Consider the following 124,136-nt stretch of genomic DNA (forward strand, 5'->3'; position numbering starts at 1 on the left):
GGAGCCGCGACCTTCGGGCTTGTAGCCTCAAGCAACTACGCTACCGCGTGCCCCATTCAGTTCCTCAGGATTATAATACAGAACAAATGTCGCCTTCTGAGATGTAACGCTGTGTAATTCGGAGACACCAAAATGTTCGGATGAACATATCACTTCCATTTCCCGGGTAGAAGAGCACGCCAAACAAGACACAAACAGGTGTAAGATAGCCGGTGCCTCAGCCGAGATTCGAACCGAATACCGCTCGACTACTGTATTCGGTGAGATGATAATGAGCAGGGAGCTATGAGGCGCTGTCGTGGTCTATTTTGAAGGCATTGTTCCGCCTTTTCACCTCGAGAGGCTAGAGACCAGCACACAAAGGCTCAGTGCACTGCGGACCTGGTTGGCACCAATAAGCACGCCGAACACAGGCGAAGAGGCTTACAGCAAACAACGTGCCCCACGATATTCCTTCGGGACTCCTTCGTCCAGAAATCTGGAGTATTCAGTAGGAATCCCGTATGACGTGAGAGCTGAGATGCTCACAGCAGAGACTGACGGGTGCAGTCTTCTGAGATAAACTAAATAACTGTTGAGTAGGAGGATGGGAGAGGAGGAGAAAGCGCAAAGGGCTAGTGCACGCCGGGCCTTACAGCCCGGTTCGAGAGCCTCAACAAGGGGAACCGCAAGGTCTTCATTATAATCGTCGTTCTTTGGGCACGCTGATGCCACAGCTGGGGTAAATGTGGCCGCAGCGGCTCGCCGTGAGGAGTTAAGGTGGACGCAGCTGCTCGCTGTGTCGCCTTGTAGCGACTCCGGAGGATCAGGAGACGACGTAACATCAGCGTTCGTTGTTTAACGACTCAGATATTCTGTAGTATGGTGTCTTGGGCGCCACCCAATCGGGAACATGAGACTTTCACAGGGTCGTTAACTGGGCCTTGGTTTCAACAAAGCAGTCAACAAAACCCACAACAAACTTACAAACACTCGCACTTTTATATATATTTACATGATTAGTAAGGGTGATGACAAACGGAGCGGCTTTTGCCGACTCGGAGCGTAATTCTATTGCATCAGATGGGATAAAAAAGACACAGCAGGGCTCGCCGACAGGCGGCAGATACGCCGTCTCGTCCTGTCGCCTGCAGGCGGTGCAGCGAGCGGTTTGAAGACTTCGTGCACGCTGTTGCTCCATAGATTGAGCACATTCTCAGCAGTTTCTGACGCGGCGAGTCAATCAATGGTAAGTATTCCTGTATTAGATCTCATATAATGAAGTTTACCTTGTTTACATTCAATACGAAAAGCATACAAATATTTACTATTTTCTATTTTATTCCACTTTTTCTTGACAGAATGATGGAGAATAGGATTGACAACGTATGTCGCACTCGGCGGTCGAATCGACGTACAGCATCGTGTTTTGTCACAAGGCTGCGGAAACACCCGGTACACTTAGGTACGACTGGTGTAGCCCTCTGTTCCTCTATTGAGCAGGGACACTTAACACGCGTCTTGAGAAGTTGAGAGTTAGACGTCTGTCTTGAAAAAAAGAACTGAGTGCAGCACGCCACTAGCTGCTTAGCATGATATCATACAGTAACTGGCGTTTCTGATTGGCTCTACCCCGGGAAGTACCGGACTATTTTTTTTTATTGCTAGTAGGGTGGGACCCAGGTAGTGATCAAAATCCGGCAGAACTTATTCAAGCAGGAGGCGATATATTACGTTCCACAATCTAATTACTTCTATTTGGCGTAAGGAAAAATGGCCTGATCATGGAAGGAGTCTATTATTGTATCAGTTCACAAGAAGGGTGATAAAACTGATTGTAGTAATTATCGGGTGATATCACTGCTATCAACTTCATATAAAATTTTGTCCAATATTCTTCTTTCAGGGTTAAGTCCATATATAGATGAAATTATTGGGGATCATCAGTGTGGGTTTCGACGTAACAGATCAACTACAGATCAGATCTTCTGCATTCGTCAGATATGGGAGGAAAAATGGGAGTACGATGAGACAGTACATCAGCTATTCATAGACTTCAAGAAAGCTTATGATTCAGTTAGGAGGGAAGTATTGTACAATATTCTCATAGAGTTTGGGATACCCATGAAACTAGATAGGCTGATTAAAATGTGTTTAAACGAAACGTATAGTAAAGTCCNTAAGAAAATATTGCTGCCTCGTCATCAAAATGCAGGGCAAAATCATGATATAAAGATAGGAAACAGATATTTTGAAAATGTGGCACAATTCAGATATTTGGGAGCAACGATAACAGATCGAAACCTGATTCAGGAGGAAATTAAGAGGAGAATGAACTCGGGTAATGCTTGCTACCATTCAGTCCAGAACCTTTTGTCTTCTCGTCTGCTGTTTAAAAACATAAAAATTGAAATAAAAAAAAAAAACTATAATTTTGCCTGTGGTTCTGTATGGGTATGAATCTTGGTCTCTGACATTAAGGGAGGAACATAAACTGAGGATGTTTGAGAACAGGGTGTTGAGAATATTTGGACCGAAGAGAGATGAAGTGACAGGAGGTTGGAGAAAACTGCAAAATGAGGAGCTTCATAACTTGTACTCTTCTCCAAGTATAATTAGAATGATCAAGTCAAGGTGGGCAGGTCATGTAGCATGAATGGGGTAGACGAGGAATGTGTATAGGACATTGCTGGGAAAGCCAGAAGGAAAGAGACCACAGGGAAGACCAAGGCGTAGGTGGGTGGACAACATTAGAATGGATCTTAGAGAGATAGGATGGGATGTTATGGATTGGATAGATCTGGCTCAGGATAGGGACCAGCGGAGGGCTCTTGTGAACACGGTAATGAACCTTCGGGTTTCATAAAATGCTGGGAAATTCTTGAGTAGCTGCTGAATTTGCGGCTCCTCCAGAAGAGCTCAGCTCCATGAGTAAGTAAGTAAGTAAGTAAGTAAGTAAGTAAGGAGCGGGATTAGTCAGAAGTGACGTAGGACCCACAAGTTGTTTATGGTAATCAATCTTCGAAACAGGCTATGCTCACTTATTTCCTACGCTGTGCCGATCACAGTGGCCGTATGAACTGTTTCGCTCGATCGAAAGCTTTCGAATCCCTCGCAAGGCATGGATGTCTGCATTATGTGTGTTTATTCTGTATTTGTATTGCCCTGTGTGTAGATAGAAGCCTTGCGACGGGCTGATCACGCATCCAAGGATTCCAAGCGATTGTGTATAGGATCAAGTAACTGAAAAAAGCGGCCAAGGCTAAAGATATGGCTGTAGAGCCATAACAACAACAACAACAATAATAATAAGAACAACATCAACAGTTTCCTACGCTATAAAACGGGGTTACGCGGTAGCGTAATTGGTTGAGGCACCATGCTAGAAGCCGGAAGGTCGCGGGATCGAATCCCGATGAGGTGGATTTTTTAATTTACCTAATCCTTCCAGCCGCACTATGGCCATGGGGTCGACTCAGCCTCTAACAGAAATGTGTACCAGGAATATTCTTGGAATGTTCTTGGGGGTAAAGGTCGGCCGGCGCGTAAGGCTGACAACCTCACCGCCACCCGTGAGCTGATTGTCTATAAAATGTGGGAGCCTCAACGTCTCACACTCCTACTGGCCTCCACTGCCTCTTACAGGGACACCTGTACATTTGTATGCTACAAAACGACGTATTTTTGTTACCTTTGAAATTGGTTTACCAATCTTTGCGAACTGTTCTTATTAGAACAAGAGACTGACAGCCTGCATGTCACAAACATTCAGTCACGGTGCATATATTTTCAGTAATGCTACCGGAGTGACGCCTGTTTTTGTTCGGTCTATTGCGTGCTCCTGTTGCCCAACTTGCATGACGCAATGCAGGCCACGCCGTACTGGACTCTAGCACTGAAACGTAATATTAGCGATGGTGACACTAATTGGAATAAGTACTAATGAAGTGACAGTAGTAAACACGTAGAGTGGTAATTTGGAGCATGATTTGTTGCATGATGCTCTTAACAGGAGCGGATATACGCTCGTGTGACTGGAGGTTATCACAGTGGTGATTATGAAGATTGCTGTATTCCGGGAAGTGACATCACATGATCTGATGGATACTTACTAATGTTTCGTGGGAACGTTTTGCCTCCTCTACTCTGAAGGTGGAGATAGCAGGTTCTTCCGAAACACCGGTAAATGTCTATAAAATTACACGGCGTCACATCCCGGAACACAATACTCTTCATGCACACACGCCCGTTCTCTGAAAGAAATTTCAAGATTTTAAATCCAGTGCCAAAATACTTTACCAAATATAGACATCAGCCATTTTATTTGTATCGAACGTATTTAGTTTCCTAAGCAGGTTACTGAACGAGTCTAACAGCATCGTAACCCCGGCTCGTTATGATGGTATGCTACTTTACAGGATTTGAGCCGCGAATTATGGAGCTACTTAGGAAATTCTCAGCATTTTATGGAACCCAAAGGTTCACTATATATATATATATNAGGCTTAATATTACCGACTACGACTGACAAATGACAGACCCGACCTCTCGTCAGAGAGGGCGCCCACATGGACAGGACAGTAACTTTCGTATAAAAAGAAACATTTATCAACACAGCTGGCAGCTGCAAGAAATCCCGGAGGCTAGGGACAAGTGAAAGTCAAACTGCGTGACCAAATTTTCCGAGATGTGATCAATTTTGTAGACTTCTCTTCGAGTTTCAATGGAAGAACTGTATTATACAACTATTTTCTTTTCACGTGGTCTCATTACACTTCGCTCTTCTTGAGGCGCCAGGACATCATGTCTGCCTTTACTGTCTAGGCTGATGGTGGTCATGGAGCCAATAACAAGTTGCACTGTTAGGGACAGCTACTAACTGAAGGGCAAGACTCAGCCCCTATCAGAAATGAGTACCAGGAATGTTCCTGAGGTGTAAAGGGCGGCCGGACGGCGCGTTAGGCTGACAACCTCTTCGCCATCTGTGAGCCGATTGTCTAGAAAATGTGGGAGCCTCGACGTCTCACAACCACATGGGGCTCCACAGCCTGTTACAGGGATAACCCTGAACTGCATTTCTGACAACACGCTTGTCGAAGTGATCCACAAACGCGACGTTGCGGGAACGTCTTCGTTACCTTCTGCTTCCCCCTGATGCTTGATACAGACAGCCGATATTTCCCGACGGACGTTGCGGCTCTCCGTTGCCTCACTGATCAGCGAAAACCATGTTTTGTTTGATTCCTCATCACGTTTCTTCATTACATTTGCTCTCGTCTGCTGTCTAAAAGCGTAGAAATCAGAATATACAGATCTTACGCGCCTTACGCGCCTTACGCACCGGCCGAGCTTTACTCCCCAGGAAAATTACTTTATTTATTTCGTGGTACTTATTTCTGTTAGAGGCTGAGTCGACCCCAGGGCCATAGTGCGGCTTGAAGGATTAGGTCAATTGAAAAACATCCAATGACCTCATCGGGACTTGAACCCGCGATAAATTAATAATATAATAACTTTTGACAAGAACTGTACAAGTGGAGTATTGTAACTCGGACTTTCACCAATGTTATTTGTTGAAGATACCAAATTATCTTGTTTTGATGTTAGAAAACAAGGGAAACTATTGACATTCTCGCTTTCAAACTTTCCATACTCGACCTTGAAAATACATCGGCAAAGGTCTGAGATGGCCGGTCACGGTAGCCGAGCGGTCTAAGGTCTGTACTATCTTCGCTCGCTTGGAAACCGGGTTCGTGGGTTCGAATCACACTCAGGGCATGGATGTTTAGTTTGTGTGTGTGCGTTTTTCTGTGTTTGTGTACAGGTAGAGGCCTTGCGACGAGCTGATCATCCGCCCAAGGAGTCCTACCGAATGTGTAAGATTTAGAAAAACCGAAGAGAACTGAGAAGTTCATGGAGGTAGGCCTAGACCCACTGGGGCTGTAGTGCCAAGGAAAAAAAAAGGCCTGAGACGAGAGGATAATACCAAAATAGATAAAGTGTCCAAAGAGCGGAAGGTCCTGTTCGCTCCTTATATGGAGACAATACTAAAACTGATGCGAGCTTCCGCAGAATAACGCCCCAAGTAATCAGTATAAATACTGTGTTTGTACAAGTTTCCAATCACTCTCTGATCTGACACAAAGTTTAGTCCTGGTGGACGGCACTCTGTGCAACCGGAAGTCGGCCATGGCGAAGGGCCTTACGCCTCAACCTGTTGTCAAATTATTACATTTCTTGTGTCATAAACGCCTTGTTTTAAGCTACATCTTCCAGCAGTTCTCATCTATCACCGGTCACGGCTCAACCCATCCTCCGCTCGACCAATCCGTCATACCTGAACCACGGGTATACAACATGAACTTCTGGCTAAGGAACAAGTTGCTGCCCTGATATACATATATACCTATATTATTACATTTTCCATTTATTTGTTTTTAACATATTTAGTCTTTTAGGGCTATCTTTTGCTTCGTTAATCCGGATTACCTTCCTAACCCCCCCCCCCAAATTAATCCGGATTAGCGAGGGTTTACTCTACTTGCCTTCAATTCGTTTCAGCACTACAAAGATACGATACAATAGTGGCTAGTATGGTCAGAGCTGATGCTATGCATACTGAACAGTCTACTTCCATCCCTCCTCTAATCCTCTTCTTCAGCCAGTCAAGTCGAAAGTTTACAGTTCCGTACTGCATCTCAACAGCTCTGTTGCTGCGCCATGTTGGGAGCTGCTGTCCGTGACTGGAGGACGCGTCTGTCACTTCTTAATGCAATGGCCGAAGGCGTTTTAGGGCTCAGAATGCTTCGACCTTGTTCGCCTTAATACCAGCCACACTTTAAACAGGTAAGGTTACAACAGTCAACTTTCACAGAGGATGGTGTACAATAATTACGTAATTAGTTATGATTACCAGAAAATATACCTCGAGGTCGCCATATTGATATTTTATTAGCTTACTTTCCTTCTTTTAAAAAATGAAAGTGATCTCAATCCAAGATACTCCGTCAAATTGTTAATGCTCCCTGATACGTAACAAATCATACACTACATACAGATCTACAGGTACCAACCGTGCAGGAAGCAATACGCAAGAAAGCCACCACACATCATAACTCCATAGAAACCGCCCCAATCAGCTCATGGAACAACTCCTGGAACCAGTAAGCAACAAAAGACTAAAAAACTGTGGCCAAGTGAACGACTCTTAAGTTAATGTATAGATACTAATTATAGATTATACAGGTGATTTCGCTGGATGTCAACCTGCTCATGCCACTAGTCATTAGTATATCTAATGAGTAATCAGCACTTTAGCTTATAGAATTATGTAATATTCTGATTGCTAAAATTTAAATAAATAAAAAAAAATGAAAGTAGGCTTATGCGATCACCATGCTGTCTGTGTCCCCACCTATCAACATCTGACTAGCTGAACCAACCTTTATGGAACCCGGTATGTATATTGTGGCATATTTGATCAAAGCAACAACTGTGGAGTCTAAGAAACAACTGTTACTAGTGAACGGCTCTGAAACAACATTCGTTTCTAGGCAACGATTTAGTAAACACGTTCCAGCCTCAACGGATACGGGTACTGTTTGAAACTGTGTTTTCTTCTCGGTCCGTGTAAAGAGGTTATCAAGAAGGCAACTGGGGAAATCGGGTCAACTCTGTAAGGAAGTCTGTGAAGAAAAGAGTTCAGTTTAAAGGGAGAGGATATAGGAGCGGGTATCCGAAGAATCTCCACTTTTAAAGCCGTTGTCAGTGAACGGCTCGTGAAGAGACAGCAGGCTGGAAAAGCTTAGCGGGTGCTGTAGTAATTTGTAAAGTGTGGAGATTAGCGATTGCACTGAATTGCTTGTAGTTCCGAGTCGTTTGTTTAAGTGCTCAATAAATATCCGAAAAAAACTCCGTGGCTTTCAGTCCGCAAGCGAACTATACCGACCGAGCGACCGCCGCTTGTCGGCGAAGTTAGTGCCAACTTTTGCTGATAGAGAGTGTCATGTTGTCAGCGCAACTGATTCCCGCAGCCGCTATTATCCAATTATCCAAAACACCGTCTATAGTGACAATATTATGGCACCTGAGCGCATCCCAACAGCCTACTTCATAAATCTATCTGTCTTTATGTGTATCCCCGATACTGTTGCTACGCAACGGCACGGTAGAGACGATACAGCAGCAACAAATACACACGCAACAAGAAAAGAATTGTTGAACGTGTCGTTTTCTGTACGGCCCCTTTCGTATCAAAGTAACGTCGGCGACTAGCTCTTGCCAGAACTTATTGTTTGTGTCAACATCCTTTATCTATATCTCCTTCACGTTCCCTCAGTCCACGTCGGACTCGGGGATTTCACGGAGGTGACTATGAAGAGGATTCCATTCTGGGTTGAAACACCATGTCGTTCGGAGAGAGTCCGACGTTTCGAAGGAGTCTTCCGAGTCGAAGAGTAGGCCAAGCAAGCAACCAGAAGAAGGAAGCATGAATTTCCACGCCTGTTTCGCTACGTATCGTACGGTTACCGCCTGCTACTGCTCCCTCTATGTTCCAGCGAACTCAGCCCACTTCACACACTGGTACCGTGCCAGGATAGCAAGGGAACGCAAGCAGTGTTACTCACGCGCGAGGGCCATGTTGTTATTGCACTAGCAGGAGGTGCATCCTATGATGCAGAGCTACGTACTGTCCAGCTGGCGTCCCGCGCTGTCCTACACTTCCGCCGAGCAACTTGGAATTCAGGTCGTGACGATCTGATTATTCTGCTCATCACAGTGGCCGCGCGGTCTAGGGCATGAGCGATCTTCGCCCGCTCGAGCACNTATCGTACGGTTACCGCCTGCTACTGCTCACTCTATGTTCCAGCGAACTCAGCCCACTTCACACACTGGTACCGTGCCAGGATAGCAAGGGAACGCAAGCAGTGTTACTCACGCGCGAGGGCCATGTTGTTATTGCACTAGCAGGAGGTGCATCCTATGATGCAGAGCCTGACGCACTGTCCAGCTGGCGTCCCGCGCTGTCCTACACTTCCGCTGAGCAACTTGGAATTCAGGTCGTGACGATCTGATTATTCTGCTCATCACAGTGGCCGCGCGGTCTAGGGCATGAGCGATCTTCGCCCGCTCGAGCACTGGAGTCGTGAGTTCGAATCCAACTCGAGGCCTGGATGTCTGTCTGCGTTTATTCTATGTAGGTATCGACCTTGCGACGGCCCGATCCCCCGTCCAGGGAGTCATATCGACTGTGTATAGGATTACAGAAGTGAAAAATAGCGGCTAGGGTCCAACAAAAGGAGCTGTAGAGCCATTGATGAATGAATCATCTAATTATTTTATTTATTTAAACTGATGCTTGATGGCGTGTCGCGTGGACAAGGGATCCCACCCAGTTTACGCATATTCCATGAATTCCTTCCCCACCGACCTCTACTTCCCTCCCGTCTTATCTTCATCATCATCATCATCATCATCATCATCATCATCATCAAGCGAACGGCCTAAGGCGGTGGTTCTCAAACTTTGTGAGACCGCGGCCCCGTATAGTTGATGTCAGGGCACAGTACCGGGCCGCGGCCCCCCTCCCTCTTATTTCTATGTACTTAGGTGCAGGCTTCGGTAGATCACTTGACTCCTATCAGGATCGTGTTACGCCAATAACTGAGGCAACCGGAAACTGCACACTTGAAGCTAGTCCACTGCTCGAAATCAGCAACACAGCTTCCACTGTCCACACTCTGTTTATTTCAGAAGCGAAATATTGTTAACTTCATTTCTAAGCACGGAGTAATATGGCCTAGCCTCCGATCAATTCGAAACGCCAAGTTTTTGAAGACTGCTTTCCTGTGGGAGCATCGCTTCCTCCCCCAAGAAGGATTTGAACCGACAGCCTCTCTCCCAGACGAGAATTCATTTCCTATTGGCTGATTTTAACTAGCCAAATTCATCATGCGCCGGTCACGGTAGCCGAGCGGTCTAAGGCATGCACTGTCTTCACTCGCTCGGAAGCCGGGATCGTGGATTCGAATCCCACTCAGGGCATGGATGTTTGTGTGCGTTTTTCTGTGTTTGTGTACAGGTAGAGGCCTTGCGACGAGCTGATCACTCGCCCAAGGAGTCCTACCGTATGTGTAAGATCTAGAAAAACCGAAGTGATCGGAGTTCATGGAGGTAGACCTAGGCCCACTGGGGCTGTAGTGCCAAGGGGGAAAAAAATTCATAATGCAATCAGCACAAGCCAATCACATAACGAACTTTGAGAATAAACAGTTCCCAAGATACAGAACTCGGAACCCCACACGTGAGAGCGGTTATTTTCTTTAGCTTAGGGTCCAGCCACACCCTTCCGAAGACACTTTATGACAGCTACACCTGTCAACAAAACAAATTTACATCTTCGGAAAACTACAGACTTGCCCCCCGTGGTGACCTTGTCCCCTTCCGGTCATCCAAACTGCATGTAAACAAAAACAAGGCAGTTGTTTGCTGCTCAGATGCGAAAAACAAGTCATAACATGCTAATAAATCGGTCTCACCAATAATTCATTCACCCTTCCGAAACAGTTCATGGACTGTCACACTCCCTAGGAAGATTCTTGGTACTTAGAGGTTGAGTCGACCCGAGGGCCATAGTGTGACTGGAAGCTTAGGTCGAGAGAAAAATCCAGTGATCTTATTGGGAACCGGCAACCTCCCAGCTCGTAGCATAGAGCTTTAACGAACTACTCTACCGCGTGCTCCATACTTAATTTCGTACTAATTTTCTGGTGTCAGCACCCAAAGGTTCAGTACAGATAACACAAAATCTACCAACCCTCAAGATTTCCGTTCGGTTCAAGGAACGATAAACTTCACATAAATACTGTTACGGTCATTCTGTGCAAGTAAGATGAGTCACGTGCGAGGATCAGGGAACCCGGCAGTAGCTGCTACTTGCTGCAAATCCTAGGCGTGCTCATTTCGTTCCTCTATTTATTGTTCATTTAATGACGCTGACAGTAGCACCAAATGAGAGGGTGAGTAGTAAATAATGAATTCAACACGATGAGCAAGGAGGCTACCGCTGTTAGTCTGGAGGAACCTAGGACAACTACAACGAACCAGAGGATTGTCGATGTCCCAGCCCAGATTTCACCCAGGCATCTCCCGAATGCAGTGAGAAGCATCACCGTTTCAGCCCGTATGCTTGGTATAAAAACGCACACCGGAAGATAATATTAAAGCGAATCTTGGGCAAAACTGATGTGAAGGTGTATACTGAGTTACACAGGAGAAGGCTTCTGTGAGTGTCGAACCAAACAATTGATTATTAACTGTAGAAGGGAGATCGCGTATCACGAAGTCAGACTCTGTGTTACCGAACACACGTATTTACAAAATGGCGTTCATGTCCAACGGTGTCATGGCAGGAGAATGCTGTGTTAGCGAGAGACGCGCAGGTGAAGGAAGAGGCAGGTGGCTGTGAAAGGGAGAACGACATGCCACAATCACGAGGGAGCAGCGTGAAGACGAAGCCGTGGGGCACGCAGATCACGTGATATGCACAATTAAACTTTTCCTTGAATCTCTGTTTTCAACACAGATTAATATTTAAGAAGCGTAGGACACTGTAACATGTGACGTGTTCGCGCGATTACGCTCTTACCAGTTACGTAAGGTTCAACATGTTAACGAAACGACTAACTAACTAACTAACTAACTAACTAACTACATGAAGCTGAGTCCTTTTTGAGAAGCAGCCTAATTGTGCAGCTACTCAAGAATTTCCCAACATTTTATGTAACCCGAAGATCCATTACCACGTTCTCGAGAGCCTTCCACTGGTCCCTATCCTGAGCCAGATCAATCCAGTCCATACCATCTCATCCAATTTCTCTAAGATCCGTTCAATTATTATCCACCCACCTACGTCTTGGTCTTCATAGTGATGTCTTTCTTTCTGGTTTTCCCACTAAAATCCTATATTCATTCCTCTTCTCTCCCATTCGTGCTACATGACCTGTGCATCTCATCCTCCTTGACTTGGTCATTCTAAGTACATCTGGTGAAGAGTACAAGTTATGAAGCTCCTCATTAGGCAGCCATTATGATAAGAATAAATTAAGAAGGAAAGGACGTCCTGTTATCATCCCCTGTACGCGAGAGGTTCTGGGATCGACTCAGCGTCTAACAGTAATGAGCACCAGGAATCTCCCTGGAGGGTAAATGGTGGCCGGTGCGTAAGGCTGACAACATTACCGCCATCTGTGAGCCGATTGTCCAGATAGTGTGGGATCCTCGACGTCTCACAATTCTATGGGCTTCAACGGCCTGTTACAGGGATAGCTTTAGGGGGAACTGGAATAGCGGAGTCGGTATAGAGAATGGATACGTGCTAGACGACCGAAGGGACGGAGTTCGCGTCCCGATAGGGTCAAGAATTTTCTCTTCTATAAGTCGTCCAGACAGTCCCTGGAACCCACCCAGCCTCCTATCCAATGGATACCGGGGGCTCTTTCCCCGGGGGCAAAGAAGCCCCGGCATCAAGCTGACCACTCACGCCCAACTAGTGCCGAGGTCAAGAAAATGTGGAGCTATATTTTCATTCCCCCATACGCCTTCAAGGCGCAGTGCTTAATTAGTTAAGCACAAGGCCAAATTTACTTATACTTTACATAATTTATAATCATTAATTCTGACCTTCCTGAGAGTGAATAGCCCTTTATGTCAATTGGCGACAGGTGCAGACGGGTCCTGATCACGAGCCCCTCTCGTGAAGGAGCTCAGCAGCACCAAGACTAAGCACAAGGGGCAGTGATCGAGTCGCTGTGAATATCTGTAGGAGTGATACAGATAGTATCTATATTCTACCAATGCATCGCGTCATGAAATATGCATCTCAGGGAAATCATACAGTTTTAAAGAAGGGCTCTGTTAGTCCAACCCAGGATTTTGTATAAATACGATTTTTTTTTAGCTAAGAGTAATACATTTAACTCTCTCAAGAATGAAGTTCATCTGAAAATTTTCTAAAAATTCAGTTCGTAACAGCGTCTCCCTTACAAAGCCCAATCGCATATTACTGTCATATGTTTAGGGGCGCGACTATTGAATGGCGAATAGATTTATTGAACACTTATACACACCACTCGGAACTGGAAGTAATTACAGCGCTATAGCTAATCTCCACACTTTATAAGTCACAGCGGCACTCGCTAAGCCTTTTCCAACATGCTGTCTTCACCAGCCGTTCCCTAGCAACGGCTTCTAACAATGAAGATTCTTCAGCTTCCCGCGCTCAGGTCCTCGTTATTACAGCCGCCCGTGCAGAACTCTTTGTCGACTGTGAATTCAACTATAACACCATCTCTTATCAGCATCCCTTGCAGAGATCGACTTAACTGACATCTCTCAACTGAACTCGATTGCCCAAATTGTCTTCTTTATAACTCCTCGTCGCGGACCACATCGAAAACATCATTATTCTATCGTTGCGTGTGTGTTCGTTTCCGCGGGAACGTGTTTACTGAGCCTTTGCTCATAAATGGCAGTTTGTTTTTTCGCTTATTGCTTAGCAACAACTGTACTCGTTTGTTTCGAGGTGTTTACCTAGCACAGTACTGTATAAAGAAATTATCGGTGTTTTCTACGAGAAACTTACAAAAACCGTCGGGGGATAGCAACTAGTTCTATCGATTTGGCCCAACTAAGTAGCCCTATCTCTGGAGATAGGGACTAGTACTATAAATTAGGCCCAACTGAGTAGGATTTTACCTGAGGACGGAGTCAGTGTCAAGTCTTTGGAGATAGTGACTACCTCTATCGATTTGGCCCAACTGAGTAGGATTTATCTGAGGACAGAGACAGAATCCAGTTTTTGAAACATCGTATTTGAATAAAAAACAGGACGGCAGATACTGTTCAAAAAGTAAAACATTGTGCTAATATAGTACAGTCACAAATTCTTATATCTTGTTTACATTACAAGTAGCTTTGCGCCTTACGTTGTCACAATATACCGATTGCTTACAATATAATTTCATGTCACATTTAATAAACACTGCTTTATATAACAGTTGCTTGTTACCTGCTTCTTTCTGGATATTTTATTGGCTTATATTTGACCCTGAATATATAGGTGACATGTTACCTCGAAACGTTGGTTGACCCTCAGAGGATTACACGGCATTATATCGCGGAAGACGGAACTCTTCCGTGATCGTCTGTGTTATCCCCACTGCATTCCTGATTGTAGAATTGCAATGTTTCTAGGATCCCTAGGAAGCTTCGCTTTACATCCCGTTGTTTTTACTTCGTGTAATTGTCCACTGTTTTTAAAGAGACGAAAAAACATTTACAGCAAAATTCTACCTACCAGATCTGTTTTCAGTCTAACAATTAGGGCTGTGTCCATGCGCGGATGAATACATGTGTATACAGACTTTAACCTTGTTCAGTTGCGGATTCATCTCTTTCAGTTTACACAAGGGCATACAGCTTTCGAAAATGACACACCTCTGAGTGCAAACACACAGACTTCGAGCGAGACCTGTGCTTGGGAGGTGGCCGATTCTAACCTGAGCCGAGAAACAGACTACCCTGACGGAAATTTATCTCTGTTTTCCACAGTCCCTCCAAGCGAATGCCGGGATAGTGCGTTAAAGTAGGCCACAACCGCTTCATTTCACATCCTTTGCAATTCTTTGTCATGCACCTATTCATCGCTCTATGCATCAACTTAAGTGACAGCGCCGTGACAAGAACTGCGCGACAGTCTTCAGTTCATCCGAGATTTAAAATTCCTCGGCATTGGACGGGGGGCACGCGGTAGCGTAGTTGGTTGAGGCACTATGCTACAAGCCGGAAGGTTGTCCGTTCGATTCCCGGTGAGGCCACTCGAGTTTACAACTGACCTAATCCTTCCAGCCGCACTATGGCCCTGGGGTTGACTCAGCCCCTAACAGAAATGAGTACCAGGAATTTTTCTGGGGGTAAAGGGCGGCCGGCCGACGAGTAAGGCAGACAACCTCACCACCATCTGTGAGCCGATTGTCTAGAAAATGTGGGAGCCTCGACGTCTCACAACCGTAGGGACCTCCACGGCCTGTTACATGGATAGCTTTGTCTAAATTCACAAGGTCCTTTGTTATGATCAACCAATAATTAAGAAATTATTATGAATATTTTCAAATTCTCAGACACCCACAAACCCTTTCGGGAACAAAAAATAAACCGAAATAGAGTTTCCGAACCTTTTTGCAGTTCGCTCATTCTGGGCTCAACTGTGCTACCTGCGCCTGCTCGTTCCTTCTGGCACGGGTGGGGGATGGCAGTGATGCAAGTGGCTCTGTCCATGTCCTCGTGCAATTAAGGACGGCCTTCATGTCTGCACGTTTGTAAGGAGCGTCCAGACAAGAGCAAACATTGTCAGTGGGACGCTTCTTCTACAGGCAAGAGGAGGGAAACAAACGCCTTGCGCACTGCGTCGCGTGCAACTAGTGACACTTACACCTGTTAATGCTTAGCCTACTTTCCTTTTAGCGACTTTCCTTTCGTGTTGTTTAACAACCTTCAGGTAGCGGCTACCTCGGCTGGCAGAGGCGAGTTATTAAGTGGTACATAGGCTTAATTGTATACACGCACAGTTTCGGAAAGTCAGCAAGATTTAGTATACGGGCAGGTGCTTTCGGTAGCGTACTTGGTTGAGGCACTATGCTATAAGCAGCAAGGTCGCCGGTTACATTCCCGATGAGGTCATTGGATTTGTCAATTGACCTAATCCTTCCAGCCGCATTATGGCCCTGGGGTCAACTCACCCTCTAACAGAAATGTGTACCAGGAATCTTCCTGGGGCGTAAGGGACGGCTGACCGGAGCGTAAGGCTGAGAACCTCACCGCCATCCGTGAGCCGATTGTCTAGAAAATGTGGGAACCTCGACGTCTCGCAACCTTATGGGCCTCCGCGGCCTGTTACATGGATAGCTTTACTTAACCTCCCCGCCATCTGTGAGCCGATTGTGTAGAAAATGTGGGAGCCTCGACGTCTCACAACCCTATGAGCCTCCGCGGCCTGTTACATGGATAGCTTTACTTAACCTCACCGCCATCTTCTACACTGCGTCTGCTCTCCCTCTTCCTTTCTTCTGTGTCCTGGCCTGCACAATTATGTGAAACGTACGTATTTCTCCCATAGCGCATGCGTGTTCACTCCCCTCAACTCATCTGCCTTCATATCCTGGCCAATATGCGTAAATAACGAATCGAAGTACGTCAGTGACGCTGAGGCCTTCACGAGGAGTTGAAAGTTGACCAGTTACAATATTTTATGGCACCCAAAGTTTTGTACCGTACTCAATGGTCACAATCCTAGTCCACACCCTTACATCCGAATTATTTGGGATTCATTTTAATATTACACTGTCAAGTGCATCTAGCTCTTCCTAGGGGTGTCCTACCTTCAGGTTTTCCGACCGAAATTCAGTATGTACGCCTCTCCCATTCGTGCTACATGCTCTGCCTATTTCATCCACCTTCAATAGCAAAATAACGCCGAATACTTCGGAAACCTAAACTACGAAATCCACGTGTTACATATTTGACAAGATGTAAGTCGCCTGTAAGAAGTAAAAGTAAAAACGGTAAAGTTTTTCACTGTGCTGGACTAGTTAAGCACTACGCCATGAAGGTGTATGGAGGAGATGATGTATAGATCCACGTTTTCTTGACCTCGGCATTAGTTGGAGGTGAGTGGTCAGCTTCATGCCTCGGCAACTTTACCCCCGGGGAAAGAGCCTCAGGCACATACTGGGTGGGTCCCAAAGCCGGTCTGAACGACGTGGGGAAGAGAAAGTTCTTGGCCCTGTCGGGACTCGAACCCCGATTCCTAAACCGTCCAGCCTGTAGGCAGTCTATATACCGACTGCGCCATCCCGGCCCTCGCCTGCAAGAGGTACGAAAACAAAGTTACTGTTGGCAATCCTGGACGAGCTCTGATGGTAGCACTGGGATCGCGGCAAGGCCAACTTGTGGCTAGAAAGGAGTTACGTTGACGATATGTTGGCAGGAAGCAGTTGACGGGAGAAGTGCGAAGCGTTTGGTGTGGAGTGCAGGCGAGGTTGTCAGAATGGATCAGCACGCAAGCGTCGATACGTTGCTCTCCAGGGCGGAGGTCCCCATCATTGACCTTTCACACATGGGTGAGTGCCTCACATTTCAGTTGCCACGTGTTCTCCACAAGAAACCTCACTTCAAGCACGAATCTGATTGCGTATGCTTCTCCTTTGGGACCCCGATGCTGACCGTAATCACATCCAAACACACACGGTCAGGAATCTCTCGTTATTATCAATGTTTCACGCCAGAGGTTAAGAGTGCATAGGTTTTCAGTCAGCAGTATCGTGGTTAAGATAAAGTCCTGCGCCAGGAAGACGGGGGGNGAGGGAGGGGGGGGGGGGGGTGAAGGCGGAGGAATACGCATCCTTAACCTCGGCACTGGATGTTGGTTAGTGGTCAGCAGGGGTGGTGCGTCATTAGGGGACAAGCCGCACCTGATTTTGTTGTAGTATTGAATTTTCATATTCATTCATATTTTATTCTGTTTATAGAGATCAAATTTGTATCAAAATATTAATATTTCTCGTTATCATGATGTAATTAAGGAGGCCGGAAATGCAATAGTGATGTCTTGGCCATATCACAGCTTATTTGTACGGTTACAATAGCGCAGGGGCTAGTTGGTCTCTTGCCCTTACTGTGTGTACCGTTATCAGCCTTAAATTCGGTGAACGTTTCAGGGACTCTTGAGTATCGCATGCGTCTTGAAGTGTCACGCTTGGGGCTAGTTTTGACAAGCCCGCAATAGAAAAGAACACTATACACAAGGCTGAAAGCGACGGGCGGAGTGTGGATGTTATTGTGAACTTACCTCTATTCTTCCAGCCTTAAGTAATACGTTCTTTGTAAGAACAGAGAGGGTAAGTTTTCAGCCACCATTCGGATTCCATCTTTCAGTTGTGTTTTGGGCAGTGGAGAAGATACAAGTTCAGGAATAAAGTAATTTTAGCGTGGGCCTAAATTAAAGTTGTTTTTCAAGTGTAATTTCCAAATTAGGTTTTAGGTTAATATTGTATTCGTATTAGAATTAGTGATTAATATGAATAGGGTGGACGCCCTTCTGAAATCACCGTTCTCAACTTTGAGTTTAGAAGAGAAATTACAAGTAAATCTCTTGGGGCGCATCAACCAACAGATTTCAAACTTGATCAGAACTGCAAGACTCAGAAAAGAACGTTTTCGTTATCTTGGTTTCACAAGAAGAAATGGCTGACTATAAGTGAAGAAAAGAAATCAATTTTTTTGTTTTGTGTTTATTGTTTGGTGGGGAAACGAGTTCAACTCTGACAGGTATAACTGACCTTAAACATTTGTCAGAAAGAGTTAGAAAACACGAAGCGTCGCAAAGGCATATTGAAAATGATGTAAAAGTTAATCTCTTTGGTTCTGTCAATATTTTCACCCAGTTAAATGATAGCTATAGGGTTTCTATTCAGCGTCACAATGAACTTGTGGATAAAAACAGACACATATTAAATAGGGTAATTAATTGTATAAAGTTTTGTGGAACGCATGAACGTCCTCTTCGGAGACATGAAGAGCGCCAGAGTTCTTACAATTGCGGGATATTTTTGGTTCTCATGTCGGAACTAGCGGCTTTAGATAGTATTCTAAATGAAAACTTAAATAGTGAAACTATGTCAGAAAACACGTCGGAAACAATTCAAAACGAATTACTGGGCTGTATATATGCGGTATACAAGGAAACGGTCAAACAAGAAATTCAAAATTCAAAATATGTAGCTGTCCAGGCAGATGAAACCTCTAACGTGTCATGCATGTCCCAATTAGTTATTCTGCTACGGTATGTCAATAGCAGTGGTCCTGTTGAGAGATTCATTTCCTTTGGTCACATTCTGGATCGAACTTCGAAAGGTTTAGCATCAGCACTTAAACAAGAATTAGAACCATACAACCTTGAACAAAAACTAATTGCCCAATCCTATGATGGCGATCCCGCGATTTGTGGCGGGAACAGCGGAGTCCAGGTAAAGATAAGAGATACATTTCATCCACTTTGGACATTAATAAGAGAACAATCGGGAAGCCGCTCTGTCAGAAATACGCAAACTGACAGATATTGTACTTACAACTCCAATATCAACCGCCGAATCCGAGCGTTTCAGCGCTCTAAAAAGAGTTAAGACATATCTAAGGAACTCAATGGGTCAAGAACTTCTGAAGGCACTGGCCGTACTTAGCATTCATAAGGACATAATTACAGAGATCCCGGCATTCAACCAAAAAGTGATTCATTTGTTTGCTTCCCAGAAGAATAGACGAGCGCAGTTCCTCTATAAATGAGGTAACTTTTAAAGCATTATTTTAATTAATGGCATGAATTGCAATGGAGTATGCTTACATTTTCTAATACTGTTAAGTGCAAAATGTTTTCACATGTTTTAAAGTAGGAGTTTGTACTACAACTCGCACCACTACTACCTACGACTTATTATTATTATTATTATTATTATTATTATTATTATTATTGTAATAAGACAACGTAAGAATGTATCACTGTCTCATATTAGCCCCACCATACATTTGAGCCACGAGTCGCCACTGGAAAACGAAGGCGAACAGTTGTCATAACCGTGGCAGTCCTTTGTTAAGGCACTGGCGTATGTTTTAGGAGATACGTGGTTCGAATACATGGCTATTTTTTTTTAGAAAAAAATTTAAGAAATTTGTGCGTGTAGGAAGCAAGTCGTACTATATGAGGAAGGTGAAGGTAACAAATTTGTATAGATCTGGTGGTACTTGGCTAAGACATTGGCATAGTATTGGAAAGGTACCGGGTTCGAGACCACGGTGTCTTTTGTCAAGTGAAATTGAAAAGTGAATAAATAAATACGAAAAAAACATGTCGCCTCCATCTTCAGGGTCAAAGAATAAGCAAGCAAGAAACAGGCGGGAAGCAGATGACAAACTTATTCTCGCTGGTTTCCCGCTTGGTGCGGGATAACAGTTTAGAGTGGGAACTGAAGGCTGCAACCACATAAACGGAGCAAGCCAAGAACAAAATGGAAGGAGAAAACGCACCACCGCATTCACAAAGTCAGACATTGATGGACCAGTTAAGTCCACACCTTCAAGTCATTTTCCTATTGTTTTAATATTGTCACGTGTATGAGTGACTCTCGACGGGGTTTTGGATTGGATTTTGGATTTATTGACCACTTTAACACACAGCTCGTAGATACATTTAATTATAGCGCCATCGTTAATTTCCACACACTTAACAAATCGCTAGAGCACACGCTAAGTCTTTTTCAGTTTGCACTGTCTTCACTAGTAGTTGCCTGGTAAAGGTTTTAACAGTGGCTGCTTCCGGGCTCAGGACCTCTCTGAACAAGATTTATAGGTGCCTGTCCATAAAATGCATATATGACGCCACCGCGCCTCCGTAAGCCCGTCGAACTTTCCCCTACAAACTCAGCTTAGCACAGGATAACCTGTGCAGCGTGACAAATGGAAGGCCGTGTACTATACACAGTTTCGTATTTCGGCCTGGACGTCTGCTGTCCTGTCTGGGTTTTCTGTCTATGGAGGCCCCCTCATATTAGGCCACACACACTTCCTTCCAAATCCTTTCCAGTTCATGATTCCTTAATCATCCGATCATTCGACGCTATATGGAGTGCCCGCAGGAGGAAAGGTCAGTATTCTTGGAGGTCACAGTATCAGTCATTCTAAGCAAAAAAAGTGAGTATGTACATGTGTCCTCTTCCGAACGGTTTCCGAGATACAGCTGTTTCTTACCAAGTACCCACATACGTATGAACCCCGAGGGGACGTATATGTCATGGCGTGACTTCATTACGTGTTGCACGATATCTGAATAAAATTTACTGATTTCGACAGAATCACTAGGTTTAACTGCACTTACTTAATGCGCAGTCAAGAGCAGTGTCCAGTTTCCTGCTATGTCTGCTCGATTAAGGTGTATTTCATGCATATAGATGTTTCAGTGACACCATTAGCAAACAAGGCGTTTTCGTCACGCCCGTGTGCCAATGTGTCAGTTCTTGATTACGTAACCAAAAGCGACATGTTAAGTAACACAGCTTAACTGGATTTCAGATCCCATGTGTATTGGTAATGGTGCGTCATAGTCAGTGACGTACATGCTTACGTCGTCAATGCCATGGGAACGAAAATCGCCATACCGGAAATGTCGCTCAACACACAGGAGTTCTCTTTCGTAAAATTATAACCGAAGGTTTTTTGTATTGCTAGTGGGGTGGGACTGAGTCCCTTGTACTGCGGCAACTTCTGGCCTATTGTACCAGCCCCGGATGATAGGTGAGGCCGTCTGTTATTAAGAATCTTATGCCTAGCAACGGACGTCGTTCCGCTGTCTGTTGCGCGGACGTTGACTAGAAATGGATATTGTTTTAGAGCCGTTCGTTAACAACGGTTGTTTCTCTGGCGTCGCAGTTCTTGCTTTGAGCAAATACGCCACATTACTGAAGATTATGATCTAGAATTTAGGCAGAGCGACACCAGGGCGTCTCTGTCTTCGACGAGTAGATATTACAGAGATATTTTAGCCGGAATCTCCTAAAAGAAGCGTCCCCATTCATTTATAAATTTATAATTTATGAATTTCTGTGGAGCAGACTGTGATGTTACTAAAATCTGCATTCTCCAGTTAGGAGACGAATGAAGCGCTTATGGTCCTAGGGGGAGCTCAACCACGTGCTACCCTTGGGGCAATTAAATGTATGAATAGTGTGAGGAAGAAAAAGAAAAAAAAAATACGCCCCGATAAAAATCACGACTTCTGCTGAAGTCAAAATTTAGAATTTCTAAAGAGATTTCACCGCGTCCCCTGCTCTCCTCCTCCTCCTGCTAACTTGTGTTGGCTTTGTCTCGCAACTGAAACCAAGACTTGCCATTAGCCGCTTTCATATACCAAGAATGGGACTAACTCACAAATTAGGCCGCGCCATAGCTCAAGCGGTTAGTCGCTGGCTTCCCACCGCGGCGGCCCGAGTTCGATCCCGGGTCTTGTCAAGTGGGATTTGGGGTGGACAAATTGGCGCTGGGGCAGGTTTTCTCCGAGTACTTCGGTTTCCCCTGCCAATCTTCATTCCACCAATTGCTCCACAATCACCCTCACCTATCATTTGGGGCTGGTACAATAGGCCAGAAGTGGCCGCAGTACAAGGGACTTAGTCCCACCCCACTAGCAATAAAAACAACTCACAAATTAAGTAATTGTAGATAAGAGGTAAAGCAGTCCCTATAACAGACCGTGGAGGTCCATGGGTTTGTGAGACGTCGAGGCTCCCACATTTTCTAGACATTCGGCTGACAGATGGCGGTGAGATTGTCAGCCTTATGCGCCGGCCGCCCTTTACTCCCCAGGAAGAATCCTGGCACTCATTTCTGTTAGAGGCTGAGTCGACCCCAGGGTCATAGTGCGGCTGGAAGGATTAGTTCAATTGAAAAATCCACCTCATCGGGACTCGAACCTGCGACCTTCTGGCTTGTAGCAGAGCGTTTCAACCAACTCCGCTGTCACGTGCAATTAATTGTAGGCAGAATGTAATTTGAAATGGCCTAACTGGATCACATCAGTTAAAAAGACCATCTAATTTGGACTACTACCACTACTGGGACCCACCTAGTCTCATATTCAAAGGGTACTAGAAGCTTTTTCCCCGGGAGCAAAGCGACAGGGGCGTGAAGCTGACCACTCATCTCCATCTTTTGCAGAGGTCAAGATTGGTCGAAATATAGCTCCACTCCCCCATATGTCTTCATGACACAGTGTTTCAATAATTAAGCACAGGGACAACTTTATACTTTTTAGAAAGTTGCCTGCTCAAGGTGTGAAGTACATACTCTGAAAGCCCTTTCAGGCAGTGTGTAACGCTGCTCGGTTTTCCGCATTCTGGAATTCGGTCTGATTACAGAGGGTACGTATCTTGCAGTGCACAGTGTAACTGATAACCCCACTCCCAGTAGAAATGTGAGGACCCAAGTGTGATGTCCGAGGTTTGGAGGCCGTGGATTCGAATTACCGCATGTCGGTAGCCAAGGTGGACCTCACAAACTGGAGCGAGGAGCTCCACATTCTGTAGTCCTTGAGCTCTGTTTGCTACCGTACCATTGAAATGTAACGACATAAAGCAAATGCAGTAACAATTTTGGGAGAATGTGCTCTAGGACAATAGCAAAGGCAATGCTTGCGAGTATGTCCTCATTTAAATTGCACGCAGAAGCAGTCTTCCTAATCCGCCGAGGAAATGTGTAACAAACGGAAACTATCCGTTGTGATAGAACAGTGTCAGTGTTACGGTGCTGCCAACTGTACAACATGTGACAACAGTGTCAGCGTTACGGTGCTGCCAACTGTGCAATATGTGACAGAATAGTGTCAGTGTTACGGTGCTGCCAACTGTACAACATGTGACAACAGTGTCAGTGTTACGGTGCTGCCAACTGTGCAATATGTGACAGAATAGTGTCAGTGTTAGGGTGCTGCCAACTGTGCAATATGTGACAGAATAGTGTCAGTGTTAGGGTGCTGCCAACTGTACAATATGTGACAGAATAGTGTCAGTGTTAGGGTGCTGCCAACTGTACAGTATGTGACAGAATAGTGTCAGTGTTACGGTCCTGCCAACTGTACAACATGTGACAACAGTGTGAGTGTTGCGGTGCTGCCAACTGTGCAATACGAGACCATCGCTTTAAAATGTAAAACGCATAAGGTTAAAGTAAGTTAAAGCTATCCCTGTAACAGGCCGTGGAGGCCCATAGAGTTGTGAGACGAGAGTCCCACGTTTTCTAGACCAGTGTTCCACTACTGGTGTGCCGTCACAATGTGAAAGGTGTGACGCGAACTTTTACCTATTGTAAGAAATTAATTGTTGAATTTTATTCGTTTTATTTTATACCAGTTACCGTGTTTCATATGCTTGTATTTTATTCTCAGCCACTGTACTGATTAACTAAGATGATGCTGGTCTATTCTTTAGTACATGCCGTGATTTTTTATGTACAGTAACGTTGTATTCTAAGAAATTAAACGTAATCTACTCACAGTTGTTGTTATATCGTAGTTTTCATTATTGATTTATTTTTATTTTTCTCGCATCTACGCGGCTTCTTTGATATACTTGCCGCATGTTCTGTGTACGTGCTTTTCCCTAAAACTGCAGGGTTTAGCAAGGGTTTCCCTGTATTTTATTGGCATGTCCAGTGACATTGAAGCCATTATGAAGGAGAAAATCAACAGCAGTCAGAAGTTCTCGCTTCACATCGACGAGTCCACCGATATTAGCGGTCACGCACAACTTCTTGCTTACATTCGATACATCGATGGAGATGTAATTGCAACAAATTTCTTTTTTTTGCAAAGAACTTCCCGAGCGAGCCACCGGTGAAGAAGTATTTCGTGTCACTAATGAATATGTGTTACATAATGAATTAAAATGGAAGGATTGCGTTAGTGTTTGTACAGACGGAGCCGGGTGTAGAGTCACCCACTGCTCTCTAGGCAGTGAACAAACAGTGCAATCACTTGAACGTTTAGCTACATGTGAAAATGGCTCCGTTAAAGTTGCGTAGGCATTTGGTACTTCTAGAAAATTAATCGCAAAGTTAGGTCAAATTTAATGTATTGTGTTATCATCCAACATCTTGGACTCACGATTGTAATGAGAATTGAACACTTGTTGAGAATTCTGTAATCTACAATGGGTTATACAATTACATAAGAAGGAGGCAAAGCTATCCCTGTAACAAGCCGTGAAAGGCCATAGCATTGTGAGACGTCGAGGCTCCCACATTTTCTAGACACACCTCACAGATGGCGGTGAGGTTGTCAACCTTACGCGCCGGCCGCCCTTTACGCCCGGGAAGATTCCTGGTACTCATTTCTGTTAGAGGTTGAGTCGACCCCAGGGCCATAGTTCGGCTGGAAGTATTAGTCAATTGAAAAATGAAATGACCTCATGGGGAAACGAGCCCACGACCTTCCGGCTTATATAGCACAGTGCCTCGACCAACTGCGCTACCGCGTGTCCTCTCAGTGTCTTTTTCACGTAATCAAAGCTCACACACTTGCAAGACTCCAGGCAGAAATGTGAGTTTTGTATATTTTGAACTTCACGTTTTCAGAGAGCAAACGGAAACTGAGGCAGCAACAATTCTTGGGGTTTAATCTGCTCTTAATTTCTTCATGAGTGTAGTTTATTTCGGTACTGTGGTCCCAGAATATCAGAACCTTTCCACATTATCGGAGTGTTCATTAGCAGCCTTTGTTGGTTCTGCCATACATCCTGGTAGTGAGACAACATAACGCTCGTTTAGAAGTTTCTTGAAGACAAGATGCTGATGGGGGAACCTGTGAAGCAACAGTGACACAAGTCTACAGAGCCCCCCCCCCCCTTCCACTGTCAAGCATCGCATCAGCTGACACAACTCGTCCACGTCACAGCCATTACACCTTGTACTCGAGGTGAACATGGCGATGTTGAGCTTCCGGGCTGCGACACTGTGGGGCACCAATATTTCGAAGGAATATACTATCTCTATCATCACGGCTGAAGTGTGGAGAGTGAGAAATCGTTTAGGATATATGCACGTTGTAGCCGGTCACGGTAGCCGAGCGGTCTAAGGCATGTACTGTCTTCGCTCGCTTGGAAACCGGGATCGTGGGTTCGAATCCCACTCAGGGCATGGATGTTTAGTTTATGTGTGTGCGTTTTTCTGTGTTTGTGTACTGGTAAAGGTCTTGCGACGAGCTGATCACCCGCCCAAGGGGTCCTACCGAATGTGTAAGATCTAGAAAAACCGAAGTGAAGGGAGAAGTTCATGGAGGTAGGCCTAGGCCCACTGGGGCTGTAGTGCCAAGGGAAAAAAAATATGCACGTTGTACACGGTTTTGGCAAAAAAAAAAAAAAGAAGAAGAAGAGACAGACTTAGATGGGACGATAATATTAAAACGGATCTTAGAGACAGACTTAGATGGGAGGTCGGTAGATTGTATTCTTCTTTCTTACTGGCGGAATCTTGTGAACACGGCAATGAAGCAGTGGATTCAAAAAAAATCTGGGAATTTCCTGAGTGCCTGAGCAACTGGCGGCTTCCCAGTCACTCAGCTCCAGGGAATTAGTTACATGCAGATTGCAGTGACTGCAATCCATTCCTCTCCTCACACATTTGGAGCCTGAAGGTGGAGGCCACATTTCACACACATGGCATGTTACTGAAAATTCTTCCTTTTGCACTATATACAGGCCTGTATCAGTACAGGCTTTACAGAGCAGATCATGCCTATCTTACGTATCTTATGCTACAACGGCAGTTTAGTCACGCGAAAGGTCATAAGCGGACAACCCATGTCTGAGGCTTATGTCACGACCGACGGTCAGTCGGCCAGTCTGTCTTTGAATAAAGCACCCATCTGGGAGTTGCGACCTGATTCTTATTACTGTCAGACAGTTGCGCGTTTGTTGATGTGGGGCGCCCTCTCTGACTAGAGGACGGGTCTGTCGTTTACAAGTCCTGCTGGTCCTCGCCAGCGCAGTCATTCACGGGTCTGAGTCCCGTGGGACTCGCGGCCATATTTTACTGTCTCAAATTCGAGACTTCCTTTTCGTCGCCGCCTACGACTCCCAGGGCTACGTTGGAAGTATTCGAGCCCGCCTCCATACGGAATGTCAGAGTCATTCAGAGTCAGTCTTACTTTACGACTGGCGGTTTGCCGCCAATCGTTTCTTCTTGGAGACATGTCCCTTGAGACTCACGACCAGTAATTTTATTTTCCAACTGAACCTTTGAGTTTATAGTCCTTACGTAATATCTTCTCTGACTAGAGGATGGGTTTGTCCTTTAAAATTGCTGCTGGTTTGGCCAGCGCAGTCATTCTCAGGTCCGAGTCCTGCTGGACTCATGACCATATTTTACTGCCTCAGATTCGAGACTCCCGCAACCTGGAGGGTCAGGTCGCCGTATTTATATGGCCCACGAACAGGGTGGTCCGATTATACCCTCCGGCAAAGGGTTCTCTTTTCGTCGCCTCTTACGACTCGCAGGGCTACGGTGGAGGTAGTCAACCCCGCATCCGCACGGGAGCACAGGGGATCGAGTCAGAGTCAAAGTTACGTTACGACCGACAGTCAGTCGGCCAGTCTGTCTTGGAATAAAGCACCTATCTTTGGCTTAAGACCAGTTCTTTATTGCTGTCAGACAGTTGCAGGCTTGTTGATGTGGGGCGCTCTCTCTGATAAGAGGACGGACCTGTCGTTTGCCAGACTCAGCCAGCAGTAATAAGTCTGTTTTCAGTAGGTACAATTTATATTTTACTAAATATATGTATGTACATGTACAAGGCTTCTATCAGTCCAGGCTCAGTATAACTACATCTGTATAAACAGCTGAGACCTTTTTTTGTTAATGTGAGATAATAGGAAAATATGAAAAAACGCAATATAAATTGTGATAAGACATGAACACACCTGAAACTTAAATAGAATAGGAGATGGAGAATAGATGTATCAATCAAAACCAACAACCAAATCCAGGAACACCAATGTAGAGGACAAATTGAAGATTTTCATGTTTTACAGCACCCATCTATAACTAACGCCATCTGTGGAACAATTGAACCCCGGAAATAAAAATCATATAGATACCTATGAAGGGTATTCCAGACCATACCGACCTTCCCTGTAAGTGGCTAACCTCACTGCTGATAAAGGAAATCCGTATGGAAGGACTTTCCGGACTGGGTTGGCAGAACGGAGTTGTTAAACACGCCATATGGACCGATGTACAGTCGACCTTGCTTCGTGCTTGGTTGTGCTTACAAGAATCTGCACATTATCAGCACAAACCGCTGATTTTTACAAACAAGGGTCAGCCGTTTGTGTAAATGAAAACAGGCTGGAAACATGTCCATGCCGACAGCTGCTGTTTCCAAGGTAACCAACCTGCATACAATGAAGGCGTGCAGCAGGGTACCGTTGGGGGTCACTGCCGTCACTTCGCGAAGCCCAGTGACGTGTCTGGCCCATGTCCAGCGTCCTGAACAAGTGCATGCGGTTTCGTTCTTGCCTTAAATGAAGGGCGTAATGTGATGTCCTGTCTGTCTGTCCGTTATACTACTGAACCGTTTTGCAATGATCTGTATTCTGGGTGCTGTATCGTCGTGTAGTTCGGAGGGCAGCTCGACTTTCCGTCAGCTTCTGCTGGCTTCTTGTCTGGCTGCAAGATGGAAGCTATATGTTCCTCTGGAACATCAGGCTGTCTCCGAAGAACACCGCATCACATCCCTGAACTCCTCGTAATCACGTGCTATGAGGATCTCAGATCCAACATTATGCAGCTCACCATCTTTATGACAACATTGCATTTGAATATAATACTCGTAATACACACGAAGGCCAACGAGGTAGCAAAATCCCGAGTGGCGATTTCCGGGCAGACGTCGTAACATAACTTCTACTTCTCCAGATCTTGTGTTCTTAACCTTTTAAAGCCCAGTGGTCACTATATGTGACCTGCGTTAACATTAAGGAAACTCTGCATTCTGCCCACAGAGTGTATTAGTGTGTTCCATATGGTTCTCACAATAAACAGCGACTGTTCCCCTGAACAGCATTGACCGGTTGGGCTTCGTAACGGAGACGTATTGTGTTTCCTGTGAGGTACAAACTGAATTCTTATATATTATTTAGAAAAAATAGTTGGAATTACAGGGCCAGCAGCAGTTGTAAACGATAGACCCGTCGTCTCGTCAGAGGGGGTGTCCCACATCAACAAATCCTCAACTACCTGACATAAAAATCTTGTCTTGGATCCTAGATGGGGGCTTGACACCAAGGACTGCCAGAAGGACCGTCAGTCGTAACATAACTTTGACTTTGCATTACAACATCGTCGGTCGATAGTACAGTGTCCACCTTTGCCGGAAAAGGGTACCTGTAGTCTATTACTGTTATGCTTAATCTAGCGAGCTGTCTTTTCAGAAACTCTCAAATTCATAACATACGTTTTGGTCATTTCGTGATTTCGATGTATACCTCAAAGACTACAACAGGTTAAGAGTGATTCAGTTGAATGGTTATCCCCAGAAACTGTAAATGAGTGGTTTCCAAACTTTATATAATGGTGCCCCCTAAGTTTAACAAAATGTTTCATGGTTTCACTTATGAACTTTGTGTGTGTGTGTGTAGAGAAAGAGAGGGAGAATTAAACAATAGATCTCTGACATTTTCAGAATTATAATCAACTCTGCGATCGCCTTCCTGTCTCTGTGTGTTCCCCAATGAACGTTTGAATATCTGAACCGATCTTTATGATGTTTGGTATGTACCTCATGGCGCCATCTCAGCGGCGTACTTCACAAGTCCTAGCACCAGTCTGTGTGCCTGTATGTGTATCCAGCCTATCGTTGCTAGGCAAAGACTTGATAAAAAGGTATTCTTCCTTCCTTCCTTTGCTAGGTAACAGCACGGTAAGCACGTTCCTGCGGCAACGAATTCACGCAATAATAGAATTGTTTGACGCGTCATTTCCAGTGTGGTCCGTGTCATATCAATGAGAGCCTGTGAGTCTGTCTGTATATTCCCCAATGGTTACTAGGTAATAACTCTGTAAACACGTTCTTGCAGCAATGAAGGATTGTTGTAGGCATCGTTTCCTGTGTGGTCCATGTATCAAAGGAAAGTACGTGATTAATTCTTCCCACAACGCATTGTTAGAGTAGTTTCTTAAAGTAGGCTTACATTATATAGCGTTCCCAGAATATTCCACGCTTCTCCCCAGGGGCGAGCGCCCCGCACTTCGGAAACCATTCACTAGAGATGAGACTTGTCCAGGTTTCTAGTTGAATGCCGCAAGCATAGGTAATATGCATTTGTGACCCAACAATGAAGTACAGCTCTAGCACTGAGGTATTCGCGGCTGGAGCTTTAGGTAAGCCCTATAACTGCATTGTTTGCTAAAACAGTGGGAAACCTTCGCCAACCTGCGCCGCGCATTCCGCAACGAAACTCCGATTAGCTCATCAGTCACTCCTCGATTTCTGCCTCACGGTGGAAGCCATCTGGCTGCACGTTGACCACTGCATATGGACCGTGGGATACCTGACTGGGTCTTGTAGCTAAAGATATTACTGTGAATTCGGATAGAAATATGAAAAATTCTATAGTGGCGCGGTGTGTGTAACGTTCATTTGGCGAACAATGTTTTGAATGTCGGTGAAAATTTTTGAATTCAAGCTATGAGTTATTTTGCTACTAGAAATGTTCGTGTTTATTCCTTAAGAGTTTTATTTAGTTTCATAGTGGCCCTGCATAAATAATCTTAGTTTTCCGCCGGAAGTAACTGGTCGTCTGGTAACAAGATGGTGGCTGTGGGACAGCCATGGCAGAACTACTGTAGGGCCCTTCGACTTCCGTTTCTCCTGCATCTTACTAATACGGGGTATATGAGATGCACCTGATTACCTGATCTGTCCACGTACACCCTTGCAGTGATTCGGCAATGAAGGGTAATAATGGGACCAACCTCCCCTGTGTTTTACTGCTGGAACCAAGCATTCCGGACTGTAGGCTTCCTCGGGAGTTCTCCAAACGTAAATTCTTCCTCATGTAGGGAGCAGCGTGAAGGACAACTCATCTGACCATATCACGCGCGCGTTTCCAGTTGTCTGATGTCCAGACTATGGTCGTGACACCATCGTTTACTCATTTCAGCATTATTTTCAGTAATTAGAAATTTAGGAACTGCAGCCTTATCGTGGATATTGGATTCGGAAGGCTCATGTCGGACAGTTTTTGTGGAAACAGGGTCTTCAGGATGCATATTCAGTTCTGCTGTCACTTGTGCTGCAGGTTATGTGATTTTTTAAACAATCCTTCTCAGTGTACGACAATTACTGTCTGTCAATGTTGATATTCGCCCACTGTTCCTCTTCCCTGATGTTGTCCCTTCGAATCTGGCGCTATCAAATCACCTAACAATGTGGCAGTTCTTGTCACAGATGCTTCAGCTGAACGCGCACTAACGATCTATCCTCTTATAAAATCGAACAAGTGTAGTTTGTTGAGACACTATGCTGCAAGCCAGAAGGTCGCGGGTTCGAGTCCCGATGAGGTGAAATTTTTTCAATTTACCTGTTCCTTCCAGCCGCATTGTGGCCCTGAGGTTGGCTCAGCCTCTTAACAGAAATAAGTACCAGGAATCTTCCTGGGGGGTAAAGGGCAGCCGGCTCATAAGACTGGTAACCTTTCCGCCTTCTGTGAGCCGATTGTCTAGAGAAAATGTGGGATCCTCGACGTCTCATAACCCTGTAGACCCTCACGACCTGTCACAGGGATAGCTTTACTTTTTTTTTTTTAACTCCATTTTCCAATTCTTTCACACAGACTGTCACTCAACACAATCACTAATTCACTGACACGCACAATCACTAATTCACTGACACTGACACTACAGAGTGTAAACAGGCGGAAGAACATTCAGTATTGCCAACTGAAGCACTTTAAATGTAGCCAACACAAACATGTTCTATTCCTCAATTGTCTTTGTTTTTCCATTATTCTGCCCACTCCTGTAGGCTCTAGAGGTTAAGTGGGAGGGGCTAGTGGATCCTTTTGTTCTGATTGGTTATTAAGGAAATGCTGGTGTAACACCGGATGAGAATTCAACGGACAGCTGTACCGACTATGTATGTAATATGCATAGGAGCTCGGGTAGAGACTCTAGCTACGGATTTCCGGCGAGGTCATCCAGACTGGCTCAGGGGAACTCCCTCATCCCTCTTCATGGCGTGGTGCTTAATTAAGCACCATATATCATGTTCGTCAAAGAGAATCAGACATTTTCCTCAGGATATACGAGCAGTGTCTGCGACGCCACGAAGTTGACATGCGGCCTTATCAAGTCGCATCACAATTCCTTGAAACACGTTTGTGTAACTTTAGAATCACGAGTCTCGCTTGACAGGAAGATAAACGCGCTTGACGTCAACCACTTTGCGTGTCACCAAGCCTGCTAGACTGATTTGGAATCCAAGGTCCTCCACCCCCCACCCCACCGGGGTGACTGTGTGACTACAGATGGGGTTTTAGGCCGCGCCACAGGTCAAGCGGTTAGTCGCTGGCTTCCCATCGCGGCGGCCCGGGTTCGATCCCGGGTCTGGTCTAGTGGGATTTGTGGTGGACAAAATGGCGCTGGGGCGGGTTTTCTCCGAGCACTTCGGTTTCCCGTGCCAATCTTCATTCCACCAAATTCTCCATCATCATAATCACCCGGGGCAGGTACAATAGGCCAATCAGTGTCCGCCGTGCCGAGTGGACCCAGTTGGACTCCACCCCCCACAAAGCGAAAAGAAAAATAGATGGGGTTTGGATTGGTGAATGGATTTATTGACCACTTAAGGTAAAGTTGCCCCTGTGCTTATGAGGGGTGGAGGAGTGGATGTATAGACCCACGCTTTCTTGACCTCGGCACTAGTTGGAGGTGAGTGGTCAGCTTTACACTGGAGCCGCTTTACTCCCGGCCGTTCAGAACAACACGTACTATGATAACAATCGTTAGTACAGACCACGGATACTAAATTTCATAGGAATTCGTTCAGTATTTATAATGTCGAAACATTACGTTCTTGTCGGGCTAGTTGACGAACAAAGAACGCCTAGTAATCGACTAATGACGACAAACGCCTATTTCGGTCTGACAGACATAACTTATAGCCTGGGAGGTAACAGCAGAAGTGGAGTGGAGTGCCCAAGTTTCGGCAGTTAAAACTGGCGCCAATCTGCAAGGCCCTGATACCCACTTTGGCTCTGGGAAAACAGAAGCTCCCTCGTCTGTAATACAACGTTTTCACGATTAAACCTATCCGTACGTACAACTGCAGATCTTTAACGGGTTCTATCTTGTGGGATACAATGCCGTGTAGTCCGCCGAAAATCAGTTGACGTTTCGGAAGAACATGTCGCCTCCATCTTCAGTTCTACTTGCTACGTGCTTCTTGGGTTCTTGCTTGGCTAACTCTTCAACCTCGAAGATGGTGGCGACATGTTCCCCTGAAACGTCGGTAGATGCTCAGTGGACTTTAAATATTTTAAAATACTGTGGCTACTATATATACCACTTGCTTTCTAATTTAAAAAAAAACACATTTTGACTACAGAGTGTATTTATGTGTTCCGTATGATTCTTACAATACATAGCGATTATTTCCCCGGTTGTTAGACGCAATGTTTCCTGTGAGGTACGAACTGAATTGTTATATATTAATTTGACGCTCTTTCACATACTTTTCTGCTATACTTTGCCCCCCCCCCTCTCTGTCTGGAAAGTGAGGCTGTACAGAGTAAAGTGAGAATTGTGGCTAAGGATGTTTGAGAACAGGCGAATGTTTGAACATGTTAGAGATGAGGTCATAAACGCGTGGAGAACATGACATAAGGGCACAATATTTTACTGTTTCCTCAATTTTCTTACGATAAGGACGTTAAAAGATCAGGCGGAAGAATCATGTAGCACGCACGATGTAAACGTTGAACGAATATTAAATTGTAATGCAAATCATCAGTGGAAGAAACTACTTGGGAGATCTAGGCATAGATGGAAAATCCATACTGAACAGATAAGTGTGAACTGCATACGAGTCCAGTGACGTGACAACGAGGATGAATATTGCGGTTGTGTATGAGCAGCTAGGTCTATAGGTCTCATGTGGGTTGAGGTTCTGACACCGGCAACTGCTCTCTGAGATGCGACGTCATACGAAGGAGACATCACGATCCTCCGAAATGTCGGTAAATATTGTCACATGTCGGGTTAGGGTACGCGTGACGAAAATAAGGGGTTCTAGTTCGGCTGATCGGATTTATTAGCGTCTTGGTTACATGTTCTCTTAATCACACTTAAATACAGCGCTATGGCTGATTTATTAATCAAATCTGTTACAGTATCTACTAAACAACATAAGATATAAATCATCAGAAAAATCCTGGCTAGTGGAACAACTACGGTAGAAGACTTTTTGTGCCCTTGAATTATTCAGTACAAACGTAAACAGAGGACATAAGAGTAGGCGCTTGAAGCAATTGGACAGAGACTTAAGGAAGTGATGACAGTATATCTGCACAAAGATGCAATCATGTGTCGTTTAAATATGTGTTTACCCAGTATCACGCTAGGCACTTTCTGTTGTCCCTCAGGTACCGTCGATGTCCCCTGCAAGTCTACAGTGCGCAGAGTGGCTGCGCAGTTACACCGAGCACTGTCTGAGAAGGGACTGGCCCTGCTTGTGAATCATGGCATCCCTGAGGACAAGGTACGTGGTTCAGGGGACCACAAACGATGTAGTTTTTGTGCAGGATTAGGCGAAGGATGGGCCGGGATATTGTAGGCCGTACATGCTCGGGGGGAGGCACTGCAAATGAGTTCAATAGTAGTTAAGTGAGTTGGAAATTAACGCTTTGTACGCTACGAACGATATTTAACGTCTTGAATGTGACAGAGTTTGCCTAAAATATCAGTGAAATTAGGACAACCCCGCCAAATGCCGACGTCTTCAGCTAGCAGTCTTGTAAATGCCAAGGCTTAAATTTATCGGTCATAAATTACTGAAATTTAATCAGAATCGTTCCAACCGTTTTCGAGAAATCGCAATTTTGTGTCCATGGGCCCCATTTTTTAGAGTTAGAATGTTCATGTTCACCGGGCACCGGACCTATGATATAAACAAAACAAAGAAACTCCGTGGTTTTAGTCCGCAGCGAACTATACTGACCGAGCGAAGTCAGTGCCAACTTTAGCGGATAGAGGGTATCGCGTGGTCAGCGCAACGAATCCCCACGGCCGTTAATTTCGGTTGGATATATGCATAAATACTGAATATGAATAAAATCGCCCAACCTTCCAGTGTGTAAGTAAGTCTGTCAGAATGTAGAGACGGAAATGTTTCACGTGACATTACTTTCTCTCTGTATGTTTGTGAGAAAGCAGAAGCTGCAGGCTCGTTCTTTACTTAGAAATCAGCCTGCAGGGGCACAGTGAGGGGACACAGAGTACAACATTCAAGGCACAAATCATTATTTCCGTAAAAGCTATTTGTTCTTTCATAAAAGTATGTATTAACTTATGTTGCTGTCTCGTCATCAAAATGCAGGGCAAAATCATGGCATAAAGACAGGAAACAGATGTTTTCAAAATGTGGCACAGTTCACATATTTGGGAACGACGATAACAAATCAAAACCTGATTCAGGAGGAAATTACGAGGAGATTGAACTTGGGTAATGCTTGCTACCATTCAGTCCAGAACCGTTTGTCTTCTCATCTGATGTCCAGAAACATAGAAATTAGAATATACAAACTATAATTTTTACCTGTGGTTCTGTATGGGTGCGAAGCTTGGTCTCTGACATTAAGGGAGGAACATAGACTGAGGGCGTTTGAGAACAGGGTGCTGAGGAGAATATTTGGACCGAAGAGAGATGAAGTGACGGGAGGTTGGAGAAAACTGCATAATGAGGAGCTTCATACCGTGTACTCTTCTCCAAGTATAATAAGAATGATTAAGTTAAAGATGATGAGACATGCAGGGCATGTAGCACGAATGGAAAAGAAGAGAAACGCATATAGGATATTGGCGGGAAAGCCAGAAGGAAAGAGACAACTGGGAAGACCAAGGCATAGGTGGGTGGACAATATTAAAATGGATATTAGAGAGGTAGGATAGGATGGTATGGATTGGATTGATCTGGCTCAGGATAGGGACCGCTGGAGGGCTGTTGTGAACACGGTAATGAACCTTCGGGTTCAATAAAATGCTGGGAAATTCTTCAGTAGTTGCATCTAGATCGTTTGATAAAATATAAGTAGAGGCTACGAAAATTGTAGCAAGAAACCAGGGATCCAGCTTGTAAAATGGCAGTCAATTGGGTCACCAAATCAATCAGGTGAATGACCCCAAAAAAGGCACTTGAACGGTGCGAAACAAAATTTGGTAACGCTGAAGTCACACCTCAGGGTATATGGCCCATTGCGAAATCTCTCTTAAAGAGAGACGGACCAAGGGCACCAACTGCTATTCATGATTCTTCTGGCCTTAAATTTCACCCTTCCGAAAAAGCCAACGCAGTTGCCGACTGTTTCGAAATTCAGTTCACGCCGCATGACCTGTGCGACGATAAACATGAACGGCGGGTGGAGGCTAGAGTTCAAGCTCTGCTTGAAGCCGTAGACCAGCGCTTCTGAACGTTAATGAGACCGCGGCCCAGTAAGTTCTTTTTTTATAAGACGAGGGCCCAGTCCCAACAAATTTACTCGTAAATACCTTTCCAGTTTTGTTAAAGTTCGTGCATTAAGCTAACGTAATATTAGTAATTAATTATAGCATAATCATAAAGAGTATTAGTACACTTATGTATACGGTGTGGCATGTTGACAAACATAAAATTACATTTAAATTAGTTATCAATCACTAGACTAATGAAATCTTGTAGCATTTTGTAGTTCCCTCAGACCAACATCATTAAATTAATTTGTGCTAATTTTCATTGACATATCCCATGCTGATCACCAAAAACTTATGTTATTCAGCGTAAAATTGATTACTGTATTATTAAATTGATTTTAATGATGTTGGTTTGAAGAAAACGGCAGTGAGAAAAATATTTATGCACTGTAACTCACCACAGAAGTCAGCTGAGTAGGGGAAGAAGCAGAAGGATGTCAACTTGCCGGCGAAACACTTATTATCACATGCACACGCCAAATAATTATATATGTAAAGTATGTAATTTGATAAATAAAACTGTATGGATCTCTCAATTCTAAACACTACTTCCAACACTAATTAATATTTTGGTTTTAAAGACGCAGCACTTTAACACAGCAATTATAAGTTATTGGAAAGTTAAACTTAGTTTCTTTTACAGAGTGGATAATGTTCAGTCCAGTGTGACGTACAAGTTTACAACACTTCAGTCTTTTTCACCTTACATGTTTCGATTCAAAAGAATCATCCTTAGAGGCGCACCACTACGAGCAGGAAACACTGTCACATAAGATGTTTTAACCATATGCACTTAAGCTATGAGTAAAGCTCATTATATAAATTTTGTTACTATCACGGCTGGTTTTGATGTTTGTCTTAGGCACTCACAATGGCACTTCTTGAAGTGTAGAGTTACGTATGATGATGTTTCTTTTAAGTGCATTTCCTGGTTATTATGACTGGGGTTTTCCACTGCACGCGGTATGATGTTCACTTTCCCATACAGTAGCCTCCCAATGCATTTAAAATTGTATTAGAATTTCCATGTAAAATATTAGTTATTGTGTTAAAATATCGTGAGCCGACATTGGGTCATGTAGTTTTCCTCCTGATGGTGGGAGATGTCGTTCATTTCTCTTGATTTTATGCTCTGTAAATATATTATTACAATAATTATTTATTTTATTCTATCTTATACAGTTATATATAATGCTTTTAGGTTTATTAACGTGTCTAGTTAGGGCTTACCTTATTATTAGTAGTGTAGTTCACGTGCGTGCTGTGTCGTTTATACTGTTTTGAATAGTGCTGTGTCTTGTATTATATTCTTCCTGTGTTTATGACGTTGAAGAGGGTGTGTTCAAGTGATGTATAATAAGGTCAAACATGTTGTTTTGATTGTTTGTTTCCCTTGTTTGTTTCTGTTCAGCTATCAGTTTGTTGTGTTTGTTGTAGTAGTATATTTGGAATTCCTCTTTTATGTTCCTTATATTACCCTTATTAGCTTTTTCGATGATTTCCATGACGGTTGATATTGGTCCGTATTGATGACGATTGTTTAGTATGTGCTGAGCGTAAGCGGATTAATCTCTATTTAATCTTATGTTCCTTATGTGTTCGCTATATCGTGTTGATAATTTCCTTCCTGTTTGGCCTATGTATACTTGATGGCAACTTTGGCAAGTTAATTTGTATATATCACTTTGCTCGTATGGGTTTGTGTTGTGTTTTTCTTGTAGTGCTCTGCCTATTGTGTGGTTTGTTTTAAATGCTATCTTAATATTAGTGTTTTTAAATAGTTTTGTAATTTTCCGTATGTAGTTTCCTGTGTATGTGTAGGTTACCCATTTTTGGTAATTTTTACTTATGTCTTTAGGGTTACTTGTTTTTTGTTTTAGTCTATTATATATTTGTGTGATATAATCTTTTTTTATATCCGTTGTTTAGTGCAATATTAATGATGGTGTTTAATTCTTTACTTTTAGCCGTTTCTTCAAGTGGTAATAAAAGTAGTCTGTGTATCCAGTTTTTATATGCTGCTAGTTTTTGTTCTCTAGGATAGCAAGATTTATTATTTATTGTTACGTCTGTTGCTGTGAGTTTTCTATATATTTTCATTTTTATTTGACCCTGTTTGTTGGTTAGATTTAAGTCTAGATAAGTTATTTGGTTGTTGACTTCCTCGTTTAATGTGAAGCGTAGGTTTTTATTTTGCGTGTTAAAATGTTTGAGGATATCCTGGGATGTTATTTTAGTTTGATTATAGATTATGATAATGTCATGAACATATCTGTTATAGTATACAATATTTTTGTCTTCCAATAAGAGTTTTATTTTCCTTTGTTCTAAATGTTTTAGAAAGACTTCCGCCATTATGCTTGACAAAGGCGAGCCCATAGCTGCACCTGATTTTGGCTTGTAGAAGTTCTCGTTATATTGAAAATGGTTTTCCATTTTCAATATTTTCCAAATACTTGGAAGGAAGCAAAAGTAATAACTTTACCAGAACCTGGTAAAGACCCGAAATTCCATCAAAATTTACGTCCGACCAGCCTCCTGTCCACGACAGGAAAATTATTCGAAAAAGTAATTTTGAATTTCCCTTAAAAACACATTGAAGAAAGAGACCTGCTCAGCGCAAGCCACTTTGGTTTCGTGCACGTCACAGCACGACATTGCAATGTATGAGGCTGGCCGACCACGTGACCGTTAATTTCAACAACAAAATGTCTACGGCTGCGGTGTTCTTGGACAGCGAAAAAGCCTTTGATACCACGTGGCACTCAGGCTTGCTGTATAAGTTATCAAAATTGGAATTCTCGAACAGGTTGACCAAACTTATTGGGTCCTTTCTTTCTAAACGTGAATTCAGGGTTTCGGTTGAAGGCCAAATGACAACGCCAAGGGAAATGCAAGCAGGGGTGCCACAAGGTTCTGTCCTTTCCCCTACTCTTTTCAACTTGTATATTAATGACGCGCCCCAAACACATGGTGATCACATGGCCCTCTTTGCGGACGACACCTGTCTCTATGCGACAGATCGCAAGGTGGGTTTTATTGCGGTCTCAGCTCAAGGGAGACCTGGTGTGAGCGCTGGAATATAAAAATTAATGAAGATAAGATTCAGGGGGTCTACTTCTCTCGTGTTCGTCGACCGCCTGAGTCTTGTATCACTCTAGATGGACGAAATATTCCATTTGTAAACAGTGCAAAATATCTAAGTGTAATCTTCGATAAGGGGGGATACGCGGTAGCGTAGTGGTCGCGGGTGGATTTTTTTCAATTGCCCTAATCCTTCCGGCCGCACTAGGCCCTGGGGTTTACCCAGCCTCTAACAGAAATGAGTACCAGGAATTAATTAAATAATTTTCCTGGGGAGTGAAGCGCGGCCCGCGCGTAAGGCTGACAACCTTACCGCCATCTTAAAGCCGATTGTCTAGATAATGTGGGACCTCAACGTCTCACAACCCTATGGGCCTTCACGGCCTGTTACAGGGATAGCTTTATTTTTTTTTCCTTGGCACTAGAGCCCAGTGGGCCTAGGCCTACCTCCATGAACTCCAACTTCAGTTTTTCTAGATCTTACACATTCGGTAGGACTCCTTGGGCGAGTGATCAGCTCGTCGCACGGCCTCTACGTGTAGACAAACACAGAAAAACGCACACAAACATCCATGCCCTCAGTGGGATTCGAACCCACGATCCCGGCTTCCGAGCGAGCGAAGACAGTGCATGCCTTAGACCGCTCGGCTACCGTGACCGGCGATAGCTTTACTTACTTTACTTTAATTTTCGATAAGAGATTTACATTGAGATTGAACATAGAAATGATCGAAGCCAAGGCCTTCAGAACATTCATTAGAGTATATTCCCTATTCAAAAGTGAGCGATTGACCGCTAACATTAAACTGACCCTCCACAAAGCTCTTATTAGATCCGTAATGACTTATGCTAGTCCCGCCTGGGAGTTTGCGGCAGACACCCATCTAGTGAAATTGCCGCGCCTGCAAAACAAGGTTCTCCGCACGATTGGCAATTTTCCAAGGCGCACACCGGTTCGCGATTTGCACATGGCATTCAAAATCCCGTACGTATATGAATATATAACAAAATTATGCAGGCAACAAGCAGAAGTCGTACAACATCATGATAATGAGAATGTTCGCAACATCGGACAAGGCGAAGCCCGCCACAGAAAGTATAACAGGCTTAAACTTGGCGGCGGTCAGGCATACGACCGTTCAAGTGACTAGACTGCCGTTGTAGCGGAAGCTACTAGAAATATGGCATAATCTGCTGCACTGAGCCTGGATTGACAGAGGCCTTGTATATATTGTACATAGAAGTAAGGAATAAGCGTGGATTTATAAATGTATGTAAATACAAACAATAAATGTATTAATACAGACTGACTGACAAATGACAGACCCGACCTCTCGTCAGAGAGGACGCCCCAAATGGACAGGACAGCAACTTTCACAAAGAAGAAAACATCTGGGGCTCGACACCAAGACAGACAGACTGACTGACCGTCAGTTGCAACATGACTTTGACTTTGAGTAGCTGCAGAATTGGCGGCTCCTCATGAAGGGCTCAGCTCCATGAGTAAGCATTATCTTAGTAATGTTAGGGCAGTTTATACAGGAAGTTACGAAGGGTTGCAGCGCTGGACGACTCCAAAACTTATCAAGATTTCAAGCGACATGTCCAACTTTGAACAGATTTCCTGGCTAATTGATCCCGTGTGTTGCGTAAGCAGCGTTGAGATCAGTGCCCGCGCACGCGCCATAGTGTTTCCTGTTATTAGCAAGGCTCCTTAGGTTGCATTCATTGGCTTCTGTACTCGCCCGACATTCAGTCAGGTGAATGCACCTCAGCCAACGGCATTCGATGCCGGACACAACAGCCACACAAAACTCTGTACTAGTGACGTCATGGATTTGTTTTGTTCGATACCCAGCCTAACACACATATAAGAAGTGTGTAATACTTACTCATGGAGCTGAGCATTTCTGGAGGAGCCTCCAATTCTGGAGCTACTCAAGAATTTCCCAGCATTTTATGGAACCCGAAGGTTCATTACTGTGTTCACAAGAGTCCTCCACTAGTCCCTATCCTGAGCCTGATCAATCCAATCTATATCATCCCATCCTATATTTCTAATATCCATTTTAATATTGTCCACCCACCTACGCCTTGGTCTTCCCAGTGGGTCTCTTTCTTTCTGGCTTTCCCACCAATATCCTATACGCAGTCCTTGTCTCCCCCATTCGTGCTGCATGCCCTGCCCACCTCATCCTCCTTGACTTGATCATTCTAATTATACTTGGAGAAGAGTACACGTTATGAAGCTCCTCATTATGCAGTTTTCTCCAAGCTCCTGTTACTTCATCCCTCTTCGGTTCAAATATTTTCCTCAACACCGTGTTCTCAAACACCCTCAGTCTTTGTTCCTCCATTAATGTCAGAGACCAAGTTTCACACCCACACAGAACCACAGGCAAAATTTTAGTTTTGTATAATCTAATTCTTATATTTTTGGACAGCAGACGAGAAAATAAAAGGTTCTGGACTGAATGGTAGCAAGCATTACCCGAGTTCAATCTCCTCTTAATTTCCTCCTGGATCAGTTTCGATCTATTATCGTTGTTCCCAAATATCTGAACTGTGCCACATCTTCAAAACATCTGTTTCCTATCTTTATGTTATGATTTTGCCCTGCATTTTGGTGACGAGACAGCAACATATACTGAGTTTTCTCTGTGTTTACTTTTAGACCAACCTCTTAGGCCCCAGTGGGCCTATGGCTACCTCCATGAACTTCTCCGTTCACTTCGGTTTTTCTAGATCTTACACATTCGGAAGGACTCCTTGGGCGGGTGTACAGAAACTGATGTGAGGGAATAGTCGCGGAGAAGCATTCAATCCCAGGGCCATATTGGGGCTGGAAGGATGAGGTCAATTGAAAAATACCAGTAACCTCATAGGGAATTGAACCCGCGACCTTCCGGCTTGTAGCATAGTGCCTCAACCAACTACGCTTCCGCGTGACCCCTCCACCTTAAGAGAAGTTGAAGATACTAATTCTGAGCACTGGACGTGCAGTTCATCGTGATAATGTAACAACGGCTTGCATCTGTTTGTCTATATGAAATTATGTTTGCTTGTCAAGAAATGCATATGCAGAGATAACATTTCAGTTATCTGTCGTTTTTAAACGCCTGTGTCTGAAGGCACATGTCACACAAGAAATGTCACGTGACAATTTGGCAATGTCTGTCAGTCACAGCTTTCGTGCCTGACCCTATGGCGCAGAAATATTTCTTCAACTAAAAAGAAATGTCAGTTTCAGGTGGTTCTGTGGTTTCAGTTCCTACCAACCGCAGTGACCATATTTATCCATCCGTGGCCTTCCTTTAATTCCGTGCGAGAGAAATTCCCTGAAAGTTGTAGGCAAATTCCAGTTTTGACTACACTCGGACTAAATTGTACAACATTTTACATGAAGACCTATAGGAGTTCGTGCAAGCATAGAAATTGCAAGGCGCGCGCAGGCCTCTAAATGCGGATCTCAGGGGAAAGTCTCACACGAAAATTGTTGACAGAAATGAAGCGCATTTCATGACAGTACATCTTTCCCGCAAATCGTACAGATTTCGAGGTTATGAAAGAAAATATGATATGACGTCCGAAAGCTGGAATAGTGAAATCAGAATAGACGTTCATTGCTAGACAACGACTCTGTAAACATATTCCCGGCACAACGAATATGCAAGTAACAGTCGAGTAACTTCCGTTGCTATACAACGCCTTCCTAACGATAGAGAGGCTGTGTTTCTTCATGGTCCGCGAAAGAAAATTCAGTTGAGAACTGAGCCGGGTGTCTAGACGCCTGCCTGCCGGGATATGGGCTTGGGAACAGAGGAATTGAACTGAGTCGAATCTTCGGAAATTTTAAGAAATGAATTAGGCGGTATAAAGACCTTATGTGTTATTTCCTCTGGATTTGTAGCCAGGAACTCTGACCACTTGACCACAGAGGCGGTCTCTGGTTACTATCAGCACATTAAAAATGAACCAAAACGTAAAGTAATTTAATTTTACGGTTTTTGCAACCGAAATTCCCTGTAATGGCTATAATTCAACTCTGGCTACGGTATCATGAAATTATCACGTAGTCATGTCTCGGTGGTCTTAGGTTAGGCAGTGACGTTTCCTCTAACTCAGACGCAGTGTTTTTACTCTCATGTCTCGATCACTGGATCTCGTTTGGAAAAACAGTTTCTTCACTTCAGCATGAAGACAACAATCTGTTTCTCTTCGGATCCCTGAGTTCTGGTTTTTGTCCATCGTCTTGAAAGAACACAACGTTTCGGAAACTGGATCTGTTTCCGTCTTCAGGTAAGTGGTTGGAGAAGCATCTACTCGAGTGCTTCCTTTACAAAAAGCTGATCTCAAGTCACGGGACTAAGTCCTCTGGGGAGGAGATCTGTTTCTTTCAGAATACTAGCTGATGGACAAAGTCCAGAAACTCAGCTCTCTCTGAGTTGAACCCAGTATCGTCAGAGCCCTTTAGAAGTTTCTAGTACTTTACTGGTGTCACTTCTGAACACTCAACATGCTCATCGTCAGAATATACTGTCCGTAATGTGCAAACATGTCATCGTGGTGTCATGTCTGTGTTCACAGATCCGGGCGGTGTACAATGCTTTCGATAAATTCTGCGATCTACCGGAAGACGCAAGAAACACGTACCGAAGGATTAGCCCCTGCAATCACGGCTATGTATCGCCCGGAACAGAAAGGTGAGGTCCTGCTTTGTAGGTCACTTCACGACTGGCGGTGAGTCAGTCTTGGTAACGAGTCCTTTTTGTGTATCACGGCCGTATTCTAAGTCTCAGGTCCTTTGTTATCTGTTCCCGGCATTCGCAAAACTCGCAACGAAAAGCAAGATAATGTCCCTGTGGCCCGAGCTTCAAGTTAAGTACTTACGGTACTCTGTGCACTACTTACTGCAGAAAAGTTAACACCGTACGTTCATCATGACATTACAGCAAACCGTCGCTAATCCGGTTATAGTAAATCCGGACCGAAATACGAGAAATGCTGTTCATAGTTGAATACGTACTTAAAACGATACGTAGCATTTAAGAAGGCAGATGAGTCACTTGTCTGTTCAGACAAAACGTGACAGTTTCTTCAAACCTGCATTCAAAACACGTACAACTTCTGAGTTTTCTATCGCTGAATAAACGCATTGTCCTTTTATAGTTTTTAAATAAAGGCTGTACAGTAATATTTTTGTATTTATTTTCACCAGCACTACTTATATCATTAAGTTACCATTTACTTGTACTTTCTTGCCTTTTAGGGCTTCGTTTCGCTTCATTAATTCAGATGACCCCGGATTAGGGAGTGTTTATTGTACATCTGAACGTATATGCCCGCCAGACCTCATGCACTGTATGACATTCCACGGCAACATCAGACAGCCTGTAACATTTACCGAGCAGGACTGCGAGAAATATGAAATGTAAACTTTTTCGATCAAACAAATATACGATGCATCATTTTTATTAGCTTGTGATAGAAGAAATAGATTTACGTACATTACACACCAGCGTGGGTAGAAAGGAAACGGACAGTCACAACACATAACACCCGTAACGTATTTTTAGTGCTGGATGGACTATAGCACTTCGCAGCACTGCCACAAACATCTTGAGAAATATTCATGACAGAACGACGAATATTACCTATTAAAAATTATACACATATTATACTATTCCTACGTAATTTTCCCCTGAAATGCGTGGGTTCGAGCACTGATAAGAATAATCATGAAAGCTTCAGTGATGCTACGCAATATTCTGAAATGAATAAAGGGTAGTTTTGTTGTTGTGACTCATCTCAGAGTCATACAACCATGCAGAGAGAGGGTGGGGATAACACTTCATCCTTTAGATTGGGACAAGTGATCTCCACGCTGCGGCCGCATTATCGCTCGATAATAGAACCCCGATTCATATTGAAAAGGAGACTGCAAGGATCCCAGAGCCCTTGGTGCCTGAGAGGAACTTCCCTCTTTCTGCCTGTAGCCAGCTGCTTTACCAACGGAACTATCCCAGTCTGCTTGTTTCATAATTATACACTTTTTGCAAGCTTGGAGATATGACACGCCCATCACGGTGGCCGCACAGTCTAAGGCATGAACCATCTTCGCCCTCTCGAACACCGGGAACGTGGGTTGAATCCCACTCTAGGCATGTGTGTCTGTGAGTAAGTAGCAGGCTTGCCATGGACTGATCCCCCCACCCAGGAGTCCTACCGACTGTGTGTAGGTTAAGAAACTGAAAAAGCGGCAAAGGTCCATAAGGGCTGTAGAGACATGGATATCTGACTGATAGAGATGAGACACAGGTACCAAACTTGAACATATCAATGGCCAAATTTACTTTCCAGTATAAGAAATGCAGTTATTCAAATCACCACTGGACGACCAATGTACATTAATTAAGTTGCAGACTATATGAGTGTTAATACAGTAAATCCTTGCTAATCCTGATCGAAATATGAAAAACGAAAAAGTAGAATGCATTCTTTAAAAGACACGTGGGATTTAGAAGCAAGAGGACTTTCAGACCGTGTTGAGGGCAGCTGCAGAGACTGAAACCACGAAAGAAAATATCCAAGATTGGTTTGATCTGGGTGGAGTCCCTGGATTTCAGATTCTTATCTATTTATAGTCTTTAAATAAATGCTCTACAGTAACATTTTTTATTAATCTTCATCAGCACTACCTATATTATTAAATTTACCATGTGTTTGTTTTTTATTTTTTGCTTTTAATGTGTATATTTTGCTTCATTAATCCGGATGAGCTCCCTGCACCCAATTAATCTGGATTATCGTGGGTTTACTTAACTTATTTGGCGACACATTTAAACCACTGATCACCAGGTGTTACACGTTTTCCACAAACCACTGTACTATTCAGTAACACTGAGTAGTTCAGAACTGAATAGTCCAAATTGCAATTAGTATGTGTGTGTTATTTTATGAGCTGTCTGTATGTCAGGTTATATAGCGTCGAATGGTAAGATGACTGGTAAATAATGGATTGGAAAGGAGCGGTCATGACCTAATCAAGATATTACCTTTGAATTAACCTGCAGGAAAAGCTTCACTGAGGATAGCCAATGTACATCTCAGATTCGAATCAATGACCTCCAACATATAACTACCACCCCACCAAGGTACTTGGTCAAGTTACAGAGTCTCAGTGCAAAGTTACGGGTAGGGAAGAAGGAGTTGTAGTTCTGTGCCGACAGGTTATCTTGCTCCTATCTGCAAATTTCTGAATTTTTCCGGCTGAAACTTGTAGGATGTTATGAATCTTAAGTTTGTGAGAATAGAAGCTGGATGAAACTGGCTGAGGATCACTTCAAACATCAGAGTTGTTAGAGATGTGAAGCTTTCAGCTTCTGTTAAGTTTTGTTTAGTTAGCCGGTCTTTGTTTTCAAATAACTGGGTTATTGTGCCTCATAATTCAGTAATGTTCACCCGCGTTTCGGAGGAACATATCGCGTCTATCTTCAGTGCTCGAGAGAAAGCCAAGCACAAAGCACATGGGAAGCTCTGCTTACTTAGCTCCCTCTTCGACCCAGATGATGGAGGCAATTTGTTACTCCGAAACGTCGGTGAACTTCAGCTGAACTATATGGCATTATATCCCTGAAAATAGTATTCTTCATGGTCACTGCTAGATTTTTTGTCTTATTTAAGTTGTTATTGAAATGTTTCTAATTCTTTGTCTGGCCTCAGCCAAAATTGGAATTAATCAACTGTCAAAAAATAAATGAAAAGAAAATTAACTAATTCTAATAAAAGTACAATACAGTATAATTATTAGTAACCTCAAATTCAACAAATTGCTGCTTGTACATAATCAATAAATGCAACGCACTTCTCATAGGAAATAAACAACCATCAAGTTACTGTTACTACTCTTCCAGGCTTTGTCCACTGTCCAGTATTTTGAAGGAGAATGCTGGATGATAAACAGATCCAGAAAGTTTGTGCAACTAAATGACATTCCATGGCCATCAGAATGATTTAGGACTGGTTTTATTCATTCATTTATACACATTCCATAGGATCTTTACAAGGTCAAAAAACAATCAATTAGATATAGAAATCGTCAAGTAGCTTAATCACGTCTCATTATCTCCTTATTGCTATTTCCACCAGATTCTCAAGAGAACATATAGAGGAAATGCGTCACACATTCAACATCTGTTGGTTAGACCGGAAATTACCAGAAGCTGAAGTACAAGGATTCCAGTCTGTGGTGACATCATTAGCACAAGATTTCCAGAAGTTAGCAACTCTTCTTCTGCGAGTACTTGCTTCAAGTTTAGGTACATACATGTTATACCTAACTACATTCAGGCACATGTCCATTGTTTTAAATTTATCCTTTTCCTGTTTACCAAGCATTGTTCTATCTCCTTTCTTCTCACCGTCCTTGTGCCAAGTTTCCTTTTAATTTATTACTGCTACAAGTCACGTACTGAGCACTGCACTTTGAATTTTATGTTATTACATATTCATTGTATCAAAGCAGTGGTTCAAACAAAAGCAGTAGATCTCAATGAGAGCTTATATTTTATGTACCAATTTTTAATTCCATTTTTGAGGAAATGTAAAATTTGGTTTCAACTTCAAGTTCACGGGTTATAATAGACTTTATGTGAATCAAAATTTTACTTATGTAACAATTTTAATGTAATATAATTGAACTGAATTATATTCACAAATTTCACATGCAAAACACACAATGTCCTTATGTACTTTGATTGCACACTCTCTTCTGGAAGGATAATATTAAGATGGATCTTAGAGAAATAGGATGGGTTGTTATGCACTCGATTCATCTGGCTCAGGATAGAGTCCAGTGGCGTGCTCTTTTGAACATGGTAATTAACCACCGGGTCCCATAAAATGTTGGGAAATTTGTGAGCAGCCAAGTGACTGGCGACATCTCAGGAAGGACTCAATTCCATGGAGGTAGTCACTGTATTAAATACTATAGTATCCGAGGACTTGGTATTACATTTCTATCTGTGAAACAGAAATCATCAATTTTTGTACACATGCAATTATCATAGCCCTGCCTGCTAGTAACATCTTATATTTGCAGATCTGCAAGCAGAATACTTCCTACACTCACACAGCAACATGTTTGAGGAGGGAAATGAATCCTGCATGAGACTGCTTTACTACCCACCACTTGGGGCACCACCCACACCAGGAGTCACGCGATGTGGGGAACACGCAGATTATGGCACATTCACTTTGCTGGCTCAGGATTGTGAAGGTGGCCTGGAGGTAATGGAGACCCTTAACATTTCTTCAGGAAACGTATCTTGTCTGTATAAACAGTAATGTGAAGTCCTGTGGCCAAACCAAGGGGTTTACCTGTTGGGGAGATAATTTGGAGCAGAAAGTACATTGTTCAGATCATCACAATTTTTTAGTTTTGACACTTGTCACCTTTTTAAGAAAAATAAATAACTGTTCATTTATGTGAAGGTAAAGGTAAAGCTACCCCTGTAACAGGCCATGGAGTCCCATAGGGTCGTGAGATGTTGACGCTTCCACATTTTCTAGACAATCAGCTTACAGATGGCAGTGGGGTTGTCAGCGTTACATGCTGACCACCCTTTACCCCCAGGAAGATTCCTGGCACTCATTTCTGTTCGAGGCTGAGTCGACCTCAGAGCCATAGTGTTGCTGGAAGGATTAGGTTACTTGAAAAATCCAGTGACCTTGTCGGAAATCGAACCTGTCACCTTCCGGCTTGTAGCATAGTGCCTCAACCAACTACACTACCACATGCCCCAGTTCACTGATACACCATTACGTTATTTATATTTTAATATTTTAAATTATTTCTTTTAATTACAGTAAATGAGAAGCAAAGATTCTAATGTTATTGGCACTTCTTGAGTTTGAATTTGGTATTACATTTAACACTGGGGTTTATGTACTTGTACAAGGCACTTACATGCAGTTCTGTATACTGCAGGTATCCCAACTGAGATTTGAGCCAAGCACCTCTGAATATAAGTCTAGACTGTTACTACTGTGCCAACCCTCTTGGCAAGGACTGGGATCCGAGAATGACTGTGCTGGCTAGGGCCAGCAGAAATTGTAAACAACACACCCACAGACCAGTACTCTCATCAGAGTACTGTCAGGCAGCTGCCTGACAGTAATAGAAATCTGCTTGTAAGCCACAGAGGGGTGCTTTATTCCAAGACTAGTGGCCAACCATGACTGACCATAAGTCACAACATAAGACTCGACTCGACAGGGGTTATCCAGTGACTGAGGTTAGGTCTTTCTAAGGGACCCAACTGAGTAGGTGCCTTCCCCCTTATCTGAAGATGGAAAGAGATCCAGTTTCTGAAATGTCGTGTTTTCTAGTCTCTAGAATACCAGACAATGAAAAAAAAAGTCCAAAAACCCAGCAATTCTGAGTGTTATACACCTTTGTCAGAACCCTTTAGAATCTACTCATCCATTCATTAATTAAATTCTTCTCTTTCTCACTGCCCATACTTGGGCTCAAACCTTTACTCATTTTCCATGACTGAAAAGAAAAACACATCAGTTAGGTGTGTTCATTTATTGCATGACATAATTTATTCTGTTACACTTGTACACCAGATATCAGTAACTAATGAAATGAAGCATAGTCCTTCTTGAGAAGTTAATCGTTGCTCAGCATGTGAGAAGTTTCCAGCATTTTATGGAACTGCCATGTTCACACGAACTTGCCACTGGTCGCTATAGTGAACCAGAATAATCAAGTCCACCCCTTGTATCATAGTTCTGTTCAAATTAATTTTAATATTAACCTCCTGTCAATGCTTAGGTCTTGCATGTGGTCTCTTTCATTTTAGTTTTCCCTATCAGAACTTCCCTGTAACAGGCCGTGAAGGCCCATAGGGTTGTGAGATGTTGAGGGTCCCTGGCTGAGGGGCTATGCTACAAGCCGGAAGGTCGCAGGTTCAAGTTCCAATGAGTTCATTGGATTTTTTCAATTGACCTAATCCTTGCGGCAGCTCTATGGCCCTGGGGTCGACTCAGACTCTAACAGAAATGAGTATAAGGAATTAATTAAATAATTTTCCTGGGGAGTAAAACGCAGCTGGTGTGTTAGGCTGACAACCTTACCGCCATCTTTCAGCCAATTGTCTAGAAAATGTGGGACCCTCAACGTCTCACAGCCCTATAGGCCTTCATGGCCTCTTACAGGGATAGCTTTACTTTTACTTTTCTTTTTACTATCAGAACTTTGTATCCATTTTCCTTCCTCCTATACATGCTACATCTCCTTATCTCATCTCCTTGATGTATTATCTCAGTAGATGTCAGTATAATATCACATTCTTTTCAATAAAAAAATCACAAGAGAGTGTATACAAATTAAAGGTGTAGATATGAAGTGTTCAGATAGATGATTGAAAGCAACACTGCCTGTTGCTTTCCATCTCCAGACTGGAATTTCACCTTGAAACATTAACTGACCACACAGGTAAAGTTAAGATTTGTACATTTTTAATCGTTCAGATCAAATTATCTTCTCATTTAATGTGCTTCCCAACTTGTTAAAGATAAGAATATAAGTTTTGCCCCCTGTATTACAGGGATGTAAAACTTGGTCTCCCAGTCTGAAGGACAAAAAGATATTGGGCAATAAAGTATGAAGAGGAATACAAGAAGAAGCAGGAGAGAAAGCAATACATCATATAGGATTAATGAATTAAATACACGAAGGATACATGAAATTTGTTTTGAGACCTCTGGATATGTGTAGGAACAAAAACAAGTATAATATTAAAATGGATCATAGATAAATGTTTAATTGATTTAACTGATTCAGAGTAGGGTCCAGTGATATGCTTCCATGTGATGGTAATGGAACTTTTGGTTCCACACTGACAGAAAATTTTGTGTCCTAGTTGATGTTTATTATTCCACAAAATGCGAGTCATTGTGAACAAAGCAGTATACAGAGGAGTGATGTTTTTTATTGAAGGATGCAGCAATGGAGACAGTGCAAACCAGTGCTTTCTTTTCTACTGCCTTATTCCTCTCCTTTCTCCGCCACCATCTTCTCCTGTGTCTTCCCTCCTCCTTTTTGTCCTCAGTTTTACTTTCTCACGTACAAAGTCTGTATGGGAAAATACTATGATCACAGAAAAGAATTAGTCTCAAGATTATGACAGATTTATATGTTTTCATAGCCCCATCATATGTATAATATTTATTACACTGGTTTATTGATTTTCCTCCCAGGTTCAGGCAAGTAACCACAGATGGAGCCGTGTCGGACACCTGCCAGGGTCAATCCTAATTAACACAGGAGAGCTGTTGGCTTCTTGGACAAATGCCACGTACCCTGCCCTGGTAAGTCCCAGGACCGTTACTGTTAGCTTCTTAAAGAATTCCTCTGCAATGTTAAAACACAGAAATGTTAAAAATAGGTAACTTTATGATTCACACGCCTCATTTAATAGTATTAATTGAACTGAAAACATAAATGACCTGAACTCAATAACCTCATTGAGGAGAGAATCTTATAGTGAGCTTTTGTGGTGGCAGCACTGTTTTGAGCCCTGTAACTATACAAATGGTACAGGATCATTCTTGGTATTTACCTGATAAAGATTTTCCGTTGCAGAACTAGGAGTTTCATCACCACTATCACAAAAGCCTGCCATTGGATCCTTTATTTTATCATCTCAGTTTAATTCAAAGCTTCAGAACCTAACATCTTAATACTGTTATCTCATCTGTACTTACAGATTATCCAACGTTAAGAACAGACCACTGCTCTTATTGCACCAGTGATGTGATGTATAATAGACAGTACAGACACCACTGCCATAACAGCAGTCATCCATTCTTACTGTTACATAAGCCATGTGCCTATCATGTGGAATCATTCAATGAGGATTTTACATCTGAAATGCCTTGTCCCATGGATTATCTCATCATGTAATGTGGTGTTTACCAATATTTCAGATGAATATAATGCCTTCATCATCAAGGTAGGATCTTCACTGCCATGAAAACCTCAGATCTCATTTAAACCAAAATGTTGAGTGCCATTTCTTGTTTCTTCTGGATGTAATACATTTCCTACCTATCTTATCCTTCTTTGTATGAACAGTATTATGTTAGCTGAATAAATTGTGAAGCTTGTTGTTAGGAAGTTTACCCCCATTCATGAAGCTCCTAGTTTGAAAGTCTGAATGTCCAGCCAGGATAAAGAGAATGGATAGGGGCTGGATGAATGAGTATTTCTTAGAACAGCTCTTGGACAAACACAGCTTCCCAGTGAATGGGTAGACACCATGTAGGACCGTGTGATGTCTGCTGAACAGATTTGGCCTGCCCACAACAGCTATTGGCGGGACAAGTTATGTTATGCAGTCTTCTGGAAGCATCATTGCACAAGATGATGTTGGATGCTGCTTGGTGCTATGTTCAGAAAAGTAATTCGAGACAGAGTGAAATGATCACAAAGGAGATAAATGATTTTAGATTGCTCTGCATTTGCTGACTGGCCCAAACTGCATGCTGCGTAGTGTGTGACCTCATACCTCTGCAGCACTGCGTTTTAGATGAGTTAATTTTCAAGTCTAAGGCATGTTTCTGTGTATAAGCCAAGAGACCACAGTCCTGCAGTGTTGCAGACACAGAGTCCTGCCAGAGTGGGGTGCTGATCAATCACTTCTTCCTGCTCCCAAGTTTAAGAATGTTTTGAGCTCTTAGGCAAAAATGAAGCTTGACCTTCAGAGTTTTCCTTTATGAGACATGACAAAGGTTGAAGTCAAAGCTCTGTTCACCTTAAAGGCACTAATTTACATGCACAGTGTGTTGTTTAGTTACCTCATCTCTGAGGGCCTAGGTTTGTAAAAGGGATTTTCTTTCATACATCAGAGAATCACAATCCACAGCTGAACAGTTTGAGTTCCATTCTCTCCGACTGTTTCAGTGAAGCTATGAAATTTTCTGGAATACCAATAATTTTGTTTGTTTTACAGCGTCACCGTGTTGTGGTCCCTGAACAGCCAAAAATCCGTTCTAAAGGACGACACAGTATAGCTTTTTTTGTGCATCCAGACAACAACACACCCATCACTCCAATACAGTGCCTGATGACCAAGGCAGAGCAACCTTCACCTAACAGCTGCAGCGTGAAGAACAGAAAATCTCACCATGCAAAACACAATACAATCTACACAGCCTACCAACATCTCCAAATGCGGTTTCGGGAAACGTATGCTTCTTAATGAATGGCAAGTGTTATTATGGAAATAGAAACTCAGTGCACATTTTTCAGGAAGGCACTTTCTTTATACTGTAACATTATTTAATCTGTATTTGTGTGCATTCTAAAAATAAAAGACGAAACACAATGAAGAGGTTTATAACTTGTAATCTAATGCTCATAAAGTGATTAAATCACGGGTAAATTGTGAAATGCATGAAACTTGCTTGCAAGACCTCGAGGGATGTGATCTCTTGGGAGTGGAATAACTATGTGCAGACTGAAGGATAATACTAAAATGGATCTTACAGAAATAGGTTATGAAAATTTGAACTGAAGTTTCTAAAGGCTATCTCTGTGAGCATAGCAGTGAACCTCTGCATTGCATAAAAGAAGGGAATTTCCTGAGCAGATAAATTACTGCTGAATGATGAGGAGAGACATTGTACTACTCAGTCAGAGAGTTCCAACATTATATGAAAACGTAAAGCTGACAAATTCCTTGCTACAACTTGTTCTACATGTATAAAAGCACAACATCGTGAAGGCATAAAGCAGGTACTGGAGGTAAAGCTCCATACATATCTAATATTTGTGTATGGTACATGAATCATGGGCTTCTATTATCATAATATCCACTGAACAGGGGCTCAGTGGGCATCAGAGACATTCTGGATATAGTAACAGTGAAGAGGAGAATGTGAAGTCCCCAATTATAATTGAACTGTGACCATTACAACCAAAACCCACCACTCTGCTATGTTTAGGCATGGGAGGAACTTTACCACACCCACTGTATGAGGTTGCTGTCTCTCCAGTAATGTGCTCTTTATAACACACCAGATGGCGAGAGTGCAAGTAGGCACTAATCCTGTATAGAAAAATAACTTAATTTTGTTTGATGTAAAGGTTGAGAAAATAAATAGAAGAAAGACAAGTTGTCCCTGTGCTTAGTTCTGCAGCAACCCATAAAAATATAGGGGGGGGATCGGAGGTATAGCACCATGCATTCTTAACCTTAGCACGACTAGATGGAGGTGAGTGTTAAGCTTTGCACCCTGGCCACTTTACTTCTAGGGAAAGAGCTCTGGTACCCACAGGATAGAGTGGATGTGTCCCAGAACTGGCTTGAACACTGTGGAAGAGAGAAAAATCTGTCCTTAACAGGTAATAAACTTATACATTTATACATATCTTTTGGTCTTCAGATCTTGATGAAAGCTTATCCCTGAACTTACATCATATGCGTGCACATATGTGTAAGTTTCAGTCAAATTTGCTTTAAAGGCATCACTACTTAGGGGCCTGAATACCTTTTGGAATGTATACACCAAGAATTAAAGTGAGAAAAAGTTCTCCTGAATGAAGGTTACATGGATCAATAAAATACATGTTATGTATTACATGATATGTAAATGAAACTCAATCATTTCGAGAAGCCGGAAAGAAAAATGTACACTACTGCAATTGTCCAGCCCCCACTATTATCCTGAACTTAATGCCTTTCCATTTACAGCACAGTGTGCATACCTAGGTGACAGGTGGATGTCATGTACAAATGAAATGCAGTCATTTAAAATTACCCCAGCAAACACACAATCAAACAAATATAAAAGTGTATGGAAATGTACACTTCTTGTGCTTTCACCTCCTCATTCATAAAACATTGATATCAGAAACTATAATGGCAAGGTAAATGGTAGTACACAAATGTTATCATGCTGAACATACTGGACATGTTCTGCTGTTGGTGACCAAATCAACACTGCCAAGCTAAAGGCTTGTAAGTGCATTACCTTCATGTATAAATCGGCAGTTATGTTCCTCAAAGTTGTTTAAATCAAATTCAAAGCATAGATCTTCATTTGGAGATTTAACAAACCAAATTTGGTTAAAATCATCATAGTATGAGGAAAAAAATTATTGATTGATGAACGCAGAGAAACCAATGGTCACTTAGAAATTGTTAACCAGTATGACTAATAGATACGACAGTTTAATCAGAATGGAGACTTCTGAAATCAATGTAAGAATGGCTTAATTTTCAGGGGTCCACCATTCTGAGGCACAGGACATGGGCAGGACCTGTAAAGTTACAAAACAAAACAACTTCAGTATGAACAGCAACAAACACAAATTGGAACCCGGTTATTATCTCCCACTCCTCCTCACTACATGTTTCGCCCGTATACGGCCATCGTCAGGTGTCAGTATTTGCTAAAACTGTCTCACTGTGTAGTATGTGCAACTTCACCTATCACATGTGAATGTGATACCTCACACTTAAATTAAATGTGACCTATTAAAATGCACTAAAGATCATTAATAATCAGATAAGGCCTGATTAAAATTGCAATGTTTTTGCTTGGGGCTGATGTCCTTTTGTCCCATTGTGACCTATTAAAATGCACTAAAGATCATTAATAATTATTAATGATTATAATCAGATAAGGCCTGATTAAAATTGCAATGTTTTTGCTTGGGGCTGATGTCCTTTTGGCCCATTATCCTTGTGTTTGGATTCGTTTTTCCAGGGGCATGAGTGTTGCGTGTGTGTAGTTCCTGATCTTGTTAGTGCAGTTATTATCTGCAACACGTAAAGAATATATTATTATTATTATTTTTCATTTTGTTTTTTTATGCATTAGTTTGTTTCTTTGTACTCACTTTGTACTTTTTACTTTAGTGATTGTGTATAAGTGTGTTTAGTTAACTTTTATATTTATTGAAATGGCTTAAGAACCATATAACATTAAATATTCTTAAATTTAAACAGGTTTTTGAATTTAGGTCCAAATGATGTTAGGTGAAATAGTGTTACTATGACTAAGAGTTCTCATGGTAAACTTACCATTACATATTACAAAAACTACATGTAAAATCACAGAGTTAATTTATTTTTGTGTGAAAGTACTTCTAATTACAGGCACTTTTTGAAATGGGCATTATTAATTTACATGATTATAATACAATTATTAGATATAATCTAACGGTATAAAATTTAGTAATTTAATAAACTTAGAATTGTACTAATTAAATATTGATATGAATAGCAATGGACTGTAACTCATATAGCAGGCCTGTCTATATGGATCATCTCAATATGTGACTAGTACAAGTATTGAGTGCAGAAACTCTTCATACCACATCACATGTAACTGCTCCAGGTTCTGAGGATGAACTCTAGAAAATGCTGCAAAATTTGTCCACAAACCTTGACGCATGCTTGAAGGCGGTCTGTTCCAGCAGTTATAATGAAATATGGAATGTTTTGTCACATTTTTACTGTTATCAGTAATAAAGTTCTGTTTGGTTAGAGAGAGAGAGAACTCAGCAATGCATGCAGTCCCCTAAATAAGAGATGTGCTGTGTTACTTGAGGGAATCAGAGACATTAGTAAGTGTAATAAACAAGAATTGTGTCAACTGTCTAATAAAATGACTGTTCAAGAGAAATCTGTTTCTGGGGTGGCTAGTGAATACAGCTAGTCCCAAGTGTTCATGGCACTTATTTTCTTGCAGAGCATTATGAAAACAAGGATGCTGCACTGAGTATGTTAACTCAAGTGATAACATATGTAACAGCCTCCACTCCTTAACCTAGAAAAATTCCTGAGAAATTCTCATAAGTCCAGTTTCACGGTTTGGATTCACTTAATCTGACTCCATCCTATATTACATGTGGCCCCTTCAGTTAGATTCCAAATTCTTCTATCGCACATTCCCAATTATCCATACTAATTAAGGGGAAAATGACACAAATAATAATAAAAACACAGATAACTGAAGATTGGGGTGAGTTTGGGAGAACATGGAGAATACTGAACATAGAAATTCGGAAATGAACACATTCTGTCTGATTTGCTAAATTACCTTGAAAATCATGAGATTTATGCAAATGGTCTCCTGAACATAAAATACGTCTCAGAATTAGTGAGTTTTGAGACTTTTTCCATTGTCCGGTATTCTAGAAACTAGAAAACATGACATTTTGGAAACTGGATCTGTTTCCGTTCTCGGGTGAAGTGGGGGAAGACACCTACTCAGTTAGGTCCCTTAGGGAGCGGTAACCTCAATCCCTTCACCTGAGGATGGAAACAGATCCAATTTCTGAAATGTCGTTTGTTCTAATTTCTAGAATACTGGATGGAAAAAGTATAAAAAAAACAGTAATTCTGAGTGTTATACACCACTGTTAGAACCTTTCAGAATAAAATATGTATTTCATTTTTCTCTACAGCTTTTGTTCAAAACATTTCTTTTTCTGATGCACATTTAGTGAGATATCCATAAAGATATACTTGCAAGTCATCATGTGAAGGTTATTAAAATTCTATGATCTGAATAAAAATTAAAGTAGCTTGTCAACAGTTTGTAAAATTCTCAAATATCAAATGTTGTGAAAATTGAACTAGCAGTTCTCAAGTTTTCTCACGTGCAGCCAGACTGACTGAACAAACTTAATAAGCATTCTGCGTGGTTGCTAGCACTCAAAAGGCACACAGGTAAGTTTAAAACCAAGTAACTGTGGCATACTGTATTTTTGATAGGCTAATATGACCTATGTGCTTGACACTCATCTATTTGTAAACACTGTGATAACGTGCAAGATCTGGGATTCCCACAGTGGCAAGTATCAAGCTATAGAATGAACCAACAAGTTCTTCCAAAATGCTGACACCTACTACCAAACTACTGACATCCCAGAAGACTAACTTAGACTGGAACATCTTCTAGGACTGTCAGATATCAGAATCTAAACAAGTCAGAGACTAGCTCTGTCTCTTATAAAATGGCGAACTTTCAATTGCCATGAAGACTTCAAGTCTTATGCTGGCTATATGGCCTTTTTCTGCTGTCAAAATGAAATAAATTCAGTTTCTATCAATAGTTTAATCATGATTATCCACCTACTGGAAGACATTTCATATCAGATGTTTTCTTTTCATTACTTGGGTTCTATTTCAATACAATTCTATGATTTGCACCTTCCTTTCCTTTTCTGGTCTATCTTAACTGTTCTGCATACACACCAGTCATCAAATTATGAACCAGGGTCACTCTATGACAACACTGCAAGGCACTGTTCTGTGAAGTAATGAAATATAATGAAACAGCATTTGCAACAAAGTTACCCTGTGCTGTCACAATATGACTCCAGTTTATAGTAATATTCCATTAATATTTCCTGTGGCCAACATCCAATTTTCTTCCCAAAGACTGTATCTTTTTCACAGAAGCAATATTTTACATTTCACATACACACATAAACATCACAATATCATAAATGTCATTATCGAGAAAGGAAAATTGGTTGAAATGTAACAACCAACGTTGTTTCCTAAGTTACAAATTTAAACTGAAACAAAATGCTATGAAACATAACACTCAATGCACAATAAACAGCAATCATGTATCAATGCTGAAAATCAGCAGCGTTCTCCTGCCCTTCAAATAAGCTGACATGATTCCTGTAATTTGCAATTCAGTTCAGACTGAGCTCTAAAATTCGGCAAACATATATTTGGAATTTCTGGGGGGGGGATAACCATTTCTGATTAACCCTGCATTTAATCTGCCTGGGGTGGGGGACCAGTAATGGTCACTTAACACCATTATCAGTGAACATTCTTTTTGAGATTATTATTGCCTTAATGTAATTTGATGAGATGAATATCACTGGAAAAATAAGTATGTAATATTGCTTTAAAGTATTCAAACATCTCTACCCTGATCTACTTGCAGGTTGCTTGAATGCCTTACTCTTCAACCCTAAAGATGAAAGAACATGTTTCTTTGAAATGTTTGTGAACTTCTACCAGACTGTTGTATTTTCATAACTAGGACAATCAAATAAATGAAGTAAAAATGAATACAATACACCTTTAGACTTTATATTAGTGACATTCCACGTGTGTATCTCTTGTAATGAGCACATACTGTGGTAACCTTTTTCTTGACCCAAATGTTTAATAATTTCTGGTGTTACATTTCCAATAGCTGCTACAATCCTGTTTTAATATATAAACGTTGTGAATATGCGCTATGGCTCCATGAACTGGAGTCATGTGTACCCACAAGAAAGAAAATCAAGAAGTGTTCATTTCAAGCAGTTCAAACAAAGCTACCAAAAAAGGTCTGTTATCTTCTTTTTAAAAGCGTCCAATTCCTACACATTATGGTAGCCTCAAAGTAAGATAGAAGAGTGTGTGGGTCAAGACAGAACACCATTTCAATGTCTGCCATGTAACAGAAAGGTGATACATGTGGACCTTCATTAACACAAATTTTATGTCTTTTTTTTTTTGCATTCAGTTACACATCATGGCTACAAAAATACAAAATTTGAAACACCAATCATATTTTGTGGACATGCATCACAATCTACAGATCTAAGTATCAGCTGAGGTGAAGGTTTTGATTAATATTTCCAGTCCTGGGTGTCTGAATGGCTGGCCACTGCTATTTATCCTAGAAATGCCATTAGTCTTACTTCTTACACTCTCGTATTTCATTTGCATTCTTTGAAATGTTAGAAACGTTCACATCAGAGAATAGTGTGTGGTTTCAGTTCAAAGAATACACACTCCACTGATAGTTCTAGAGTATTACCAACATTAAATTTATATGGAATTTTATAAAAGGAAGGCACCTTCTATCATTTGTACGAGTATTTTGTAACATACTGGTTTGCATAACAGTGCACCTTCAGAACTGTGCTATTACAGGTACAGGGTGAGTGTTTCTCTTGAATACACAGTGCAATTTCGTCAACAAGTTATAGTCAGAATATCTTGTTGCCCTAGGATCAGTGTATAATACCTAGGATTTAATTTTGCTTTTATCATTTTGTTTATTCTGAGATGGCTTGATATGTTCATTAAAGATGAGCAAATAACAGATATTCAAGACACAATTGACAGTGATGACTGATTTCCATTCTTCTGTGATGATGATGTACCATAACCCATGCCCAAGGTTACTGCCACCAGGCATGTCATTCCTGTATCCTGTGAAAGTGACAAGTCAGACAAAGAAGCAACTGTTACACATAATGATTTGGTGCAAACTACAGGCCAAGACAACTAGCAACCCTAACAGATGACATGTCATGAAATCAAGGTCCAAAACACACACTGCCATAAAATAACTTATCTTTGCTTGTTGTTTACTCTGAACATTTACAGAAACAAACTGGTAAGTACAAAGCTTTCTACAGCACTTGTCTGAGTTCAGGATCCTCTGCAAACAGGTGGAACAAACAATATTTCCCTTGCTTAAATAGAAAGATTCATTGGTTGTTTACTGACTGTGGGTGTAATCAGGAAACCAGCCATTGCCTCATACTGGTTTATATCACATCCACAGTTCCTGTCCTGGGTTTGTCATACATTCTCCAGTTGTTATCAAAACATTTCAACCTCATGGATGGGAAAAATCTTGTCAATCCATCAAAATCTTGATATAATTGGTGTATCAAGACATAACCTGTGAATAGAGCCTTCTGACATCACTGTTCCCTGCACCAAGATGGGTTCAGCAGGAACATGCGTGCACACACATGCACACAACAAATGAACGCCATTAGTGGTGGAGTATAACATTTAGATGTTCTGTGATACTCCTGTACGAAGGGGGACCCAAAAATAACCGGAAACGACCTGTTGCGCGCGCATGCTTTGTAGTTACGAGTTGTGCTGCTAGGTGGTGTTAGCTGGGGATCTCCCGCGACTGTTAGTGAGCTGGCGTCAGTCTGAGTTAAGTGGTTTGTCTGTGGTGCTCTGTTGTGTGCATTCCTGTTTCAACCCTTTGGCGATTAGTGAGATGGCCGACCAGAAGGAACAAAGAGTGTGCGTGAAATTTTGCTTTCTGTTAGGGAAAACTGCACTTCACTCTTCAAGTCGCGGCAAACATTCACGCAGTTTTCTCTTTGGTCATCTCCGAGCAAGCGAGGAACAAATTTTGCAGATACCCGTCTCATGTGCAAACCTTCGGTTAAAATTCGCTGGACCGTGCTCCATGAGATGTTCGTTTCCTCAGAAAGTGGTCAATGGTCTTTCGATGATCTTCATCAATTTTGTCTGAACAGATATATGACTCGCCTGTCTTCCTAAATGCCATGTGCCCTTCAATGTACGTATTAAATTGTGAAGAGCAGTTTTCATTTTTCATATTTAAATCCAGATTAACTGTAACCAGATTATCGAGCGTTTACTGTATGATCCTGGAGGGACTGAGGAAAACCATAAAAAATTAATGTCCCGGCTGAAATTCAAACCAGGCACCTCCCAAAAACAAGTTAGCTGCATTACTGTTTGAGCCAATTTGTGGGCTGGGGGAGTGAGTAATTTTTGAAAGTGGAAATGTGTCTGAAGCATATGCCAGTACATGGTGTAAGTTGTTACAAATGATGGCAATGCCTTGTACGGCAATAAAAATTATATTGAGAAAGTATGCACTGTATTATACTCGTATCACTGTACAGAAAACAAAAATGTCATAGGATAAAGAAGGCTCTTTGCCAGATTCACAACATGCAGCATACTCCATGCTACAATATCCTTACTAGTAACTGGAAAAACACACATAAATAACATGAAAACATAAATAATCAAAGTTCTGGATGGTATCAGGAGACCACGGTGATTGTTGAATGTAGAAATTCAGAATGTACACACAGCACCCAATTCAGTCAATCACTACAAAAACGGGGGGGGGGCAGTGACCATAATATTGTCATGTGTTGGGTATGTAATGCGAAAAATGACATCACGTCATTGTGGATATAGCGAATTTATTGCACAATCGCTCTTACATAGGTCATACTGAAAGTCATGAGCAACAATTTTTTGTAAAGTAACATGCTTTATTATTGACAAACCAAATACAACCCCTCAATCTACAGACCTTTCTTTATTTTTCCACATAATCGCCACTTCTTTGTACACATTTCTCCCAGCGTTCTGGGAGTGTGAAAATTCCCCTTCTGTAAAATTCCGTTCCAGCCATATGAAGACATTGACGCACTGCTTTCTGAATTCAGCATGCTTATGGAAGTTTATGCATGGGTGTGAGCAGTGTACGAAGATGGGTGAAACATTTTAAAGATTGGAACACGAGCATCGAAGATGAGCCTTGGAGTGGTCGTCCTCGAACAACCTCAACTGAACACGACAAGGAAAGAGTGGATGAGATCATTCAAGATGACAGGCGTATGACAGTGGGCACAATAGTCCGAAAACTTGGAATAGGGCACAGTGCAGTACAGATAATCGAGAGCTTGGGCTATAGGAAAGTTTGTGCTCGTTGGGTCCTGCGGTTATTGACCGAAGACCACAAAGGTCACATTGGAAGCAATTGCAAAGATGGGGTGGGAACTTCTTCCACACCCCTCCTACAGCCCTGATCTGGCACCCTCTGACTATGATCTTTTTGGATTTGTGAAGGATCAGCTGCGTGGACAACGTTTTGAGACATGGGAGGCAATTCAGAGAGCAGTGCGTCAGTGTCTTCGGATGGCTGGAATGGAATTTTACAGAAGGGGAATTTTCAAACCCCCAGAACGCTGGGAGAAATGTATGCAAAGAAGTGGTGATTATGTAGAAAAATAAAGAAAGGTCTGTAGATTGAGATGGTGTATTTGGTTTGTCAATAATAAAGCATGTTACTTTACAAAAAATTGTTGCTCATAACTTTCAGTATGACCCTCATACATTTACACAATTTACAGTCTCACAACTATTGCCATCGGCAGTATCACAAATACTTCTCCTGTAGTCATTTCCATTCACTCGATACAAACTCAATAACAATGGACTTCAACTCACTCTGGCAAATGCTAGACTGCAACTGACTGGTTATGCTCTCTCACTGATGAATACTCCTGTTATGTAGCTTCTGCACTGACAACACAAAAAACAGTTACACGATAGCTTTCACTGTTGCGTGACATCGTGTTTACCGACTGCCTAGCAACAGTTGCTGCACAGGCTCCCGTTGCGTGACGCCATGTTTACAAAGGTGTTGCTGGGCAACACTGCGTAGCAACCAGCGCGCTTCTGCACGGATAAACACCACTTTCCTTACTATTGCGTAAGTTGGCAACCAACCGTTTATCAAGGGTTTGTCTTCGTGGTAGCTCGTTCCACCTCCCATTGCCCAGCAACAGTTAGACATGTCACAATATGTTTTGTGTTTCTCTATGCCTTTTGTTGGAAACACTTTTTGTTCTGATAAATATTTAACAAGTTATGTTCAAGATATTCTTGGATTGTTTTAAGCTTACTGAGAGGTCAACAGATGACTGAGCAAACTTAAACGGCACTCCATAAAGTTGCCAAAGTCACCCCTTAAGGGGGGGGATTAAAGGCACACAGATAAGCAACAAACCATATGCTCCATATATGTATAATATACATACACATAACAGAAACCTCCATCAACAGTTGTACAGCTCTGGCTAACAATACATCAGAGCCTGACAATTCACTGTCTGTGGGTGAAGAGATAATTTAACCAACTTACGACCACTGATAGCCCATACTGCACCTTAGGTACGTACCTGCCAGCTGCATTATACGAAAACACATTTTTCCACTATACAAACTTTGCCTACAAGCAGCGGTTGCTTGGTTGGTATAGTTCGCTTGTGGACTAAAACCATGGAGTTTGTTTGTTTGTTTGATACCAATACAAATAACTGTCCAGGAATGAATAGACTTATGAAACACAAGTACATGAATAAGAAGGCACATTAAGATCCAAAACATTTATTTAAAATCCAACAGATGACCAGAAACAAAACAGAACTCTGTTTTTCATCCAAATGGTCATGTAATGCAACTGTGTTGAGCATGTATTAAGGACATCACATAATGCTGCCAGGTCAGTGCTACTTAAAAATCAGCCATTAAAAGTTTGCTGCACTGTACTGACACTGCATACAGTCATGGAGTCACATTAATGCCATGCTTTCCTTAGTGACTTATGTGTCGTGTGGGATCAACCGAAGAATTACACGGAGCATTTAACAAGCACTCTTCATTATGTTTTTCAACAAGGAGGAATGCATGGAAAGATACTTTTGTGGGCACAACCTGTGCTCCTTATTTAATCCATTTACATCCACAAGCTCATACATAAGGTACTGCAAAACTGGCCTGTTTCACACTCATATTGTGGCATATAGATCTGTTGCTAAGCAGTGACTCTGTAAACAGTGACTATTGCTAGGTAACGCCTGCAACAACAGAAGAATTGTGATTTCTATGTGGTCCGTGCCGAGATGTTATAACTGGAAGGTCTGGAGGTTAGTCAGTTCTGTACAGGAGTCTGTGAAGAGAGGACTTGAGCTGGAGGCAAATGAATAACCATTATTGGAGCAATTACCAGTAAACATCTAGTAACAGACTGAGAACACTAGACTGTGTGCTCTAGTGAACTGTAAAGTGTGGAGATTAGCGATGGAACTACAGTTATTTGTAGTTATGACCTATAAGTGGTAAATAAATGCACTGACCAATCGAAAACCTGTCTATAGCCACACACATACTACTAGATTTAACCCAGTCACAGCCATAAACTCCTACATGAGGTACTGTGAAACTGGTCTGTTTCACCATGTCCACATGAACATGTGTTCACTCATCCTGATGCCTGATCAGGTTACAGGTGGAAACTGGTCTGTTTCACCATGTCCACATGAACATGTGTTCACTCATCCTGATGCCTGATCAGGTTACAAGTGGGTCACTGCCAGGAAAACAGCATGTTATAACTCATTGCCAAGCAGCAGTCAACACACCAATGGACTGGCAAAATAGCAATCATGTCACTTATGTTTCTGTGTGGTCTGTGTGGACCCTATATAACGAGGACCTGTTGTAGCTTAGATTAGTTTGCAGTACAGTTGAGAGCACAAGGATGGGAATGGAGTCCATCCTCGGTGAATTGTGAAGATCAGTTGAGTACAGATTAGGACAGAGGAGTACAGAGTAATTTAAGACAAAATAGCATGAAGATTTCATAGGGATTTGAACTACTAGTTTCTCTGTTGAGATCTGTTGCCAGGAGGCAACTAGTGAATACAGAGAATCCTAGTGCGTGTGCAACAACCAATTATAATTAAGAGCGACTGTAATCGAAGTGACAATAAATCCAATAATCCAAACTAGAACCTGTTATTTTTGTCACATGAACCCCCATTAACATGACAATACACATATATTGACATCTGGTTGAGAAATTAATAACCAGTACCATCATGCAATGTAATTAGAGATCTGCTTCATTTTGTAAAAAATCTGCTGGTGACACTACAGTCCATTCGCGGAGACGAGAGAGTCCTCGTAAACAATTGCACGTGGTATCTCCTTCGCTGTTTGAATGAAATCATGCAGCGATCACGTGATGCACGTACAATTGCAGGGACGTCCAAAGTTCACTCTTCAGTCTGAATGCAGGTTAACGTGCGTCCGAATGCAGTGAGTACACTGAAGTAACTGCGCGCTTTGTCCACTCCTTGCTGTCAGCTGTGGCGACGTGGGGCTTGCTTTGTTTACGCTAACTGTCTCGTCTCCGCGAATGGACCATAGGAAAATATTTCATGTTGCAGACAGATTAAACTGCAACTGCACAGGTAATATACGCATGAGTATTAACATTACAGCCCTCTCTCACTAAAGTTATACAGCAGTGGCTACTTGTCTTCACGCAACTCCTCCTCCTTGGAATATGCCTCACTTCTATCTGACAAGTCTGCCCTTTCCTGATGCCTTCAGCTTCTGCTGGTAGATTATGTGTGCATTTGCTGCAACAGAAGAGCAATGTAAGAACAATTACTCATACATTACTTTGCCACAAGGAGCACGACGGCTATCCGGAAAATAAACTCCAGTGATCTGTTAACAAAACAAGCATTGAGAAAAATGTTATTACATACAAAAAAAATGTATATTTAAGCTATATCTCAACGTAGTCACTGATGGAATTGAGGCACTTACTGTGTGGGGGAATAAGTTTTTGTATGCCCGTGTCGAAGAAGTCTGCCACCAGTGAGCTCAGCCATGGTTCAACACCTTCCTTCAACTCCTCATTATTGTTGAAGCACTGTGATCCTAACCAATTCTTCAGGCAGGTAAACAGGTGGCAGTCACTTGGAGTGAAATCGGGGCTGCAAGGAGGGTGGTCAAACAACTCCCAGTTGAAATGCTCCAGCAGTAGTCAAGTGCAAGCAGCTGTATGCAGATGCACATTGTCATGGCGGAGCATTACACTGGATGTCAGCATTCAATGTATGCAGTTTTTTCAGTGTTTCATACTACAAAATGTGGCTGAGCTCACAGGAACCAGACTTCCTTGACACAGATATACAATATTATTCCCTGATACTAGTGCCTCAATTCCAGTGGTGACTACGTTGAGAAGTAGCTTAAGTACGTATGTATTTTTTTGTATATAATAAAATTCTTTTATCACTGCTTGTTTTGTTAACAACTCACTGGAGGTTACTTCTTGCATGGATCTCGTATATGCTGATTCACTCAAGAGGCCTTGAATTAATAATTATATATAATGCAATAATTTGCCAATGTTAATAAACTTTGCAACAATGTGTACTTTGTAAAACTGACCCAGTGCCTGCCTGCCTGGTACCACTTCCTGAATAAAAACATTACCTGCAATCCCTCCTCCCATGCTGGCTATGACATTCACGATCATTGGGTATCATGTCAGTCTGTCTCTCCACATGGAAGGAAACCAATTTCAGTATCTTATGTACCCCAATTTGAACAAAGATGGGAAAATGAATCGAAGGTTTTTATTTAGGTTAAAAAAGAAAAGTTAAAAATTGTCCCTCTGCCTTATTTAAGCATCACACCACGAAGACATATGCAGGAGAATTTTCGAGACAAGAAGATCCTCTGTAAGATTTGAGGTTTTCACAGCGGTGACTATGAAGAAAGCAGTCTTCTGGGATTTCGCACCGTGTATATGTGGTGTTAACCGACGTTTTGGAGGAACGTATCGCCTCCATCTTCAGGGTAGAAGGAAAAATATATGAAATTAGCAAGCAAAGAGACCGTGAGAACTGGTCTCTTCGCCTTCGGATTTCTTATATTTTTCCTTCTATCCTGAAGATGGAGGCGATACGTTCCTCCAAAACATCGGTTAACACCACATATACACGGTGCGAAATCCCAGAAGACTGCTTTCTTCAACAAGATCCTCATTCTCTGTTTTACCAGGGTGTGGGTAGAAGTTATGTGTATAACCATTCCTACTGTAAGACAGCACAAGCATTTTCAGTACAAATTTCACTACTTTCATAGTGCTGTATGTTTTTGTGAGATACCCTCTTCTTGAATGTTACTAGCTTTCATCAGCAGCTACAGCATCAATGGGTCAGTAGTGGAGGATGCATTTTGACTTCCTTTTCAGTTGACTTTGTCCCATGCTGGTTCCAAAGCAGGAGCTGGATCTCATTCCCTGTGAATACATCTTAAAAGAATGGCATTTTTCTGACTCATGCTTGAGACAAGCAGCCATGAACACTAAGCACCAAATGCAGCCTGTGTTTATAACACTATGCAGGGCCTTGTTGCCAGCCAGTGATTCTAGCTCTCTTAGTCAGGGACATGTTCTGAACTCTCTGCTTTTATTCAGTACTGTTTCCAACAATTCCACATAAAAGAAGGGATTCAAATATTTAACAGACTGAGCTGTCTAACCAAATCTGACAGTACATGTGCTTCAAATATAGTTATTATGAAATCAGAAAAGTTCTGCTTCATCTAGGGTCATGTAAGTTACTTCCTTAATGCAGCTGGCCAAGTCTTGCTGTTACTTGTACCACTATTGCTCTGCCATTGGTGTCAATATGTGAGCTGTCACTAAAATTAAAGTCTAACATATTTTAACTCATACGCCATGATGGGTAAATATAGGCAGTAAACTTAGAATATGATTTATATGAGTATCAATTCACACACTCAAAGCACAACTCCTACACCTAAAACTTAATACTCTGTCATCTGTTTGCCTCTGTGGCACCACAGACTTCCTCTGAGCATCATATCTGGGTACTTCAAATCAATTCCTAAGGTAGGGACTGTGGTAATCAAGGAGGATGAGATGAACAGGACATGTAGCATGAATAGGTGAGAAGAGGAATGAATATAGGATATTGGTGGGAAGCTAGAAGGAAAGAGACCGTTAGGAAGACCAAGATGTAGGCGGGTAGACAATACTGAAATGGATCTTAGAGAGACAGGATGGGATGGTACAAATTGGATTGATCTCGCTCAGGATAGGGACCAGTGGAGGGCTCTTGTGAACATTCTAATGAATCTTCCAGTTCCATAAAATGCTGGGAAGTTCTTGAGTAGCTGCACGATTGGCGGCTTCTCAAGAAGGACACAACTCCGTGAGTGAGTGAGTGCGTGCGTGGTAAATTGAAACTTTCTACAGATTTTGAATACATGCAGTTTGTATGTGTAGGGTGAGGGGTAGCTTGAGATACGTTTCTGCTTCGGACGAGTTATGTCTGCTACTAGGATACAGACATTAATGTCTCCCCCTCAAAATAGTCAGTTACACTGATGCTATGAGAGATAATCAGAAAGGTACTTTTATGAGCATTAAATTGCCTGCATAAGTTTTGTTTGGAGGTCCTCCGTCATACACTGTACAGTCCAAATCTGGTCCCAGGTGACCACCACCTGCTTGGGCAACTGAAAAAATATCAGAAATTGAGGCACCAGAAATAACAAGGACATAACTCCAGGCAAGGATGCACAATTCTTCCAAGATGGTATCATAAACTGGTGTACTGGCAGGGTAAATGTCTTGATATTCAGGACGATCATATGTAAAAGTGACTTGAGTGTATGTCACAGCCCTCAGTGTGCAATATATTGGACTTATGTATGATCTGAGAGAAATGAACCTAGGATAGGTACTTTCCAATCCACCCTTGTACTGCAACTGCGCAAGTGCAAGCAATACTGGGGCAATATATCACTGTATTACTGTGCACTGTATATCAGGGTTTACTGAATTCATTATTTCTGTTGGGTTCTAAAGTTTAATTTAAATCGGTTTCTCACTCTTCCTCCTCTTTACTACCCTCTTCACATACCTTGCTACGGTGAACCATTTTTTTTAACACATAAGCCATGCTTCATAACACATTCTATACACAGTCAACAACAAAAATGTAGCACATCCTGTTATTATTATTTATTTCATCCATAGCTGTAGAGAATTACAATTGGACATGTCAAATACGAGGGTCATACTGAAAGTCATGAGCAACAATTTTTTGTAAAGTAACATGCTTTATTATTGACAAACCAAATACATCACCTCAATCTACAGACCTTTCTTTATTTTTCCACATAATCGCCACTTCTTTGTACACATTTCTCCCAGCGTTCTGGGAGTTTGAAAATTCCCCTTCTGTAAAATTCTGTTCCAGCCATCCGAAGACACTGGACGCACTGCTTTCTGAATTGCCTCCCTTGTCTCAAAAACGTCCCCACAGCTGATCCTTCACAGATCCAGATCACGGCTATAGGAGGGGTGTAGAAGAAGTTCCCACCCCATCTTTGCAATTGCTTCCAACGTGACCTTTGTGGTCTTCGGTCAATAACCGCAGGACCCAATGAGCACAAACTTTCCTACAGCCCAAGCTTTCAATCATCTCCTGTACTGCACTGTGCCCTATTCCAAGTTTTCGGGCTATTGTGCCCACAGTCACATGCCTGTCATCTTAAATGATCTCATCCACTCTTTCCTTGTCGCGTTCAGTTGAGGCTGTTCGAGGACGACGACTCCGAGGCTCATCTTCAATGCTCGTGTTCCCATCTTCGAACACTGCTCGCACCCATGCACACACTTCCATCAGCAGCTGAATTCAGAAAGCAGTGTGTCTGTGTCTTCGGATGGCTGGAACGGAATTTTACAGAAGGGGAATTTTCAAACTCCCAGAATGCTGGGAGAAATGGGTACAAAGAACTGGCGAATATGTGGGAAAATAAAGAAAGGTCTGTAGATTGAGGTGGTGTATTTGGTTTGTCAATAATAATGCATGTTACTTTACAAAATTGTTGCTCACAACTTTCAGTACGACCTACGTATCAACCACCTCACATCAAAAATAACATAACATTCACACAGTGATTCATCACTATAATACAGCAGTACATTTCAAAATACATTTTTAACTTAATTTAAGAATAACAAATATTCAAAAAAAAAAGACATAAGAATATTTTAAATATATAGACAGATTTATTAACAAGCAATTTACGTCAACAATTAATAATAAATACTCCAACAAAGGCATAAAAATATACAGACACTTCATATGAACAAAATATGCTCAGCAGATTAGCCCAAACCATTAGCACTATTGCTGTACCTTGTGTTGGGTTTCCCTATGTCCATCTTCACCCTTGTTTCCTCCTCTCAGCAGAAATACAAATATAACCTTCCTACACAATCTCCAATGCAGCCATGGATGCAATGTATGGAACATGAGCTTTCGCCAAGAAGACATGCTGACAACACTTTATACAAATTTAAAACCCTGTTACATTCTGGAAGCCGGTCATAGTAGCCACATGGTCTAAGGCACGAACTGTCTTTGCTCACTCAGACACTAGGATCGTGGGTTCAAATTCCACTCAGGGCATGCATGTTTGGTGTGTGTATGCATTTATTGTTTTGGTAGAGACCTTGTGACAAGCTGATCACTTGTCCAAGGAGTCCTACTATTTGTGAAAAATTATTACAGAACTGAATAAGAGGCCTGGGCCCTGAATGGGCTGGAAGAGCCATTGAAAATTATATATATACTGGAAAGCTATCCATGCCCACCTTGCCCTCTTCTGATGCGGTCACCAAACAGCATCTTCTGTCTGAACTCAGCAGCCCTTTCTGCCATAGACTTCGGAGCCCTCATCAAGTTGTCAAGTGGCATCACACCAAATTCTGTTGCTCCACAAGTGCTAAGTGGGATATAGTCAACATCACTCTGATACCTGAAATCTGAAGGTGCAAATGAAAGATGCCAATTTTGAACACAATATTTCATGGCACAATTCATATATGGGGGGGGAGGGGAAACCATGTTTCATGGTCAGTGATACAAAATAACTGCAAAATTAGGCAAAGCTATCCCTGTAACAGGCCATGGAGGCCCTTAGGGTTGTGAGATGTCGAGGTTCCCACACTTTCTAGACAATCAGCTCACAGATGGCAGAGGTTGTCAGCTTTATGCACCAGAGTGGGGTCACATGCCAGCAGACAGCAACCTTAACCCTTCACTGTCGGCAGGCATTTAAATTAAAATACCTATCACCTTTCCTATTACATTTAACTGTTATATTTACATACCTTGTCTTTTAACTTCTACACTTCCAGATTTATTGTGTTTCTTATGTGACCTCTCTTTAGACACTGCCTCACTGTCCATGTTCTGCAGTTTCACTGGAATCTGATCGGGTAAATATTCTAAAACATCATCCGGAAGTTTCTTCAGGTTTCCAAATTCCTGAATATGAAAATAAAGCTATTATGTGATGTGCACTCTAAGAGCATGTACCTGCTGTGCTTTATGATAATTCCATGACCCTAAAAGAGGGTGCCCAACCATTATGTAGATCCCGCCACTTCTATCTGTGAGTCAACTTAATACATATGCCTACACACACAGTACACCCCACTAGTTTCTGTGACTGCTCATGGACTGCAAGTTATGGTTTCCTCAGCATCTTCTAGGCTAGTGCCCATTGGTAAGAAGAGTCATGAATGTTGAATTGGAAAGGATCTGGCTTAATCAAGGTACTATTCTTGCATTTGCAAGGAGGGATTAGGAAAACTAAAAAAAAAATCCTGTCAGGACAGTAGGTGTCCAGACAAGATTTTAACTGAGCACCCCAAAAATACAGGTCTACAGCATCACTATTACATCAGCCATTAGTTACGGAAACTCAGATGTCTGTTCAAAACAAAAATGTACAGAACATGAAATGCAACTCACTGTTTGCTGAATGAACAATTTCATTACATATTAATCCGTCACAAAAGGTATCTCCTGTTATTAAACAAGAAATACACCACAAAATTACAAATTGAGAAATTTCATGCAAAGAATTACATATTTACAAAGCAGAAATTTACAATATTACTTTGTGATGGGAACACAAGCCTCCTTATGTCCACCACTGGAATGCCAATGATGGAAGCTGTAACACTACCAGACAGCGACAGTTGCATCGTCACTAGAAGTAGCCAGACTTTATTTTCAAGAAATGCCTGGTATTCATAAAATGGTAGGACATTCAAACATACTGGATTGCACCAGACTGAAGAGACATTGTGTCCACACATGGATGGTGCAAACGTAACACGAATACAAAATTTACTGAAGGGTACAATTTTCTGCAGTGTTAAACTATGCAGTGCAGTAGGCATCCAATGACACTTCAGAGAAAGACCAGAAAATCATGCTCTTCATACTCATCACTGCAACAATCCCTATTCTAACATGATCATATTGTTGGTACATTACTTACCTTATGAATTATTCATGCTTTATTATTTTTATTTAAACATAATAAGCTTATAATTTTCTGAACTGCAATTTGCAGTATTAATACTACAACACGTACACGGATCATCATAATGAGCTTATTCCAAATATGTAATGCTGCTATGACCTCTCTTCACTTAAATTCTTACAGATAGGTCAGCAATACAGTGAACCCTTGACAATCCTGTTAACAGTTAATTCAGATCAAAATATGAAAAATGCTGTTCACAGTTGAGTACATACTTTAAAAGACACATGGCATTTAGGAAGCCGGATAAGTCACTTGTCTGTTCAGACAAAAGTTGACAGTTACATCAAACCTGCATTATTACGTTCAAAAACAAGTACAACTTCTGAGTCTTCTATCGACGAATAAATGAACTGTCTTTTTATAGTTTTTAAATAAAGGCTCTACAGTGATTTCTTTATCTGTTTATTTTCAACAGCACTACTTATATCACTAAATTTTCTAAGTCTCTTTTTTGTCTTTTAGGGCTACCTTCTGATTCACTAATCCGGATAACCTCTCCCCCCAATTACTCTGGATTAGCAAGAGTTTACTGCACACTGATTTATGTTCCATCCAAAGAAGACTCTCAGTTCTATATAAACTTCTGGTTCTTGACAAACGTTAAATAAAGAATGAAATCTATTACTGAAGAAAGCAGTCTTCTCTGGGATGTAGCACCATGTAGATGTGGTGTTAACCGACGTTTCGGAGGAATGTATCGCCTCCATCTTCAGGGTAGAAGGAAAAATAAGAAATCCACAAGTGAAGAGACAGTGAGAACAGGTGCAGGCAGACTAATGTCGGGAATAAACTAAGCTATATAAGAGCAGAGAAGGAAGGGACAAGTCTACATGGGAAATCAGTGGAGAGGGAGAGGGGAAGGGTCTGGGACAAGAGCAAGGTTAGAGCAGGTATAGGATATTGTGTCGGGGGGAGAAATGCAAGGTTAATGGGAGGGCATTAACCCTTAAGCTGGGGGGTTGCTATGCGAGTTGGGGTCATGGAATGTGTGGCCCCCCCCTGGGACATGATGCCAGATCCACAAGGCCACACATGCAACAACACAAGAGCTGTTGGAAGTAGTATTTTCTGGGCGGTCTTTCTTGAGGCTTTATGAGGACCTGCTGCCATTACAAAAAAGCCCTGAGATGGCAATTAGAAGAATAGGAGTTGGTATGAGATGGTCATCAGCCTGCAAGGATGTGAACCTGGGAACAGAGGAATGTCCACAGTTGGAAGTGGTTACCAAGCAGAGGAGAGCAGAGAGGACTGTGACTGAGAACACCAGTCTTGTGATAGTGGTCTGTAAAGTGTAGTCACAAGCTGTGTGTTCAATAAATCCGATTACCAATCCAAATCCTGTCTACAGTCACACTTATCATGGTATGATATTCATATACACTGGCCTTAGAGCATGGGTGGCAAACTATGCCCTCTGGAGCAGCCGCACCCACCACCAGCTTTTGTTCTGGTCACTGGAAGAAGTACAAGACATTTACCTATAATATTTACTTATTTGCTTACCTTAAAATAAGAAAGTTTCTAGGCTATACTGTGATGTTAAATGGGTAACTTGACATGAACTATATTGTGACGTGTTGCGCAATGGAGGAAACCCCTCACACCGCCAGCAGTGACATAACACTTTTGGAGCGTTGCCGTTACTACAGTAATAAGCCAGTCAACACCCCTCCTCTCCCCGCGGTGAGATAACATGGGATGCCGCTGTTGCTACACAGCAGTAAACAACTCCCGACAGCGTTGCTAGCAACATGGCGCCAGACAGCAGTGGTCCCTATTACATGGCTGTTTTCTGCGTTGTCCAGAACGGGGCTAAATAAGGAGCAGGGAAGACTATTCACCGACAGTTCTCAAGTTCTCGAGTTACGAGTCAGCCAGGCAGTCAACCAGCATTTGCAGTGTAGTATTTGTGATACTGCCGATGGCAGTAATTGTGGATCTGTAAATTGTGTGATTATAAGAGTGAATGGGAAATAAAATTCGCTATATCAATTACAGCGTGAAATTATTTGTCGCGTTATACACAAACACGTGACAATATATTAAAGGCTGAACACAAATGGTGTATAGTAGAGGCAGATTTATAACATTCATGCAACTGCATCTGTGAATACATACCTCACTGCATGTGCTGGCACCTAACTTCACACTGGTACACTCCATGAACAGATGAATTCCAGCTGGTAGTCAAGAATTAACACAGAAAAGGACACACCATTACAGTGGTGTCTTAAGGTGTGAGCTCATAGCCATTACTAGTTGTTTCAATGGTTTCATTCAGAAAAGTTGTTCACAATCAGTCTGCCATGAAGTTGTAGTGTGGTTACACTTTATGTGGATCTGAATCATGTGAATTTAAAATAGTGAGATATAAAAAAATATTAATGAAGTGCCACTCTTTAAGCACATTTGAAATAATGCAAATCGCCCCCCCCACACACACAAAAACTGTCAGGAATCACTTGGGTTTTAAAACCTGTTTTGAATTATGTGAGGTCTTCTGGAATGCATCCCGTGCATAAAATGCGACCGCATTGTAATAGAGATATTGGATGGGGGGACTTAAAAGATTGCTATCAGTATCATGACTACATATGATCAGATGGTAAAATGAATGAAGGATGAATTGGAAAGCATTTGAAGGCCTAATCAAGATGCTCTCTCAGCTTCTGCTTGGAAGGTGATGAAAATCATGATAAACCTATGTCAGGATAGCCAGGTTCCTGGCCAGGATTCATATGATGCACCTCCCAATTATGAGTCTACAGCATTACCAGTATGCCATGTCACAATTTCAATGAATATCAATAGTTTGATCTGTCTTAAATTCTACTCTGCTTCAAAACATGGTATATATTATCACGTGTGTGACTACAGAAGGGGTTTCGATTGGTTAATGGATTTATTGACACTTATACATGCAACTTGAAACTACAATTACAGCACCAGCTAATTTCCTCAATTCACAAATCATCCCAGCACCTACTAAACCTTTTCTAGTCTGCTGTGTCTTCATCAGCTGTTGCCAGTCAACAGCTTCTAACAGTGGAGATTCTTCAGCTTCACGCCCTCAGGTTCATTCTTCACAGCCTCCTGTGTAGACCTAACTAACAACTGACTTGGTCCCTTGTTTATAATTCCATGGCACAGACCATGCAGAAACACCCCTTTTCCAACAGTAACTCTATTGTAGTTTGCGTATTCGTTGCTGTGGGAACGTGTTTACTGAGCCACTGTTTACAGAGTCACTGCTTAGCAACGAGTGTATACATCATGGTACTGTGGCAGTTTCCCGTCATATTCTAAACAGGTGAGTCAAAGAGTTGGTGTCAAATTTTGAAAACAGATAAACAAGCTGCAGCAGGAAGAAGCAACTCAATCACGTCTTTTTGTTGATACAGTCAACTCTCGATTATCCGGGTTAATGGTGGGGATGGAAATCACGATTAATCGAAAACCCGGTTAAGACAAATTTTATTAAAAGTAGTACTGTAATACTGTACCTTCATAATACTGTAGGCCTACCTGTATTTAAATTTATTCAACCTCATTTTTATGTCATCTCATGGCCTATTTAATACTTCTTTTACATTACACTGAAATATGAATTAGTTATTTCAATCACAGTCTTCAACAACATCCAACATTTTTTACGAATATTCACACTTAACACTTAAAAAAAAAATAATATTGTCGTTTACTTTTTCGCGGCATTTTCCTTTTTCTGTTGAATACTTAACACAACATGCTTCCTTTTACACCCTGACATTTTGCTAACGCACTTGAAGATCGATACAAAGATACTAACTGGGGCGATGTATCTGTCCTTGAAACTTTCCACAAATCCTTGCATTCTTTCACCCCTGCCCTAGAACATCGTGTTAGCATAATGGGACCAAAGAATGCAGAGCTCGGTTCACACTAGTGCGAAAATAGTGTTACAACTTGCCATGTGAAATAAAAGTGAATGAATATTAAACAACATATAAGCCTCAAAAAAGCCTCAGTAGCCCCGGTTAATCCGCCCCTGGATAATCGAGAGTTGACTGTATATGAAATATGTATGCGCAATAAATAATTTTTCAACAGTGAATTTAAAAAACAGTGCACAGCGGACATGGCTGAAGCAGATTACTCATAAAATAAAAAAAAATAGTTCCAAAATAAAAGTTTATGCAGAACAACTATAAGTCACATGGAAGAAAGGAATAATAAATAATACAGTTCAGAGATTCATGTACGTCTCTATACTGCTGGCTGACAACAGGGGACAAGCAACTCAGCTCAGTTACTGATACTCGTACAAGTTGTCAATAAGTGCAATGTCATTAGTAAAAGCATGATAGGCACAACTGGTGACAACCTGTATGAAATGCATACATAAGATATTGTACAACAAGTCAATCAGTGTGACCACAGAGAGATCACCCAAATCTGACTGGCAAAAGCTAAGTGATTTTTGTAAGGATGCAAGATGGTATACGAGGTGTGTTCAGGAAATAACGGGAATTTTAAAATTTCGCGGGTTTGGAGAGTCCAATTGTCAAATTTTTTTTTTATTATGTTGGTATACATGCCCCTGAAGTACAATAAAATTTTCAGCTGTATTCATTGCTTACTTTGTCTGTGGCAGCCGCTAAGGTTAGACGTGTTTTTATGAGCTTGGCGATTTTCGTTTGTTAAAAGAAATGGATCAAAGAATTTGTATCAAATTTTGCGTAAAAAATGANGGGAACATGTCCTACATCAAGAAATATTGGCTAACAAGGAGCTCTGAAACATGTAAATTTCATATCTTTATACCAGAGATCTATGCTATGCTATGAGCATCTATATTACTGATCAGTCACAATGCTGTGAGCTAACTCACCTGTGCTATGTCTTTCTGCTCACGTTTCCTTTTCTTCTCCTTTCTTTCATGTGGTTCTGCTTCATCACTTGAGTGAAACCTTCTCACCTGAGAACGTGGCAGGTCACCTAGAATCTCCTTTTCTGGTTTCACACCTTTCTTTCTATTACCTGAGAAAAGTATTAATCCATGACACCTTTTTATGTTCCCATTCTTTTCCATTCCTTGTGTTTTTGGTTGCTTGGAGACCACATAACATTTAATAAACAGAGCAATCTATGTGGAGTGATCGAAGCTGGGATACTACACTCAGTATAGCAATTGGCTATGGGTGGGATGGCCGAGGAGTCGGAGTTTGAGCCCCAGTAGGGGCAACATTTTTCTCCTCTCCATGCTGTCCAGACTGGTTCCGGGGCCCACCCAGCCTCCTGCCCAATGTGTACTGGGGACTCTTTCCTGAGGGGTTAAGCAGTCAGGGCGTGAAGCTACCACTCACCCTGAACTAGTACCAAGGTCAAGAATATGAGAATCTATAAATCACTCCCGCATACATCTTCACTGTGTAATGCATAGTCAGTTAAGCACAGGGACGACTTTACCTTTTAACTCACGCGGTGTAATCAAATAATTTCTGTATTGCATTTCTTTGCCTTAATAAATGCATTTACCCTCTATTCCATGACATCCTCTTCGAAGGATTCTTGTGACTCAATGCAGTGAGTTCAGTGACTGTAGCGCTGTTGGAAGTGTTTGTAAGAGTCCTGTGTTTTGAACTTCACAATTGTAACATGTGACAGTTCTTGATTATGATGATGTCATCAAATCATTCCCCTTCATGATCAACTTGGAGTTCTGCCACCTGCGATGACCTATGAAAGGAACTGGGGGTCTCCTGTGAAGTTTTTGAGACACATCAAGACAAGACATGAATTTTGCAGCAATCTTTCACATGTTCAGACCTGGTGTCTAAGCCTTCTGGCATGGCACAAACTTGCAAGTTGCAGACAGCAATGTATCTGTTTTCTTGAATACATTTCTTGGGTCATATCACATTTTCAACTGTTCTGTTTGTGGACGGGGGTCCTGAGAGCTCACCATCATTAATTAACCAATGTCACTCCACTACTGAAATTGGAAGGCCAATAAAATGTTTGAGTTCTGCTCATTGTTTCTTTGCTGAAAGCAAGTCTTAATATCCCATAGGTGCTGTAGCAACTTCACCTAATTTGAAGCAGAACCTGATTCCCACATGCCATCTCTGAAATGTGCTATTTTCTGATAAAACACAATTTCCAGAAGGTACAACACACAGCCTCATTTCATAAGGTGTAGCTTCAGAGTGACATTAAGTTGCAACTTTGAAGTGAATGACAAATGACTCAGAAAATTCAACTCTAAATCTGCCAGTGGAATTTTATCCAAACTCCAGAAACATCACAATGTGACCAGTCCAGAAACTAATTGATCACACCAACTATGTCAATTGCTGTTACATCACGGGGCAGTCACATGATTTAATGCATTAAGAAATCTAATGATATCAAGTTTTACACACTAATGGGGCATATCTCTTCTTTAGAAGCTAACAGACATTCAGGCTAGTGATAAAACTCACTGATTTTTAAGGAATTACAGATTCATTGTCATGTTTTCAAGGGCATGTGACTATCCATAGCCAGATGTATCCACTCACACTCACACCATATTTCCAAGTTTTACAGACATATAAATAACAGCTTTGAAAATTTTAATCTATAAGTTATTAAATATAAGAAAAGTAGATAAAAGATTCAGAACTGAATGGAAGTACACCCAAAATTGAATGTAATCTTATGTAGAAGAGTACTATTTTCTGGGATATAACATCATGTTGTCCGTTAAAAGTCAAGAAAACATTGCCTCTATCTTCAGCGCTGAAGAATAAGTCAAGCTAAAAAAGGGTGAAAGCAGGTGGCAAAGCAGATCTTATCCTCCAAAATGTCCATTAACTTTCAACAAACTATTCGGCCTTATACTTCAGGAAACAGAACTCTTCATAACCACCGCTATGAGAACCTCAGATCCTACACAGTGCTATATCCCAGGAGATAGAACGCTTCATAATCACCGCTGTGAGAACCTCAGATCCTACACAGCGCTCTATCCCAGGACACAGAACTCTTCATAACCACCGCTGTGAGAACCTCCTATCCTACACAGTGCTATATCCCAGGAGACAGAACTCTTCATAACCACCACTGTGGGAACCTCAGATCCTACACAGCGCTCTATCCCAGGAGACAGAACGCTTCATAACCACCTACCTACATAGTGCTATATCCCAGGAGACAGAACTCTTCATAACCACTGATGTGAGAACCTCCTATCCTACATAGTGCTACATCCCAGGAGACAGAACTCTTCATAACCACCGCTGTGAGAACCTCCTATCCTACACAGTGCTATATCCCAGGAGGCAGAACTCTTCATAACCACTGCTGTGAGAACCTCCTATCCTACATGATCTTAAGTACTTCATTAATAGAATTTTAATATGTCACTGTTGTTCCCAAACTCTGCCACATCTTCTAAAGGTTTATCAGATATGACTTTGTAGTGAAACCTGATGATTTACCATGAACATAAACTTCATTTCTCTGCTTCTGAAATATGAAAACCTCAAATAAGAACCACTGACATACTTACTTCTTTCATTTGCAGGTGAGACATCCACTTCTTCATAACCAGATTCTTCTGAACTGCTACACAAGTTATCTTCCTGACTCGTCCTCTTCTCCTTCAGTCGGATCAACTTAAAATATCAAAGATTTAAAAATACAGAAACATACAAATGAGACGTACAATATAACTACTTCATAAAATAAAAAATGATCCAAGCTGATTTGTACATAATTCCAAATGAGGAACACACACGTTCCTTTGGGATTGCTTTTACAAAGCTGTCAGTACCTACAATCTAGATTACACAGCACTGAATGGCAGGATGACTGGTGACTGATAAGGATCTGAAAGGAAACAGCCATGGCCTGAGGTATTATCTCAATGTTTGCCAGAAGGGACTGAGGAAAACCATGAAAAAACCTCAATCGAGATGGCTAATGTCACGACTGACATTCAAACTGAGCACCTTGCAAATACAAATCTAGACCACCACTGCTACAGCTACCTGCTCAGTAGGAACACCCAAATATCTGCACTAAACAAAGATAAGGTGGGATTGTTTGATTTCATCTGAAAATGACGATGATGATAATAGAGAAAATCAATCAGATGCTATTTTGTATTCTTATAATCTTATTAGTATTGTAACATTTCCCACTAGAGTGGGCATGTCCACAAGTACTATAATTGATAATCTGACTTTCCTAAAATATTAAATAAATTTTCTACACATATAATTTTTGCTGATGATACTAGCATCTTATTTGCACATTCTAATATAAATGATCTTAGCAGGAATATTCTTATAACAACTGAAATCTTAAATGGATGGTTTAGAGCTAATAAATTATTTTTAAACTTTAACAAGACACACTGCATTCAATTTAAAACTAAGAGAGTAATGTCAGATACTTTTACAATAAATCATAATAATAAGTTTACCAACAGTACCCTCAGTACTAAATTCTTAAGAGTTATAATTGATAGTGCCTTAATATGGAAGAATTGCATTAATTTACTTGTAAAAAAATTAAGTAAGGTTTGTTACATAATTAGAAATATCAAATATTATATTTCTATTTCAGCTTTAAAGGTAATCTATTATTCCTTTTTTCACTCCTTAATTAGCTATGGTATCATCTAACAGTACTATTATTTTTCTTCTAAAAAAAAGAAAGGCTATCAGAACAATGTTGGGATATGGCAATAGACTTTTGTGTAGAAACATATTTAAAGAGTTAAATATTTTATCACTTGCATCACAATATATATTTTCGTTGTTAGCATTTGTAATGGTTACAGGATCCAAGCAAGTTAAATGGGGATAATCTGAACAATATAAGACGTGAAACCAGCAGGCATTTCGGGAACAAAAAGATGGAATATCTGAAAGACAAAATTGATGAGCTTGCACTGAACAATAAGAACAAGAACATTAGAGACCTATATAGAGGATTAAATGATTTCATTTTAAATTTCAAAGTTTAACACTTGTTTGTAACTTTTAACGTATAACAATTCTTTCATTCAGAATTTGTGTAGTTGTGTCTATAATATTTCTCTATATTGCATTTCACATGTCTAGCCCTAGTGCGTCATTTGCTAGCACAATCAGAAAGCAACACACATAAACCTTGTGCAGTCACTTTGCTATTTTACATTATGCAAAAAAGATGTTAATAAAAGTTACTAATTTTCTGGAGGTCTTTATTCACACAAAATTCCAGTTATGTGTCTATACGAACTGCTATTCTGGCCTCAGTTTACACAGCCACCCTGCTGATTGCACTCTATATATACCTTTAGCATGATTTATTTAATCCGTCTTGCAGTGCATACACTCATTTATCTCCTTCTCTCTCTTGCACTACATGTTTCGGCATAATAATGCCATCTTCAGGTGCTTACTTATCCACGTCAAACCAGTTCATTGCATGCCATGTTCTCACATTAAAATAACTAAAATATGTATCTATCATATACATTGTCAAACGTTAAAAATATTAAAATTGTTCAGGATACCACATCGCTACGTCGCCCCTCACTACGTCAGTCACGCCCATTCTCCTTTGTTGGAGCACTCCTTCACTATCTTGTGTGTTGTGCTTTTGTTGTGTCGTGCTCCTGCGACNCTTTAGCAGCTTGAACAATACAGTGTTGAAGAATACAATCATTTACTGAATAAAAAACTGGAAAGAATGCAGAAGGAAACAGATGTGGCTAAATGACGCACCATCCTAGCATCTGCCTGGAGGAACTGGGGAAAGACATGAAACACTCGGAATAAATGATATCCTGGCCAGATTCAAAGCAGTCACCTTTCAGGTACATGTCACAAGCACTGTTACTTGAGACAACGACCTTACTTCAGGCTCGTTATTAAGGCTCTACGGATTAATTAACATCCTGACTGCTGAACAGGTAAAGACATAAAAGTTTACATGTGTACCACAGCCATCATACCTTTTCTTCCTTCTGCTGCTTATACTTCTCTAACCTCTGCTTCCGTTTTTCCTTGCTTCTACGTTTTTCTCTCTGTATGCTGTCTACAGCATTCTTCAATGACTCCACTACTAACTGTCGTCCAGTATTGAAAGACATGTTCTCTGGAGCACTATCCGAATCCGAAGAGTCCTTCGGTCTTGCTGACTTTGTGGGATGCTTCACTAATTTCTTCTGCGCCCCTTTTGGCATATTGTAATGAATGTTTCTGCAAACTGTATTTTTAAAGACTATTTTCTTCTACACGGAATTCTGTGAAAGTGGACTCCAAAACAACACAGAGCACACACCACCAAAATGCAACTAACATACAAAAACTGTGTTATATCACTGTTCTTACTTCAACATTATAAACATTGTAATACGAAACCAATGAGATTTCAGTCTAAACAATATATATAGTTCAAAGCTAACAGAAGACAAAATAAAGTTTCATGAAACGTAACTCCTTGGCCACGAGGATGGCGTGTGCCATTTTCCACAAATTTTGTGGGATGCGACGACTACGTCTAGACGTCTAGACCGTTTAGACCGGTTTAGACGGTATAGACTACCTCCATGAAAACTTTAAATCAAATTAAAATATATGCTAATGTTATATAATAAATAAATTCATAAACTGTTATAGATTTGATTAATGATTTCGTGTGTCGTCCATTGAATTACGTAGTAGTAACCATTTTGAGTCTAGTTGGTAGAGAGCGGAGATTCAAGCCAGTGACATATGGGGAAAAAAACGTTTTACGTGAATTAAGTACACATAAGTCACTTCATTCATCACGGCGCGTGTTAGTGCGGGAGAAGACGCTCGCTCATTATGTCCAATCAAAAGTAACTGCCTGTGAGTGCTTCATGTGGTACAAGGCGAAGTTATCCCATTACATAACCGATTGCGTACCGCGCCATGAAAACGTATCGGGAGTGGAAGTATAGTTCCACCAATCTCTACATAGATGGGATGAGTAGTCAGCTTCCCGCCCCGGTATCCAGTGGCCAGGATATAAAGCAGTTGCCGGGGCACAGATTTGGCATCCGCGTTATGGGTCAAATTGAAATTTATCAACATTTGGAGTCCCTCTTATTATCTACCATGTTAGTTGGGACCCTAGTCAGCACGGCATGGCGCGTCCCCAGGTTGCGGATGGAGGAAACGCCACACAGGTATGGCGGGACAGCATAGGTGACTAGCCGGGAGCAGCCGCCCGCGAGAGAGGGGAATGGACATACTGCTGGACATCGTTTCGACGCACCGAACTGCGGCTTTCCGAACACCCTTACTCTTCAATTTCGAAACAGGTTAGTCTAATCCACTATGGCAGAGGAAGAAAATGAGTTCATTTCTGTGGTTTAGGCGGGAAAGTTAATTCCCAAAAGCTAGGGGAACCCCAAGCGTTTACGGAATTTTTTGAGGGGGTTGAAGCTTCAAGAAAGGTAGTGCATCGAACGAAATACTCGCTACTGTTAAACTTAATTGAGTCAAAGATTACAGGTGAGGCAAAAGATAGATTGCTAGCCAGTTAAGAGAGAAATACGTGGGAACAAGTCAGGGCCATTTTGGAAGAAAATTATGCAGTGAAAAGCGCACTAGAATATTATGCAGGTTTGTTATTTACTGCGAAACACGAAAACAATGAAAGTGTGGCTCAATGGGGTTCAAGAATCGACAATATGGGTTTAGATTTGATGTGGGAGGCAAAACTCCGAATAGAGAAAATAAATCCAAATTCAGTTGAGGGAGGCATCATACTTGTTTCAGAATTTATGAAGGGCACATTTGTAGCCGGGCTAAAAGATGACAAAGTACAATGTCAAAGCTAGAGGGGAAGAAGATTCTCTAGCACAGTTAGTAGAAACTGCACTGCAGGAAGAATGTGAGGTTAAATCACAGACTTCTAAGTCAAATGTGCTATGTCGTTAACAGTTTTTGCCAAGAGATTTAGACATAATTTTGGGGCAAGATTGGTTGGAAAATGAGGGTTATGTTTTTCAAAAGAAAACACCACTCATAATACCCCCGTACAATGAACAGGTAATAAAGTGTAGAACACAAGAGAAATGAGTTTGTCTTATTGAACATCAAGTTCTTCAACCAGGTTTAATTTGTGCAGCTAGTCTAGTCAACTATGAAAATTTTGAATTTCCATGTTTGATGGATAATTTAACAGACAAGCCAGTATGTGTGATGACAGATCCGAAACTAGAAAGTTGTAAAAGCGTAACAAAAATGACAGCTAGTAGAACCACAGAAATTATTCACCAATTATGGAGAAATTCAGAAGATTCTTGATCATTGGATGAAGCATAAATATTGATGTAACATTACTCTTTCCATAATAATTCCTGCTGAGGTGAAGGGCTTGTTTACCGAGCTAAATGCTATTGACCCAGCTCTGAAAGTGGTATCGTTTGTTACCACTGCTGGTTTTTCAGACATTTTAAAGAAAACCATGGATTCCACAGTCCATAAGAAGAAAGTGTTATTTATTCACTGTGTGCATGGGAACTTGCCCAGTCTGATCTTGCTTCATTCAGTGTTTTCACTCCACCAGGATCGCCTGTCATCCCATCAATTTTTTTTTTGTAAATTGTAAAATAAAGAGCACAAAAATTAATTAATAATTCTAAGTGCAAGCATTCTCTATTTTACTTAGTTAAAATTACTTTCCACTGTTTCACTTTACATGACAATGTCCAGGAATGCACTAATCGTGATTAAGAAGGGTTACCAGGAATTTTCCTTTTATTGTTTGCATTCTTAAGTAAGCTCTTTAAGTAAATTCTATCAGTGCTGCTTGTAATTCTGTGTATCACTTTATGGAGTATACCCTTTCTAATCATGTTGCTTTATTTGTATACATTTAATTATTAGAAATTAAAAATAAGTAAAAATATGAATTCAAGTTGAAGGAACATATATGATAATATCGAGAATAATATGTTTAATTTACAGACACGTTGTCTAGAATTGTTGTATTATATGTGTATAGAAGTTTTCTGTGCTTGCTCATGAAGTACACCTTTCTAATTTTGTTAAAATGTTGTTGTATGCTTTGCAGAATTGGACTGTGCACATGTTCAGCCAGGTAGACCAAGAATTTGGAGTCAAGTTGACTGAAAGCCTAAAGAAGCATGTGAACTTTCATTGATCTGACTGATGCCATGCCATGTGAGCTGTTACCTCGAACAGCTTAAGAGTAATGGGTTCAAAGCTATTATCATCAGATGTAACCTTAAGGAATAAAAGTTGCTCTTTCCATAGAATGTTTATTTAATTACTGATTGTATAACTAAGTAAAAAAAGTAAAGGAATCCCTGTAACAGGCCTTGGAGGCCCGTAGGGTTGTGAGAAGTTGAGGTTCCCACATTTTCTAGACAGTCGGGTCATAGATGGCGGCAAGGTTGTCAGCCTAATGTGCCAGCTGCCCTTTACCCCCAAGAATCAGGGCCATAGTGCGGCTGGAAGGATTAGGTCAATTTGAAAGAAATCCAATGACCTCATCGGGACTAGAACCCGTGACCTTCCAGCTTGTAGCATAGTGCCCCCTTGATTGCATAACTGCATACTGTTAATTGTCTGATTGATCATTCAACACCCAATGCTTCAAGTGGAACCTTAACCTCAGAATTCAAGTATGGCATGTGTAGTGCAGAAAACGTCATTTTGCTCCCTGACAATCACTGCTACAACCTTCATTTAGCTTCTCAGTTAAGGTCTCAAGGTAGAGCACAACACAGTGCATTTGCTTCTTGCAGACCTCCCTTACAGTAGTGGGGTTCAGGATAATGTTATGTCCTAAATGTGAAGTGAAGTTGGAAATATGTCAACCTTCTTGTGACAGTTCAAGATACGGTAGCATGTAGAGCCATTTCTATGCAATGACGGCAAAATAAACAAATATACCAGAGCTGTTTCTAGGCAATGGCTCAGTACAAAAGTTCCTGTGGAAATAGATATGCATGCGATAATATAGGTACTGTTGGAAACAGTGTTTTCTATGCGGTCCTATGTGGAGGCTTTGTCAAATATCTCCACTGTAGTTCTGTGAGTGTAAGAGGCGTCAAAAAGGAAGCCCAGTGCCTGGGAATATAACCAGGCATTCTTGTTGCCGGGCCATATAATTATGGGGGCCTGTCCCAGGTTGGGGCAGTCTCGAATCAGAGCCAGAAAAATATAGTCATGAGATCCACAGGAATCTGACCTGAAAATAACTGCACTGGTGAGGACCAGCAGCAATTGTAAAGACAGGCCCATCCTCTTGTCAGAGAGGATGATACATAAGGATTATAACCACAATGTTCAGTTGAAAAATAAAATTATTGTGTCATGAGTCTCAAGGGGGTTGTTGCCAAGACAATTTGATTGGCGGTAAACCACCAATCATAAAGAAACACTGACTCTGAACAGTAGTTCAGCAGGAGTGAGTGGGTGAGAGTGAGCACCAGCAGTGTCACTCCCCCGTAGAGGGGGAAGTGACCAGTAGTAGTTGGACCCCTCCTCTCTAAGAGTAGGGGGCCCCATTTCAAAACACACAGAAGTCTGGAGAGAAAAAGAATTATAGTCATGGGTCCTGACGGGGTCCAAGACCAAGAACGACTGCGCTGGCTAGGGCTAGCAGTAAGTCAATAGTTCAGTTGGGAGTCACTATTCTGAGAGGACTTGAGCGTAGAAGCGGGTAGCCACTGTTAGAAGCCGTTACCATGAAACCTCTAATAAAGACACTGCAGTCTGGAAGAGCCTTAGAGTGTGCTAGAGCGATTATTAGCCTGTGTAAATCAGCAATAATGTTATAGTTATGACCTGTAAGTGGTCAATCTGTAGTCACGTACTATATGACAATACATTTTCTGTGGCATCCTTTGTTCTGCTGTGGCTGTCTGTTATTATTATAAAACATCATCCAGTAAATTCTTTTACTGGTTACCCTCCAGAATGATTAATTTGCTTAAGTTTCCAACTATTTAGATGGTAAGATTTCTTGAAAACTATAAATGGCTGATGTAATGATTTACACCTCTATTTGATTATTATGATGCCCCCCCCCACCAACCCGAGATGTTTTAGACACAGCACATCACTTTTCTGCTAGGGGCTGCTATTAATAGAAACCAAGAGAGAGACATAAAAATGGAAGTAAGAAAGATATGGAGAGAATGAAGGAAATAGATAGACAAAAAGAAAAAGAAGCAAAGAAAAATAATTCTCATGGAAAAATGTTTGAAACAGAATATGAGTTAGCATATAATATACATCTAAAAGGGAAAGAAAGGTAAATCTATTCCTGTAACAGGCTGTGGAGGTCCATAGGTTTTGAGATGTCGAGGCTCACATATTTTCTAAACAGTTGGCTCTCAGATGATGGTGAGGTTGTCAGCCTTACATGCTGCCCACTCTTTACTCCCAGGAACACACCTGGTACTCATTTGTGTGAGAGGCTGAGTCGACTCCTTGGCTGTAATGTGGCTGGAAGGATTAAACCAGTTTATAAATGAATAATAGATAGTAAATTATAAGAAAATATATACTCAAAGCTAAATTTTATGTCATCTGTTTTCACATGTTCTGAAATGGGGGATGAAATTTTTAAAATGTTTTAAGAAGGATGCTAATGTGCTAAAGTTTTGGAACCTCTGCAGTAAAATATTAACTCCATGGGGCATTGACCTTCTTTACTAGTTGAAAGATGTTCAGTATGCTCATAAAGTCTGGCCCTTGGTGCTATCAAATTATTAAGAAATTTATTATAGTTTTTTTAGTTTGATGGTTCTTGAGCAGTAAGTTCCTCTGAACCTCATACACATGCACAGTGTTGCATCACAGTAACATCACTAGTAAGAGTATTATTTGGTATTTGAAATTAAAATGTAAAAATTTGATAGCCAAACTTCAGTTCATGGCAGGGGCCAGATGTCAAGTTCTAGACTCTGTGGCAATACTCCTTTGGTTTGGCAGTATTGAATAATTATTATGAAGGTGAATATTGTGCCAAACATATTCCCTTATTCATGTTATACCACAGAAGTCACTTTTGCCTAACCTTGGACCCTTTAGTGGACCATCACCAGGGAGCTTACTTTCTCGTATATGTAAATTATATGAGAAAATGTGACAATAAAACAGCTGGATTTCGAGATTTTGATTTTTGTGCATGTTTTGAGCCTACCAAATATGAAGAAATGATTTCTGGAATGTCACTTGTATGTGTGTAGTTTCTATGCAATTGTACATAACTAGGACCTGAAGAGTTAGAATGTAGTTACCTAAAATTGTAAGCCTATTTAATCAGTTGTCTATATTTATTGATTGGGCTTTAAGTAAGTGAGTATGTTGTGGTGGTTGGAATTCTTATGTGGGGTTTGGACTAGGAAATCTGAGCGCAAGGCAATTTCTGTCATCACACATCAAGTTGAGAGCAGTCCAGCTGGTCAGAGTAGATCCTGCGGCTGATAGCTTCCAGATGTGGAAATACATTATACAGAATGATATGACTTTCATTGGTTGAAACCAATAGGCGTGCCTACATTCGAGGTATGGGTGAGGAACTATGTTTGAATCCAGCCAACTGGTAATGAGGAACCGGTGTTAATGTCAGACACCACAGCTGGGATGTGATGCCTCATTGGTGCGAGTGATCTCGGTGGCTTCTTGTTTCAACTTCACCGATCAAGAGACATTTCTTTTTCTAGTTCAGAAATTTGTTATAATTAATTAATACCCCTGTAGTGGCTACACTGTCACGAGGTAGAAATCAAGCACATCATTACCTGTCATCGATTCTGCAAATTAAGTAATTCGTTGTATAAACTTGGGAAATAAAATAAATTTACCATCAAAGTGGGTCCATGACCAGTATGTTTTCCCATTAATGCAGCCGTCAAACCTTTGCCAGCTGATTTTTAGACTGTTAGTGTACTGTCTATAATGCAACAATTACTTCATATAAAGGACAATAAAAATATTGTAATGTGGTTGGAGTAGATACTTCCTTTGTAATGCAATAACAGTGAGCTGTTGTGTAGGAATTCCAGAATCAACGAAGCAGCATTTCCCCTTTGATAGACAACAGAAGGTTCACTGCGTAGCAACGGCCGCGGATATATAAAAAGGTAATGCATTCACCGAGACAGTCTTTGGATAGCTGCCACTGAAGACACTATTGGGATAGCCGTCGCCGAAGACAGTTGAGATTCAGCCGCAGCCAAGGACAGTATAAGCACTGGGGTATTGGGCCAAAAGCCAAGTGATACTACAAGTGGTAATAATTGTATGGTGTATAAGTGAAGTCCAATAAAGATTCGCTAAATCCGAGATCCACGTGAAGTTATTTGTCGCGTGAAATACCCAACACGTGACAATATTTTTATACCATAAAAGTGTTTGTTAAATAGCTTAAAATATCATTAAAATTATACATTCATTCCTTGTTGCAACATGTTTCGGCCACACATGAACCATCATCAGGCCTTTTTTTTATGTTTTGTTTACCAGCTGAGTTACCTATCCTTACCCATCCACACCTCAGCTAATGCTGCCCAAGCAGGAGGTCATGTTGACTTGGATGGTTATTAGATTTTTATTAATATTTGATGTTTATGAGTATGTCTATCATAAGTCAGTGCCCCAATAAGAAAACCTAGCTCCAAAAATAAGGGCCCTTCTGATGAGCCCCAAAAACAAAATGCTTATTTTCTCAAAAATGCCTGTTAACAATTCTGATAAAGTTTCAGTAGATTATCAGGACCACGTCCCTAAATAAAACTGCATAGATGAAATCTTTAGGACAACAATAGCACGTTCACTGTAGGCCCAAATGTAAAGCGACAGTTTTGTTGAAATTTGTTCTATTAGTCAGGTATAGATTTCCTTGTTGCTTGGTGTTCACTAATCAGTAGTAGTCTACCGAGCGTCAATTGATTTAATTTCCAAGTTAACATAGTCAAGGACGGTGGTATAGGAGAAAGTATATACCATGTCTTTGCATAAATTTTTCTCCAAGGGGCCAGCCACAAATTTGCCTAAAATCATAAGTTTAAGCAATTTAAGAATACCCTTATAACTCTCAGTATTGAAACATATATATGGTGCTATATTTAAAAATAATTTAAAAGTTTGATATAGTTCCATCTAAGTAGTTACTATAGGATTCTGACGATGGTGTATAACACACAGAGATATTGGGTTTTCGGATTTTATCCATCGTCCTAGTTTTTAAGATAACTAAGAAAAACACGACGTTTCGGAAACTGCATCTGTTTCCGTCATCAAGTGAGGGAAAACACCTATTCTCTTGGGTCCCTTAGAAAGAGCTAGCCTCAATCACTGGACATCCAATGATTGAGTCTAGCTCTTTCTAAGGGACCCAACAGAATAGGTGTTTTCCCTCACCTGAGGACGGAAACAGATCCAGTTTCCAAAACGTCGTGTTTTTCTTAGTTATCTTAAAAACCAGGACGATGGATAAAGTCCGAAAACCCAATAGTTCCTTCTGTTTTCAATTTTGATTTTTCTTTTACCAAATATCTGGCAGAAAGCAGATGTCTGGTCCTCCACCCCGGCGCTAGTGCTGTGGAGACAGATTAAGTGATACTTGCATGGTACGAGCAAAACGAGGTCACTAATTAGGAGACAAAAGCATGTGAATTTACTCTGGGTAATAAATTTTGCACAGCAGTTGCTAACAAGCCAACTTACTAACTCCATGCCCCACTGTCCTTCTTGAGAAACCACTCAGGTAATTCCTAACAATTAATAGAAATCTGAAAGTTCATTACCGTGTTCACAAGAGCACACCATATGCCCCTATCCTGAGCTACAGTGAATCCAATCCATACGCTTGTTGTTTTTTGACATCAATCCTAACATTAGCCTCCAATTTATATTAGGTCTTCCTAGTGCTCTCTTCAAGTTTTCGTACCAAAACTCTTATCTACTACTCTCCCAGGCAGACTAAATGCCTTATCTGTTCAATTGTCGACTGCACAACATTTCCAACTTGCAATAATGAAAGACAGAAAAAGAAGCAGTGACATGTTCACTTTTGTGAGGTTTCTGCTCAAGCCAAATTAAATTAAAATTAATTTGAAAAGTTAACGAATTACAGTTAAGTAAGTCACAAGATTTTCATTAACTCAACTGCAGCCCCTCTTGATAAGCCAATAGTTGGTGACTAATAAAATCTTTATATAAGAAATAAATAAAAATTATTAGGAATAACATGGGCATAGTTTATGCATTACATACATATATAGAAATTTACAGTAGTATAGGATTTTTTATGGCAGGAGATACTGAATTAGAGTGTGCTGCTATATCAGACAGCTGGATAAACACAGGTCCAGTGCGTAATTTAAAAAGCATGTTCTCTCTTGGACATCCAGTTGTCCACAATGCAAAGTGAGTTTCTGGACCCACTAATATAAATGGAACGGTTATATGATGAGTTCATCTTGTGAAGTGGATTTGAAAGACTGTTCACTCTGTGCGAAGTCTAGAGCTCCTTGGAAGAACTGAAAAGAATTTCCACTGTTTTATGCTTGTCTTCTGAGGCCTTCAGAAAGTTTATGCCCAAACTCAGCAGCCACTTGATTAAACATTTTCACCGTACGAGCCTGTAAAAATAGGAAACACAACACAAAGGTAAATTATACTACTTAATATAACTAGGACATCAGCTTTTCTGGTTTTACTGTTCACTTAATTCAAGAGGATAAAATCACGTGAAAATAAAATACTGTCACATGTTTGGAATCCAGAAGAGTTACTTCCATGGAAACGCTGGAACAGACCGTTGCATAGGAAGTAACAATAGCGGTATTGTAATCCCAACAGTGAGCCGTTGCTTAGAAAACGCCGAATCTCCCCGGAGATGTGTTTCCACGGTTACAACAGAAGGTTCAGTACATAGCAACGGCCGCAGATATATAAGAAGGCAATACATTCGATAAGACAGTCCTCAGAAGACCGCCGCCGAAAGCAGTCTAGTATTTGCCGAGATATAGTGGAAGCAGTAATTGTGAGACTGCAAGTGATAATAATTGTAAAGCGTGTGAGTATATAAGTGAAGCACAATAAAGATTCGCTGAATCCGAGACCCACATGAAGTTATTTGTCGCGTGACACACCCAACACGTGACAACTTGTGTCGGAAGTGGGATCAGTTCGGATTCTGAGACGAACTTAAAAGATTGGACTTACACAGGTGACCGACAGCATCAAACTTAAAACACGAAAATACCACAAGAAAAAATGGACATACGACAGATGTTGGAACGTCTGTTAGCGGGCCAAGAAGAGATGAAGGCAAAAATGAAAGCATGGCGAGGGGAGATGGCCGCCATGACAGACAAATGGGGGAACGATAGCCACAAGGAGACGGTGGCCGAACCCAAACACGAAGCAGACAGAAAAGCCGAGCGGGAAGAATTCGAACCCAAAAAAGACACAGAGACGACTGCCTGCCAAGAGATGGCGGCACAGAAAGAAGAGGTCCCCGTAGTAGACGCCGAAGAAGAAGAGGCGCAGGGACCGAAAACTGGTCACGGAGCGCTGCTGTCAGAAAGCGAAGGATTCGACGTGGGAAAATCGCGAACCCCAGAAGAGATTGGCCGTCGCCCGCAGAGGGACAACACGCCGTGCGAAAGTGGCACGGCAGAAGGAAAACCCCGCAAGGGTGAATGAAGACTGAATGAGCGAAGAATGAATGTGAGGCAACAGAATCGACAAATTCTGGACTACGGGAGTGCTTGGGACGAGCACCACTGAAGAGAGGGGCGGATGCGGTAGAATGAACAGCGCAAAAAACGCGAGAAGAACAGCAAGATCGAATGCAGATGTTGCCAGCAGAGCACCGCGGAAATGGAAGAGAGGAAGAACCTTTAGGCTGTTCGGGGACGAACAACCTTTAGAAGGGAGCAATGTCACATGTTTGGAATCCAGTGCTCTTTGCTGATGTGGCACAAAGCTGGGAACGTTGTTGGCATGATCACATGGTTGTTTTCCTCAATCAGGCTCATTATGTGATCATTATTCCAGAAGTACAGTGCACACTGAGCCACCTGAAAGTGAGGACTAGAGACACATCTTGAAATATGTCTGAACAACGGTTCCTGAATTTTGGCGAACTGTGATGGTTCAATTACATCTAAAATTTCTTCAGTCTCACCAAGGAACATCACCTCTTTTTGACTGCATGTTTTAGGCCAGAACTTGAGTAGCCCTTTAACAACAGGTTCAGTTAGCATGGCATCCTTTTCAAGGAACTGAACCACACAGTGTGCCAGCTGTGCATGGTACAATGACAAACATTTAACTTTGTGCAGTGGCAGCAGAACCTTTATGAGGAATTGCTTGTGTTCTGACTTCAGCGGCAGAGCAAAGCCGTTGATAATGCTTCCTATTATTTCCAATAATTCTCCAACAGCATTAAAATGCTCTGTCTCATATACAAACCCAAGGAAGATGAAGAATGAACAGCGCAAAAAACGCGAGAAGAACAGCAAGACCGAATGCAGATGTTGCCAGCAGAGCACCACGGAAATGGAAGAGAGGAAGAACCTTTAGGCTGTTCGGGGATGAACAACCTTTAGAAGGGAGCAATGTCACATATTTGGAATCCAGAAGAGTTATTTCCATGGAAATGCTAGACCAGACCGTTGCATAGGAAGTAACAATAGCAGTATTATAATCCCAACAGTGAGCCATTGCGTAGAGATCGCCGAATCTCCCCGGAGATGAGTTTCCACGGTTACAACAGAAGGTTCAATGCATAGCAACGGCTGCAGATATATAAGAAGGCAATACATTCGATAAGACAGTCCTCAGAAGGCTGCTGCCGCAGAAAGCAATCTAGTATTTGCCGAGATATAGTGGAAGCAGTAATTGTGATACTGCAAGTGATAATAATTGTAAAGCGTGTGGGTGTATAAGTGAAGCACAATAAAGATTCGCTGAATCCGAGACCCGCATGAAGTTATTTGTCGCATGACACACCCAACACGTGACAATACTAACACTTTTCAAGCTGTGAATGAAATCTTTTACTTGTGAGAACCAGCCAGTTCTTTTCTGAATCACTTTTGTTTTAACAGTATGAGCAAAAGGTTTTCTTCTGTCATTTATTTCTCATTCAAACTATTTGCAATATTTTATCAATGGAAATAACGTCTAAATTACCTCTTTGGCTAGTAACTACTCACCTCCTATTGTCAAGATGAAGGATGTGTGGCACTTTACCAGCACTATCGCAATACTTCTTCCTAGTTCCATGCTCAAGCACATGAAAATTTTATTTTTCATCAGTTTCTAGTGTGTATTGAGAAAAAAAAAGCAAAACTATCCCTGTAACAGGCCATGAAGGCCCATAGGGTTGTGAGATGTCGAGGCTCCCACATATTTTGGACAATCAGGTCACAGATGGTGGTGAGTAACCAAAGCTATCCCTGTAACAGGTCGCTTAGGCCCATAGGGTTATGGGATGTTGAGGCTCCCACATTTTCCAGACAATCAGTTCACAGATGGCAATGAGGTTGTCAGCCTTATGAGCTGGCTGCCCTTTACCCCCAGAAAGGCTCCTCATACTCATTTCTGTTTGAGACTAAGTTGGCGCCAGGGCCACATTGTGGCTGGAAAAATGCCAATTGGAGAACTCAGTGACAGTAATTCTTAGGAAGCCTCTGTAGTTGCAGCATCAGGCAGTTCACAGGTTTGAATCCTGGGATGTAAGTAGTATGATCTTCATCCTTTGACATTTTCACTTTCATGTCGGTCATCTAGTAAAGAGATATCTCCATCTGTCCCTGCGTTCTCAAATGTCTTTCTCCTCTTGAGTTTCTTCTCACAACCTTTCTTACTTCTGTATGACATATTTCCCTGCATGTTGGTCAAATCTTGAGGCTTGTCTTCTTGTTCATTTTGCTTTCATTTTCACTTCTGAAAGTTTCTTTGGAATTCTGTATTTGTTCATTCTTAAAACATTTTCACACCATCTTATTCTGTTATGTAATATATTGTATCCAATATATTGATCTTTAAATTCCCACAATTTTTTAACTCTTTATTGTTTCAATTCTCATTTTTCCTTCTGCTCTTCTTGAAACTGTTTCAGCAATTAGCCTAAGTGTTAGGGCAGGCAATACAGTGTTCCCTGCCACACTGAGAACCCTGATGTCACACTATTTCACCCATTCCTCTCAGCCAAATTTCTGAGACTGGGTACTGTCGTTGTTACCTTTACATCTTCCACACAGAAAATGCCGTCACCAAAATTAGACAACTTTAGTTTTCAATTAGTCTTTTTAGTGTATTGATATGAGTAGAACATTTGAATCATAAATTCGTCAATATATTAACATTTGGGTCATTTCAAAATGTTCCTACAGCAGACCTTTTAATAACACCAAATTAGATGGAAGACACTCATGAATAATGTGTAGGTAATGATTTGGATGGATGTAGTATTTATTTCTTAAAGATATTTTATAAAAATTCACAGACTTACCCCATGGAGCAGAGTCATTCTTGAGAAGGTAATAATTGCTCAGCTTGTTAACAAATTCCCAACATTTTATTTAAGTTGAAAGTTCTTTGCCATTTTCACAAGAACCAATCTCTGGTCCCTATTCTGAACCAGATGAATCCAGTTCACATCCTCTCATCGTATTTCTTTAAGATCCATTTAATGTTATCCTTCCATCTACATATAGGTATGTCAAGCTGTATCTTTCCCTCAGATCTTACCAAGAGTTTGCATGCATTCCTCCCATGCCCCATGCCAAATGCCCCATTTATCTCATACCCCTTGAGTTAATCACTAATAATATATGTATCTGGCAAGGAGTGAAAATTATGAAGCTCCTGTGTGTGTTCGCATGTGGGTGTCTATGAATCTCTTTTACTGAGGGAAATCAGACAGGACTTTTTGGAGTGAGCCACTGTGGCTGGTATGAAACAAACCTGGATAAAGTCAGTGGCATTCCTAAGACTGTTCACAATATTCTGCACCAGGCGATCTCTTTCATCTGGTTTCAGGACATTCCTCCAGAACAGAGTTGGCTGACTGAAGTTGTCTTCGTCTGCTGAGTTATATCTGCAAAAAATTTAGAACTTTCAGAAACAGTACAGGAACACATTTCTTTAGACCAAGTGTTCATAAATTTGTGACAGATTGTGCCCCCCCCCCCACCATGATTGAAACTGTTGTTGTTATCAGGTTTAATGCGAGAGAAATCCAGCATATTTATCATCATCCATGTCCATCAACTGCAGCCGCATTCTCAGAAATCATCTATGTTAAATCTTAGTGATTTTCTGACATGCCAGAAGTGTGCAGGGATACAAATATATTTTACATAATTCTTTAAAACTCAGCAACCCCCAATGCTTTGATTGGAGGTGGCATCTAACCACTAAAGTTAAATATCCCTCCCATGTTTGATGTACAAATTGTTGCATGTAGAACAGTTGATGTTGTGATGCGCAGGCTAAAAGCTGGAATACCAGAGTCAGAGCCAGGCATCCATTGCCAGGCAACGGCTGGGCGAATGTATTCCCAAGCACTACAAGAATAGGCACCCATTACTATTCAACGGCTCTATTTACTATGTTTCCCTGTTTCAGTGTTGAAAGCTGATAACCACAGCAATGAATTTTATGTTGCAAAAGAATGGTTTCTTAAAAGAGAGATATTCAGAGTGACACCCTTCTGGCCAGTGTCTGTTGTCACAGCCGCCTAAGAGTAATGAGCCTTGGAAGTGTGACCAGAACACGAGAGAACGTGGAAGAAGGAGAAGTGACTCGGCAGCGAATCAACATGCTTTCAAGAACAAAGCAGAGCTATGCAGAGAGGCATTCGTTATCCAGGAGTTGAGTGTCTGAACAGTTATAATCATGTGTAATTGTAATAGTGATGGCAAATAAACCTAATCATGAAATCTAGAAACCACAGTTACTACTCATGTTACCCCAGATACACATGACAATATGCAACAATTGTAAGATCCCCCCCCCCCATATTTGATATTTCCTTCCATATTAAATGATTTCTGCTGCTCCTGCCTTCATTCAGTGACCTTTCATTGGCAGTAATATAAATATGTTATGGAACACTGTAGTAGACTGTTTTAAGTATTGAAACACAAACAGTTTTCATCACAGTGTATGGGAATTTTATGTTCTTCATTTGACAGAGTTCTGAGAAACTTGATCTCTTTTAAGGGGTGGTGTAGAATTTTTCAGTCACCTGCGGCAGGAATTAGGCTGTGCGAGACCTGTCTGTAACAAGTAACTTGTGACATTTCTAGTTACCTTGCAACACTGGGCAGGTTGGTCCTTGCCTTGGATTTTAGGTTCTAATAGCTGTAGTTATGAAGAATTCTGCCTTCTATGATATAAGGACATGTAGTCTGTTGAAAGTCAACTGATGTTTTGGAGGAACATGTCACCTCCATATTCAGGATTGAAGGATAAGCCAAGCAAGAAACTGGCATGAATGCAGATAACACAGCCATATATCCCAGAAGATAGAACCCTTGTACTTGAAGTTCGCCAGTTCAAGCCTGGTCTGAGACAACAAGGGTGTCTGTGGTTTTACTCAGTCACTCCAGTCAGATTCCAGGATAGTATCTCAAATAACTGTTCCCTTCCAGATATTCTTCTGTTTCACTGATCCTACCATTTGACACAATATGATCTCAGGTATTGACAGCAGTGCTAAGAAAACTGTATAAATAAATAAATGCTTACCTGGCAACATCTCCTGTGACATTGAACCTGGAAATTGCAGCACTTGGATCGTTTTTTGGTCCATTGAAACTGTTAGGGAAATAGTTAGGTGCACCACCTTGGTTGTCAGTGAAAGTTTGTGGTCCATCACGCTGAAAGTTTGTAATCTTTGTTCGGAATGGATTATTTACAGGAAACTGCAGATAATTTGGCCCTAAACGGTACCTCTGGGTGTCTGAATAGGTGAATAGGCGTCCCTGTGTGAAGATACAATAAAGTCGATAAGCTTGTGATAATGCAATATTAATAACACATGTAACCTTAAGCAGTGACAATTCTTTGATTTTATGAACACATGAGGACAACAAAACTCCAGAAATTTATGTCATATACTTTTCTTACCAAATTTATTGGATATCACAGCATTTACTTCACACAACCTCTTCCCTATCAATTGACTTATATGACAGAGAAAAAAGAAAGCAAGGAGGACATATCATAAAAATTATTGAAATACAAGGTGTTCCAGCAGGAAAGATCAATATTCTGGAGGTCATAAGATCGGTCATTCTAAGCAAAATACTGTATATGCACTTGTATCCTATTCTGAGTGGTTTCCAAGATAGATCTATTTCACTGTACAGTACACTGTACTCTGTACAGATGAGCAACATGTGACCTCACACAAGTTGCAAAGTGCATTGATGTTGAAGGTGGAATTTTAAAAAATGTATTATACTAGGTAAAATGTACCAACTTTGTCACTTGAACAATAAATACAGGTATTAGAAACAGTACATAATATCTCTTTCTTATCAATTACTTTGGAACTGTGCAGTGAAATAGCCGTATCTTGGAAACCATTCAGAATGGGACACATATACATACACACTTTTTTGCTTAGAGTGAACAATACTGTGACCTACAAGAATATTGACATTTCCTCTTGAGACACCTTGTATATACCTGTGACTAGAGCAAAATCAGTATGAAAACATATAGACTTAAAATTTATATAACTTTGCAAAGATCTTTGTTGGCAATAAACCTATAAAATTTAAACCTGAAAAATTATACAAGCAGATGAGATGAGATTGTCAGCATTAAATTAAGTGTCTGTCAGATGACCATACTTACTAAATTTGACTTAATGAAAGGAAATACAGACAGAATATAAGTAGAAATTAGTGTCAGTGTTACCTACATGAAGCATTTTGTCAGGGCTGGGTTCAATGCCTGGGATCATATGGGCTGGACTGAAACCAATCTGCTCCACTTCAGCAAAATAGTTTGAAGGATTCTGGTTCAACACTATTTTGCCCACTGGAATCAAAGGGAAGTCCTCTTGAGGCCATACCTGTATCACAGTGCAATGTGACATCAGCAGAATTCATGCATGTGACTGGAGACAGAAATCCATCAGATTAACAAGTTCAAACCTCTTTGGTAAAGGAATGTAAATAGCAAGTCAGGAAACAAAGTCCTAAGGAAAAGAAGTTATTGAAATAGGATATGTGTAACAGAAATAGAGCAGCCAGACTGCAGCTTACTACAAATTTCTATCAAGTACCAAGCTCTGAAATGTTGTGGGTCTTACCTCCACGTCTCACACACATTTTATGGTACTCTGCTCAAGCATATAATCGAAATTATCTTTATCTTTACATAAAGATTAACTCCTTAATTTACATTTTGTACCTAGTATGAAGTTAGAATGGTCCTGACATATAGCTGGTAAGTGACAAAGGGGACTGGAAAGCATATTGTATAAACTAGCAAAAGTCTACCATATCAGTATTCAACAAAATCTGCAGGAGGGTCATTCATGGCCTTATGTTAGCTAGGTTTCATTATGAATCAGTACAGCCGAAAATCTGAATTGTGCAACAGCTTGAGTGATAGACACCCACATCGAACTTCAACAAAATATGTGAGACAATTTATTATGAGATGCATGGAATATTCCATTTATGGCTTTGTATGAAGCAGGTGTTATTGAGGATCAGCATGGTGGAAAATTATAGTTACTGGGTTGATGGAAGTCCTCCATGATGAATTTCAAGAAAATCTATGAAATAGTTTATGGGATGCACAGAAAGTCAATTTATGGTAGCATGTAAATTATGCTTAATTTTGGATCAGTATGGCTGAAAGTTGGCCGTGCCATAGCCCAAGTGGTTAGTTGCTGGCTTTCCACCGTGGCGGCCCGGGTTCGATCCCGGGTCTGGTCAAGTGGGATTTGTGGTGGACAAAGTGGCGCTGGGGCAGGTTTTCTCCAAGTACTTCGGTTTCCCCTTCCAATCTTCATTCCACCAATTGCTCCACAATCACCCTCACCTATCATCAGGGGCTGGTGCAATAGGCCAGAAGTGGCTGCAGTACAAGGGACTTAGTTCCACCCCACTAGCAATAAAAAAACTGAAAGTTGAATTACTAAACAACTTTTAGTGACTCCCCCTCCCCAATCAAATTTTAAGAAAGTCTGTCCAATGGCTTATACCCTGTTACTAGGTCATGGGCAGAGAACAGATATGACCTCCAATATGGTAATTATTATTACTTCACAAAGAATGGCTAGTGAGCACATTGATCAATATAGAACATTAGCAGTGCACTTTGATTTGCATTAAAGAAGTACAGGTTAAAATCATGTCTGGAGACTGGTTATCCTGAATGTTTCATTGTTTTTTAATTAACCCCCCCCCCCCAAAAAAAAAAGNAAGTTTCTTGTGATAGCATCTCAGATAGCGCTGCATTATCTCAGTTGCTCCTATAAGAAACCAAAGAAAGAGAAGAAGCAGCTATAATTTCAGGGACACATCTTAGGAAGCAGGGCTCTGAAGAGCAAAACAGAGATAGGGCTCTAAAAATGAAGCAGTTTTGAAAAGTTCGATGGTCAGCATAATAATTGTATAATAGTATGGAAGTGGATTTTCTGAGAAAAGGCTGAAAGCAATGAATTTGATTTGATTTAAACTGACTCAGCACAGGGTCCAGTTGTAAGCTGTGATATCAACAGTGTTCAATGTTGGAATTACAGATATTTTACCAGAGAATTACTGTCTTTATTAAGTTAAATGACTTATTTAAGTACCTTGGTTAAGTCAAAAGGGTTCCATTTGAAATGCTCGGCTTCTTCAAAGGTCATGACTTGAATGTAAAAGGACCATGTGGGGAAGTCCCCACGTGCAATGGCATTGTACAGGTCACGGATGGCATAATCTGGGTCTGTGCCTCCTATGATGGCAGCTCTCTCTGGGGATAAGTTCCTTATGCCCTGATCAGTCTGTAAAAATGAGCATGAAACTCAACACTTCAGTCACACCGTATGGTATGAAATATGTATATATCTCATTAAACTTATTCTTGTAGAGAATGTAGAACAGAAACATGACAAACATAAGAAATGTACTATTCACGATCACATTTTGCAGGGATATAACTGATGCAGTATTGTGAATTTTTGGATGGTGGTAGATCATAATTAAATTCTTATTTGAAATAATTTTGTGTATGTCAAAAGTTGCAAACTTAGTGAGAATGTGAATTTATGTTCTTATTTATGACAACTTTTTCATGAACTGACAATATGCTACAGATAACAGATTAAATTTTGCAAAAAGAAATGTCATTAAGTTGCATAGTTTTCTGTTTTTAATCTATGCTAATTTTACATGCAACTGGTAGCGTTTGGAAGTAATTAGGCGCCTAAGGTTCTGAGTGTAATTGTAATGGTATGTTAATCTTTCAATTTTCCACCACACAGAATACATCAGAATCCCATATACTTACTGAGGAATCTCAACCCAAATGGAAATAAGATCTATGTATGAACATAGACCCTGAAAGGCTTCATTACCAAGATACAGACATTTGCATTAGACATGTCTGGGAGAAACAAAGTGTCTAGCATCTTTCTGTTACTTCTCCTACTCTTCACCCTGAAGAAATATTCATTCAGCAGTCTCTTTGTCCACTTATTTATACCCACTCCAATCCATTTAACCATATTCAATAATCTTTTCAAATAGTTTTAATTTTCTCGAATGTTTTGGTTCATTTTTATGAAATCTTATACATAGGCCTTTAAGGAAGCAACTTTCTGATCAGTGTGCTGTCAGGTGTCTATTTTGTACCCTGCACCAAATACAGAATACCAAAGCGTAATATGGAGTCAGTTGTACTTGTTTCCAAGCATATATGATATTGGGGACATATTCATTTGTAGTTTGTTGTTGCAGATTGAATCATAATTCCTATTTACTTTACAATTATAATAATAAACTTCCATTTATTCAACACTTCATGTTTAAATGATGTGGCAAGCTTCGAATTTAATGGCATGTGTAATACAGGTATAATTCCTTCTTCCTGTTCCAATTCAGATTTAACTTCTAAAATTATGAATTGTACAGTGAGTTGCTAGGATTATTTGGATGGGGCATAAGCCAACTGCAAGATCTCTACCAACACAGACAAAGAATAAGTGTGGACATACATCGATGCCCTGAATGGGATTCGAACCCATGATCCTTGGGTTGAAGTGATGAAAATACAACCTCAGACAGTGAGACCACTGTGAACAGCTCATCTCATTCCCATGGTTAAATATTATGATAAGAATTAATTATCATAATCTTCTCTAGTACTGGAAGTAATTTACAGATGCTAACATGAAATTTACTGCATACTCTAAACATGTCTCTGTGAAATTTCCAATTTCTATTTTAACTTAATTATTCTAGTACATTCATTTCTTGAGAAGCTGTTTTTTTCTTCCTGACCATTTCTAGTATATCATCATTCCATTTTTCTGCCAAAAACACACATCTGTGGGTGTATTAAGGAACTGTTGTGCTATATGTACTGATTAAAGTGCCAAGTTCTTAGGCTGAGGCTTGTATCATTTTGTAAAAATATGTTTAACAGATTATTTGCTATAGTCCCAGAGACAAAGTTGTGGTACTATTTATTTAATTATTAACTATTCAGATATAGTATTTTGGTGTTATTCATTCTTTAAAATTTTATTTGCTATGTACTGTGATATGAGAAGGAGAACAACAGGTACTTCTGCTAGCCATATATAATCAGCCAAAAATATTGAATTTCTCATTTCCGTTAATTCCTTCCTCTTCTATCTGTTAGCCATATCTGTGCCAGTTTTTGCTATGGCATTATGGAACAGTTCATGTAATTTCATATGAAATATAAAATTCTTTCTGAAACATTTTACAAAATATAGTGCAGGGCTTAGCTGAGCTATCTGCTTTACAGTAGACAGTGAAACATGTGGTGACAATAGAGAAAGTATAAAATGGGTGATGCACCTTGTAGTGAAACTTGACATACACGGCCTCATGTCTGTTATTCACCATCTTGAAGGTGTGGGAGCCAAAGCCATGCATGTAGCGGTACCCATCAGGGATGCCTCTGTCAGAGAATGTGATCATGGTCTGGTGAGTAGTCTCTGGACGCAGGGAAATGAAGTCCCAGAACATGTTGGCATCCTGCAATATTTCCAGCACTTTGTTAATGAAATTGTATTATTAATTCATTAACTCATCAACTCATTTGAGCCCTGCATGACATTAGTTGCTGGGGCATTATGTCTGTGAAAAGTCTGTGAATGAGAGATGAAAAATTTCATAGTAGTAGTGGTGATGTTGGTAGTAGCAGTAGTAGTTCATTACTAGTTCAATGCTGTCACGTGATAGAATGACTATAGATAGGGTTTGGATTGGTAATTGGATTTACTGGACACTTAGACATACAACTCATGACTATGCTTTACAAATCACTATGACACACGAACTAGTGTCACAATCTTCACTGTGCTACTGGGTAGGAGCTTCCAGTGTTGAAACATTCTCAGCTTTTGCGTCAAATTGCTCCTGTCCTTGCTGGCTGATACCTTTCATCTGCAGCTCCTGAGCTACACTCACTGGATTCCAACTGCTGAAATGCACAGTCAATTCCTTATGTAGCCTTGGCACAGACCGCATAGTTAAAACACATTTCCAAAAAGTTCTACTGTTGCATCACATAGCTATCGGTATGGACCACATAGAGGAAACCATTTCTCAGGTACTCTAGTGTTGCATGTTATAAAGCTATTGCCTGGCAATGGGCACATTTGCAGAGCTGTTCCCTAGCAATGGTTATCTCTGCTGGCTTCACCATTCTTGCCTTGAGTACAAATGACACAATACTAAGAGTCTGGATAAGCTTTGTAGTTACAAATACAAGGGATTTGTGATATATCTGGTACACTTAATTATGAATATCTTAATTGATTATATATAGTATACACATTCTGTATTAAAATGTATAGGGGAGTGGAGGTATAGCTCCACCAGTCGTAACACTGGTACTAGATGTAGGTTGCTCAGCATCACACCTTGTTTGTAATACCCCTGGGGATCAATCCCCCACCGTCACCCACTGGGGGGGGGGCTGAGTGGTCCCCAGAGCCAGTATGAAAGCTGTGGACAGGAGAAAACGCCCTTGCCTCTGATGGAAATGTAACCCGCAATTCCTTGGTCATCCATTTCGTAGACTAGTCCCCCATACATCTTCTTGAAGTGTTGCTTCCTTAATTAGGCACAGGGGCTGCTGTAAAGGCAAAGCTATTCCTGTAACACACTGTGGAGGCCCATAGGGTTGTGAGACATTGAAGCTCCCACATTTTCTGGACTGTTGGCTCACAGATAATGGTGAGGTTGTCAGCTTTATGCTCCAGCCGCCCTTTACCCTCAGGAAGAATCCTGGTACTCATTTCTATTAGAGGCTGAGTTGCTCCTGGGTCATAGTGCGACTAGAAGGATTAGTCCGATTTAAATATCAAATGACCTCATTGGAAATTGAACCTGTGACCTTTCAGCTTGCGGCATAGTGCCTCAACCAACTACACTACTGTGTGTCCCTGGTATGGACACTGGATAAAATAAAAATCTCTGCCCCCTGGGAATTGAACCCTTGTTTACTTTGTGAGTATAACTTATTCTGGAATGTGTTATTAGGGTAAAACAATCATATTGGACAATGCGATATTTTAAGAAGGTAACTTCACAAGGCTGTGGGTATCGAGATTATATGTTGTCTGACAGTGGTAAAGGGATGTTTTTCGGCAGCTGATATTTGTTCAGCTGGTCAAATATTCCCTGCTTTTACAAAAGCAAATGTTCTTTCCCATGATCACATCCTTTCACTGGCAGTGTTTTCAACCCTGATAATGGAGGCACTGAGTTCCTCACAAATGGTAGTATGTAATTAGACTGCATGTCTAGTCTCAGCAGATTGTCATAGCAATCACCATGAGGACCTCAAACCTCAAGCTGATATACGAATTTTCCTGTGGTGCAGTTCCTTGATGAAGTGGACACAAACATCTGACACTGTAAATCCAGTGTTAGTGGAAATATAAGTTTTGATAGATGCATTACATGTTCACATTACCCTTAGGTTTGTTGCAGGATTTCTTTTCTGCGAGTGGATGAACAAGGGAAATAAAATGGGGTCCCGGAGGAAGAAAATTGGGGTGTTATTTCCCACAAGGTCCCAGATTCCATCTTCTGTGTAGAATTTTATGGAAAATCCCCGAGGATCCCTGCAACAATCATAATGGATTATAAAACAGGTGAAATCTTCATTTTGAAGAATTACTGCTTTGGCATTAATATAATTGTCATCAAATATTCTACATGTCTTATATTTAAACATGCACATTTGGAAATTCGGCTTCAATTCTCAACCCAAAGGCTGGCTATAATATTTCATATTTTCCTAGTTTTGGTTTGTCCCTCTCTCTGTGATGCTGCCCCAAATTTTGGGATGACCACTTCATTCCACATCTCATCATTATCTGTTATGCTCCCATTTGATGCTCTAGACCTGTAATCTAAGTACTTCAGAAAGCATAGTTAAATATGAGTAACATCATATTGTTTGCTTGTTCACTGCGAGCCTCTTTTCACGAGATAAATAAAGTATAACTTTTTCAGAAGCCGCCAGTTGTGCAGCTACTCAAGTATTTCCCAAAATTCATGGAACCCAAAGTTTCATTGCCATGTTCACAAGAGCACTCCACTAGTCCCTATCCTAAGTCAGATCAATCCAGTCCACACCACCCAATCCTATCTATCTAATATCCATCTCAATCTTATCCTCTCACCTACGTCTAGGTTTTTCTGATGGTTTCTTTCTACTTGGCTTTCTCCTCAAAATCCTTCATTCTTTCATCGTCGCCCCCATTTGCGCTACATTCCCTACCCAACTCATCCTCCTTGACTTGATCATTCTAATTTTAATTGGAGAAGAGTACAAGTTATAAAGTTCCTCATTATGCAGTTTTCTCCAACCTCCTGTCACTTCATCTCTCTTCGGTCCAGATGTTCTCCTTAGCGCCCTGTTTTCAAACAAAATATATTACACAATAAAGAAAGAAATACCTAACATCAGTAATCTGAAAACTTCTGAAGGGCCTTGGAAGGCATTAAACTTGATAGGATAACAATATGCCTGAAGTGGTGCTATATTATTAGGTTAGCCCATAAGACAAACTTGTGTCTCAAATACCTAAGCTCTCGCCCCGACCCCTCAAAAAAAAAAAAAACTGGCAACACAGTGTTGACATGGTTTCTGCCTGGTTCACTTCCAAACAGCAGAGACACATTTACAGCTGCCAAAACTTGACCAACTACAAGTGCAATACTAATCTTGAGAGTTGTGAGGAATGCAGCAAGTCAGAAACATTAGAGGCATTGTAACATGGATCAGCAACTACTACCTGAACCAGAACAGAATTGCTTTAGTTTAGCCCAGTTGAGCCCTTCACAAATACGCTATTGGCCAATATGTTCAGAACTGATACTGTACAAAGTAGGTAGGTTTATCTCTGTCTCTTCTCACCTTGACAGTCCTTTCATCCCTCACCCAACTTCCTTGCCCTGCAAATGTCAAGATTAAGAGTCTCTGTCACTACAAGAGTCTGTTCTTGAATGATTTGGCCCCCAGATAGAAAATAAACACTGAAAGACAATTCCACTAACAAGTTTATTTTGACATTATCTCAGCACACTCAGTTTTGTCCCCATGTCCATTTTGTGTTGATGTGTAACTTAACGTTAGTCTTAATTATCTCAAGTAGAACAAAAACAATTCCTATCTCTAGGCAGAGTTTCCCAAACAAGGCATGAGTCCAGGTCTCCCCACGGACACAGTATGTCACAGTGTAGTAATATCTACGCTTCACATTCTGGACTTCACATTGATAACAGTGTGTTAAACTGCAGATACTTGTGGTTTTCCTCAGGATTTTAGATAATTATTGGGATAATTCCCTGAAATACCCATTGAGCACCTTCTTCCAATCCCGTGTAACACATCACATGAGAGCAAATGATCTAACTCTGCTGTAGAGGTCTAAGTGTCACTTTCTGTTTCGCACTTGAGGAATAAGTCCTCAGTGCCGCTACAGTAACCTGAGATCCAAGATTGTGCTCACTTTGGATTGGCTTGCCCGCCATGTTTTTTGGTTCAGAATTATATCAGCAGTCAGTGACATGGCACACGCCACTATTGGAGGAAGTACAGTAAACCTTCACTAATCCAGTTACAGTTAACCAGGATGTCAGATAATCTGGATCGAAATAGGAAAATTGCTCTTCACAGTCGAGTACACACTTTAAAAGGCACATAGCATTTAGGAAGGCAGATGAGTCACTTGTCTCTTCAGACAAAACTTGGCAGTTTCTTCAAACCTGCATTATTGTCTTAATAAAGTACAACTTCTGAGTCTTCTATTGATGAATAAATGTATTGTCTTCTCATAGTTTTTAAATAATGGCTGTACAATGATATTCTTCTATTTATTTTTGTCAGCACTTTTATCATTATGTTTTCCATTTATTTGTGTTCTAAGTTTTATTTTGTCTTTTAGGGCTACCTTTTACTTCACTAATCCGAATTATCCTTTAATCTGGACAACCTCCTCCCACCATTTACCCCGGATTAGAAATGTTTTACTATACATACAAATGTACTTTTGTCAGCAGTATTTGTTCATTATTTCGTAGTATTGTACAAAACAAAACCTCTCGATTTTCACTTCTACAGATTGCATCATCAATTGTGCAGAAGTTTCGTTTAACATCATTGTTACTTGTTCTTGCTTTCAAATTTTCCATTAGTACCATTATGTGTGACGTAGCGACCTCGTCTCCTTCCGCACTCTCCACAGAAGCATGTGTATTGAACATGAAACATGACAGGACCACAAAATAGCGCCTTGTCGGCCTCTTTCATCTGCGCTTAGCCAGTTCACACGACCTTGAACGGCGGCAGCAATGACGGAATACAGTATCTACAGTGTGGCTTCTCAACAAGCCGGAAGGTCACGTTTTCGATTCCCGATGAAGTCATTGGAATTTTCAATTGATTTAATCCTTCCACCCGCACTGTGGCCCTGGAGTCGACTCAGACTCTAAGAGAAATGAGTACCAGGAATCTTCCTGGGGGTAAAGGGCGGCTGGCCGGCCGGCACCTAAAGCTGAAAACCTCACCGCCGTCTGTGGGCTGATTTTCTAGAAAATATGGGAACCTCGACGTCTCACCACCTTCTGGGCCTCCATGGCCTGTTACAGGGAGAGCTTTGCCTAACAATGTAGCTTAGCATCCGAACTGCAGACTTTACTCTTTACGTCATGGTTCATCATTGTTCTGTGTCGTGAACAACTCGCGTGTGCATATGAGATGCTAATTTCTTTTTCTGGATGTGAGTTTAGTTTGTTTTCCAGGCAGCACCAAGCAATATATACTTGCAAACTTGCGTTTGAGTCGTTTAAGAATATTTTTACTGATCGCTCTGCAATATTTAGAATAGAAACATATTTGGTATAATTTTCACCCATTTTTCTTAAATTTTCGTTTACTTTCAGAGACCTGGGGGGGCAACCTCCCCCTTCACCCCCCCCCCTCAACGCTATAGCTGACCCACGCTTGCGCACTGAAAATCGGCTACATGAAATTTCGAAATTGTGCATTCTGGCCCATCATAGGGCATGGCGTCGTTTTGAATGAAATTTAATAATCACCTGCAGATTTGGGGCCCACCATGCGACGATAGATCATTACGGCTCTCAAGCTCTGACACTTCTTACGACGAATATAATTTAATTAATCGCTTTTTGTAGCGTTTTTTTCCCTCTTATCTTGGAAATGCTCCATTTCTCTTGCAACATGTAGCGACTTTTTCAGAGTTGGAACTTCGTGTTGCAGATCGTAAAGTTGGTGCATGTCTCCTATTGTCGCCTCTCCACATCATCGACAATGCTGTGTTGTTCGCGGGAAGGAAAGTTAAGTCAAAAATTGGCGAAAGAGCGATAAGGCCACACAACATTCTCCTTATTAAATGGATAAATACGTCTCCAAGCACAATGTTTTCCATTCAGTGACACAATGAAATACTGAGTTCAGTACATTACTGTGTAAACATCTATTGTTGTATCTTCTTTCACTGTGAAGTGATCTTTATGGATTAACCGTCATTTCCGTAATACAGCAAAGTGAATTTTCGTTTTGTTTCGGATTGTTCTTTCCTGGAATCGAAAGCTTCGATTCCCCCCAGCTTCACGTACGTCACTTCTGTACCCGTTTAAACAGATACCTGTATCAGATTACAGATATATTAAATGTAAGACTGCTAAACTCGTCAGTTACTTCTGGGGCTGTCATTCCTTGTCTGCTCGTCACAAAAAAGAACATTCCGTAAATAAACTTTGTTTGAAAAGAGTATTCCTCATCTTGTTTGCTGTCATGCAGTGTACTTCCGTAGAGTCCATCGGCGTTACTGAGGAACATATTGCCTCCGTCTTTATGGTTGAAGGGAGAAGCTAGAAAGCAGCAAGGAACAGACTGCAAGAAAAGTCTCTTTCTTGGGTTACTCTTCTTCCCTTAAAATGGAGGCGATCCTTTCATCAAAATTGTCGATGGACTTTTACTAAACTACATGATATCCGAGCGCACAAGATGGACGTGTTAACACGCCTTCATCATCACTGTTAGACTGGATTCCACAAAGGTGAAGTCTGCAACGAGATTGACACTAGGAAGGATGTAAAGTTTTCTTAGCGGTGGGGGCGGGTTCTTCCCCAAAACAGGGGTGGTCGTGCAATATACACTCGTAATGCAAATATTTTCTGGGGGTTCGAATCCATTGGCCACGCTTGTGTAATAATCAGCTGCGGTCCTAATACGAGAAATTACCTGACAAAGGCGACATACCTGATCGTATCGGCCGATCCGGTTTCTCCCGTTACAAATGAGAACCGAACTGCGATTGGTGTTTTCTTCCCAATGTGTGAGAACACCACAGCCTTGGTGTGCTGTGTGATATCGTGTGTGACTTCGAAATAACCAAAAGCACCTGTAAAATAAGTTTAACAGTTTAAGTTGAGTTGTCATAGCATACGAAAAATATCATACGAAATAGAAGCATTAGATATGATTCTTGGCTTATTTAACGACAGTTTACAACTGCCTTGATTATACAGCATCGAATGTTATGATGCTGAGTTTGAATTAAAATGAATTTTACCAAACTCAGGCAGTTAGGCGCAGACTTCTCACCGTGTTGCCTATTGTTCAGTTCCGGGCGACATCATGTGGGATTTGTTGTGGAAGAAATGGTGCTGGAGCAGGATTTTATTTGAGTTTTTCCGTTTTTTTTTCAGACTGACCATTATTCTTCCATTGTTCCATACTCATCTATCACCGCCAACCTGAAGTGTCTAGCAGCCCCTACCAGGCAGCACATTATCACATCCTCAGCTTTAAACTTTATTTTTGATTCTCGTTGCGTGTCATTACTTGTGATACTCTGGTCGTCAACACAACAAATATTTGTGAGAGCTACGTTCTCTCGGCGGTGACTATGAAGAATGCCGTCCTCTGGGATGTGTCACCGTGTAGATATAGTATAAACCGACTTATGGATTTTCTCTTTTTTTTTTTACCCTGAAGATGGAGGCGATATGTTCCTCCGATACGTCGGTTTATACTATATCTACGCAGCGCCACATCCCAGAAGACGGAATTCTTCAATAAATATTTCAAAATAAACCAATGTAATTGTAGGCACTAATTTTAATTAATACATCTTTTTACAATTTTATTAATAATTACATATATTATGATAATTGTAATTATTAACACTAATATGGATCCATATTAGGATATTTCAATAACATGAGACGTGTTTAATGAAGCTCCCTGAGGATGATCCAAAATATGAACCGAAACACGTTGCAGTTATTAAATAAACCAGGATAAACAACTAGATTCGTTTATCCTGAAATAGTTGCTGTGTTGACTGCCAGAGTATAAAAAATTCAGTCTAACCCGGCACTGGGCTGATTGCAGAGTGAGGAAATTAGTTTTTAACGAAAGAAACTATCACGGTTTATCTTAAGACACATTCACGTCATTCATCGGGAAGAACTCAGGAAAACCGCGAGGAAAGTTAGTCTCCAGGGACGAAACTAGAACCCTGAACCTTCTAAATACGAAGGAGTCTTAATCACTTGCAAGTGATCCTCGATCAAGATAATTCATGAGCACTGATACGTATCGTTGCTTTCGTCCCATAAACCATTCTCATCCTGCATATAATTTCCCCTGGCACACCCTTGCGGTAAAGTAACGCAAAATTGTCATACTTCTACAGCGCTATTAATCAACTTGCAAAATCCTCAGAATGACTGGGGTTTTTGTTCATTGTCCGATATTCTAACAAAACTAGAGGACGCAGCGTTTCGGGAACTGGATCTGTTTCCTTCCTCAGGTGAGATGAGTCACCTACTCTGTTGGGTTCCCTAGAAAGTTCCAGTCAATCACTGGACAGATGCAGGCAGAAAACATATGCAGTTTCCGAAATGTTGTGTTCTTTAGTTTTGTTAGAATAGCGGACGATGGACAAAGTCCAAAAACACAATAATACTGAAATGGCGAAATCTCCTTGAAATTGGTCACCTGAAGGACAAAAATTGCATATCATTTAGGTAAATCCTAGATACTATGTGAGCAGGACATATGGATGTGAATGGGTTAGATTCGTTCCCAGTGGCATGGTTGAGTGTAAGTGGTGTTGATCTCTAGCACTACAGAGAAGTGCGTCCGCGCCGAACTCACCTGCCCCCTTGGCATGTACCACCCTCTCAGGGATGCGTTCTCTGTCGAAGTGCGCCAGTGTGTCCAGGAACACAACATCCTGCATGACAACGGGCCCGTGGTAGCCAACCGTCAGTGTGGAGGTTATGTCGTCTACTGGTACTCCATAACCTGTCACCACTCTGCCACCGCCGTGCTGTAAAAAGATGCAGAAAGTCTTTCGAAAGGCTACCACACGAAATGGGCACTGTCGGTTTCTTTCCAAACGGGGCATCCAAATTTCTTCTTCAAATATTTAGCCATTTAAGACAACTGCTACTGATCGCCTTAGAGTATTCAAGATACGAGGGATAATCAATATATAGGTAAAAAATTGACATAAAACGTAAAACATGTGATATTCGAACCTGGAAAAATCTTTTATTTTTCGACATATCCTCCACCAACATTGATACATTTGTCCCGTAGCTTTACCAGTGCGTCGAAATCCGCAGCATAGAAGTCTTTTGGCTCTTGTCTCAGCCACTACCGCACTTCCGCTTCAACATCTTTGTCATCAGCGAAAAAATTCCCGCCCAGTTCTGAACCGATTTAGTCGACAAACACTTCTCGCCGTAAATAGAAAATATATCTTTATGGATATCCTTTGCATTGAGCTCTTTGCCCATAAAAACCGCACAGTAGAACGCTGCTCTTCGGTAGTACACTCCTCAAGCACTGTCGTTATTTTGACTACTGAAATAAGTCCCTGGAAATGCGCATGCTCCTTTGCTACCTAGACTGTAATGAAGCTGGACTGTGCTGCTACCTAGTGATACAACACACACACAACTTATTACATCCATTACTGCTGTTTTACTTTCATCTGTGACCTATTTACTGACTTCCTCATAGAATAGTTTTAGAAAATGTAATTTCATTTTGGGTATTAATATTTGCTACAGTTCCTTCTTTGTTTCAATTCAGTTTTACTCAAAGTATTCGGCGAAGACGGGATAGTTCAGTCGGTAAAGTGATGGGCTACGGGCTGGAAGACCGCGTTTCAATTCCGGCGAGGGGGGAATTTTCTCTTCTTCAGAGCATCCAGACCGGCTCTGGGGCCCACCCAGCCTCCTATCCAATGGGTACCGGGGGCTGTTTCCCTGGATAATAAAGCGGCGTGAAGCTGACTACTCACCTCCATCTAGTGTCGAGATCAAGAGTGACGGAGCTATACCTCCACTTTCCCATGTGCTTTCATGGCATAGTGCTTAATTAAGTATATGGAGAACCTTACCTCTTACCCTCATACAGGAGGCAGGTACATGGCTCCCCTGCACCCCACCACCAGCACATCCCCCCCATCGACTGTCGGCAGCCATGCCGCTTGATGTAACTAAAAAACTTACTTCTTTGCTCAGTGCCCAGAGAATTGCCGGAGGTTGGCAGTTAATGTTGTCACGTGTTGGGTATGTCACGCGACAAATAACTTCACGTGGGTCTCGGATTTAGCGAATCTTTATTGGACACTCACACTTACACATCTTACAATTATTATCACTTGCAGTATCACTTGACTTCTGGCCCAGTACTCTAATACTTCAACACTGCAATGCGACGTCTCAACTATCTTTGACCGTCGTTGGATCTCAACTGTCTCTGGTGGCGGCTATCCCAATACTGACTTCTTGCTGTCTTGTTGCTGTCTTCTGTCTCTGTAGCTCTCGGCTAATGTAGCTGTTTTGCGGACTGGATACCAGACATCATTCCTCACGGTTTCATTTCTACTGTCCGCTGTTACGTAACGGGTCTTCAGTTGTTCATCTCCGTGGAGATTCGGCGTTCTCTACGCAACGGCTCACTGTTAGAATTACAATACCGCTATTCTTACTTCCTATGCAACGGTCTGTTCTAGCGTTTCCATGGAAGTAACCCTTCTGGATTCCAAACACGTGACAATATTAACTATTCAATGATTGTGTCTTAGTTTATTAAAACCAAAGTAGTTATATAAAAACAATTTTAAGGCTGATGCAAAATTTAAGTAGGCTTATGTTGCGAAAAAACTAGGACAAAAGATTTGACTCCTATAATTTAGAGCATTTGCTTAAGTCTGTAACTAGAGACCTACATTATAAACAGTAGAGAGAGTTGAGAGTGACTGTATAAGTACTGCCTGGTGTTGTCCAAAATAGTGACTGAAACGTGTCGCAATTATAGAAACTGTATAGCTATCCCACAATTATACATATATTGTGAGACCGAAGCTGAATAAAAGAAATGGAAAGATCTACTTCGACTTCGACCATCGCTCTCTAGTTCTACCGAGTGCCAAATTCCCTGAAAATTGTTCCAGTCGTAAAACACTGATGTAAAAATTATGCGCATGTTTTCTTGTATGCGATTGAACTTGAATATTTTTACCCTGGAAACGAAATCGCATGTTTCTCATCAGACCATTGTTGTCCGCTGGCGTATAAGTCGTGATAGGAACTTGCTGAATACACATTTGGGCCCCTAGTGTGTGTATCGTTATGATCTTGCAGATGCCACCTACCCCGTTTTATTTAGGGGTTCTCCCCATAAATTCATTCTTCAATGGTTCTACAGCCCTTTGTTGGTTCCTGGCCGCATTCTCACTTTCGTAATATTTTACACAGTCGGTATGACTCCTTGGACGGGGTATTAGCCTGTCACACCTACACACAGGACAACACGCACGCAGACATCCATGCCTCCAGTGGGATTGGAACCCATGACCCTAGTGTTCGAGTAGAAGAAGATAGTTCATGCGTTAGACCGTGCAGCCACTGTAATCGGCTTGTCTAGGAAGATAGTGTCCATAAATTACTGAAATTTAATAAAAATCATGAGACATTTTTGAGAAACCCATTTTCTTTCTAGGGCCCACCTGAAGGGAGCTATACTGTTCATATTCACAGGGCAGCCGTCTGGTACAGATGAGCTCCTAAATGACGGTTATGAATAAAATTCGTCAGAGCTTTCAGACGCTGGAGGGAGGCGCGAGTATGGACTCACAGAATTTCAAAAACCACTTTTTCAGGGTTGATGAAAACGCGTAACTCCGTTGAAATTTCGAGTTCGATTTTTATCATCATCACAGTACTTCATCATATGCACTGTGTGTGTGTGTGTGTGTATGTGTGTGCGGAAGCTACAACAGGATTGAATGATACTGCGAGCCGGGCCAGCGTCGCGAGCCACATTTTGATCAGTTCTGCTATACATACTCTCAAACAGTAGGATGATTGGCGAATAGTGAACTGGAAATCATTTATAAGAAAACTGTTGCAAAGGCAGTATTCCAACTCTTGCCTGGTGGAACTGAGGAAAAACACGAACATTTCGGTAAAGACAGCCGGTGTCCCGCCCGAGACTCGTTCTGGGTAATTACTATAGGATCTGAGTTTCTGACACCGGTGTAGCCCGTTGAAAATAAATCGACTTTTCGGAGGTGCACGTCACCTCCTTCTCCAGGGTCAAAGAACTGAAAATGGAGGCGATATGTTGCTCCGAAACGCCGGTTGACTTTCCACGGAGTACACGACGTTGTATCCCAGAAGATATAACTCTTCTAGGTATGATTCCCGAATACAAGTTTAGAAAGTTACCACCACATCCTACCGACGTTTATTCGAAACTCGTTTTGGTGCCCAGAGGACGGAATGCTACATCAGGTACGGTGCCTAGCGACACGAAACGCTATTCATAGGGTACCAGAGGTTTCTTGATGCTAACTGCAGCTTTTTTCTGTAATTTCGCAAAACTTGGGCAGCTGCCTCTCCCTCTCCACCTCCGCGCCGTCATGAAGTGCGAAAGCAGGTGAAAGGCTGTTCTAAATATTTCCGACGTAAAGCCAAAAAAAAAAGTCTAGTCAGCGACAGCATCCGCGGTCCGCGGAACAAATGCACTTTTCTCTTCCATGCCTGCAGTTAGGGGTTAAACGGCTGGCGATCGATTCCCGACAAATCCAGAAAATGTGTGCCTTTATCACCACATCCAGTCAGTCTCTGCCCCCTGTGCAGTAGGTACCAGGGGCTTTTTCCCCGGCGATTCAAAGACCAGAGCGATATTCACCTCCACCTCTTTCTTAAGTTAAAATACGCGAGGCTTTACCGCCACTCCTTCTATAAGCCTTTACTGTTTTACTATTGTGTTCATTTCCATACATTAAGCATTTAAACGGCGACCTGGGTTCGATTCTAGGTCAGACAATGTGGTATTTGTAGTGGAAAAAGTGGCACTGGGACAAGATTTCTCAGAATGGTTTGGTTTGCCCTGCGAATTCTCGTTCCACCGACCGTTCCATGCGCATCAATTCTTGTATCACTGATGTCATACAATTTCGTTACTGACAGCGTCGTTAAATAACCAACTTTAAAAATATAAATTATTCGTTTAATCCTCTGACGCACGAGGACAATACAAATAACGTTTAAAATTTCACTTCATATGTCACAGAAAACACCGTGTTTCCATTACAAAAGCACGTTGTTTAAACACATAAATACACTGAAGAAAGTCGTCTTCTGGGTTTTGGCGCCGTGTATTCTTCGTTTTGGCCCACGTTTCGGAGGAACGTGGGCCAAAACAAAGAATACACGGCGCCAAAACACAGAAGACGACTTTCTTCATAGTCATCGCCGTGAAACTTCAAAACTTACACATAAATACACTGTCTGCGCAGAATGCAGAGTTTTCGAATGTTAGAGGATACTGTACATATGCATGTGCCCCAGGAGGAAAGTCAACGTTCTGGGAAGTCATATTATCGGCTATTCTAAGCAAAACACTGTACACGTACACGTGTCCTATTGCGAACTGTTTCCGAGATAGAGCTGTTTCACTGTACACTGCACAGACGAGCAACACGCCATGTGCTCACACGAGTTGCAAAGTGCAGTGATGTTGACAGTGGAATTTTTGAAAATACATTACACTAGGTAAACTATAACAACTTTGTCACTTGAACAATAAATACCGGTATTAGAAGCAGTACGCAACATATATTACTTATCACCAGTTCTAGAACCGTACAGTGAAATAGCTGTATCTCGGAAACCGTTCGGAATAGGATACGTGTTCATATACACCTTTTTGCTTAGAATAACCGATACTATGAGCTCCCAGAATATTGACTTTTCTCCTGGGACACCCTGCATGTAGTTATCACTGTGCCTGAAAAGATTAATAAAAATTTAATGCGTATTCCATGCATACTTGATGTTGTCGTATAGGCCTGTTTTAAATCACGCAAAATCTGTCACACCAGTTGCCATGGAAAGCAAATATTTCATGTAAACCTAATTGTTTACATGTGGCTTACAAATGTATGCTTGCAAATATTTACTATGTGATTTATATTGACTAATTTCCCTTCTTCTCTAAGAACAAAATCAATTACAAATTACCACTCATGATCACCTTCAGATAAGTTCGTTGCTTCATGAATATTGCACCGGGTTATTGTCCATTACATTACGAACGAACACAATTCGGTAACTCACATGATAATTCTTGTAGTCAACCAGTTGATTTGAGGCTGGATCTGTGGTCGATATATCGCTGGGAATGAAGACTACGATAAGGCAAGGGACAATCCAGCCGGTGTCCATCTTGTGTACGAGTCACCACAAGCACTAACCTACTGACTAGACTTTTATACCGTCATTGTTTCCAGTGCAAGCTGTCGACAAGGAGTTAAGCTTTTGTTACGCGGGATACCAGCTTTCTTTCCATCGTCCCTCGGTTCTACGTCTGGCTGAGTCACTTGAAGTAGTACTATGATCCCGGTTGAATGACTGCGCGGTACTCTGGTCCTTCTGTTGCAATGGATCGCTTGACGAAACTGACCATGGGCCACAAGCTATGTTACCCTGTTTATCTAATGACAGTGCGTCAGAAATTAAATTATGAGAAGAAATAGTACAATTATAATCTTCAACATAAATGTATCAAATTATTCACGCATAATGTCACTATTATTTATTGCATAGGGATACATGGGTTAATTTGTAATATTTAATATTAATTTAAAATTAGTTTAAATTAAAATAATTAAAATTTAATTCTTTACTCTCCGTGAAACAAAACGTAGGCAGACCAGAAAACTAAGTATAATATTAATCAGCAATACGGGGGAGCACGAATTCGACAGATCTCCAGACGAGTGAATAAACATACACAATCCGCGCCCGCTGTAAACACAAGAAGGGTATGTACCACGGTAACAGCATAAAGCTGTAACAAACCGGGAATCACGCCACACACAACAAACGACATAACACATTCACGTACAAATTTGCGTAACACCGCGATGTATACATACATGAACGTATATAGAAAGAATTGACTAATATAAAAGCCACTAGCAGAGCAAGTCAAATATCTCGGGATCACCCTAGATAACAAACTTACCTGGGGCTCACATATTCTCAAGAAACGCAAGCAAATGCACCTCGAAGCTGCAGAGCTCAACTGGCTGCTTGGCAGAAAATCCAACCTCTCCCTTTCAAACAAACTACTCATCTACAAAGCTGCTGCACCCTGGTACATCTCAAACCGCACTCTACATACTGATCTCAAAATACAGCACGTCACGGAAGTTATCCGCCAACACAGCTCTGCCTATGTCAACAAACCTAAAGAACACGACAACCCGCTGATTCGACCCCTATTACTGCCACCGATTAACAGACGTCTAAAACGCAAATCACCGCAAGACCTATGGCTATGAGGTGAACATCGATGGATGTCGCCCATTCACGTCATGTAAGGTGTGCATTAATTAAGCTGTAAATCTGCACACTAGTCAGCACATTGGCTTAAAGAAATGTATATTTCAGAGTGTCAATAACTATAAATAAAAAAATAAAAATATATAAAAGCCATACACATATTAGAATTAAAAAAAAAACACACTGGAATTGTCCACCCAAACATTTAACATAATAATTCATATGCATTTAATTTTAATTGCTTTATATTATTGTTAAACTTAATCTTAAAGTTAATATCAAGATATTTTAAATTAATCAGTACATCCATATACGCTGAGAGCTGGGTAGCGCAGTCGGTATAGCGACTGGTTACGGGCTGGACTACGGAGGGGTGGGAGTCCAAGTCCCGGTATGACTGACCACTGGATAGCGCAGTCGGTATAGCGACTGGTTACGGGCTGGACTACAGAGGGGTGGGAGTACAAGTCCCGGTATGACTGACCACTGGATAGCGCAGTCGGTATAGCGACTGGTTACGGGCTGGACTACAGAGGGGTGGGAGTACAAGTCCCGGTATGACTCCAACTAATGCCGAAGTCAAGAAAATGCGGATCTATACATCCATTCCCCCATACGCCTTCATGTCGTTCTTCTTTATTAATTAAGCACAAGGACAACTTTACCTTTATCCCTATGCAATAAATAAAAGTGACACTGAGCATACGAACGTTAGGAATTGGTTGTAAGAATGGACAAAGTTGTAATATCTGGATCCATACACAAATTACAGACTCAGTAGTTTAAGTTTATGGAAAGCATCGCCTGATGATGGCTTCATAAAAAACCGAAACATGTAGCGAAATTGTATTTTAACCCAAATAGACGCACAATCAACACGATAAACGTGTGCGCGAATTATCTCGTAAAATTGTGTAGAAAATAAAAACAATATATATATATATATATAGTTATATGGGAGTGTAACTTGAAGAAGGGAGCACTAGGCTACTCAGAAACGTTTGTAAACACTTGCCAGATTACTGATCGCCTACCAGTATATATGGTGTCATTACCAAAAAGAAAATACAGTATGGACCAATTTATTTGTAAATAAGCTCTGTTTCTCGTGGTTTCCTGACATTAAGACCAAATGTGGGTGTTGGATTTACTAAAATTGTCGACATAGTAACATAATAATAGTTCAGTTCCTGACGTGCAAGTTCGACAGATACGGAGGGCAAGTAGAAAGTCAGCAAAAGTAATAAAAAATATGCAATACAGACACTTCAGCACACGTGGGACAGATACAATGTCTGTTTGTACAGTACTGTAAATTTATAGTAATAACTGCATGAAGCAAGACTCTATATCTTCTCGCTGGGTAAGGTGGGTAAGGGACCCACTAATTGAAGACAATTTCTATGCTCAACAATTATTCTAAGTTCTATTAGAAGAAAGTAAAAGATGTAGATAATATATACATTGTGTACACAGTACAGATTTTCAAAGAAGTTTCCTCCTGAAGAAAGTCGTCTTCTGGGTTTTGGCACCGTGTATTCTTCGTTTTGGCCGACGTTTCGGCATTCACAAGCCATTCACCTGCTCTGAAGATGGAGGCGATATGCTCCTCCGAAACGTCGACCAAAACGAAGAATACACGGCGCCAAAATCCAGAAGAGACTTTCTTCATAGTCATCTCCGTGAAAACCTCGAAACTTACAAAGTTTCCTCCTGTTTTCAGTGTTACTGGTGTTATATATTTATCGTTAAGAAGAGGGACAAAGAGGGTGGGGGGTGGGGGGAAGCCATGAGCCGAAAAAGTGTGAAGTCCAATTGCTACGCGCGGTATTACGCATTGGTGAAATTGAAAACTAGACTCTCTAATCCTTACCTTGAGGAACATGTTATCGAAATGTTAGAAGGTCAGACGTTGATAAAATGTACGTATATATACGCTTACGTCAGACGGTTCCGTCTGTGTCATGAAACACCCCGTGGCTGACACATAAATTACACATTAAGATAATATACGACATGAATAAAAGTCTAATTACTCTAACATTTACATATTACAGTATTACAAGATATGATAACTACCGATTAACAAAATTAAACAAAAGATTAACATTACACAACTCATCTTTGAGCATGCTGACATTATTGCACATTTAATTTACGGTTAAGGCCCAGAGAACAGAAGGACACTTATTGCGTGACTACATATATTAAATTCTCCAATGCGCTGTGTTCCAAATTCTGGTCCACGAAACCCAATATTCCAGGAAGTGAAAACGAGGGCTCCACTAGAATATTCCCTTAAAGGTAAAGTTGTCCCTGCGCTTAACAAATTAAGCACTAGGCTATGAAGACGTATGGGGGAGTGGATGTATGCATCCACTTATTCTTGACGTCGGCACTAGTTGGACGGGAGTTCTCAGCTTCATGCCTCGGCTGCTTTACCTCCGGTACCCATTGAATAGGAGGCTGCGTGGGCTTTAGAACCTGTCTGGACGACGTGGTGAGGAGAAAGACCTTGCACTTACCGGGACTCGAACTCCGATCCCTCGGCCGTCTAGCCCATAACCAGTCACTATACCGACTGAGCTATCCCAGCTCCAAGAAAATTCCATTATTATATAAATATGATAATTTGAGGGGCTATGCTACAAGCCGGAAGGTCGCGGGTTCAAGTCCCGATGAGGTCATTGGATTTTTTCTATTGATCTAATCCTTCTGACCGCACTATGGCCCTGGGGTTCACTCAGCCTCTAACAGAAATGAGTGCCAGGAATTAATTAAATAATCTTCCTGGGGAGTAAAGCGCGGCCGGTGCGTAAGGCTGACGACCTTACCGCCATCTTTAAGCCGATTGTCTAGATCAGGCATGTCAAACTCAACTTGTACAGAGGGCCACCTCAGCCCTATAAATAATAGTCCAGGGCCGCACTTCAAAATAGAAATATACCTTAGATTTTGATACAAGGAAATTTAATTCCATTTATTATTTAGGAATAATTTCAATATAATTACCTAAAGTGGAACACTTATATTTTGCCCAAAAATCAAACATGTAATTTTACCTTCTTTTTCACAACAGAAATAAGCGATTTCCCATTTTTCTTGAAAAGCACGGCGCTCACTTTCAATAGTTCTTTTTTTGCTACTTAAATTTTTTGAAAGCGACAATGTCCTTTAAAAGTTACTGTACATATACAAGAAAACTCGTAGTTGATAAGAAAGCAGTCTTCTGGGATTTGGCACCGTGTATATGTGGTGTTAACCGACGTTTCGGAGGACCGTATCGCCTCCATTTTCAGGGTAGAAGAAAAAATATAAGAAATCCGCAAGCGAAGAGACCGTCTCACGGTCTTCTACCTTCTACCCTGAAGATAGAGACGATACACGGTGCCAAATCCCAGAAGACTGCTTTCTTCATAGTCACCGCCGTGAAAGCCTCAAATCTTACATCGTAGTTGATAATTTAATGTTTAATTATAACCTTTATACGTTCATCACAATGTAACATCAGCACCTGTCGCTGTGTGAAAATGAACTGAATGACAATGTACAAGAGACAACCGGACTAGTAGGAAGGCGTATCTTGTCTCAATGGTCATAAAAGTGAAAGTTTGCTAGCAGCCCATTAGATAATGGCTGGGGGTTGCAAGCTAGTTTGGAAGATAGAAATCCCTTGCACTTGTCTGTCAGTTGCCACCCTCCTTGCATTCTTACTACGCCTCCAAAAGGGATTCTTGGAAATACTTGGAGTGGTGAGGCTGTGCGGATTTTAGTGCATTAACCTTCTGAAATACAGTAGTTTGTCCTTCACGAACTTTACAAACCGTTAGTTGCACAAACCCTTCTGCAATTCTCAGAATCACTTTTCCTGCAGCCTGCTAATTTATGTCTGCGTGAGACTTCTTGTCTTCTGTCTGTTGGAAAATTGTCTTTACAAAAAATATTTCTACTAAAATTTTAATATTGATTTTAATATCAATTAGCTCTAATAGTTGACGGGCCGCACTTTGTGGCTATGGGGGCCGCATGTTTGACACGGCTGGTCTAGATAATGTGGGACCCTCAACGTCTCACAACCCTATGGGCCTTCACGGCCGGTTACAGGGGCAGCTTTACTTTTACTTACTTACTTTAAGTATCATTACTGGGGCACGCGGTAGCGTAGTTGGTTGAGGCATTATGCTACTAGC

At 41.3% G+C, this 124,136-nt stretch overlaps 3 protein-coding genes and 1 long non-coding RNA gene across 5 annotated transcripts; 1 reads left to right on the forward strand and 3 right to left on the reverse strand.

The window, feature by feature from the left end:
- The first annotated feature begins 16,990 nt into the window (after positions 1 to 16,990).
- Positions 16,991 to 54,626, forward strand: LOC111861275 (UPF0676 protein C1494.01). Its single transcript, XM_023845707.2, has 7 exons — positions 16,991 to 17,156; positions 34,275 to 34,390; positions 44,029 to 44,144; positions 47,590 to 47,759; positions 48,542 to 48,729; positions 51,709 to 51,819; positions 53,463 to 54,626. Exons 1-7 carry the CDS (start codon positions 17,084 to 17,086, stop codon positions 53,709 to 53,711), a joined length of 1,023 nt encoding a protein of 340 aa, XP_023701475.1. The 5' UTR covers positions 16,991 to 17,083; the 3' UTR covers positions 53,712 to 54,626.
- A 4,221-nt stretch (positions 54,627 to 58,847) lies between these two features.
- LOC117282067 lies at positions 58,848 to 63,558 on the reverse strand. The gene is made up of 2 exons (XR_004512663.1): positions 63,516 to 63,558; positions 58,848 to 60,698 (listed from the first exon to the last, which is right to left on the reverse strand). It is a non-coding gene; the product is annotated as an uncharacterized LOC117282067 (long non-coding RNA).
- A 2,663-nt stretch (positions 63,559 to 66,221) lies between these two features.
- Positions 66,222 to 83,859, reverse strand: LOC111861280 (nucleolar protein 58). Its single transcript, XM_023845716.2, has 6 exons — positions 83,290 to 83,859; positions 80,851 to 80,956; positions 78,187 to 78,335; positions 72,088 to 72,244; positions 71,569 to 71,739; positions 66,222 to 66,496 (listed from the first exon to the last, which is right to left on the reverse strand). The coding sequence occupies exons 1-6, from the start codon at positions 83,518 to 83,520 to the stop codon at positions 66,432 to 66,434; spliced, it is 879 nt and encodes a 292-aa protein (XP_023701484.1). The 5' UTR covers positions 83,521 to 83,859; the 3' UTR covers positions 66,222 to 66,431.
- Positions 83,860 to 92,529: 8,670 nt separating this feature from the next.
- LOC111861276 (catalase) lies at positions 92,530 to 119,752 on the reverse strand. Of its 2 annotated transcripts, none has more exons than XM_023845708.1 (10): positions 119,627 to 119,752; positions 113,231 to 113,405; positions 111,326 to 111,467; positions 106,502 to 106,652; positions 104,374 to 104,553; positions 102,138 to 102,329; positions 100,248 to 100,400; positions 99,065 to 99,300; positions 97,277 to 97,409; positions 92,530 to 92,934 (listed from the first exon to the last, which is right to left on the reverse strand). In XM_023845708.1, exons 1-10 carry the CDS (start codon positions 119,735 to 119,737, stop codon positions 92,854 to 92,856), a joined length of 1,554 nt encoding a protein of 517 aa, XP_023701476.1. In that variant the 5' UTR covers positions 119,738 to 119,752; the 3' UTR covers positions 92,530 to 92,853. The 2 variants fall into 2 exon arrangements, with proteins under 2 accessions (XP_023701476.1, XP_023701477.1); XM_023845709.2 differs by lacking the exon at positions 119,627 to 119,752 and adding an exon at positions 118,717 to 118,864.
- Between the last annotated feature and the right edge of the window lie 4,384 nt (positions 119,753 to 124,136).

Source organism: Cryptotermes secundus, unplaced genomic scaffold (genome assembly GCF_002891405.2).
Source record: "Cryptotermes secundus unplaced genomic scaffold, Csec_1.0 scaffold104, whole genome shotgun sequence".
Classification (NCBI taxonomy): Eukaryota; Metazoa; Arthropoda; class Insecta; order Blattodea; family Kalotermitidae; genus Cryptotermes; species Cryptotermes secundus.

Excerpts from the sequence above, each read along its gene's own strand:
- LOC111861275 (XM_023845707.2), top strand. The coding sequence starts at position 17,084 with ATGGATCAGCACGCAAGCGTCGATACGTTGCTCTCCAGGGCGGAGGTC. Across the intron at positions 17,157-34,274 it reads CATTGACCTTTCACACATGG|GTACCGTCGATGTCCCCTGC; the intron begins GTGAGTGCCTCA and ends GTTGTCCCTCAG. Across the intron at positions 34,391-44,028 it reads ATGGCATCCCTGAGGACAAG|ATCCGGGCGGTGTACAATGC; the intron begins GTACGTGGTTCA and ends CTGTGTTCACAG.
- LOC111861276 (XM_023845708.1), bottom strand. The coding sequence starts at position 119,737 with ATGAGTAGTTTGTTTGAAAGGGAGAGGTTGGATTTTCTGCCAAGCAGC. Across the intron at positions 113,406-119,626 it reads TGAGAATATGTGAGCCCCAG|CACGGCGGTGGCAGAGTGGT; the intron begins GTAAGTTTGTTA and ends ATCTTTTTACAG. Across the intron at positions 104,554-106,501 it reads ATCCTGCAACAAACCTAAGG|GATGCCAACATGTTCTGGGA; the intron begins GTAATGTGAACA and ends GAAATATTGCAG.
- LOC111861280 (XM_023845716.2), bottom strand. The coding sequence starts at position 83,520 with ATGCCAAAAGGGGCGCAGAAGAAATTAGTGAAGCATCCCACAAAGTCA. Across the intron at positions 78,336-80,850 it reads CTCACCTGCAAATGAAAGAA|GTAATAGAAAGAAAGGTGTG; the intron begins GTAAGTATGTCA and ends TACTTTTCTCAG. Across the intron at positions 71,740-72,087 it reads TGTAGAAGTTAAAAGACAAG|ATTTCAGGTATCAGAGTGAT; the intron begins GTATGTAAATAT and ends TTGCACCTTCAG.